Here is a 118,860-nt window from a genome sequence, read left to right as displayed (position 1 = left end):
AAGCACAGCTTGTCCGTAATTTGCCGGATACATTTGGTTCGTACTTTCCTGCTGTCCGACCCCAAATTCCTCATTAAAGCGTCTGCTTGGCGACATGGCTTGTCGAAGTGAATGGCCTGGTGTAGAAGCTAACACATACATTTAGTAAGTAAATTATTATTAGGAAATGTGAATAAAAATATAGGCTTGAATTTTACCTTTTCGGGGTCCTTTAGCATCGGCCACCATTTTCCGGGCTTCTTCAAGATATTGTGAGACCTTGGTTCCTGCCGAAGAACGCTTTTCATCAAGGATTTTGCGATTTGCTCGGTCTTCCATTTTATGATGTTTCTTTGCTTCGTAGGAGATACCTACAAAAAACTCAAGTTACAACTACACTTGTACTGATTTCGCAAATACACAAAACAAACGACTTGGTAAATAAACAAGCACAGGTGGTATAGAAATTATTGTTGATAGATTAAACGAAACTACAGATTTCAATTGAAGAGAAAGTGTAAATATTTTAGGCTATACTTAGCTCTGGGCGAGAACAGCTTTATGACAAACAGACAGCAAGACAAGACAAAACACAAACACACAGATATGACGAAAGACTTTGAAATTGCGGACATGGTTGATATTGGTTGACCACCAGCCATAAACCAGAAACCAAATCAACAGATAACGAGAATAATAGTTCCTGACAAAAACAAGTACGTTAAAAAAATGCTTCAAAATTACCAAAAATAACATATTGTGTCGAATACCTATATTTCAAGGAACTATTGTTGGCGGAATAAAACAAAAATATTATTGCAAATAATAATTTATTTGGTTTGGTTTGTGAAAAACTTGTGCTTACCTCCTGATTTAGGAATTAGTTCAAGGGTTCTCTTTGCTTTCGGCGCCTTCTCGCGTTTTCTTACTGTTTTTTCGTCAAAAGATGTTCTGACACCGCTTCGGACTTGGTTCTTCTGAAAAGCCAGAAGCAATATTTTGGTTTGTTATAAATTAACATCTGAAGAAATTTGTATTATGTGAAAAACTCTGTCATGTTTTATATCTAAAACTTAAATTCTAAAATAACACATTATTCAAAAAGTCTTTTTACGGAATCGTTCTTAAAACATAAATAGTAAATAAAGATTAGCACGGCGTACACGCTACAATGGTGATATCTTTAGAAAATTAAGGTAAACCCTGGTTTATGTATCGTACTGATAATTTTCCGTACTAAACGCTATATATCTAGTAAAAAAATATTTTAGACGAGTAATAACTAGGGCGATTATTTTTCGACCATAAAATTGAGAAATTTTGAAAATAATTTTTGACTAAATTTTGACCTATAAGATATATATTGACTTAAACAACATATTGTTTTTGAAGTAGTACATTAGTGTCTTGGCATAGTTAATCACACGTTTTTGATGCTTTGCTGACTACTACCGGTCGAACACAAATCAGTTATATTTCGGGTTTATGCAAAACTCATGAATATGCTTAGTTAATATTTTTGTCATTTCAAAAAGATAAACCGCTACAAAGGAAAACAAGACGCTCGTTATTAGAAAATGCTGTGTAAATAGTTGAAATACAACGTAAAAATAATTAATACCCAAAACCTAGTATATTATTGGAATAGGAAATGGGTTAAATTGCATCACAAGAAAAAAAACACAGCAAATATTTTTCAATACATTGCTCAAAATCTGAGACACACAACTGTCAAGAAAAAACGATGAAGCAAAAACGAAGTTCGAACTGAACTTAATGCGTAAACCAGGCCTGCGTGGTTAATTCTGCTGGTTCGCGTAGCCTATATCGTATATTACTTTTTAGTGAAGATTTAAAACGCTTAAAAAGTCATTGAATTTATTTCAAAACTAATTTTTTTCAGATAGACAATTTTAAAAAGCTGAATATATATTTTTTTTAATTTTATAAGCGATTTATATGTATTTTTAATCGATCTTTGTTTGAAATAATTTTGACAAATTTTGACCTAACGTGACGTGCAAATTTTGACGATTTTTGTCAAGCCAAAAAATAATCGCCCTAGTAATAACGAACATCTATTTTAAAACCTCTGCAATATCATACTTTTAATAGTGTTTTGAAATTAAATCGAAAATAAGACTATGTGCAACATTTAATCTTATTGGTAAGCTTAAATGATACGACAGTGTGGCAGTTTTTAACTGAAGATACCAAGCAACAATATTTAGTAATTTATGCAGACCAAACTACATTAATTGTTACGTCACATTGTCAAAATTGCATTTTTAAAAGTCAGATCAGAAAACTGGTTGAAATAAAGTCACGTGATAGGCTACCTGAACATTGCCATGGAAACAAAGGTAAACCAAGTTTTTCCAAAAAAATGGAAAATTATTTTACTAAAGGAATTATTTGAATTTTACATAAGATAAGATTCCACTTACAAAGTTTACTATTTTGACAGAATGCCAAAGGAATTCGTTTTCACAATTGGTTAAAAGGCGTTTAGGCCTAATAGACAGTTTTATAATATTTACTTCTAAACTTGTTCCAAAGCAAACAACAATTAAGCTGACCTACCTCAGTCAGAGAACCACTTGTTTGGTCAGACTTCTTCTTAGTGGCTTGTATGTTTTCTCTCTTCTTGTGGTCCGGGTTGTTGAGGGCATTCTCTCCGCCCCTGAAATAGCTTTCTTTACGTGGTTTTTCGCTGCCATACTTACCATAGATGTTCTTCTTTTGTTGATAAATAAAACTTTCACCGCGCGGAATACTCATTCTCTATCCAACCAAATGGCAGAGAATTCGATTCAGCTCGATAAATAATAAACTAAAGCACTTTTGAACAGATAAATATCGCTTTTTTCAACACTTTTCAAAAACACGTCCTTTCTCTACCAACTCAATAATCTCAATTTTAATAACAAAATTTTTCCTAACTTGCAAACATAAAATGTAAAAGGCATGGTGACGCAACAATCGTGATTGTAGGTGAAATTAAATTTTGTTAAGAATTGAAAAAAAATTAGCAAATTCATTTACACAATAGTATTGGGAAGGGATGGGAAAACTTTTTATTGCGTGAGTCACAAACGAGACCTTGAGTCGTAAAATAAACTGCATGCTAATTTTAATGCGAACTTAGTGCTGCATGTTTCCTACAAAAATATTTCTTTTGACACATTTGTTTTTCGAAACACTGAAAATCTTAAAACGTCAACCTTTGTTTTTTAATTATTCTTCCCGTGGTTCTGCACATATATTTCCTTTAAAAATCTTAAAAAGCTAAAGGAGGATTGTGTAGTGGGTTTAGGGTGGTGCCTAATGTTTAGGGGACTATCATAAGGTCCCCTGGGACTCAGAGGTTGCTAACAACGACACACGCTACTTTAGGTCCCAAGTTTATTAGCACCCAAAAGCTGAATCATGTATAAATTGTTTAGAACTCAATCCGTCTCCGATTAGACTTTGATCGTACTGGTTAAAATAATGTAAATAGAAGTGTTTATCTGCGTGTGTGGACAACATCAATTGAGTCAGTTTAAGTAATTTTAACAGGGAAATTTTTGGAAACCTCGCGATTTTTTTAAAGGGTTACAAAAACAGTCAAGAGAAACGTAGATACCTATCGCGTATGGTGCGAAACTTAGATACCTATCGCGTAGCCTACGGTGGACCTACACAGAATTGACCACTCTCGTTAAATAAATGTGAAACTTTTTAGGGGTGGATATGTTTGTATTTGAAGTTAACGGCATCAATGCGAAAGACATTCACAGTTGCCAGTTAAGATGATATGAGAAAAAAGCCACATTTGCAAATATCGCACTATAGAAGAAATCATTGGTCGTGAATTATTTGCAACAAGACAATCAAACAAAGATTTGTTTGAATTTACACAGATAAATTAAAACAAATCTGCGTCAAGCAATACGTTTTCTACTGGGCTACTGCAGGAAGCAAAAGCGAAAGATGTTAAACCACAAAACGTGCAAGAAACGATTCAATAAAGAAGACACAACTTAAAAAAACTACTTTCAAAGGACAGGATGCTTGGTCAAAGAAAAACATTACTGGAGTGTATTTAAGTGCTATGCCTGTTTGCTTGTTCTGATTGGGCACTTGGGATTATTGAAGAGATACAGGCCTAAATTGTTATTTATGGACGAAGAGGTTGGAGCGCCATTACGAGTATAGATTTGGTGTAATATATTGAAACATATGCGCTACTATATTATCTAGCATCCGATGTAACCAGGTCACTACAGATGAGCACGTAAAAGCCCTTTGTTTCACTTCACTTAAAAAAGTTTATTTTAAAAGAAAAAAATCCATCATTATTATGAGCGTTGGGCAATTTGTATTCAATTATCCCTACGAACCTATTGTGTGGGTTGTAAGGTCAGACCCAGTTGGTGTAATAAAGACGACGTTATACAAATAAAAATAAGGGTTTGTGGTACAAATCATACCACAGGTAACATTTGTTTTGTGTTAAGTAGTAAACGTATTACAAAATCATTTTTATTTTTATAAGGTTGAATGTAATCTTCGTCAGAAGAATTTCAGACAACGTGTGAATACACTTTTACTCAAATATTTTAGAATTTTTTGCTCGCTCCGAAACAAACAAAACGCTTTTCGACACTAAGACAAAAAAACAAAATTATTCTCACAGTTTCAACGTTTGTAAGCACCAACTGGCAAACATAAATGTTCAATGTTAAAACAGGCAACGGTCGTAATGTTAAGGTTAGTGACGAAACTGCTACAACAAATGCCCATTAGCAGAGCATATTTAAAAAAAAAGATAGTTTTATTTTAATCGGCCATGATTTGATTGGCGCCATGAATTTAATAAGGGTGTTTGTAAAATAAACTTTTTTTTCACTTGCCGTTTAAAAATCACGCAGAAGTTTTGCGGGCAACGGATTAATGCTGTTTCAAAACGCAACTGTGTAGAATTACCTTGTACCTTGGGGAAAGTTTTGCACCGTTTTATGTAAAAGCTTTTTGATATTTAAATACAATTATTTGATTAACAAAGAAAAACTGCAATACTAATACAATTGGGGCGTATTATGCTACAATACATGTACTGTACTACTTTCTTGAACAAAAACAAACAAAAAATATTGTTCGTGATAGAATCTCAGTATTATATCGCTTGTTCTTAACAAAATGTTCAATTAATATTATGAACATGGGCGCCACTTCCATCTAATCCTTTAAGGTCTGGTATTGTTTGCAAAACATACTTTATCGCCTTCAGTGGTAAATACTTATGGCCAGAACTATTAAGCAGCACTGAAAAAAGTGTCATCTATTAGTGTTGTTTGGAACTAAATTCTGAATGAACGCAAAATTTGTTCAATTTTGGTCACACAAATTCTACGTTAATATTTCCCTAAGGTTTTTTTTAGTTTGCGTTCGCAGAGCAGCCCAAACTGAAACAGCCTGTACCAGACGTAGGCGGACATGCAGCGAAACAGAATATTTTAAAGATCGAGAGAAAAACAAAGTAAAGGTCGCGCATAGGATATAAGATTGTAATCGAAGTCGACGGGCCGGCAAAAAGGGATACACCCGGGCCCAATTGAAAGCTATAGGTTTAACAGGGGCTGTAGCGTACACAGCTCTAGATGGACAAGTACAGCAGAAAGCGGCGTGAAATAAGTGGTTGTGAATACTTCAGGGTCAAAAACAATTCGTTGTAAATGAGCGCGCGCAGCTTACTTGCGCCGCCAAACGGTCACGTGCGACATGGTCCACTGGTGTTTTCGCGCGGTTTCGCGCATCATAAAGGGAAGGTCGCTGCTGTCAACGAGGTCAAAGTGCGGACCGAGAACTTGCTGCATCGTTGCCACAGCACGAACTTCTTTGCCGTCTTTGTCCACGAAGCCTCCGAGCCACTTACTCTGTGCGAAAATTTTCAAAAAAAGGTTTTACACCGACGCCCAAGGTGCCATAACGCGTGCGCCGTGCGTGGAGATAGGTAATCACGAAGTTTAAAAATTCAGGCGTCCTTATTCTCGAAACTAACTAAATATATAAACGTATAAAAACTTCACTTCAAACTGAGTTTCTCGTGTTTTGTCCTGACATTATTTACCTTTGATTTGTGATTTTTCATTATTTTTTCTTTAAAATCTCATGATCCTTGCTAAAAAGCCCATTAAAACAACATTAAACATTTTACAATATTTTAAAAGTTCTTCGATAAAAAGGAAACAAAACGGGCGGGAAGTCAATAAACTCGTTTACTAAATAAAGGAAATGACGGTTCCCATATCCTGTCTTTTTTATATAAAACATAACATAGACTGTTAAACTATTGTAGCACGACTGCAAAAACAGTATCACATAAGATTGGAGGCACTTTTACCCACAAAATATTTTACTAGTAAAAATTTTCATCTAAATATCTAACAAAAATTCCAATCTAAATACTTATTTTATAATGTTTTATTCCTGCATTAAACAACTTTTACAAATGATAGATAATACCTACTTTTGGGGTATAGGCTTCAAGAAATGTATACGGACTGGTTATGACACAAATACCGCCAGGTGCCACCAAGTTTGCGAGACGCAACAAAAAGTCGGAAGGTCTTGGTAATCTGCAAATTAGATTAGCTGCTAAAATGCACCCAAACTGACCGAGGTTTAACGGAAGATTGCATGCATCACCAGTCTGAAAATGACACCGACTCCGATCCTGTATTTAAAAAAACAGAAGACAAACTAATATTACCTGCCATGCGCACATAGATTTAGTTTAAGTTGAGTTTACTTATAAAAGTATTTACTTTAAAATAAAGAATGTAAAGATAATGGCTTAGCAAAGATGTGTTGAAAAAGAAAATCCACTAAACACTATATACCAGTGGTAGGCTAAGTGCAGTTCACAACAGGGGTCTCCAAAATGTTTCTGAGGCTCATTTTACTGACAATTGTTTACCAAATTTAAAGAAATAAGACACCATCATGCCACATGGCAAAAAAAGTATGGTGTTGTGTTAATCGGGTGACTGTAATGTAACATAGAACGCTATGCAGCTATTTATTAAACTATTCAATTTAAAATGAGGCCCCCAATATGAGAAGCTTGCCCACCCTTGCTGTATACTAATTCAATAATGTTATTACCATTTAACTAAATGAATTTTGTTCTCACCAACTCAGTTGGAACTAGGGCTTCATGCTTGGTTGTCAGATCACCTTCCACTGGAACCTCGTAACCAAGACGGCCAGTCTGTTTTAAAACTTCACAGGTCTTGACGAAACCCTGGCTGTAGTCGATGCCTATAACCTCAGAAAAACCCCTTGAAAGCTCAAATGAAGCTCTGCCAACCGCACAACCAATGTCAAGTGCTCGATTTGGTATTGAAGGCTAGAAAGAGTCCATTATGATCAGCTGATACCAAATAATTTACCCTACAAACTATTACAGTATTTTGAAAAATAAATCTTAACATCTCAAACTTAACTTATTTTATGTCAGGTGGAATATTTATATGATATATAAACTTACATTGGGTGTATACTGCCCTATGCATATGTCAGCAGTTGCTTTGGGAAAATCAAAGCCTTCTTTGGGCACATCATATAAACAGTTTACTTCACGACCCCCATAATTGAATGCTAAATATTGATTAAGCAGAGCAACAGACTCGTAAGGATTGTCGGTTTCCCCTTTTGTCTTCGGCTGCAGGTAGTTTTTTAGTTTGTCTTTGGAAAATTTGTAAAGAACGATGGCACCACCTAAAACACAAATGTATTTAAATATTAAAAAATCATTTTGTTGCAATAAAAACACAGCATAGTTAGTTGAACATTAGTGATAATACTCTTAGACATTATTTTAGCAATACAGGCACAGATATTAGGCAATAGTCCACAGCCTTATGCTGATACCGTATGTACATGCTACAAGTATATGTTAAATATGATTTAAATAAAAAATTAGGCAAATCACAAATTGTAATTTTGTTTTCTTATACCTGTGAGGATAACACCACCTACTGCATGCTTCCAAGACAATGAACAATGACAATCATATAGAGGCATGGTAACTTAAAAAACTATTTATAAATTTACAATTATTAATAAATATTTATAAAACTTAGGAAAACAGCCTAATATAGGTGATACAAAACATTCAAGTTAAAAAACATTTGACACACCATTTTTATGTAATCCTGTACAAAAAATCAAATGTATCAATTTAACATACTACATATTTTACAACAATCTAAAAAATAAAAATATGTAATAATCTAATAAAAAACACAGTGCAATTTCAGAAATCGAATAACAGCTCAGGTAACAAGTAGTTGGACAAGTACCAAATAATTGGCTAAAAATTTGTTGTTTTTATTTTAGAAACTTCACTTTGTCTAAAAATACAAATATCATTTCTTTTTGAAAATCACTGTCACTCATAGTTGATCTTTCCGCTTTTGTGCTTTTCTTAGACACAAAATTAGCTGCTATTCTATCTGGGCGAATATTGTAGGCAGCTTCTAACATTGATGTTGGGTTTTCAACGGTTGGATTTGTGTCAAGAGCTGTTTTTAGAGATGAAACAGCTATTTCACAGAGTGACTTGTCCGTTACTTTACTTGCCTGCTTACCGCAGAGGGTCAAAAATATACTCTTGCAAAGCTTAAGAAAGTCAACATAAACATAGCATATTGTTATGCTGTATCTAAAAATATTGAATGGTACCAGTTCACTCCCTCTGCACCTAATACGCTTAAGCAGCAAATCTTGTAAGTCCTTCGGAATGGAAGTAAGGATTGCTAAAAGGATGTCCTCAAATACAGTTCCTATCAGACCAGGTCTATTTAAAGATGCTTTTTTGGAACTTGGATTTTTTGCCACGCTTGCTGCGTCATAAGCAATCATTAAGTTAGTCTGGAAAGACTGGTGAGAATAATGACTTAGTTGCAGAGTTCTCATCACCATAGTTACTTTGTCACTTTTATCATTGGCAGATAAGGATTCAAAGTAATCTGCAAGGAATACCATAGGCTCATCTGGCTTGTTTTCAATTAGTTTTAGAATTGCATCTTGCATTTGCGATGTGACATCACTCTTATCAAGAAAGTCCTTTAGATTTTTTTCATCTTGCATTTCTTTTTTGCGATCTGACATGATGGGCAAACAGCAAGTAACGGTTACTCAAACAATATATTAAGAAAATTGTACTCAAAATATTTTGCACTTAGTTGGTGGCTTGGTGCTAAACAAAATATTTCTATGTTTTAAGTTAATTAAAATACTCGATAAAAACAGGTAAGAAAAACATACTTAGGCATATTTTGCCAAGTTTGTAATGAGAATATACATTTTCATATAAATATGTCTATACAGTTAAAAAAAAATTAAAACAAAAAATAATACATTCCCTGTTCAGTAATTAATGATTAAGTTTAATGTGGTTTAGTAAACATAAATGAACAGTATAGCTATATTTCTGGTATTTGGCAGTGTCATTCTAGTCTCTACAACAGTAATTGTTTTTCAATTGTATCACGATTTAATGATTATATTTACTTCTACGATAATTACAACTCATAAAGACCTTTAAAGTTAAACAAAACATCGCTTCAACATTATTGTGAATAATTTTACGCTATTTAAAAGATAAATCCAGTTTTACACCTTAAATTCCTGATAAAAAAAATACTGATGGTTACCGTGGAGTAGTAATAAAACTAGCAAATCTTGCAAAAAGTTTGAACTATAAATAAATTCAAACTTCGCAGCACCACCAACATGCTACGGAGAGCAGCTGAGTCATTTTCAAATCACGGAAAAATTTACATTACAACGGACTTGCATTTGTGGGGACAGACGAGGAAATCATTATATATATATTTCGAGGGATCTGATCGTAAGCGTCGATGGTGTAACGGTTAGCATTGGTGCCTTCCAAGCACTAGTTCCGGGTTCGACTCCCGGTCGACGCACTTTTTCCTTCACAAAATCACACCTATAAAAAGTTTTTTTGTTGAACTGAAATAGTTCCCACACGCCTTTGCACCACAAAATACCCATAAAATACGCCAAACAGAAATGTGGTATTTTGTTAAGGCTACCGTGTGTGTATTTACTGTGCTCAATTGAGGGTTGAAAGAAGAATAACTTTCTGCGCTGGTCTATTACCACTTTTGTTTTTTTTACCGGAATGCATAAATTATTTTAGAAATGACGTAAAGTTTTACGTCACAAAGGGGCGTCTAAAACAAAACTAATGAAACCTGAGATTATTGTTCGATGACGTGAATAATTACACTGGTCAACAACAGCAAATTTTAAACGGAGATGTGATAGATTGATTCTTGATGTGTTTTTGCTGATTCTGAAAATAACCTCAGTTTTTTTCTAGCACTTCAGGTTTTTGAACTATTCTCATTTTAATTTGTTTAATGTATTGCCGTACTATTAATATAGGCAAATTGCCCAATTTGACATAATCCAACTATAATGTGACTCACACACAATTCTAACTGTTTATTTACTGATAACTCTTATCCAAACAATATAGGAAAGATCTTTTATCAACGATTTTTGTAATTAAGGAGTTAATTTTCAGATTAAAAACAACATCCGAGCTGAGTAAACATGTTGTTTAACAAAGTTTTCGTAGCACTACAGAAGAAAAAATCAAAATGAATAAATGTGCTGTAATGCTAGATTTTAGTCAGTAATGGTGTTACATATCTTCTTCAAATTTGAGTGACCAACGACAAGCAATGAATCACTTCAGATATCATTAAGTTGGACAATTTTACTTACGCTTTTAGATTTAGCAAGGAGGCCTATACCACATAATTCCCCGATGCGTGTTTTACTTGCTCCTCATGAAAGTTTTGAATTCTCCCTGGTAAAGTTTAACATTGAATAGAGTTATTATTTAAGCAAAACGAAAGTTCAAAACCACTTCTGTTTTTCAGACAGAAACAGCCTTACTGAAAAAAGTCAAAGCTGCTTGTATTAGGATTAAAATAAACGAACTTGGTTGAGATTGATGTGGTAATAAGACATAACGGAAATAAAACTGAGACAACTTACAGTAGATGGTCCTTTTGCTACAACAGCCGTGATACCAACTGCATTACTAGGAGATTATAATAAACCTATAAGAGCAATAAGTCGCTGATATCACAAATGTTATAGCCTATTAATTTTTATTTGCTCGGGGAATGGAGTTCTATGTTTAGCATGTCTCTACAAACATTTTCACTACGAATTAAGCTAAGCAAAACGAAAGGAATCTTCTGGAACAAAATATTAGTAAAATTTCAAAGGATGCAAATTGTAAAAAGGTGGAATTACTCGCTTGGCTGGCATTTAGCGACTGTGTGCTAATTTTTTTAGAAAATGCAAATTGCGTTATTTTTCCAAGGATTTTAGAAGGGAGTAATAGTTCAAAATTTATAAAAGTTCTATGGTGATGACTTTATATATGTGTATAAAAAAGTTTTATGTCAGACGTTTTTACGGGCCATGTATAACAGTTGTACGTTGTTTTTAATGCGTTTTTTCGGAAAATTTAAATTTGACGATATTTAAAAAATGTTATGTGCTAGAGAAAAATCTATAGGTATATTTAAAATCAGCGCGAAAAATACATCCAAGATGAACAAAAGGGGTTGTTTGCTAAAAAGGTTGTTTTCGAAGTGATTTATATCTTAATGATTAGGAGAATGCTGCCCTTAAATTGCTTCGTACCCGGATATATAGAATAGGCTACCACTCGAGTGCTACAACGTCATAACACAGCGGGAACTGGTTGAACTCTTTGATCTCAATTCGTCAAAGGCTTGAGCCACGGGTCATTTTTAAGCGTTGAGTTTTACGCGTTTGACCAGTGTTGGGTTGCATGAGCCACCTAAAAGCTGCTGATTCACGCTATTGCCGAGAATAACGTCATTAGTTGTACACAAAACAATAATGAAACTATACATAACGTTTTTTTTACTTTCAGGTTTGCCTTGATTCAGATTTTGAAGCGTTCGGCGAAAGCTGATCTCACACAAATCCGTGTAAATAATTGTCATGTTGGAAGTGAATACCGATGTAGCCACTCTGTACCTCTGTCTTGCGTTAGCCTTATCTACCAAACGATATTTCTGTTATATTCAATTTATCGCCTTCTTCTCATGTCTGCTTATATGCTCTGTGTCAACTGTCTTCGTTAGAGACCATCCCGTCTCGCCAGACCAGAATAGCTTTTCTCTGGTTCCCCTCTCATCGTTACCTTCTGTTACGGAATAAACTAAGCAAGCTCACAGTACAATTTGTACTAGGCAATACATATAAGATGCCCTACGGCCCACACCGGCATTATAACCTGAACAGAATTCAAACGAATTATATAAATCATAAAAAGAAACTGCTCTGGGAGTCAGCGATTTATTAAAAAAAACGTAAGGCTAGGCAGTGAAAGGTTGCCGACAACAATACAAATTGCTAAGAATGCGTTAAGTTTGTGACGGTGTCTTCAACATGGCCGCGAACAGTCTGCTCCATGACTGCAAACATGTCTTTACATCCCGAAACAACTGCATCCAAGAGCTTTCCGATGTCATCCTCGTGGACCCTTTGTACAGTTAATAGAACAGTACATGACTTAACTTCAGACAAGCAAAAACGTTCTACATTTAACAATCAGTATAGTTAATTAAATGGAAGACTAAAGACTACTTCGAGTTTTTTTTTCACTTAATAAAAATAATTTAAGGTCCTGAATGATGCAGAAACACCAATTTTACACAAAAAGACAAAACTTATGAGAACAACACGAGTTAGAAACAGAGATAATTTTATGGTTAACTTTCTTTACCAAACCACACAACTTACCTTCCGTTTAGTTCCGAATAAACAATTTTGTCTAATTTAGGCATAACTGCAGCAGAGAATTCAGCACATCGAGATGCTTCCTCAACATGGTTGATATCAATTAGCGTTGTTCCTTTAGCGAGGCTGGCAGAGCATGCACATACATAGTCCTGCGTCATACCAGAGTAATTTAGTGTGATCTGCTGGTTTAACAACTAGGGATAAAATCATTAAAGTAACAGAGGAAGTCTAAAATGAAAATCAACAGCAAAACTTAAAAACGAAAATCATAAATATATAACCAACAACTGTTTATAATATGGTAATGTTGATTAAAACTGAACTATTTTGCTTGAAGATATGTAATAGTTGATATATATTTCCTATTCGCCCATAAATAGTTTCGTACCTATTTAAATACACAGGATTTTATAAATATAATTCACCCGCAAAGCTATTCCAGCATCAATAACAGCGAGGGTAGCAGCATTAACACAAGCACAATAGTTACTGCCATCAGACTGCAGAATTTGAAGAAATATGTCTATTTGTGACCTGCAGAAAACATTTCGTAAACGCAAAAACAGTAAAACACTCGTGTATAATTTGTCTTTAATAATGAATGTGTATAAGCGTCTTAAATGTGTAAATTTTGCCATCTACCAATCCAAAAAAATTGTGGGCAACTTAATTTACAGTAAGGAAAATACGTTTCTCATGCTTACTCACCAATTATATATATTAATCTACTGATCAAAAGTAGAACAAAATTCACCTAGGGTAAAGTGTGGTATGGATGCAAGCCTCAAAAGTTTGCTTAATGTGAGCAGCGAGATCTAAACTTCTGCGATCTCCACGTGGACGATGCTTTCTTTCTGCTGAGCTGAATGATGCTTGGCTGTACTCAACATTGATCAAACACTTATCGTGGCTGACCTAACACAGTAAGTATGTCAGTCTCTGCAAAAGCTTGTTCAACTAAAGAACAACAACTTTCCACCTCTTTTTGAAGGCTTGATAAAACATTTGAAGATTTTTTTTAGAAAATTTTGACATAGAAGTGTTACAAATAATTATGCCTGGTAAGTTGCCTTTTGGTTTAAAGGAGTATGTTAAGTTACAGAAACTTACTTTGCTTTTAAAGTTGAACGAAGGTTCATGTGGACCATAAATTGCAGCTAACACCTGTAAATGAAAACATCTGAAGATAGAAAAAAGTCCTTACTGAACTAACAAATTGAAAAATTAAGTATTTGTATTTTTGTACTGATACAGTTTTACCTTTGTATTTCCTTGCTCTACATATGAAGAGCCATCTGCTTGGGTGAAAACACCTAGTTTGCAACGGATTTGACGCAATTCATTTGGCTTTCTGCCATCGATTCGAAATCCTTGATCGGAAATCAACTCCAACCCAGCCATTTTAAAAATCTAAATGTCCTAAATCTTAAATTACCAATCGTAGTTCCAATTTTTACTGTTTTCAAAATACAATCCTAATTGTTTATTGAAACACAAACCACATTGATCCATAAAACCCTTTATTACTACAATCTGTTACACAAATAGCAAAATGGTAAAAGCAAGTATGGCCATTTACTACCCAAATGGACAAATTCAAACATTATCTGGCATAAGCCTTTAGAAAAATGTTATCATAATCTTGCATAAACTTTTTTTACTAAGATAATAACAGAAAAAGAACATTGAAATATCTGAACAACTTATACCGCAACCAACAATACGAAAATAGCAAAATGAAATAACAATACAGGACATTTACGGTGTAATGGCAACATCTCATCTTATGTAAAGGAAGTTAAATTAAAGTAATAAAAATTAGGTTTTTAGAATGCTGTTGGTAAATCATGTTTAAAAAAATCAAATATAACATGATGCATCTAAAACCAACACATTGTTTATTTATTGCACAGTAAACTGTTCAGTGTTTCCCACTCCAGCACCACCACTAATATGCGAGTCGATAATTTGCATCAGCTCATCTACTCTTGGAACTCTGCCAGATTGCAATTTGGACCAGATGGTTACATCGTTTAGCATGATTTCAAATGCTCCAGTTGAGGTCAGCTGGGTTTCGATTGCATTAGTTATGAAGAAGAGCATGAAACACGAATAAAGAAGGTTCTCCCTTGCCCAAATGTATATTGCAGGAGTTTCCACACCAACGCGCTCAAAGGGATTAACACCAGTCAAAATACAGCCAATGAGAATAAACTTAACTAAAGAAAGAAGTGATGCAATAGCTTGGTTGATCTTCGGGGGAGGGTAGTTGTCCCCGTTGATCTGTACCCCTGAGTAACGCTGATTGATTATCTGAGCGTATTCCTCAAAGGCACGTTTGTAACCTCATGATTGACAAATGAGGAACTTCACCACTGGAACGGTGAACTGGTTCTTGAGTTTGGGAACTGATGATTCATCGGCATCAGAATTTGCTTGCACTTCTGTGTTACGATTAAAATCGTTCCATGTCAGCGCTACCACAAGTAGGCCAACCACAGCTACCATGCTGTAGTTTGCCATGTTTACATAGATTTTCTTTAACTGTTTAAATAGAAAGCAAAGAATATATAAATATTGCGACTTTCTTGGTTACAGTATTTTCTTTAATCTGAACAAAGTTATATATAAAAGCAAGAGGCTAATATCTAACTTAGAATTTAGCACAACGTTACATGCTCACTAATTCTACATACGAGAGTGACAAGTTTAGATAAAGGCCTGTAGCTACGGGGCACATTTATAGTGCTTGCTTTTGATGCATCCTTGCAGTGAAGCATCAGTGTTTTTTCGGACAACCAACTACTTTGCATCTCGCGACCTTTGTCTAATAATTAAGTGTCAATCAAGCTTTATTGGGCGGGCGACTAAAGTGCAATGCCAGGTGCAAAGTTTGTAATTTCCTTAATTGTTTTACGTTGCAAAAGTAACATTCCCTCGTTTAACATGCTGGCTTCACAGTTAAAATTAAGGTCAACTTCAGGCCAATATTCAGAAAAGTTATACACAGCGTATTTGTCAAGTATTGTTTATGGCAATAGTAATGTTGTATTTTTTTTGCGGTACGTTTTATTTGACTGCTTAACAGATCACATTCAAAAATATTAGAACTGACGCCCAACAATGTTTTAAAAAAACAGGACCAGGATTTCTAAAGACCAAAAAATCGTTCATCAAACATTCTTTGGGTTAGGGTATGGGTTAGCGTTTTTCTCCAAAATATACTACTGTGCTCTAAGGTAAATATTTTGCCGTAGTGCACCTTCGAATAAGAACTGTTGCACATATAACAAGCGTTTTGGTTTTGAGTCTTGTTGCTGGTCACACAGATTTTTTCATTGGCGCTTAGTTCACTTTGGTATGTAGAAAGTTACGCTATATTTTGCCGTAGGTCACCTTCGAATAACAACTGTTAGCAGCACATTTTGTGCACGAACCATGCACATATCGCAAGCGTTTTTGGTTATTATATTTATTATTAATAACAACACTTGACCAAACCTCACCCAAACGCTAACCTGCACCCTAATCCAAACAATGTGCGATGCGATATGGGATATTTGAAGACCGTTTTTTGGGGGTTCATTTCTATGTACATAACTGAAGGAGCGCCTTTTCATCTGTATACAATATCAAGACAAGATAAATCACATCAAATTCTGCCATACTTTACAGGACACTGGTCTAAAATCCGTCCACATTTACTTAGCATATGGGGTCCAGATAGGAACTTTTGGATTATAAGGGGACAATTTTGCAGCTTGAAATTGCGCGGCTGTAATAACTTTTCTGCCTAGATTTGTGCGGGTGTAATAACATTATTTGTAAATTTCACACAGCTAAAAATGAAGTACTATACTGAAAACCATTATTTGCGCATTCGAGCGATTTTTCGTGGCTGACTGCATTTAACGTTGATTTTACACAAAATGTGCGGATATGACCGCGGCTGAGCGGTCTTACTTTCCAACCTGGTGTGGGGTTAGGTGGGTCAAGTATTATTGTTATATTTATTCTCTCATAATTATTCAAGACTTTCAATTTGAAATCTGACAGCACGTATCTGACAGTAAAAAAAATATGAACTTTAAAGTATAGTAACCTATCCATTTTCCATATGTACTAAATCGTTTTGTGATTTTGCAGATCCGGTTTCAGTAGTGCGACTTTCGAAGTTTGGTAAAAAGGTGAGCCGGGAAAATAGCCTCTTCCTATTTATAAATTCTTGCTATGTGAACACAAAGGGCTTAAATTCATTTGCTTGACATCACAAGTGTAATTTATTGCTTTGATGAAGGAGTTGTATGTTTTATCTAAAAGAGGAACAGATCTTTAGCAACTGGTTAACTAAATAAAATCGAAATGTGAATAATGAACACTAAGTTTGTCTTAACGATCTTTATAACAAAAACATTAACAGGCAACACAAAAAATTCGGCGCTCTTTTACTTATGTACGTGAAAAGTTATGCTAAAAACAAAACAATACCGCATACCACAACGCATATTGTTTGGGTTAGGACCGTTAGGGTGCAGGTTAGCGTTTGGGTGAGGTGAGGGTGGGTCAAGTAATATTATGTTTATTATTAATAATAACTTGACCCGCCCTCAACCAAACGCTAACCCGCACCCTAACCCAAACAATATGCGTTGTGGTATGCGGCATTTGAAGAAAGTTTTTTTTTTATTAATTTTCACGTACGTAAGTAAAAGAGCGCCAAAAATTCGCTGTGTTTCAATTTTTCCTGAAAAGAATAATGCGGCGCTGGTCTAGAATCCTAACACTATAACAATACTTGACCCACCCACATTCCCACATCCAAACGCTAACTTGCAACCTAACCCAAATATTGTGCGTTGATTTAAGAATTATAGCAGGATTCTAAACCAACGCCACTACGATTTGCTAATTGAACAGAATATTTATTGGTGAAAGAGCTGAATCACGAAAAAACACTTCACAACGATTCATTGCTAAAATTTATGCGAACAACGCATTGGTAAAGGAGAATTTTGATCTTTTTATAACAAACAGTTGAATACTTTTAACAATCTTGTAAAATGACTCAAGTTAGTGCTCACGTGGAATATCTATATCAGTTTGGATTTTAAACGGTGTCGTAGATGAATAAAATTACAAAGCAATCATAAAAGAATTATAAAGAGGGTTTTGTTATTTGTTAATATTATCCTCAACCTAGTTTTATAATCCAACGTAAGGAACACGGAGACGTTAAATATCGCCTGTAACATGCCTCTGCTTTTAAAGAGATGACAAAAGCCCAAGTCACAAAAGACAACGCAGACAACTCATAGAACAATAAACACAATATAACAGAAATTATGATGATGACTCTTGGTATTTGGACTGTAAGTTGATTGCCATTCTGTTGTTATTCCAGGGTGTTCCAAACCCAGGCCCGCGGGCCACATGTGGCTCGCGTCACCATTCTTCGTGGCCCGCGGAATACTGTTGAATTATTGTAATGCTTTACGTTATATGTCTAATCAAACAAATATAAGTTACGAACGAACTGCTAGCATGTTCGAATAGTTTGATTATAATTACGTTTTTACACTAATAATTTTTTTGCGAGTTACACTAATATATAACCGGGTTCCCATCGCTCAACAATATAGAGGGTGACAAGAAGGCACAATATTTGATATGTTGGACCGGCTTTGAGGAAAGGCGCATGTGCGTCCTATGGCACTTAATTACTAAAATGACTGTTTTGCAAACTTATATGTTATATTTGCGTTTAACTGCAACACGCAAATGTTTTACGTCTTTTTAATATGAACTTAACATAGAAAGTACAACTCAATTTAAATTACTTTTTTTGCCACTTTAAACTAATGAACGATCAAACATATCAAAGTTCTGCAAAGTTTATATACAGGTTTTATGAGTAACTGTCCCTGGTGCCCTGACTCTTTATAAGATGCAATTTTAGCCCAATCAATCTAGTTAAAACATTTTTTGCGCGAATGGAGTACTGGAGTTAGCGCGCACGATTTTAACGAGTCATTCCTAATGTTACTTTTCAACGAAATTTTGAGACGTCCTTTTTGAAGATATTATGCCCCGACCAAACGAAAATCGTTGATACACCCTGTCGCCGATACACGCATCTAGCCTACTATAAATATGTGGCCCGTGAAGAATATTGACAAAATATTGTGGCCCGCGATGCTGTCAACCTTGGAACACCCTTTGTTATTCAATACACACAGATACGTTTAATATAATGCCGTAACTAAGCTATTGGAACACGCATATTAAGAAAACGAAGTCGGATCAAGCTTAGCGTAAACCAGCATCAGTTTTAGCAAATCAGTTATCTCTTTACTTGTCCAATAGTGTAATCCGCAACTATTCTTGTAAATATATTTCACAACAATATTTCTTAATGATTTTAAATCATTTGTTAGGATTCGTAAAAAGTAAATTCAGTCAATAAACGTTTTCGCGACGTCTATGTTCTCCCATCCGGTATATTTACCCGTTATCTCACGAAAACAGAGAAAATAATGGTAATTTCATTAAAAGCGTTTGACACGTTATTAATCATCTCGTCAGTGGTTTAAATTTTTAGGTACCGGTAAGTTGTCAAAAATTGTACTTTAAAACCCTTTTTTTATTTAGCAGAACAAATGAACAGACTACTAAAAAAAAGGGTACACATCTAAACCAACACACACACACACACAGCTGAACACAGTGTAAGCATGAACTGCATAGCAACGTGGTACTTTGTTAACCACAGCATAATATACCCAAAATCATGGATAAAAATGGCCACAAATTAAACAGTTTGAAATACAGTTCTAACTGGTGTATGACTAGCAGCATAGTGCGTGTGTCCAACGGTAACCCATTAATACTTTACCATTTAAAGGGATGCACAGTCACGCCGCATGGGAAACGCACCTGCACAGTATGACACTGTAACTTCAAGGTTTTTAAGAGTGGTGTCGGGTCGGTAAGGTTGGCCTAAAATATGCGCATTTTTATATATAAACGTCTCAAAACAGCACAAAGTGAAGCGGTGTGTTAAAACAGGCTCAGTAAGATGACTAGTTAGCGCGTAATACACGGGAACAGACTTGCAGAATAGAACACGAAGAACATTAGAAAGCACCTGTTATGCAAACTCGACTAGTGTTTGATAGAGTTCGCGGTTGGCTTTGACGTTTTTAACCAACTGTCTGACGTGTTGCTCGTTGAACACCAACATAAGCGGAAATTAAAACGTACAAAAATGGTCGACTTGTGTTAAGCGAAGCTTTAAAACAAAACAAAAGGGGAAGGAAAAACTTTTAAAACTCAGAAGAGCCGTTTGCGACGAGCTAAATACTGCCATTGTTAAATAATAAAAAAAAAACAGGATAAGAACGAAAAACACAAAAAGATCGCTCCTTTGCGGCTCAAAAACTTAGACGACCGTAAACGTCACAGGCGCGTGCCGAATTTTATCGCGTAAACGAAATAAAACGCATGAAGTCGGCAATCACTCAAAAGCAGCAAACTGAAGTCTAACGGCAAGGTTAAATCCGCGAAAGAGCAATAAATAAATAAAATACTAACCCATACCATTGCAAGACGTGGGTTGGCACCGGGCTGCGTAAAATACAAAAAAAATGGAGTCCATGTGGTATTAACTTGCGATTCATATAGATACACGCAGATCGCTAAAACAAATAACACAGAGAACATTCGGCATATTCGTTTTTTTTTTCTAGTTCAGAATAAAACATCTAAGCATTGAGGCTTCATAAAAGGAAGCTAAGCTAAACAGTGAGATATCCTATTGGCATTTTATTCCAGGGCGCCACGCTGGGTACATGTTGCGTCTAAAAAGCATTTTGTGTTCTTGTACTTAAAATCAAACTAATGGCAGGAAAACACTGTTTGGCAGGGGGTGGTCAGATTCTTTAACAGCCATACGCATTAAGTGTTAGACAGCTGCCATTTGCTGAGGGCTTGGATTGGACGTTTTTTAAAAAAAAAACCTTTCTGTTATTTAGGGACTTTGCGACATTTTGCCTTTCTGGCAGCTCAGTTCGACAGGATAAAAAATCACACACAAGAGCACGCACAAACATGAAGAAAAAAGGTTGTGAACTAGGGGCAGAGCTGAAATTGCGCGACAACTGGTAGGTGATCAGACGAGTGCGCGCTGTTTGGCAGGCTGTTGGCTCGCGTTATATCCTCGCCCTTGCTTGGAGCCAGGCGCCCATTGAGTTTTAAGGCGACGGCCGGATAACCGGGGTCTTTCGCGCGGGCTTCGTTTTTCTGCTCGGTGTAGAAGATGTAGTCGACGGTGATGCCGCGGTCCTGGATTGTGGTGGCGTCATCTGGGGCGTAACGTTCCTGGCTGGAGGCGAGTCTGCCGAGCTTGTGTCGCAGCAGACAAGAGCCGGTGTCTGCGCTGTCGTTGTCTGCGTTTGTTATACTACTACTGCTGCTGCTGTTGTTCTTGGATTGCGCGTCTGCTGGAAATGAAAGCAAAGTTTAGTTGGAATGTCGTGACTGCTGCTTGAAAGTGAAACGTTAGGGAGGGGTATGGGTTGGATGTGAATTTCGTTTCACGCAATGCCTGATTATAGTTGATTTGCCGCTAGGTTTGATAGCGGCGTTATTTACTTGTGTTATTAATCGTACGCGTGTTACGAGTTCTGATATAAAAAATCGTGAGAAAAACTTCATAAAAAACATAAAAAGCGATAGACTTATACATAGTTCTACATAGAACGAACGACAAAGGTATATTTCAGAATTGACCTATCTTTTAAATGTAGTTTGTTTTAAAAGCCAAATTAACAACTTTATTTACGTAATTTAGGATTATCAGGCACAAAGTTTGCAAAACACAGCACGACAATTTCCATTGGCAACGGTTTTTTCTTACAGGATTAGGCTGAAATCAGATTACGGAATATACCAGATATTAATCGGATCAGTTGGCCAAATAAGTATTGTCGAAAGCACCCGGTATATTGTTATATACTCGCCAGTCCTAATTTAGCAAGGCTCGATCAAATTATATACTATAGTCAGCCATATCACCATGTGGTTTCATGGCTTAGTTGTTATTTATTACCGATTTCGTATGTACAGTGGTCACTGATGTTCAGGTTTGGTGGAACGAAGTTGGGCGGCAAGGTATGGGAGCCTTTGTTCCCGCTGGTGTGCTGACCGGAAACATGCCTTGTTGCAAGTCCTGGAGAATCATTCACAGGCGATAAACTTAAAATATACACCATTAAAAAAGGCGAAGGTATGATCACATGGCTACAAAACTATGCTTGCTTTTAGGTTTTAAATAATTAGACAATTGGAACTTCCTAACATTCTGTTAAAACTGGCGAGAGACTTAAAATTAACAACGATATGTTGACATCCCATTAAATAAAACAAGCCAATCTAAAAACAATTCTTTGTTATGTGGCTTACGAAATATCCAGATAAATATAATGTGGTAAATAAACAAAGAAACTTTCAATCTCGATTTAAATTAATTAACGATTTCATTGATAAAACTGTAATGAATGCTCTAAATACAACGAAGTGTGTCAATTTTTGTAAGGCAAATAAAAGTAAACATACCGTCGTAATTCAGCGACCCGTTTCGCACGAAATCGACTAGCGGGGATGTCGGTGTGCTGTTGAAGTCACCGCAAATAACAAGTGGTGGACAGGTCTTCACCTTGGCCTGGTGCCTTCGCAATACGCCATGCATCTCGGCGAAAAACGTGGCCAACTGGACAAGTTTGATATCACCTGGACAGCAGACATCGTTGTAAGCTTAAGTAAGTGTTGCCCGGCTAAGCTTATTCAATTAGGCATTGTTTTGTTTAATTATGGTTTAATATAATGAATGTTATGTAATAGTTTTGCTGAAGCATACAACTTAATTTTTTTATCTGATTTGGCTTGGACCAGTTTTCTGCATACAAGAGCTGCTGATGGACTAAGTGTTAACGAAAATACATATAATATTTTTAATATTATATCTGTCCATTATGCTAATTGATTTGTCGGCATACTTTTTGACGGAATCTGAATTTAATTAAATAAAATTAGTAAAACTGGAGTCGCAAGGTAAAAAACATTATTAAAAGTGAGCGACCATATAAAAAAGTTTAAGAAACACCTTTTAAACATTATGAAAATACTTAAGCGATATCAACAACTTATTTGACATTTATTTTAATTCTGGAACAGCCATAAATATGTGCCCTTGATACTGGAAAACTATTTATATTAAATTGTAAAACAATGATTTATTTAGGATTTATTTGTGGTGAAACTGTATCCTACAATTTTCGATAATGCTAGGACAAGCAGGTAACAAGCTTGCCAATGTACCTCTTTTTGGATTGTACAACAAATGAGTGTTCCCGACGCAAACATATGCTGAACCTCCTGGCACATTGGGATTGATCATTTTCAGCATCAAAATTAAACCGACGTTATGTTGTACTGTTAGATAGTGGTCCTTTCTGAAATGCAGGATTAACATTAAAGTACTACAGGCGAAATAACGGTCGTTTTGTTGGGTAAATACGTTATAACATATTTTTATGCAAGGACCAAGTATAGCGTAAAACCTGGCATAAAAAACCTTATAACCTAGCATTTTGCATTATCTACTAAAAGTACGCCTTTACCGCTTCAACTAATGCGGTATTTGAAAAAGGAACGTAAAACGTACTTATTATATTAGACAAAAAAATAAAAAGAGTTAGTCAAATTGCTTAGCGGTCAAGCTTAACGTACACGTTTATCATCTAAAGCGTCTGTAGTTGCTCGCACGTAATTATCCGCTAATTCCTTCCAAGAAAAAACGAAACACTTTCGTGTATTTTTAAGGTGTAAAAAATTACCTACAGCATGTAACCAACGTATCTCTATGGCAAAGTAAAGCGTAAGGCTTAAGGCAGTGGTACAAGGCTATTCCATCCATGGAGCGGTGTTGTGTGTAGCCCAAAGCCATACACCTAAGTGAAAGCTTTAATTCAACGACATGTGGTTTGTTTCAACGAACAGACAGCCAGCGGTAGTACAGGGCACATAGCTCAGATAAACACATTTGAAAATGCACATTTGAAAAAAAAAGATACCCAGCGTTGCCAGGTTCAATAGGGTAATATCAGCTTTACCAAGGTGGCAGATAAAACTGATTAATTCGTAGCATGCATTATACCAGTGGTTTTCAACCGGGGTGCCATTTCTAAATGAAGGGTACCAAGAGATATTTGATAATAATCTTTAGAAATCTGATTTTTCTCAACTCTTACAATTTTTGTGTAAGATTAAAGTGGAATAAATCCAATTATAACTTCCTACGTTGTGTAGAGTTGATGTGTGTTGTTCCAATTCCGTTTATTGTGACATTAATTAAATTGCCTACGGAAAATAATATTTCTGAGGGGTGCTGCTAGCCATAAAAAGCAGAGAAACACTGCATTATACGGACGTTACAGGAACTTACCGTTTTTCATATTGTATGTATTTTTAGTGAGGTAATGTAATAAATCTTTTTTAATACACTGGACATAGAAATATAATGTGCATTGTCTAAAATGAGAAAGGTTTTTAAAATTTTTGTATGCTATGGGCAAGTCAACATGTAATCTGGATAATAATGCTATAAGGCGCTACATTGTTAGTTAAGTAATAAATAAACCTGTAAAGACATTTTGCTTTTTACTTGGACATAACGTTTTTCAAGTAAATCATTTGGCTATTCGTATACAGATCGAGTAATATTTGGCATAAAGTCAGCTGCTCATACAAGCACATACAAAATCACTTGTCACCTGTAGTATTCCACAGGAATGGTGGAGATGATTCTGAACTTATCTGAACGACAGGCTGTCAACACTCCGTCAGGTTTTAGCTGATCATTGCCACTTCGTTTCTTGTAGGAAAAGTTGTAACCGTGTGACATCAGCCAAGGCTTGATATCTAATTGGAAATCCCTGTTCTCGACCTCTTGAAGGCAAAGAACCTAATAATCAATCAACAAGCACAAATATTTTTTGATAACAAACATGTTCATGGAGTTTTTCTTCATCCAAAAACAACTAGAAAGGTTTCACCACTTAACACCAAGTAAAACATTTAATTTGTAAAAGTGCTTTTCAATATTGATTATGAGTAACATATTGATTTCTTGATCTTTTTGAATAAAATTTGATGTCAGTATATTGATTATATATAAATATATATACTAACATCAGCATTTAAGTGCTCCAGTTCTAACTTGATGTTTTTCCACCTATATTCCCATTGCAAAATATCTGGGTTGCAGTTCTTGTACAAGAAAGAATTATTCCGTAGAAGTTTCTATTGAAATAGAAATATATAAAGTTTCTGTAAATGTCATCGGCACTTGAAAATTTTTAGGGACTTGAAATTTAGGTAGTGAATATATGCGTTCTATAAAATTGGCATTCACACATTCACACCTTGGCCTCATATATGTAATTTACTATATTCATAATATTAAACTTTTCATATAAATAGAAGATACCCTAATTTTTTTTTCAAAACATAGCAAAATTAATGAAATGTTGTACATTAAAAAAAAATAATAATAATAAAGAACTCTAACCTGGGCTAAAATGTTGTAGGAAACAACAGAAAATGCATTAGCAGTGCAGTTGGGAATATTTTCCAATTCTTGTGAGTCAAAATTGATCCATTTTCTCTCAAGAAGTTCGCTGGGGCTATTAAATTCAATATGGTTTTACATATATGTTTGTACATAAAAGAATCTGCTTGTTTTTGAAAGATTAAAAAAAATAACAATTTTTAATAAATTAATATTGAAACACATTGTGACGCTATGAAACATTTGTATTGCCTTTGTTTTAATTTCTCTTAGCCACATTACAACAGTACTATAAAATGTTACTCACAGTGGTGTTGGTTCAACTCTATTTTCAGCTTGTATATGTTCTTCCCGTAAACCTATATATAAAAAACTCCATAAAATTTGAAGGTAAACAACATGCAAAAAACTATCAATGTAATGTAATTTATTTATTTTCAGTGGGTTTCCAAAAAAAAATAAAATAAAAAATCTTATCCACAAACAAGAATACACATCATAATAAATCAGGTGGTAGGAGTCAGCAGCAGGCCAAAAAGTGGCCACTTAGTTAGCTGACACCTCATGGATAAAGATTGTTAATAGATTTTGTGCATACCAGTGTGTTCTGACTACAATAATAAATCACAAGCAAATAGCTAGATAACTCAAAATGGCATAGTATAAAAAAGAAGATTTCTCATTTGTCTGTTGTGTCCATACATACCTTGAAGTGCACCCTTGGTTGATGAGGTAGTTGGTGCAACAAGGCCACTTTGGGATTGATGTTCATTAGTGGAAGCATGCCCAACAAATGATTCTTTTTGCAAAGGCAGTTGCTGAGCAGGACAAACATTTTGGTATTCCCTAAAGTCATAAGGTATCCATGTTGTTTGCTTGTGTGCTTCGTGAAAATTTGCTTTGTCGTCATGTGGTGATGACGAGAGTTTTCTTTTAGGATTGGATATATGCCTATGTACTTGAGAGTCATTGTAAAATGCTCGAGATTGTTGATAAAATGCACCACTGTTGTTTCTTGATGCATTAAAGTTTAAACGAACACTGCTACTGTTATGTGAATGAATTGTCTGATTTGGATAACGATACATTTGTGTATTAGATATGTGTCTTGGAACTTGGTTATTCCCTTGATAAAAACTTGGATTGTTTGCTCTTGTGGAAGGCACCCTTGTGGAAGACGGCCTTGTGACATATATTAAATTGCTTGGATGTTGATTTTGCAATGAATGTGCTGCCGATGTGCGAAATCTGTTTTCCATTAAGTTTTGTCTGCCTTGATTCGGAAACATTTTGCGGTGAGCGGCTTTAACAAATTGAGAAGAAATCAATTTCTGGTGATTAGGTAAAGCCATTTTAATATTACAAGCCGATTAGGCTGGCCAACTTAATCTTTCTAATAAGTTAAAATTTTCTACATTTAGGCCAGTGTTTTATAGCTGCGAAACAATAGCAAAATGAAACAGTCACATTTCAATAATTAAACACTAAAAGTTAGGCTATGGTTGGGTGCTGGTCTAGAATCCTACCACAACAAATATTATTTGGGTTAGCGTTTGGGCAGGTTAAGCAATATTATTAAATAATAAATATAATAATACTTAACCCACCATCACCCAAACACCAACTGACACCCTAACCAAAATGTTGTGCGTTGATTTAACAATTGTCTCAGCGCTGTTGTAGTATTCTAGACCAGTGCCTATGGTTGTACAAATCAACCAGAAATTTAAACCTCTAAGTCTATATATTCGTGAAAATCTTCCAATAAAAGGTTATAAACCTAGCTATCCTCCATCCAACGTTATACACAGTTTCGTCTGGAATACTGAAACATTTCAGTTGATTTAAGTTTAGGGCTTTTATATTTACTTATTGATGAAGACAGGAGATCATCAGCTATAATTAAAAAAAAGGTTGTCCTCTTACCGAATCCAATTGACCGCACGACTAATTACTTCAACAGATCCACAGCAACCACTGGCACTTGGCAGCTTAGTAGGGTACGGTAATACGTTTATTATGACGCAATCAATAGCCGACCTTTCTGTTCCGGCGAAAAATCCCCGTTTTCACGTGATGCGTGACGAACAATTTACAAAAGATTACACATTGAACAGTTTTCTTGAGCTTGAAAAGTATATATTTTGAACCAACTTTATCTTGCTTTTATTTTTGTTCAGCCCGCACATACAAAGCTATTAAACTTCCTCGAAATATACCTTTTGTGGGTCAGTTTAGGGCAATCCCCTCGATAAGTAATACTTGTAAAAGCATGAACCGAGGCATAAGCACTTTTTAGATCGTAACTACTCGTTTTTACTTACGCAAAATGCTGTTTGCTAATCTATTTTTACAACTAAACACGTTTTACAAGGTTTATATTCCATATAAACTTTTATACATTAACATTCAATTCATAAGGCTTCAACTAGGTTAAATTAAAATGCTGAAGTTCGCTATAACACAAATTTATTTTAATTTATATTAATTAGTAACCCGCCTTTTCTTTCTATAGGAGGCCAACAACCCTTTAAAAACTATAATTGCTTAAATGGATTTGGATACTGCCAAAGAAAAGTTTATGGAACTGTCTAGCAAGATGCATGCAGACATTCTCACACAGTTTATTAGTTGGATACGAGATGCTGATCAGTTCCAAGTCAAAGATTCCAGTGAAGTTGTTTTAGAAAACATTGCCGAGGATATTCGACAAATCATACCCTTTGATGCTGTACTTCCCAGTGAAAAGATTTTTAAGCCTGTTTCAGGAAATGTATGAAATATTTAATATAGTAACAATGTAGGAATTCATATTGTAACACAATATTTATAGACAACATTCTTTAGCCAAATAAAAAACATGCCTTTTGAGGTACGTTAAGCAGCACTTAGTTATTCTTATGTAGATCATTTTTTTAAGTTGGTCCTAATCATAGTTATTCACCAAATGTTTAGACCTAAATACAGTTTATTTTCTCAAGAGTTGTTTTTGTTGGTTAGAATTCTGAATTGGATGAGAAAGCAACATTGCATGTTGACAGTTTCCTTTATGATGATGACTATTTGGATGAATTGGTTGACCAGGGAAAATTTAGTAGAAACTACTGTTTGGACTGTTCTTCTAGAAACACAAAGCCGCTCAGTAAGTTAATTTTTTTTAAATGTTATTTTGTTGTGTTTTTTGATGGTGAATTGTTTCTTCAACTGATAATTTGTATCTTGACAGCTTTTATTTCACATTCTGCCTCAATGGAAATGCTGAAAGCTGTGTTTTGGCATGTTTTGCCTGATTTATCAAACAAAATAGTTGTTGACATTGGATCTCGTTTTGGCACAGTTCTTTATTCGGTATGTGCACTTCTTGCTTTTGGTTTTTCGGACTCTTATTTTCCTTAACTTCTAACTTTTGTAGGCATATTTATTTTCTTCTGCCAAAACTATAATTGGAATTGAAATCAATCAGGACCTATGTAAAATTCAAGAACAAATGATTTCTAAATATAACATGAAAGATAGAGTAACAGTTATAAACGATGATGTTTTAAATTGTTCAAAGATTATTTGTGAAGGTATGTACTAAAAGTTTATACTCGCCACTTATATCTGTTAATAGATGCATGTTTTTTAATTTGTAGTGTTGTTTTTTAAAAAGCATAAAACAAATTTGATATATTGACATAAAAAATATATAAAAATGATAAATTTGAGCATAATATTAAAAACATTTTTCTATGTATTAAAGTATCCTTGTTGTTTTAGCTGATATAGTTGTGATGCACAATGTGTTTGAATTCTTTACCGACCATTCAAATTTAAAACAAATATGGTCGTTTATAATTGAATCGATAGTAAGCAAAGGAAAGCTTTTGGTTACATGTCCAAGCCTGGAAGAATCGCTTGATCCACTTGGGGTATGTAGATATTGTACATACTTTTAATTTGATGGCATTATTTGTGTGAAACTCGTAACATTATTGTTATATTATTATGAAAATTAATAAAAAATAAAAACTTTACTAAAAAGAGGGAATAGCAGGTTTATACCCGCTCAATATTCGAATTTATTACGCAGATGTCCGACGTTTTGGATACCTGGGTAGAGGAGATACCACTTAATTCTGAAGGAAACGGTTTTGTTTGCGAAGAAGACGTGCATTTGTATAAAACGAAATAAATGCAATATTGCTTCAATTTCAAATGGTACATGTAAGAAAGCTTCGTGTCACTTGCTGAACCATTCATAAAAATAGGTCAAAAACATGTCCCTACTACAGGAGGTTTTAAAGAATGTTTTAGGTGTGTTTCATGCTAAACATGTTTTGGTGTTCTGAAGTGTCGCGACTGCATTGCAAACACGCAAAACACAGGAAAATAGCTATATGCATATTTCAAGCTTGTTTATCTTTAAAGATTTCTACGAACATCTGCTGCCTTTAAATTAGCTCTGGCAGCATACAACATATGAAAGGAGCATTAAAACACCAAGTGGTACGCAATTAAAAAGAAAGGTTTGAGAACCAGTGATAAAGGCAGTCTGAATTCTCAAAGTAAATTAATGGACTTGGTTTGTAATATGTTTAGCTGAAACCTCGTCGTCAAAATGGCGCAACGCGCATATATAGTAGCCTACTTGGAATTGTCTATTCTGTATTACTAAAAATGTTAGTGTATCGTAATACCTGCTCGCAACGATAGAAATCGGACTTGACACGTGCTGTAGTAATTTCTAAAAGTACAGTATTCCTGATATGTCTCCGGATGTTCCTTATCACAAGAACCAATCCAAGCAAGAACCCTGTTGAACATTATTTTTGAGCGTGACTGCCCTCGATTAATTAGAGCAGCAAGTGTGGAAATGATGAACGTGCCAAGCTGACGTGCTGTCTCGTACTAGTATACCATGTTTGGCTAGATTCTTACAATTGATATGCAAAACAGTGTTTTAAGCAATAAACATTTTAAAGGCTACTGCATCGTGAACAACTAAACTTAATTTTCGGCCACAAGTTCTAAACTGATTTTAAAGGCTAAGCGTATGGGGCAATTAGTAATATATCGTATATGACGTTGTATCAGGTTAGATTAGAGTCATTAGACTATAAGAGTATTCCATTGATAACAATGGAACTTTTATTGCAAAGATTATTTTTTGATCAAGCGATATGTAATCTTTGTCCTGATAAAATTTTGTGCATTAGAATATGTACGCTATGCGTAAAAATATAACAACCTCACCTCGATAATAGCGCGACCAGTCACGTGAAATAGATTGTTACGTATGCAGAGTGAGTTAGAAGCCACATTTACAAAAGCTTGTGAATTTTGTTAGAGATTAGACTTTTATATTTTAAATTGAGCTAAGTGCTTGCTGTTGTCTTACACAAATGCAGAATAAATAAGGAAAAAATATCGAAAATCGTAAAATGTAAGTGATTTGTTTCGAAATCCAAAACTAGACGTACTACAAAAGGCACTTGATCATGCATTCAACAAGTCATCGTATTGCACTTTAACTTAGTACCCCAGTATATGGCTGAGGCCAATTTGATTCTTATCTTGCACAATGAGAGTGATGTTAACGACGTACCTCATTTTGTATTGCTTATCCATTGGCATCTGCTCAGTTCTTTCAAAACCTCAAGCCAAATACAGTTCTTTGAAAACCTCAAGCCAAAGCAGCCATAACGATGAAGAGCGAACTGCGAAACCGTGGCACAACAACTTTAGATATTATTTTCGCTATCCGGCAACCACAACTAAATCCGACAGATCAAATCGAAATAAAATCAATAAGGGAGTTTTCTTTACGGGATTTCACTTGAACAAGATAACGACGCCACCAACTGCAAGAAGAAACAATAATAATCCAAGGCTACTTTGGCCTTACATGGTTTTCAGACCTGGTGATTCGGCTGACAAGCCATCTGAAGAACACCACTTCGAACTTAAAGCGAAGCAAAGGAGACATCATGAAACAGTAATTAAAGAAATTCTGTACGAGTTAAAATAATGGTTGTATATCTTTAATCAAAAGTTAGCTTTCGTAGTATATATCTTTCAAATATGCTAATAATTTTCTAGACATAAACATGATAAAGTTATACTGACGTGTCGTGTTGTTACCTAAAATTCGAAACAAAACCACCTAAACTTTGATATGCAATTATTCAAAATATATTGTTAGTAAAATCTCTCACAGGCTACGTCGTCATTCAGCAAAGTACTTCGTATTGGTGGTAAAGGTGTGGTATTCCAGTTGTTAAACAGTCGCCATCGAAGTAGACGAACCACGGACGAAGCTAGTGCTGTGAAAATTTCACCCAAAGACCATGGAATCGCTGGACAAACGAGCTATGTCGCCAAGGCGGGCAAGATGTTGCTGCTTACTTTTTTGTCGGCTTTCCTTTACATGACACGGAGGAGGATCATACGTTCTGTAAAGTCATTCGGTCCAAAAAAGCTGGGCCGTGTTCAAACTATTCCCTTCTTTGTCAGAAAACATAAATTTAGAGACAACATTTGATTTTTTGAACTGCTGGCTATGTTTGTTTTAATTTTGTAATACACTTAATTTAATCGACTGAATTAAAAAGTGTCATCACCCACGGATGCTTTAAAACCATGATTGCATCGCGCATTCTGATTTTGTGTGCACAATGCGTCAACCAATGCGCCTCTTTCTAAAGCAGAGGTTTTTAACTCTTTTTACCGCGGACCCCTAATTTTTTTTTGCTTTACGGACCACTGTGAAGGCAAAAATTATATAATGACGTCATAAATTGATATCTAAATACATTAAGCAAAACCGTTTTATTTTTAATGAAACTATTTCCTATGAAAAATTAATTACCGATGAAAAATTAAAATTGAAAATTGATTAGGTAATATTTAAAATAGGCCTACGTGGACCCCTTAGTCCCCTAAACTAGTAGTACGGGGGTTCGTGAACCCCAGTTTAAAAACGGCTGTTCTGAAGCAGAAGCTCTGTCAATTTAAAGCATACGAATGCCATAGTTTTTCGCCTTTCCGCATGAATTCGCTCAAGAACAGAGTGCTTCTAGAATCACTTGTAGAATACGACGCCACTTTATTACGTAACAAATACTAACCTATTGTGTTTATCCCGCGAAATATTTACCCAATTAATATTGTTGCGCAACGTGATAACAATATCTAACCACCCTGACCGATTTGAGTGATTTGCAGACTGCGGGTTAATCTATATGGTTTTATATTTACCCCCAGAGCAATTTTAGTTTAAAACAACTGCCCTATACCAAAGTTAAATTGACTTACTAGGCTACTGTAGAGGTATGAATGAAATCAATATCACTTGCAAGTAAATTAACACATCAGCCGAAAACACTGAAAAGAGGCTAAAAAGTCATGTTTAAAAATAAGGCATGAATAACAGTGGAAAGCACATTTAATCGTGAAAGAGAAGTATAGTTACAGACTTAAAAAACAGGCGTTTAACACATTATTTGTGGTAAGTGCGGTGGCAAACGATAAAAAAGTGTTCTCATTTATCTAATCAAGAAAATACCTGCGGAATGTGGCAACACAATATTGTTGCCACGAGTTCAAACGTATCAAGGAATTTCGTTCGACGGCAAATTCTTGTTAATAAGTTCATCTCTGCATGTACCTTAATATTGCAGTTTTTGTTGTCTTTTGTGATGTGCGAAAAACGCATTTCGACATAAAAACGAAAGCCTTAATTGTTGCTTGTTCACGGAATGTCTTATCGTCTCGGATATGGTCTAGGTGGTGTTGGGCCGGTTGCTCGTGGTCTGGGTAGAGCTGGAGGTGCAGGCGGCGTGGGCAGGGGTCTCTCTGTTGGTCTTGGTCCTGGTGGGGTGGGTGGGGCCATTGGGTGATGTTGGGGCTGAGAACTGCTGCTTCTGGTGGTTGCCTTGCTGTTGGCCCAGAAGTCACCCGGGTCGTTTCCGTAGAACTGCAGCTGGTAGAGGCGTCCAAGAAAAGACATGAATTCGGCAAAGTTCATTTCCCCTATAAATGCACAAAACGAAAGTTGAAAGGAGTCGAAGAGGCGCGTTGGTAAATTCAAAACCGGGCGAATAAATCACGCAAAAGCCGAAATGTGCTTGTTGAGTATACAATGCTCGCTTAGTAGGTTTCATATGTTCCCAATCCCGAGTCCGCGAACTTACTTGATTCCGTGTAAGGTTGTACCTATTAGTCCGAGGGAACTTTAACGTTGTATTGTTTTGCTCAAATACTATCTGCACAACTTCAAAGTGCACGTGACGCACATTTCATAACTCCCAATTGCTAACTTTTATCCATCCCCAATAACCTTTTTTGTGTGTAATAATCACTTCAGGTTTTACTGTACTATATCGTTAGGTAAAAAAATCGCTTTTGACAACTTATAATTACATTACATGAGTCCGTGAACTCAAATGCTAATAGAATAAATTAAATCTCTCAGCTTAGATACTAAATTTTCCTCCATTTTTGTTGGACGTCACAATTGAGGCATGCCTCATATCATAGCTAAGTAGTCCATGATGTTTTCCAGAATTTGCAAAAGAAAAAAGGTACGCACAATGCAGTGTATGGAAGACTGGAAGTTTTGTAATCTGAAGAGAGGCACGGCTTGGCGCTGCCTCTATTTGCGTATTTCAACGATTTTGACCGCGTAAAGCAGTGATATAAATAACTCCAAAGGAATAGAAAAAAATAAAGCACGCTTTAGGTATAGAAACGTAAAAATTGCGGGAGAGGGTGTACGACTACAGCAATTTATAGAAATTAAAGCACCTAAAACGTGCAATGTTTACTATACTTCAGCAAGTACGGTAAAATATATTCTGTGATAACCATCTCTTTGATATAAGTTTTGCTTTGCCAGATGTTGCCAGGTGAGGCACTGCCTCACCTGCCTCTCCTGATGCACGTCCCTGCTGTATAGTGATATTCGTTAATTGGAGGTTTAACTTCCCTACATTATATTATACAAAATCAAAATTTTCAAGATATAGTTGTGTAGCGTTTGCGCTCCATATTGTTACCGAGTTGAAACTACGGTCATTCAATTGAAACAGCCTGGTGGACTGTGTCGTCGCCTCGCCAGCCTGCTGTGTGTATTCATTAATTTGACAGCATTTTGCTGATAGTGTTTCCGAAATTTCCTGTTTTTTGTTGCGTCGCCGAACCGCATTGTCACGATATGTAATTACCGCCAGCTGGAATGCTGTATATAAGGGATTTCATTTTATACCAAAAATAACAGTCTTGCATACTGTTCATTGTGGAGTCCAGATCGCGTACGTTATACGGAGGTAATTATTGTATGTATCGTAAGTACCTGTAAGTACTGTTTGTCGTTTGTATATGTGCAATAAATATTCTTTCATTGTGCTTTAAACCCACAGTTGTTATAACAAATAGTGTGGTAAACTCTGAAGCAGGTATTGTTTTGTGGGCCACAGAAAATAATGTTGCGGGAACATGGGCTAGCGTGCCTTGGTTTGACTTTAAACCACCCTGATATACGCGTTGCAGTGCCAGTGGATGTTTAAACGCTATGTATACGATGGTAACAAACTGCATTATCTAAACGATTGTTCATAACAAACGTAATATTCTAACTTGTTTTTTCCTAAACTTAGGAGAATGTTATGTTAAACCAGGGGTCACCAAGCTACGGCCCGCGGGTCAAACCAGCCTAGCAGTTTGATTCATTCGGCCAGCAGAATGTTTCCCAGACAAATGTATAGCCTGCTGCCTACATATGTTTATAAACTAAAATATTTGTCAAATGAAAAGCTCACCTAAATTGCAATTAAATTTTAAACTAAACGACAGTTTCTAAAAGCGAACTGCATATTTTCGATTATTATTCGACCTGTGAATCCCTACAGTTATCCGGTCCTTCGTTTACCTCAAATCCTTGCAGAGCAAGACCTACATTAAAAATATTTGTAACAAATTTTCAAAACATTTGTCCTGTCGTAAAAATTAATTTATTCACTGTTAACTGGTGTTATTTTACCTCGGGAAACTTCGTACGTTTTCTTTTTCCTTAACAAGATATATTGGCTCGATTAAGAAAAGGTCAGATCGCGAACAAAAAAGTATAGTATATATTCGAGAGGGCCTCGGTTGTCAGGTATAAGGCTTTAATGCTGTTTGTAATCAGGAAGGCGTTGTCATTCATCTACATTACAACAAAGAGAGCCGGACTTCCTGGTGAAGGCTACAATGGGCTAAGTCTGGGTCACAATGAACCCAAGCTCCCTTATGTGGTCACTGGTCATACACGTGACATTTTAGACACTTTACGGCATACGCTCTCACGGTTTGATGTGTATCACCTGTAATCAGTGCAGCTCGCAAACTAATTTGCCAACCTCCCAGGTTATAGGATCAAACATGTTTTTAATTGTCCCTCAAGTGATACCTTTTGTAATTGACATATAAGTATGCATTTACAAGATTTGCTGTTCAAACAACAAAAGGTCCTCACAGACATTTTGATAGTTTGGTTATCCCACATAATTAGGGCGAATATTTTTTGACCAAAAAAATTGGAAATTTTGACCTGAAAAATTAAAATTTTGACAAATTTTGACCTGTTAGAAATACATTGATTTAAATAACCTAGGCGTCGTTAATCACGCGTTTTTTATGCCGTATATTGCTCTAATGATGATATAATACGGTTAAAATGACTTTGAACATGAATCAAAACTAATTTTTTTCGATAAAATTGAACGATAAATTTTAAACAACTGAATGACCAATTTTAAAAAGCTGATTTTATTTTTTTTTAATTTTGTAAACGGTTTTATGTGCATTTTATTCGATTTTGACTTGAAAAAATTTTGACCTAACGTGTAAATTTTGACAAAATTTTGACTTTTTTTGACAAGTCACAAAATATTCGCCCTACACATAATTAATAGATAGACAATGTCATTCAATTTTGTTACAATTTTACTCATAACGGCTGATCATACTGGCAATGACAACCGAAGGTGCACAAATGCATTAATTTGACTAGACTTGGCAATACAAAAAACCTTCAAAAATAAGCCACAACAGACTAAACTTGAAGTTCAGCGTGGAAACGTTTCAATCTATTTGAGCCTCGTGGTTTACAATGTGGTGCATTGTTGTTTTTCTTTTACTGTTTGTCTGGTATATATAGTTTTTTTCGCCTATAGTTACAATTATATTGCCCTGAAGAAGATTGCCCGAATAGGTGGTCGAAACATTGACACTCTAATAAAAAAATTTGCCGGAAGAACAATTTTACAAGTTAAGCAATGCCTGACAGCTGCAGCATATTCATTCTTACTCTATGTCACAATTTTATGTCTACTAATGAAGTTTTACGAGCGAAGTAGATATCTATGCTGGCTTGTAAGGTCTCTATAGGTTCTCAACCCACCGTCACCGTCCGTGTCCAGCTGGTCTATAATGTTGTCACATTGCTTTGACGTCAGCTTGGCGCCGCACTGACGCAACAACTGACGTAATTCCCTCCTGTGCAACGTCCCACCCCCATCAACGTCGAAACTCTGAAACACTTGCAGAATAATCGAGGCCGCGTATTCCAAATTGAGCTCGGTAGCGGATCCCGCCTTGTTTCCTTAAAAAAAGTTTTTTTTTTCATTTTGTGCAACATTAACAGCCTTGATAATATCAAGAAATAACAATATTCAATTTTGTTGGATGCTTTAGCCATTATTTGTTATGTTATAGGCACACGAACTAATGTTTGACAAAATAGTTGAATTTTCAATTTGTCGTAAACTGTGTGTTGCTTTGTTAAAGCTTGCCCCAGTAATATTGTTTTATTGTTGTTGTTTTTTTTGAAAAAAAGGATTTACATTTATTGACATGGTTACACTTAAAGTTTAAAGCCTTTACTCGCGTGGCATAGTGCCGACCAACAAATGTCAACAGTTCTTACGACAAATGCGTACAACATCTAAAGGTAGACTACACATGGCTCCTTACAGAAGATATACTATTTTAATAAATAAAACCAAACTAATTAAACATCCAAACAGACCACACTTTTTGCTGATTAGTGATTATCTACTTTTCCTTTTCTTTAATACGATTAAGCACCAAGACCATAAGTATTCTAATTTTGTCCAATAACTCTTGTAATTTTACAAAACGTCCGCATATGCTTATAAACACTTCCTCTTACGGTTTGAAGCACTTTATTCACAGACAATTTTTGACTGATAAAAAAGGCGCACTTTTTGAGATGCTTTTCAGCATGTAAAAATCTGGCTTACCCGATTGCTGGCCGCCTTCAAAGTTCATATTCCTGAAGTGTAGGCTGCGGTGCACCTCGCTTTGAGCTATATATAACTATATTCGTCTCAGTAAGCTGCGTATTCACCAGTAGTCAAATAACAGCTGCTTCCGCGTAAACCGTTGTAAGGTTTTCAAAAGTTACTGCTCCTGCCGGTATAGTTTCTGCTGCCGCTGCTAACAACTGTGTGACTCCAGTATAGGATGTGACGCGGTACTTAGTTGCGTTGTAGTGTCTCGCGAACTGTCGCGTCTAATATTCGTCATCTGCTTTAGTCTGAGAGTCAATTGGCAACTAGGTGAGAGTGACAATATAGGAGGAATTCGTGCACACTGTCGAAAAGCCCTTCGCTTTGCGCGACGATAGGATTCCAAGGCTTGCTGCGGCCAACAATATTTAACTCCAACGAACATTGTAATACAACAAACAAAATCCAGAGAATGATATTGTGTTGTGTGTGGTCGTGCCAAGGAAGCAAGGGCGGCACTTGCCCCCCCTGGAGTTTTAAAATGCGATTATTAGTATTATTTATAAGTGTAATATGTATTAATAATGAAGTTTAAGGATATTGTACATTATATCCATTTCCCCCAGCGGCTTATCCAGGGGGCGGGAGTTCTTACGCCCTTTTTGTAAGTGCTATTATCGTTTTTTGTTCGTTGTCATCGTATCAAACTGTTCGAAGCGGCGTGCTTTTTAAGTAATTGGGTCAGGCGTCTTAATTTAATGCGAAGCCAAAATCGAGCGCAAAACGCCGTTTTTCGTCTTTTGTTTGGTCGACCGTAAAAGCGGGAAGTTTTTATCTTTTGTTATTTGTTTAGGTTGACTGATTAGCAAGTGTGTATTTTTCTCGCTAAAAAACGTCGAGTTATACGCAGTATGTTCCTGGTTATTCGGTCTCTGCGCTAATATCCGATATTGGTGTAACATCGACATTTGTTTAACTAAAGCAGATTCTTAAAAGGAGGTATAATGGTGACTGTCGTGCGCGTTTCAAAGTCTCCATTTTTAAGTAATGATGGTTAACGCAAAATTACTCTAAGACCACGTGCTAAGTGTGCAATGGACACACTTATTTCCCCTCAACCGCAGCTTGTAATTTAGCTGACTTTCACACAGCTCAGCGCAGATGTTGCGCTAATCGTGGCATAATAACACCCGGAAAAAACGATCTTCGTTTAGTATTGCAGGTGGTGAAAGACGTGCTTGTAATTTAGCACTCGTTCCGTTCATGGAACTTGAAAACTGCGCTTTGCCTGAAGTTAACGATTGCACACCGCGATTTCGCAGGTGGCGCCTGACAGAATTGACGCACGTGGTCGCTTTTGCTGGACGTATTTGGCTGTTTCTGATTAGTATTTTTTCTCCCGTCTTGCAATCACCATTCGCCATACTGTTACTGTTTTATGACGTCATTATTCAATGACGTACGAAAAAAAGGGTAATTCCCTTAGTTGAAAATTAAGGACCCCCATTTTTGATTTTCTGGTTATGTCTTAGCCCATTTTGGTAAAATCATCTTAGCCCATTTTGGTAAAAAATCAATTTAACCCAATAAACACATTATTTGCGCGTAGCGCGATTGAGCTGCTTAAGCTGCATTTGATGCAGAGAACAACCAGGGCCGGATTAACCAATAGGCTAATAAGGCTATAGCCTTAGGCCCTGGAAAAATTCGGCCCTCAATTTTTTAGGGTTAAATTTTTGTAGAGCTGATATTGATAGAGATCCAGTACCGGTTCAGTACAGTTTTTGCTTAAAAACGAATCACTGAGTCGAGTCAATATGTGCCTTATGTGTGATTAGATAAATAAATCGTTTCATTTGTGCTGCAAACGAGTAAAGAAGTATCTACGTTATGTGCTATCACTTTTAATGGAAACACACAATAAAACCCAAAAGAAACAATACCTAAAGCAGAAAACATAATAAAGCCAAATACGCAGATTACTGCCCAGTACAGAATAATATCAAAATCGTCTGAATAAAACCTCAATCTGATTGACGTGCGGTCAGGGGAGGCAAGCAAAACGTATATTAAAGAGATGTTTATCACAGAATATATTATAATATTTGCTAAAGTACAGTACACATTGCATGTTTTTGGGCGCTTTAATTTGAATGGATTCCTGTAGTCCATACTCCTTCTCCCGCAAATTTTACACTTCTATACCTAAAGCGTTATTATTTCCAATTTCTGTTGCGTTATTTATATCAAGCGTTCAAAATCGTTGAAATACGCGAAGAGAAGCAGTGCCAAGCCGTGCCTCTCTTCAGATCACAAAAGTTCTATGCACTGCATTATGCGTGCTTTTTTCTTTCCCATTTCTCGGAAAACATGATAAACGATTTAGCTAGGATATGAGGCATGCCTCAAATGTGACGTTCCAGCTATGAAACATTTCTACATTGACTTCTTGCAGTGTAAAGGATTGTTTTTTATATAAAATTTAACCAAAATGGAGGAAAATTTACACTTTCAATCAATCTAAAGTTAGAGTCATAAATAAAGGCAAATCTGTTTCCCATTTAAAAGGTTTGCATCAGACGACTGGACAAAAAAATAACGCGCAAATTTCAAAGAGATTGGTAAAAAAAGGAGTGGATGTGACTGTCATAGGCTCAGCCAGGGGGCCACGGGGGGGGGACATGACCCCCTAAAAATGTATAAATATTGTGTACTCTAAATAATATTTGTTTTGCAGTACCACAAAAGTCGATCACAGGCATGCCAGAACTTCAATTGTCATGGACTGTTACGTCATAAACGATTTAGTTATTATTATATTCGCTATAGGCTACTTATTGATGTAGTTTTACTTTTTAGTCATTTTGTTTTTGCTCTCTGAATGATTTTTTTTGCGCTAACTAAATCTCAATAAGTTGCTGCTCGAAACGGTTTGCTAGCGTATTTATTTGTGTTCGATACGCAGTTCATACAATGGCAAAAGCTAAACAACAAAAGTTTTTAAACTTTTTGCCCAGACCCCACCTTCCTAATTTTTTGGCTGGCTACGCTACCGGTGGCTGTGCTTTAAAAATATCGCCTTTTATACTTTCCCTGTTTCTTATTTTCATTTTTGTAATAAACGTGAAGTATGGGGCGCAGCCACAATGAAAGAATGTAAACATTATATAAACATGTTTTCATTGTGGCTGTGCCCCACAAAAGCAGGCCGCTAATTTTTTTATCTTTATTAGTACGATACCGTTTTGGTGATTGTTAAAGAACAGCGTGGCTTGAAAAAAATAGTGCCTCACCATCTAGGAACGTCACCGCACGTCACTGGGTATTGGTCCTATTTTGGCCTTATTCAGAAGTGTGTTTTATGGCGACTTGATGCTGTTCTTATTTTGGTCTTAAGGCTGGAGTCCCTTTTAAGCATAGATAGTGATGTTGTTATAGAGGTTTGAATGTCGATGACATCATTCATAAGGTTGTTTCACACTAGACGCGTCTGGCGTTAACGTAAAACGTTTTTAAAATTTCGGTCACGGAAGTTAAAACTATTCAACTTTGAAGCTTTCGGAGCGAGGAAATTAAGTGTGAACCAACCTATACTACTTATGCTAGCTGTGAGGCAAGGAAAATGTAATTTTAAATATAGGCTACATTGTAATAGGGGAGATGTGCGACCAGCGGAATCATAGGGACCATTGAGTTTTTTCCTCTTTCCATTTAAAATATATATAAGATTTGAGACAATAAAACGTTTTTTTTTTAAAGTAAAATTATGTTATCTAATAGAATTGTGTTTTGTTCTAGAATCTGGAACAGGGTTTCTCAACCGTGGCCCTCGGCCCCCTTGAGTGGCCACGGGCATAACTCTTTGCAAAACCCAACTACACAAGTGTCTTTATTTATAAAATTCGCCTGTTAACATAAATTTGTGATTTTAATTATGTCCTTTTATTGTATTGTAACTTATTTTTCTGACACGTTCTTCGATTTACTCGCAAGTAGGGATACTCAAAGTAGAATATTGTATCTTTTTATTGCGTTTTATCGCAAAGTTTTACGCCTAATCGATACGTTTGCAAGTGACAAGATTGGTTAAAGGCCTGTCGCTGTGGCGAAACTATTACTGTGCTGCTTTTTAAGTAGCCATGTGGTGCGGCGGCAACGGTTTTTCGGGCAAGTATACAATTACTTGACGTTAACCTTCGCCTAATCTTTAAGTTTCTGTTAAATGCTGTTGGGCAAGCAACTAACTTACAATGTCGGATGCAGAGATTTCCCAATTTCCTTAAAGAGTTTGCAAAAGAATATTCCATCGTGAAACGAGCAAGGTGTGATGCTGCGGGGGCAAATAATAGCAACGCATTATTAAAAAAATATATAGGAATCATCTCGGCAAATGTAGTGACAAAACAGTCGAATACAAAAAATACCTTGGCGGAGTCCAAAAACAAGCTTTGCAATCCCAAGCTAAGTTAGTTTATTTTTAAATGACTGATTTGTAGGTGCATTTATTCAATAAATGCTGTGGTATGTTGAAGGGTAGATTAAACTTCACGTTACGACCTCGAAATCCTATTTTACGACGCAAATAAAACCTGCAAATGCAAAAGCGTTAAAAGTGACCCACTGGTCCCACATCTTCCCTACACTATCAGTCTATGACACTTAATTACATTTATTACATGTTTGTATATTATATTTGTGTTATTTTGCTGTAAATAATTTCAATTTTTCATTTTTGTAGCTTCGTTTGCAAAATTAGGCCCTTTCCTGGTAAATAGCCTTAGGCCCACAATACCCTTAATCCGGCCCTGAGAACAACAAGTGTTTTTTATAGGATTATTTATATTGTAGGTAATTATTTCCAGCCTGTTTGTCTTTTAGACTAAGAGGCGATCGTTAAAAAAATGCTACCGAAAAGTATTATAATATAATACTATATTATATTATACATTATATATTATACCGGTACGTTATTTATAGGTTTAGACCTTAATACATTTTTTGTCATAAAAAATTACGTTAAGCTATAAAAATTGGGTAAACTTGTCCGATTATGATCTATACCTAAAAATCCACAAAACGCAGCCAAGCAAATTGTTTTATATGCAAAAATTATGATGAATAACCCAATTTTACCTAAAAATGGTACTAGATAACCCTTCATTTTAACTTAAGGCACCGCACATTTTAACCGAAAGACTTTAAGTCAATTATTTTTCCCAGCAGACTTGAGTCAAGTTAAGTCATTTAAAAACTGTGATTTAAGTGCACTTTAGTCATTGGCTTAAGCAAGTCATTACAACACTGCAGCATATTAGTCGACTTCTATCATCCAAATCCATTTTTAAAGTCTGTAGCAGGTTTGGAAAATCAGGTCAAACCCTGGTTATTCTGTTCAAACATCATGGCCGGTTGTAACGCCATCTGGCCTATGTGTGTTATTGGAAACTGTCAGCATATTTCTTGGGCGAGCTTTGTCGATTGTCCAGACTTTTTTGTTTTGTATTTTGTGTTAAAAGCGTAATATATGCCACGTAAAACTAATTTTCGACATCTGGTTCAAAGTATTAAGTGATGGCATTTTATGCCCAGACCAGCAGTCTCATATACTGTTCACTGGTGGAGTTTATCCTAAGTAAAACTGCAAGTACAAATTTGTCGTTGATTTCTTCGAAATTAATATTTGTTTATTGTGGTTCGCACAACTGATCTATATCAAATTCATAGAGATCAGTGCGTCTAACACAAGCGACACGCTTCACACCACACGCGACAACGATACACATGCCGTGTCGCGTTTGATTTTTACTCACTGACTAGTGAGAAGTTTATGATTTTACGTGATTGTAAAGTGTATTTTCCTGCTTAAAAAAATATTTTATTAATTTTGTTGAAAAGTATTCTCGCAGGCTCTTCATACATCTTTAATTTTCCAATAATTGGCATATTTAATTCGTTACAAAGCCATAATATAAATCAGAATGGATATATTAAATTCATCATTGAATTTAAAGTCCCAAATAATGTGTGTCGATTTTATGTGTGATAGAATTCTCCACCACAGCTATGCAAAATTTGGCGCTGGTCTAGAATCCTACCACAGTGCACAATATTTGGGTTAGGGTGTGGGTTAGCATTTTGGATTAGGGTGGGTCAAGTATTAAATAATAGATATAATAATACTTGATCCACCCTCACCCAAACGCTAACTCGCACCCTAACCCAAATATTGTGCGTTGATTTAATCATTGTAGTAGGATTCTAGACCAGCGCCCAAAATTTTTACTTTTTTTGCGATGTTGAGATTTTAAAATCAATAAGTCTAATCAATTTGTAACTTTTTATATATACAACAAAAAAGGGCGCTCTTTCACTATTGTACGTGAAAAGTTATGCAAAAAAAAAATTGGTTGGGGTGTTGTTTCTTTAGGTGAAAGTGTGTGAAGTAATATTATATTTATTATTTGATAATGATGCTTAAGATCCTCCAAAAACCTGATTGCTAACCCAAATATTATTCGTTGTGATCAGATTGTAGACCGGTGCCTAAAAAATAACCTTTTTTAAATTACGGTGGAAATTATTGCAATAAACTTACAAGTTTTTTATCAAATAAAATCTGAAAAAATTTGAAATATGCAGAGTTTTCCATACACTAAACAAGCAGCTCTCCTGCATTCCTAATTTATGGTGGTCAAAAAATTCCGATTAAATGTTTTTTTGACCAAGTTCTACTATTTTTTCTATCTATTATGCAAAATGACATCACTTGCATGGTTTTAAGAAATAATTATATGCCAAGGATCTATGACAGAAAGGCACTGAAAAGTAATCTGGCAAGCAGAATTCACTTTAAAATTTACAGATTCACCCAAGTTTTCTGTTGTGCACTTGTCATGGTGTTGTCAACACTCCCAGACTTTTAAAATAAGTCATTGCATTTCAATGACTCTTGGAGATCTCTGGCAAGAACTACTTGCCTAAAACTATGCCTGTGTTGTCATTTAGAGTATATTTTTGCTGTGTTACAATGAAAATTAGCTGTTGGGCAAATAATTGAAGTTTTGTGAGGTACCAAGCCCATTGGTTGCCCCAAGTATGTAATCAGGGGTTTGGTACCTCGTTAAATTCTACTTCACTAAGTTAACCTGGCGACTCCCTAGACAACCCCTTGCGGCAGGCTTGGGGATCACGACCCCCAGGTTGCCAAGCACTGCTCTAAAGTTATATTTTTTAATATATAGCTGTACATTGTAGGTTCCGTGTTCTTCTAGTTTTTACTGTCACAAAGAAGGTACTATGACCAGAAAGCGAAAGGGAAAATCTATAAAGGCAAATGCAAAGAAGATACGACTTCAAGACGCCGAAGTTAACAAGGCCCCTCACTCTCTTGTGTTTTCAAGGGGTGAGGTTGGGGTCAATCTTCAACAACTCACATATGACATGCGAAAAGTCATGGAACCATACACAGCTTCCAATCTAAAAGTGCGCAAGAAAAATGTGCTAAAGGATTTTGTCGCCATATCCGGTCCCCTGGGCGTCACACACATGATTATGATGTCGAAAACAGGTTCTGGTGCCAACATGAGGATTGCCCGTCTCCCTCAAGGGCCCACGCTCCACTTTAAAGTTGACAAATACTGTTTGAGCAGAGACGTGATATCCAGCTTAAAGCGCCCCAAGGTGGCTGAAGGACAGTTTCGTTCGCCACCGCTCCTTGTGCTTAACAACTTCGGTGCCGGAAAAAGCCAAGAGAAGTCGGAAGAGGGTGGCGCATCCGTCGGAAACGGCAGGAAACTGTGTGCCACACTGCTGCAAAACATGTTTCCGACCCTCAACGTCCACAAGCTGACGCTGAATACTGTGCGTCGCTGTGTGCTGTTCAACTTTGTGGAAAACAGCGACCGGATCGAGTTCCGCCACTATAACATCTCGGTGAAGGCCAAGGGCGTGAGCCGCAGGATTGACAAGCTGGTGGGCGGCAAGAACGCAGTTCCCAACCTGAGCAAGTACAAGGAGGTCAGCGACTTTCTCACGCACAATCAGGGCAGTGCGTCGGAAACCGATGGAGAGGTCAACGACCCCGCCAGTCAGCTGGAAATGCCCAAAACCTTCGGCTCGAAAACCAAAGTCAATCAGCTTACCGCCGTAAGGCTGACCGAGCTTGGGCCGCGAATGCAGCTTCGCCTCTACAAAATCGAGGCTGGACTCTGCGGCGGCGAAGTGCTCTTCCACTCTTTTGTCTCGAAGAGCAAGGAAGAAAAGGAGCAGACTGAGAAGAAGCGCGTGAGCAAGACAAAGCTGCGCGAGAGCCGTCGCCTCCAGCAGGAGCAAAACGTTAAGAAGAAAGAAGCCCTTAAGGAAATGAACAAGAAGCGTAGTATGCTCGGAATAAATCGGGCAAAAAAGACGGTTGCGAAGTGAAAATTTTTTCCGTAAATTTAAATAAAGGCCACTCTTCCGTCGTTATTACTTGATTATAGGTGTGTTGGTTCATCAGTAATGGAAATTTACCCTAGCCCAAATAGGAAAATTAATGTTGTAACGTTGGTATTATACTCTTTTATACCAAAGTGCAGCACATCTTTTTTTGATAACAGGCTGTTTGAATAAGGCACCTCCGAGAGAGTGAGTTCACGGTCTGTGCATACTCTTCGCAAGGACAGTAGCCTTTGCTGACCTTATAAAACGGCTCACTGGAGTTATGGACGCTAAATCAACAAAGTTTATTTTAAATGTTATTAGATAGAGAAGTTTTTGGTTAAAATATGGTAAAATATTAACACGAGCAACGTGTGGAACAAATTCTGGCAAACATCTCCCTCCTGTCCCGGCATAAGCGCTATCCTGGAACAAATGTGCAGGGAAACGAACAGAACATTGTCAATTTTAAAGAAGCTTTTATATGGAAACAAAAGAGCGGTTAAATTTTGGCCTGGCTAAGTTTCTCTAAAAACGTAACTCCTATTAAGTTCCATAGTAGTTGGTGCTGTATTATATTTTCCCTTAAGTTTTCATGTTAAAGGATATCCAAACCACATCAACGTATTTAATTAAAAGTTTTCTACAATGAGTTTAGAAGTCCTGTATTGGCGAAACCAGTATGCAGCAGTATCAAATAATTGCGTACAGTAAAAACACCAATGTTATCGATAGAAACAGATTACAGTTTCAATCGCTGTTGGGCTCCATGCCTTTTTGCTTAAGGAACTGTTAGGTAGTTAGGCTATGCTAGATTATTTTTCCAAAAAGTTAATCTTTAAGATAAAACAAAAAATAAAGTTGTCTTGCTATAGCTGAGTTTGCTCGCCGACCAGTTTTGCTCTCCATCCATCCTTGTCGATTTCATCCCCACCACCGGCGAACATGGGCGGTAAGACTGACCGGTCGACGACCTCGTACAAGCCAGAAAAATCCATTCCATGAAGCCGGTAGCGTTTGCGCGCTTTTTCGTTCATCAGTGGTGAAATAACGGCGTAAATCACGTCAAACAGTTTCGGCTCGTTCGTCGCGTTCACGCTTTTTACGCGGATGGGCATCGAGTTCTGCATAATGTTGATATACTTCTTGGCCAAAAACGGGCTCATCTGCTTGGCAATGTCGCTGGTTAAGTAGGCCAAGTCCTGGATCACCGTGATGCCGCATATCTGCACCTGCTCGTCCTGCAGCAGGGTTTCCATAGTAAGAAGAACTAAGGCGAACAGGTCAAACAGCAAATTTAGCTTGCCCAAACCAGGCCTGCCAACGACGATGCATGATCCGTCTTTAGCCTGTGCTTTGAGTGGAACGATAATCCCGGCGTCTAGCGCGTCGCTCATAAGCACCGGACTATGCACGCGGTCGAACACTTCCGGCCATCCTGTGGTGTTGACCACGTAGTTTCGCAACGTGTCTAATGCGTCGTTTTGCCTGAACTTCTTGGCGCGCAAAAAGCGCAGTAGAAACTGGTCGCTGTCATTCAGAAGCTTCAATTCGGGAAACTTGGCTGCGAAACCTGAACGGAGAGAATCTATGGCCTTGAGCCGCTCAGAATTATCTCTGGGCTCGTTCAGTTCCGCGACTGCTTTCTCCAATAGTTCGTCCGATAACGTGCACTGGTATCGCGAAACCATTGTTGTAGCATTCGACAACAGCAATTGACAAGAGCAATAAAACGCCCAGGTCACTTTGCACAGCGAACAAAAATAGTTGCCAGACACTGAGTAAACTTACTGGAAGGGGTTAAACATTAAACCGAAGGTAAAGGCGAAAAATATGCCTTAAAAGTAAAGAGCTTGCGAGAAACAAACGCTTTTAATACTCTTTTTACAGACTACTGTGGTGTGTCCAAAATTAAAAAGTTTTGTTTAGGGCAGGGTTGTCCAACAAGCGGCACGCGTGAGAAATGTTGCACGCGACCTAATAAAAAATGGCACGCAAGCCCTCCCCAAAAAATACTAAAATTGTTATTTAGCCAATTGCGAAAAAAGCTCAATTTGTTATTCAGCCAATTGTCAGAAAATACTAAGTTTGTTATACAGCCAATTGCCATTGTTTGTTCACAATATAAAACAATCGCGGCAATCACGACAACTAACAATTACTTTTGATATAGCAACATTATACTGTGTGGAGGCTAGCATTCGCATAATATTATATAGCTTGGTGTGAAGAAACAAAAGCTCACCAAGAGACACTATGATGTACTGATGCGCATTTCTACTAGACAGTTTTTTTCAAGTTTAAATACGTTCTTATTTTTGGTAAAAAAGAGCTTTTATGATTAAAAAGAATTGGTTTGGTTACGAAACTTTGGCACGGGAAGAAGTTATAAGAAAAAAATTGGCACGCGGCATGCTTGAGTTGGACACCCCTGGTTTAGGGTATTCTTTATTGTTATGTTAACGACCTATTAAACGTCTTTTACGATCTTCAAAGATAACGGGCTAGCATGTCGATTTGACCTTCAGTGTCGCCTACCGAAGGTTAAGTGACACTGCAATGGAGCTTAATATTGACCTTTGTCACACATTGAAAAGTAGCCGTAGTGTGAGTTCTACGATTTAAATCTCCTTTTTTTAATAAGGTGTGGGGAGGTTGTAAGAACAAAACCCTTTGTTGTATTTGTGTAGCCTATGTACAGAACTATAGTCGCTTTTTGTGTAGGCCTATTAAATGTAATTAAAAGAATGATTTAACTATATTTATGGCTTATTTTTATTAACGGAACAGTCTATATAGCATCAAGCAATTTTGTTAAGCAAAAATTACAACATTCTCTATAGAAAATACTTTTATTTTTAGTGGTTGGTTGGTTAAATCACTGCCCGTTATGCTCACGGGTAGGGATGTCCGAAGCTTTACATTTTATTCCGATCCCTTATATTTTAAACAAAAGTTATTGCGTTCCGATACCTAACGACGTCATTATTGCGCATAAGCAAGCAAAATTTCTAACTTTGAGAAGTTGAGCGGGTATACTTTCCATCGGGTTATTATGCCACAGTTTGCTTTAGAGTTACAAAGTTCAGTTACCACCAGTTGTTATAAACCTATAGATTTTATGAATTCATCTTTTAAGATAGAAATCACTTTGTTGGATAACAAACTATAGCTTAAATTCCCATATGAATGGTTTAGGATCGGCACTTACTACCGATACTATACAACTTGACATCGGGTATCATCTACAATGCGATATTAACGGACATCCATACACACGAGACTGTTAGTAGTTATAGCGGATTTATTTATTTCTAAACAGTTTAAACTTATACTAGCTGCCCAAGAAACGTAAAACAATTTCTTTGTAACCGTTTCAGTTAAAATAATTCAAATTGAACAAAGCTATCTTGCTATAGTTGAGTTTGCTGGCCGACCAGCTTCGCTCTCCATTCGTCCTTGTCGATTTCTTCCCCACCACCGGCGAACATGGGCGGTAAGACTGACTTGTCGATGATCTCGTACAATCCGGAGAAATCCATTCCGTGAAGCCGATAGCGCTTGCGCATCTTCTCGCTCATAAGTGGTGTGATCACAGCGTAAAGGACGTCGAACAGTTTCGGTTCGTTAGTCGCGTTAAGACTCCTCACGCGGATCGGCATCGAATTCTGGATAATGTTGAGGAACTTCTTGGCAACCAGAGGGGTCATTTGCTTTGCAAAGTCGCTGGTCATGTAGGCCATGTCCTGGATCACGGTGACGCCGCAAATCTGCACCTGCTCGTCCTGAAGCAGGGTTTCCATGGTCAGGAAAATCGAACCGAACATGTCGAGCACCAGATTTAGCTTACCCAAGCCAGGCCTGCCAACGACGATGCTTGAGCCGTCTTTAGCCTGTGCTTTGAGTGGAACGATAATCCCGGCTTCTAGCGCGTCGCTCATAAGCACCGGACTATGCACGCGGTCGTACACTTCCGGCCATCCTTTGGTGTTGACCACGTAGTTTCGCAACGTGTCCAATGCGTCGTTTTGCCTAAACTTCTTGGCGCGCAGAAAGCGCAGTAGAAACTGGTCGCTGTCATTCGGAAGCTTCAATTCGGGAAACTTGGCTGCGAAACCTGAACGGAGAGAATCTATGGCCTTGAGCCGCTCAGAATTATCTCTGGGCTCGTTTAGTTCCGCGACTGCTTTCTCCAGTAGTTCGTCCGATAACGTGCATTGGTATCGCGAAACCATTGTTATAGCATTCGCAAGCAGTTTTAGGCAAGGACAATAAAGGACTGGGTCACGTCGTCAGTGAACAAAAACACACAAGGGCCCTTGAGCAAACTTTTATGGATAGAGGTTAAACATTAAACCAAATTTGGAAACCGATGTGTCCTTTCAAAAAGAAAGTGCTTGTGAGAAACATATAGGCTTTAAATATTCTCTTGACAAACTAATGTCACTGCCTTTAATTTTGTGCAAATTAATTTGGATTCATAACATATTCTTTACTACAGGTGCGGTTTGAATTACTACCTCACATTCTCATTTCTGTCTTAAGACTTCACCGCCAGGCGCGGATTCAGGAATTTTGTTTGGGAGGGACATGATTTTTTTCAGGCTTTTTTTTTCAGGGGGGGGGGGGGGGGGGGGGGTGCAGGTGCCCCCTGGATAAGCTCTTGTTCAGGGATGGAGCATTACTTTGACCTGTCGGCGTTTGCATTTTCGTCGATTAGTGAAGTGCAAACAGTGGAGCTCAATATTGACCTTTTTCATATTTATAAAGGAGTCATGTATATGTATTGAGTCATGTATATATATTATTTTTTGTTTTGTTTAAAGAAGGACTTTTCCTGGAAAACGATTTGCTGCTTTTACCTATGGGTGCACAGAAGCGGTCGTTCTTAATTTTATTTATAGATTTTTTGGATATCGTACAAGAGCTTCCTTGCGTATCGACTAAGTAGAATAATTCCTGATCGGAATAAACTAAAGGCTAATTAATCACAAGTGGTCCATTTTGTTTCTCACCAAAACAAAGAGTAATTTTAAGGCCTGATAAAACCAAACCAATCATTGCACCTTAAAACATAACCAACAACTCTAAAATATAAAACACCGCGGTTTGCTGGTCCAGATTGGAGTTTCAGAAAAAATGTATCCAAACAATATTGCGGTAAAACAGGCAAATATCAGCAACGAATCAAACGAATTATAAATGAAAAGTATACAAAAAAAGGAAATAAAAAGGCAAATGTCAAGATTAATAAATGCAGGCTAGAATTTTTTTCAGGCGACTTAGGCCGCCAAACGCAAGAAAAATAAAGGGCGTTCTGGAAAATAAATGACAAGCAGCGAGCATTATTTGTCTAGAGTCGAGTCTGCTGACCCAAAAGCGTATTCTTCCATTCTTCTGTCTGTACTTCTTCCCCGCTGCCAGCGAACATAGGCGGCAAAAGCGAGCGGTCGATGATCTCGAACAAACCACTGAAGTCCATTCCGTGCAGGCGATTCCTCCTTTTCATCTTTTCGCTCATCATCGGCGCCGTGATGGCATAGAAAATGTCGTAGAACTTGGGCTGGTTGGTTACGTGCATGCCTCTGACGCGCACCGGCATCGAGTTCTGGATGATGTTCACAAACTTGCCGGCCACGAACGGCATTTGCTTGACGTAGTCGCCGGGCATGTAGGCCAGGTCCTGGATAATGGTCATGCCGCAAATCTGCACCTCCTCGTCGTTCAGCAGAATCTCGACTGTGAGAAAAATCGAGGCGAACATGTCGAGCAGCAGGTTTTCCTTGCCCAGACCAGGCCTGCCAAACACCACAGTCGAACCGTCTTTTGCCTTCCCGTTCATTGGAACGACGATGCCGGCGTCCAGGGCGTCGCTCATTAGCACTGGGTTGTGCACGCGGTCGTACACGTCCGGCCAGCCTTTTGTGTTGACCACGTAGTTTCGCACCATGGCTAACGCGTCGCTTTCCCTGAACTTCTTGGCGCGCAGAAAGCGCAGCAGAAATTGGTCGCTCTGATCAGGAAGCTTTAAATCGGGAAATTTTGCCTCGAAACTCGATCGCAGCGAATCGATTGCCTTAAGCCGCTCTACATTGTCTCTAGGCTCGTTCAGTTCTGTCACTGCCTTCTCGAGCAATTCGTCGGTTAAGGTAAATTGATAACGCGAAACCATTTTGTGGTAATGCGATCGACAGGTTAATGCGCTAAACACAAGGCGACAATGACAAGGAGCTGTAACAAAGCTACATCTTCGGCAACCTTTGTAACCGAGTTAATTATTAACCAATATTATGTAAGCCTATAGTGTTGCATAATTCAGCAAACTTACCAAATAAACAAGCCAAATTTAAAACAAAAGTTGTTCTACCACTAATGGGATTTATTGTAGGTAGGCTATTTCTAGCTGTTGCCTATAGTTTTTTTGACCCTTTCGAATATAACGCGTAACCTAATTCTTTATTCGCACATAAAACGTTCTATAAAGGTCTAAACTTGGAATCGAAATTAGGCCTATTATCAAAATATATAGTTTTTGATTGGATAAGAATACATGATTTAACATTTTTTTAAAACTGTCTGATTACAACACTAATAAAGCCATTGCTTTTCTTGACTGGTTTCTCAAAAGCCATTAGTCTGCAAAGCTAATAGGCAATTGCAAAGCTACCGCAATTTACATATAACCTATAGTGTTGGGACGTACGCCTAATTGTTTCATAGAACATTTTTTGCTATTAACGACCAAAAATACTTTAGTCGGTTACATTGCACAACAGTTACTTTTTTATAACATTTGTGCCTACCGAAACTATATAGGCTATGTACAAAACTATAGACCAGGGGTGTTCAAATGATTTCTGCCATGATCCACCACCGCCAAACCTGACAACATGATGATCCACCAAATACGAATAGTAAACATATTTGACACGCTTTAATTTTTCTGGTGCTTTATTTCTGTAAACGTGATAACTTTAATAGTTAATCTTGTTTAGTGCTTGTTAACCTTTCTAAGTCAGGGCGCACGTGGCGAGCGAAGCGAGCGCGATTTTTTAGGTATAGGCCTACCTGTTTTCTTTTAAATTTCTTGCAAGTTTTTATTACATTGCCGAAATACAAAATGCTAAAAAATATATGTCCAATATTTTTGAATGCGTTTTCCATTAACGGTAACGAAGCGCTGATCTAGTTCAAACGACCGCATCAAAACTTAAACAAGCCGAAAGTAGAAAGATGATTAGCGCGAAGCGGGAAAATTTTTCGTACTTACGTAGTTAAAATATAGTCAAAAAGTATTTGAAATGGACTCGTATCTAGTTTGTCAAAGAGGCGGCGCGCCGAATGAATTACATTGACGGGGCGCATCCAGCCGGCGTGCCGTAGGTTGCCGACCCCTGTTTTAGACTTAAGGTCTTACAATAGCATTGAATTAGGGCTCTTTGTCGCTGACTAATATCCTCAAACGCTCACAAAGATTAGCATTTAGGAATTTCGTTCTATGCTTGATTTTTTACAAAATTTATTAACACTGACAATTCACATGAGGACACTGTAGAATGTTTATTTTTTTAAGACTACATTAGAAGATCCGCACAAAACGCTGAAAAGATCCGGAACTGAATCGCGATCCGCCATTTGAACATGACCGCTATAGGCTATGTAAAACAGTTGAGTCCATTAAAAAGTTCGAGAGATTTCTCTGAACATGAATTACAACAGCTTTTGGGAAACGTTTATTTATTATAGGCTACACCAGGTGCCGAAAAATGTAATTGATTAAGGAAGCCGTGAAAATTATATATATTTTTTCACTTTTGATGAAACCGGCAGCCTACATTTGTTTTGATAAAAGTTTAGGCTATAATCTGATTGTTACTTAATTGGTGAGTAGCCTACGCCTAATTGGTGATCCTTAAATCCGTCAACACTGATTCGCGTTCCTTAGGTTTCTGGCCGGTGTGCTACACCAAACAATTCAAACGGCGACGTCCGAAATACCACTTCCTTAGCCTACCACGGTATTGGGTATTCTTATAGCATTCCATTTACTGTTTTTGGTGAAATTACTAATTGTCGTTTCAGTAAAATGACAGTTGACATGGACTTTAGTCAATTAAATCAAATAACTTGTTTTAATCGAACTTTTTATATGAAAAGGATCTACTAATATATCTAATTTTTTGCACGTCAAACCATTAGATTGCTAAATATTATTTTTTGTTATTTTTTTGATTTGAGTTATTGCTCACAATCGGACGATTTTAAATTTTTATCCTTTTTTATTCAGTGATGTGACTTATAGTTGACTTGCTCTAGTTATGATTGAATGGTACTCACTCGGGCAACTGGTGACTTGTAGCCTACACAGTCTTGACTTGCTTTTTTTAACACTTGCCTTGTGTTTTTGTTATTTCACACAGTATATTAGATTAGAGCACTGTTTTTAGTGGAGTATGTAATTGTACTGTTTGTTGTAAAGTAGTCTGAATATGGCGTAGGATGCATGTCAATATCCAATAAAGCTTTCCCTTTGTGTGAGGGGTTAAACTAGGCTAGATTTTCTTTTCTTGGGGAACAAAAAAAAAAATTGTAGCGGAACGCAAATTTCTTATTGGCTGAAGAATCTCCGTAACAAGCGTCTAAACAGGTAACGTTAGCTAGGAAACCTGAGGCTATCGTTAGATGCCGCTCAAATATGCAACCGAAATCTTATTCTAAATTCAATGGAATGGCGGGTGGCCTGGTAAAAAAGGGGCATAGCATTTTGACTTTTCACCGCTACGTCGTACCTGCAAAATATTTTACCGGAACGCCGTTTCTTTTTACGAATTTCAGAATGCCTTTTTTCTTTTAAGTATTCCAGACTTCGTTTTTTGATATGTATATGGATGTTTTTACTAAAGTTAATGCAAAACAAATGGCTTTTGCTTGACATCGGTTTTGCGCACTCATCCGTGACATTTTTTCAAGAGCAATCTGTCATAGAATACTAAGAGGTTATGATGAAAATATTTTTTATTCTGCCTTAAAACTTTTCTGTTTCTCGTAAGCAATTGGATTCAGTATCTTGCAATGTTTTTAAAATTTTACGAATAGCCATAGTTTACATTTATTTTATCATTGTTTTTTCCCAATTTTTTTATTGTTTTTCCCAAAGAGAAGCTCTTCGGTTTTTCCTAATGATCGCATACGAATTACGAACCATATTAACAGTTTGTTATTACTTTGTACAAATGATACTATATAACCTACTAATAAACTATCATTGCTTTACTTTAATAGGGATTTATTTACCCAAATTTTAACTGATTTACGTTTGTGTCATTTATATTAGCATTTGTTGTCCTACAGTTTTCCTGTAACTTTTATTTAATAAGGTCATCAGAAGAAATTGTAGTAAAGTTGAAGCTCTATCAGGCCGAAGCAATTTTGGCGCTGATCTAGAATCCGACCACAAATAATAATTGACGCACAATATTTGTGTTAGGCTGCAAGATAGCGTTTGCTGGGTGTAGGTGGGACAAGCATTATTATATTCATTATTTAATAATAATACTGGACTCACCCTAACCTAAACGCTAACCAGCACCCTAACCCAAATAATGTACGTTGTGGTAGAATTCACCAGCGCCCAATTTATTAAAATGAGATACGTATTTTAGATTAAGCTATTGAGACTTCTAAACCTTCAACTCTAAAGCACAACTTCCCCTTTATAGATAAGTTATATTATTCATGCTTAAGGAATATGGTTGTTTTCAAAATTGATGTTTTTCTGATTAACTGGAGTACCACCAATTAGACCAAAAAGCTTAAATGTTAGCAATCCGATTGCATTCCAGTACCTTCCCCCCAAAACTCTTTGGTGTTGAATCCTAGTTCAAAAGTATGCCAGTCCCAATTGTATTCCAGAGCCCTTCCACAACTATCTTTGGCGTGGAATCTAGAATGTTTGTTTAAAAATTCATATCAGTGATGTCATTCGGTGTGACATATCGCTGGCCTACGTAATATACAATAAAAAAGGGCTGGTTTTGAGATATATATTTTCCTATTTTGGTATAGGTTAAAGCCCCAAAAAACTTTTAGTAAAAATTTGGCGGTTACAAATTGTGAAATCCAGTTTGAATGCCAGTGGCATGATTTGGCATGAAATATTGTTCTAGTGAATTTGCAATAAAAAACAGGCCTTTCTAGTGTATATATCACAAAATTTTAGTGTAGAATTTTGACAATAAAAATTATTAGTGTAAATCTTTGGCAGCAACAAATTATGGAGTGTTTTGACTGTAAATACTGACTTATTTTTTTAAACAAGAATTTTTTTAATGGACCAGTTGTATAGGTGTGGTGAGAACACAATATATTTAAAATTACATAAAGTGTAATTTGTTCACAGGGCATGGCTTCTATTTTCTCAAATACAATTAATAATATTTTAGTAAAAGTGAACAAGTTTCTTAAAAAGCTCCATAGCCCAAGTTAACTGTTGCACTTCTAATAGATGGATTTTCTAGTTAAAACTTATATACATAACATATTTATTAATTTCAGTTCTTAACCAATTACAATCCAATGCTAATTTGTATTTTTGCAAACTGGAATGTGTTTTAATTGACATTCAATATGGGAAATGCAGAAACCAGAACATACGAGCAGGTGTCCACACACGATGATACCAAGTCTGAAGATTTGATGTTTGTGTTTCACTCAACTGATGATGACTGTTCAGAAAGAGTTGTACACGATGAACTTCCACCTGTAGACGAAGAATCTGTGATTTGCACGATCCTTCAAAATAAGCGTGTTATTTCTGATGATAATCGTAGTGCCGACCCATGCTTATTTGAAAACCTTAGAACAGTTTTTAGGCCCGGCGATGCAGTGGAAGTAAGGATGCCCAATGCCCCGAATCATTGGATAATTTACACTGGCAGCGATGCCTGTGTCCACATGTTAAACGGAGAAATAATTAAGGAAGACTTGTTGGATGCCTGTGCTGGATGTATTGTGCGAAATGTTAGCAATGTGTACACTATGAAGCCATTGTCAATTATCGAAATCCTCAGCAATGCTAAGTCGCAAGTTGGTAAGCTTTGTCAATGGCCGAACAGCGAGTGCTTTGTGCTTTGGTGCCGCACTGGATTGAAGGAGTTCATGAACTCAGAACAGTACCCAGAAGTCATGCAGCCTGTTAAAAAAACCTCTGCAACCACTTACACTCTTCAAATATACAACAATAAACGGGAGTATGAAACCTTAAACTTTGATACTCTACCAGCAGCAATCCAGTACAAACGAAGCCTTAATGGGCCATAGAATTGTGCATTTCTCATGTATAAACTCACTGTTACAAACTAGTGTTTATTTATTACCGAATTTTACTTTTGTATTGTATTGCATTATTACAGACACAGTACCTTATGTTTATAATGCAAAATATTTTGATGTATGGTTTGAAGTGTGTACCTAGTTTAGTGACTTTTTGATTTATGCTGTTTTAAAAGCTTTCCTATATTCTGTATTTGCTGTTATGATCATCTGCAGGTTGAACACACAAAACAACTGAACTACAATGTTTGTAATTTTGCATGAAATGTTTTACCTAAAGTGCATAATTTTGTAGTAGTTAGTAGGATGCATCCACTTTTATTGACTTGTAATAATTAAAAACATGAATTATGATTTTTGTTATATCAGAAGTGTCCCAGCATTAAACTGATTTTTAAGCTTCAAAAATAGTGATAAAGTTGTATACAGCTAAACATTTAATTTAATTTTGTTTTTCCTGTTAACTAACATTAATCATTGATTACTGTTGAGTCATAACAAATATGCAATATATATATATAAATATATAAATTATGTTACGAACTAAATTGTAATCATCAATCATTTTGTTTCTTGTATTTTGATTATTACATGTATTTGTTGGCCAGACTCTGCCGTTTTTTTGCTATACTTTTTCCATATGTATTGAAATTAAAAACGCTTACAAAGATAACACACTGGAAATGGGCCTTAACAAATAAGTGACACTGCTGCCCCATTTTCTAAAACCCAAAGTTGAGTTATTCAGGTGGTTTGTTTGTTATTTGTGCTCCTGGTTGATCTTTACACAAGTTTGTTAATTATATGTACTGTTGTTTTTACGTGTCAAAATAGCCAAGTGAACTGCAATCGCTTTTAACTTTATCTGTTTGCGTATGTTTTTGTTGCACTCTTTGAACTATAAACGGACAACACTATATATTTCTTTTAGCAAAGGTCTTGGTGTGCTGTCAAAAGGAGAAAACACTTTAACAGCTATGAATGACAGGTATCACAGAGCTGCTAAAGATGGCCTTCTTGAACTATTAAAAGAGGTGAGAAAACAAATGTTATTGTTGTGGTGACAGCAGTTTACTTTATTTCTACAAATAAATTATTAAATTAGAGGTAAAATTTTAAATATATCTAGAATTTAGTAGTGTTCAATTTCTTAAAAAGAATAGAAAACCAAAAATATGTTTGAATTTAATTTTCTACTGTACATTGAAAGAGATTTGTTTTGTATGTTTTTTTTTCAGGCGCAAAAGAATGACTTAAATCGATCAGATGAAAGTGGAATGACACCAACACTCTGGTCGGCTTATCATGGCAATTTGCCTGCCCTAAAACTGTGCTGCAGAAGAGGGTACATCATATAAATCACTACTTTTAAATTATTAGCTACTGTTTTCGGAGCTATTGACGAAATAGGTATTTGGTGTGTTAGTGTAAGTCCATGTTTGCACTGTTCAGTTTGGTTTAGTGAGAGGCAATGCAAAAACTAAACATGCCAAACTTCCACTTTAGATTAATCATTTACTTTGGCTCAAGTGGATATTTCAGTTAACAGGAGTTGCTGCCCCTTTCAAGTTTGACGAATAGGTTTTGAATGTAAAGGCATGCACCATTGAAACTACTATACAACATACAAGCTATGCATAAGCTGTGAAATCCATGACTACACACATAATGCATTGTTGTGTTTTGAAATGTGGTTTAAATGCCCTGACTATGGCAGGTGTTAAAATTTAGTGTTTCACCCAAGATTTTCTGTGGTTTTATGGGGCCACAGCATAAGCTCCTGGTAGCATCACCTTAATTTAAAGTTATTATTTTTTCTGGCACCCATAAACTCAGTGTGAATCCTTATTTAAATTTCCATAGTGGAAACCCGAACAAAAGTGATTACAATGGCAACACAGCCCTGCACCTCGCCGCCCAGAATGGTCATCTTACTCTTGTTTCCTTTCTTGTGATGATGAACGTGAACATTTGGAAGATGGACAACAGTTTCCATACTGCCCTAGAGGTGGCTGCCATAAGGAACCACACAGAGTGCATGAAGTACCTTGACAATGCCACCAACAGAAAACTGAGAGAAGACCCAAAGGTACGAGTGTTTTTGTTAGAAAATCCTGTGTTGCATTTCTAACCAATGTTTTTTTTTCTTGTCCACTTCTGGTATATTAGATCTGCCCAAAGTGGTAACCTTATGCATTAAAAAAATTATCTATTCAGATGCGACACAGTGTTTGCTTTTTTGCACTCTTTATGTTCCAAGACCTGAATAGTGAGTTTAAGAGAAATTTATTACTGCTTTAACAGCCCTGTAAAAACATCAGACCATTATTTTTATTGGAACTAAGCAGATGCTGTTTGCTTGTGCAATGTGGACAAATTTTGTCTTGCAGAAAGTGAAAGAACTCCAATCGCAAGCGATGGTCGATGCCAGGAAAAACAAGGACAAGTATGACAAAATGCAAGCAACAAGAGACGAGAAACAGTAAGAATCCACTAGTTGCTATTTTGAAATAAAACATTCAAAAGTTTCTGTTTTTTATTTGCCAATATACATATATATATATATATAAATGTATGTGTAAGACAAATCACTAGGGTTTTTTATTTTGATTAGGCAAAGGATTTCATCGCAAAATGCCCCTGCTCCAGCTCGCCCAAAAACCAGATCCCTAGCTGGAACAATTTCTAGAAAGTTCAACAGTATGTCTTTGGTAGGTATAGGCAGGTTTTTTTTTTAAGGTTTGGTTTGGGTGACCGCTAAGTAGTTTTAAGAGACCTCAAGTGTTTCATTTGAATACCAAAAAGTTGCAAGTCCAAAATTTGTTAAACCACTGAAGAAATTTTGGGGACTTTCGGTCCTCCAAAACACCTTAAAAAAACACTGGAAGTAGTGATGTGGACCAATTTGTAAACACAAGTCAACCATGGTTAGGTTTGCAATAAAAGGCTACTTTGATAAGTAGTTTTGGATATTTTGTTTTTAAATTTTAGTTATTTTTTTCCAGAAAATAGTATTTGTATAAATGCTTGTTATTCAAAAAGTTATTTTTTTATGGTTAAGCCCAGGTTTTTAAGTTTACCTAATCACGTACTGTTTGTTATTTTTGTATAATTGTCAACGAAATAGTAAGCATTATTTTTTTTACAGAAGAAAAATAAGAATCCCCCACAATTATCGGTCTACAATGATCCGAAAGAGACACCAAGCAGCATGAATGACGTGAGTTTTCAGCTGTGTATGGCCAAGTTAGCTTGTTTCTTTGGAACTGCAATTAACAAACGATATACACTTTAAGAATTGCATACAACAACACTATGAGTAATGTGGATTTTGGTGTTGTTGCAAAAGGTAGGTTTTGCAAAACAAAGCTGACAAACTATTGTTGCACCAATTACAGAGTGTAACCTAAAGTTTTATTGCATTTAAAATCATCGTTTTAACTTTTTTTATTTTGGCATAATAAAGATGTGCTTAGCAGCTGCCAGTTTTAATTTACCTTTATATAACAACTCTGTTTTATTAGTTTATTACAACTATATTTAAATGATATAGCGAGGTCCATCAACAGGAAGTAAGTAGCTGTAAAGCTATTTGCTTAATACCATTCAAGCTAGTGCCTCGACTGGCCAGTGACTCATGCCACGCAAAAAGGTTGTTTACTCAGTAGAGTTATTTTGCCTGATATTGAATACCGCCTTTTTATTTTTTTTAAACCAAAGAATATCGCTTAATCGCTTAAATACATCCCAGAAAGGGTGTAACGAGTCAGCAAACATAGCTTGTCTTTAGCAGCACTTTTCAATATGTTATTCAAATTACCACAAACAAGGCCCTTTTAGAGTGCAACACGACGGCCGCTAACCGAACGGTTAAACACGATCCCGTCGATCCGATCTTTCTGTTGTTTCTGCGCTTTATAATCAGACAGAATGTGTGACTTAGTTTCGTACCAATTGAAAAAAATAAGATTTTAAAGAGGGCAAGTTTACCTCTTCTACTCTCCTGTGTGTTTTTTATAATGGTATTCAACTTTCTTTAGGTTTTTTATAACTATTTACTGGCTCTTTTGAATAGATTTAAATACTGAATTCAATAAAGCATTACACCGTATAAAAGACCTTCAAGTTGCAGCGATCAAAAAGTAGGGAACGGCACCCAAGCGAGGCCCACATTCAATTCAAACAAAACACAATTAAAAAGTTCGATGCCATAAATGTTGGACTTAATCGGGATTGGGTTTTATGTCACATTACGCCTCATACCACGCGTTTCTACAGCCAGCGTAGTTTAAAGCGCAGTTTATATATATTAGACTTTTTCACTCGCGCTTTACTTTTACGTCGTGCATTTTAGTTGCTTTTATTTTTGCTTTGACCTGATGAAGCACGGTTGTGCGAAAGATTGTCAAGAGTTTATTACTATTTGTCTTTATATAGTGCCACCTGATTCCTCTATTTAGAATTAGGTAAGTACGGCGGTTTATAAAGATTGGCGCTGGTCCAGAATCCTACAACAGCGTTGAAACAATTTTTAAAGCAACGCACAATATTTTGGGTTTGGGTTTTATTTAATAATATTGCTTAACCTACCCAATTCCAAACGCTAACCCGTACCCTAACCCAAATAACTTTCGTTGTGGTATGATTTTCGACCAGCGGCCAAAGATTACAAAAAATATGGTTATTCGTCCTTCATTTCTACTTTTGTCCCAGGTCACCTACAAGCAAACTGCCGATATGAAAGGCTCAGAGGACACGTTTACCGCTCAAACTTGGCAGACGCCTGACGAGGACAGCTTTCAAGCGGCCCGACCGGCCTCTGATAACATGCCAAACTTTGGCACGATCGCAATGCACAACGGTTTTTCCAGGTTAGTCCTCAAATATTAAGGGTTATGCTGTAAAGTGCAGCACAAATGAGCAAACAAACTGAGCATTTTCTTGGTTATTTTTGTATAACCACTTTTGTATAACATTCGGAGGGGTGCAGCTAGATTTACCCTATCCTATTTCGCAGCATTCCTAAACCATTTTGTACTCCTTTTGGTGTGAGCTTGTTGCGTTGCAGTGGTTTGCATTTCCAAGTAAACAGATTTATCAGATTCATGAGTTTAAAACTATATGCATTGCTATTCAAAATAAATGACTAAATGATGTAACAGAATATGGTTGGATTGCTGTCCTTGACATAATACCAAGTTAATATGCAAAATACGAGTTGAAGTATAGAATCAAATTGCGAGATTCACCTAATGTAACTTGCATTCTGTTTTAATAATTTAAAGTTACCATTGTATCTCAGGTATATGCAAAAAATCACCATTGGGTTTCGGTTGCAGAAATGTAAAAAATCAGGTATCAATGTTGGTCAAAAAGAGTAATAACAGCCAATTCCAATTTTAATATATAGAATACATATTAGAGATAGACTGATCGGTTTACCAATAGTATCGGCCGATGTTTTGCTTCTACCGATATATATATATCGATATCGGTAAATTTGTGCCGATATTTTAGCCGACATTTTACAATGAAAATTTGACATAGTCTTTCCTTATAATCAAAAGATTTTCTATTTTTTTTTTAATTTTTTTTTTTTGGCAAACATTGTTTCGTTTAGCAGCACACCAAGTTAATACGCAAAATATTATTTTTATACATATAGATGGATAAATTGAAGTGTTATTTTAATTTCTTTTCAATTGATTTAAATTTTGACTATATTACAGGTAAAAATCGATTGGCAAAAACGTAAAAAAATCGGGTATCGTTATCGCTTCGAAAAAGTAATATCGGTTGATATATAATATATAAATATATGTATGTATTTTTCCAGGAAAAAGTTTCAAACTCCATCCGCCGCAGGAATGTACGACTTGCTTCCTTCAGACGGAAGAGTTACCGGAGATGACACAGACGGAACTATTGTTCCATCCATTTCACGCCCGGGTTCGACCTTATACCCTGTTGTTTCACTGATTAAATCTAGTTTCGATTTAAATGTAAAAGCTGTTGCCCTAATATGTGTTGTCCTTTGGCAACATTTTAACGGGTTTTCAGACCTAACAAATGGCAGAGCTACGGAGCATTATTGATAAGTTCAGCTAAGCGTACTAATAACATAGTAACATTTGAACCATGGAACCGAACTGCTCAATAAATCAAACCTTTTTTTTTTTAAATATATCTAAATGTTTTTCCTAATTCCTGTCCAAATTTACAATACTTTGCATCATTTTTGCGGGTTTTAAGACGTAATAAATGGTTAGCAGTTGTATTGTAACATTTAAACCAAGAATCAGAGCTGCGCAACAAATCAAACTTTGTTTTTAAATATATCGAAATGTTGTTTATCGCTAACTGTGTAAAGTTCAGACCTGGTGTGCATAAATCGATTTTTTTTATTTAAAGTTCCTTATTGCATTTAATAGAAACCTAAATAAGAATTTACATCATTTTCACCAAATTCCATCGCTTAAATTACTTAACTCCCGAAATCTTGATGCATACATTTTTCTCCGCTTTTTACACTAAAAATCATTGTACCAACACGTAGCACCAATGTATGTACGCTGGTTATGACATGGCAACGAATTTTACAAAAACAAGTAAAACTTAAAGTTTGAAAACTAGCTAAATTTTATTTAGGCAAGTCTGCATTCCTTTTAGATAAATATCGGTCCTGGATCGTACAATACTTTAATTTTTAGGATTTACTTGTTCTTATACGCGCCAGCGGCGGAGGAGTGATTGACAAGCAGAAGCCCACTGTCGAAGGCAACGTATTTCTTAACTTAGGTAAATCGTTTAATATTTAATCTTACAGAAATGAACGGCAAAGGGCAAGCGGACAAGGACGCCGAGTTTGAAATTTCGAGCGACGAAGAAGAAGGCGAACCTGAACCCGAGATCGAGGTCTTCCTCAAGTCGATGGATCTCGGAAGCTACATCGGCACTTTTACGGTGAGGAGGTTTATCGTTATGCGACGTGAGCTTACGTCGAGCGCTTATTTACAACAGAGTGATGTTTATGTAGGCAAAAAAAAACTTTTCTGCCGGTGGGTCGCTGCTATGAAGACTATTGAAGTGTAAAACGTTTGAAAACTAGTAAAACTACATTCAAAATAGTGGTTTAAAGGAATAAATATTTTCACCAAATGGAATAATCGCATTTTAAAAAATAGTTAAACGGCATCTTAAAACAATGCGCGATTCTGTTTTTTTCCCGTTTTAATTGAGTACGTTCAAGGGTCGAATGCAAATTCTGCTATAATCACCCCGTTCATAACGGTGCGTGGTCTTTCACGAGCCTTCCACACTTTATCTTGTGTGGTACATAAACTACATATATCTCCAGAATCCACAGATTTCAACAATACTAATCACTAATCAGCCTAACTATCGTGGCTCATTTAGATGTTCCGATATAGTAGAGAATGACTGTCGAATGCAAACAAACAGTGTATTTATTTTACATTTTCCGGTTGCATCGCAGCGATTGTGGGCGATTTAGAGACATTTCCTTAAACTGTGTTGCCTCCTATGACTGCTTTGTTGGGCCGCGTACATGTTGCAGTTATTACAACCTGATTTTTTTCCTTTTTAAAGTATGCTGCGAACATTAGTTTGTTAGGCATGTCGTCAACAATGGTTATGAATAATGCTCTGTAACTGCCTCACAGCAAAATTCCTGTCAGCAATTTCTTTTCTGTTGTCTTTTTGTGTGTGCTCCTTGTATTAATTAGAATGTTTTCATAAAGCGGCTAAAAATAGGTTATCACCAGTTTTCGTTTATTTTACCTAATTGTACTAAAGATGACTTTTTTTCGACTCTGCTCGAAGTTTGTTGAATTATTCTTACTAGCCTAAAAGCACCAATTTGTTAAATCTTAATGAATCAATATTTTGTAACTTGGGTGTAAAATGAGAATAGGTTAACAGGTAGAGTCATCTGTTAAATTATGTAACGGCTATTTCCTGTTTCCTCTTGGCATTTGCTGCTGTTCTTAAATACATAACCAGTATATCTGAAATACGGGTCACTTCTTACCACCTAAACGAGCGGTACTTTTTCTGTGGCATTCTTAAACTAAATTTTGCCAATCCCGTAGAAAATAAATATCGACGAAAGTTAATCAAAAAATGAAATCTCACCTCACGACGATTTTACTAAAATAATAAGATAGAACATCTTCGCGCTTTGTTTTAAAGCATCAGCTACTTCCAGTGCGGTTGACTTTCTAGTTCAAGAGTTGGCAACATTTTTGTAGTCGCGGAAACAAACCAAATTTAGAACGGTCTCTGCGGAACGTTTAATTTTAACTGTGCAGACTTTACGCTTCTTTTAACAATCCCCCTGATAAACGCGGATGAAACTAGGTAATTTTGCAATTTAGACTCGTGAAAGGAAAAAAGATTTGCGCAAAGCGCTGAATAAAATTGCTTGTAGGTAGTTGAAATAGCCAAAAAATATGAGGAATAGCAAGTTTGTAAAATAGGTCGCAAGCCGCATAATTTGCGTTGGCGGGCCAGATCTGGCCCTCGAGCCATAGGTTGCCCACCCCTGTTATAGTTACCTACTGCCAGTCACTCTGGCCAACAGATGCTCCAAATTTTCTAACAAACAACTTCTCATCTCTCAGGAAAACGACATGGATATGGAGGCGCTTATGCTGTGCACTGAAAGCGATCTGAGGGAGATCGGACTTACGCTCGGCCCGCGCAAGAAAATCATGAAGGCCCTGGAAAAGCGACGGGAAGAAGCTGAGTTGACGTCATTTTAATTCATGACTTCCGGTAAGGATTCCTAATTACTCTGCGTAGTACTGTTGTAGGGCTACCGAGACCTGAATAGCGAGTCCCTTTGTCACTCCCATTATTTAGAGATGTACTAATTGTATTAAACTGTTGTTTTTCAAATAGATGGTTCTAATTTCTCGTTGTGGCATAATAAGTCTTGGTTTTGACCAAATATCGCTGTTGGAGATGAGTGAAAAACATTTTCTAGATACGAAACGGGGACGTTTGATCCTACATAAAATTCGCCGCATTGATCGCTTTCCTAATGGCCTCCTTATATACGTGCGCACTGCTTTCGAATCGCTCAAAGAAACTCGTTCTATAGTCGTAATACATTTTCTTGATGCGCGAAATTGCACTACTGCTCTTTGCCCTGCTCCGTGTCGTAATGTGCTTTCGCCAGAAGAATTAAGAGTATCGCCAATTATTTTTTGTTCCAACGCCGATTTTTCCCATATTTTTCCAAAACCAACACGAACAACTTTGTTGTGTAACTTTCAGAGGTAAAAATCTTGTTTTTCGAACAACAGCAATCGCTAACGTTGAAGTACTTGTTATCGCGATCAACATCTCTATTAGTTCAATTTATTTTAATGCTTCTCTCTTTACGTTGCTAAAAATTCTAATATCGCCGATACCTTGGGAACAACTCTAAAAATTTTCTTTAAATATCAAAATAAGTAATTCAGCGCTTTACTGCTTGTATATTTTGCTTTGTTTTGTTTGATTGATGTAAATATATTTTGCGCAATATTTTATTGTTGTATAGCAAATCGTTTTCCTGCTCCTTGGTTAGTAATATTCCTTTGTTTCTTGTTGTGTAATATTATTTCTTTCAATCAAGTATCGCCTTTGTTACTTTAGCTGTAGTTCTATTGTCACTATTGAATTTCATATAAATCTGTTACTTATACACGTTCCATTAAGTGTGATTGTTTACAGACCATTGTGAGTTTTTCATGAAAGCCTTCAAATATCCCCTGTTCCGAATTCGTTTGTTTTTTTGGCGTACTTGATTGTGGTACTTTTAACTTTTTGCGTGGGTATTGGTGGAAAGTATTTTAGTGCTTAAAAACCATTTTCGCCACGTAACTTTATTTTGTTTTCGCGCTACTTTAAATGGTGCTTATTCCTCTTTTTGCCGAATAGTTTTGTGTGTGGCAATTTATTTGTTTTAATTTCTCGTTTATCGTGCCTCATTCAAGATCTTTTCTGACTGTTCTGAGTGTTCTCGTTGATTACAACACTGTAATGATCTTCATATAGAAGCTGTACAAACTCTGCTCTATTTCTTCAAGTGTGCATAATTCTCGACAATCATCTATGGTGTTAATTTTTCACTGTGCGTTGGCGGCAACAGTCATTAATTCTATAAAACTTTAAATTCTGCGGTGCTTATTTCATGGTTTTAAGACGATACGTATGTGTCATATTTCTTCAAAGGACGTCTAATAAAAAGGTATAGCTCTGATTGCATGTTTGCTGATCTTTCATGTATCAATGTTAAGCTATTATACATTAGAAAAAACGAAATAGGAAAATGCCGTACTTCTAATTTGGTGATTGCAGACCCAATTTGGTAGCATTTTGATTGATCCGACGTTGTGTTTATTACTGAGAGGCGTTTAAAACTGTATATTAGAAATAACGAATTTTGGTTTCGGCTCACAAAAACACAGCTAACGCAGACCGTGTGTGTCTCATTACATCCGCATCTTGTAACGACCAAAACACCCTTATATAGTTCTCAACCAGAACATCGGGCACATCAGCATTACCTATATTAAGCAATATGTGAAAGCCGTCAAGTCAAATATCATAACAGCCAAGCAGTGTTTCTCGCCGTTTAATTTGGTTGGCTCGCCGACTTAAATAGTGATTGGTTCTGGAAAGTTTATCAAAAACTTGAGAAAAGTCCTGAAGCAATACGAACTCATTAGTTAAATGACCATTATTAAATAAATTTCAATTTATTATTGCTATTATGTTACTTAAGTTTGGTTCACCTTGAGATTATAAGAAGTTTCAAGAGTCGGGTCATTTAAGCTTCGCTGTTATACGTAGCCTAATTACGCTTCATATTTCGGTAGCGGCGAAACAAGAAACACTCAGCTAAGGCAATTTCAAATGGGCTTACAATATTGGGTATAGATCATTCCACCCAACTAAGTTGCAAAAGGGACTTCTGTGGAACGGATTTTCGATGACCTCACAAAACTGTTTAAGAATCTGCACTTGATTATAGTGTTTACCATGTGTATTTTTGGTGAAATGTTAATATAAATTTTATGGTTGGAAAGCAGGTGCAAACTATCTCTTCATCCGGTGGATGAGTTATAAGACAATTCTGTAGTGAGTCTATACATCTATTCTCGAGTGGATGGCTGCAACCACACTATAATATTACCTAAATTGGGTAAATACAGGGGTCTATGGTTTGACGGAATCGTTGAGCTTGACACTCGAGTTAATTTTTGCGGCCATAGTGGGACTCCGGTTGCTTATAACCGATTGACAAAAAATCTTATTTGTCGGAACGGTGGAGACCTGATAGTATTAAACAAATCAAAATTTCCGGAGACAACGTTGAAAATTTTCGGAGGCAACGTTTGAAAGACATCATAACGGATAAGTAACCTTCAAAAACTGCCTATAACCGTTCGAACTCATGCTTCTATATGAGCAACCGAAATAGAGTCAAAATGTGTCCATGTCCAAGGAGATTGTGGTGAAGCCTTTGCGTTGATATGGGTGCTTACCTTGACTGAAACCACAATTAAAATTGGTTGTGGTCAACAAAGACACTAGCTTTTCTACCTGCGGTACACTTTCTGCACTACAAGTAACTACCCTTCCTTTACTCCCACGAAAATACAATTAAGTTATTAGTTCTGTCATGTGTTTTGTGTGGTAAAGTCTCGTTTGTTGTCTGTTAGTGAAATTAATGTGTCATTTTACCAAATTACAAAAAACTAAGAAAACACATGAGAGCCGCTAAAGGCTCATAGTTTGAGAAGCGTCGCTCTATGGAACATTGTGAAATTGTTGGGCTCGCTATTTGATAAGAGTTTTTGAACTGTTTACTTAGCCCTTGATTACACAAAATAAGGGATATTTTGATGTCTCTCGCAAAACCTTTTAGACTCCGCCACTCTTTTCCTGGAGCTAAAAATGTATTAATATTGCAGTGCTTTTGACGGTAAACTTTTTGTTGGTGGTCTTGTACCACTTTCGTTATTTGATATTTTCTTTGTCGAATTGGAATACCTTGTAAAGTATCTAAAAGACAAATTAGCCGTTATGGATGGTTTTAGTATTAACAATAACTTAAAAAAAGACGATAAAGGTAGCACATGCATTTTCGTATGGTGTACAATAAGCCCTAAAGAGCAAAACGATCATAACATAATGTATGCATTGAAAAATAATTGCAACAGTGTGCTTAAAATACAACAAAGTGTTGTTCGAAAAAAAGCATGAAATTTTAAAGCAACTCTGGTCTGTTTACTTGAAATTGAGATTTCAAGTAAAAAAATAAATGTTAAGTGCAAAAGACATATAAACAACGTTTTGATGTACAGTGTAAAGATCACCACGGTAACAACCTAAAATTAGTTTCTTTATCGCTTTTGTAAAATACTACTTTTTAAAGCAAGTTTTATCCAAATATAAACGATCTACAAAACAAGAAACAATTCTGGATCACAAATCAGATTTTAAACGCTTAGGCGGACAGCAGACATCAGTTGAACAATACTCCGCTGTAATGTGTATGTGAGTTTGAAACGTGTTTACCGCAAATAGCAAGCTTACTTTTCGAAAGCAAGCTTTACACTGCAGTCGCTAATAAGTTAGACTAACAGCATCGCATTACACTCAACCAGGGGTCTTGCGCTTTGAAAGAGCGTTTGCTTGCGCCAACTTTTCTGAGCGTGCTGATTTGATCAGCTGGTCCTTGAACTGCGAACTGAGTCCCTTCATCCAGAATTTGAGGAGCACTTTATCCTCCTCAGTGCAGCCGAGAGCCACCTGGAGCAATCGGTTTGTGTCCTCCGTGTTACGATTGTCAATCTTGACAAACTTGTACAGCACCATGGCAGTGCTAAACACACAACAACATTACAGAAATAAAATTAAAAAAAAAAGTTTTACAACAAACATTTCTGAACCACATGGTAAACTATTCTGGAATTAAGTTATTTGATGTAACATATCAGTTTTCATTTGTGGACATGTTGCACATCTTAGCACTATTTTGGCACACCAGTTAACAAACGCTTTTCTATTCAATGGCATTAAATACATAACCCATTTCAAACTAAAGAGCTTTACTACATGTTTTGTGCTGTTTAAAACCTAAAAATCGTAAGTAGCTGTATCAGTAAATCATTCTGGATTTATCAGTGCCTTTTACCCAACAAAAGGTTCCTATGGTAAAATATTCTTACAAAAATGTTATATATTTAACTTTAAGCGTCTTATGATCACATTATAACTTACTTCATCCATTCTTGCTTTAAACAAATTAGGCACTGCTTGACAACTTCTTCCGATAGACTGTCATTTGCCAAAGCCACCTCCAGCTTATGCAGCATTGATGGCATTTTTTCTGGTATAATGCAGCCACTGGTCATGCGAAATTCAATGCCGGTGAAAGCTGTAGGTGGAGGATTAGCAGTCAGTGACAACTGTGAAAATCGCTGCTGGACGATAGAAGACTTTTTAACAACATCTATCAGAATGTAGATTTCAGAGTTTTTGATGTGCGCAGGAATTAAGGCATTTTCTTTCAACCCTAAAAGGTTGGCTTCATAAGATTTTACATAAACATTAGAATCGGTGATCATTTTAACGCAACCAACTGGTATTATGGTTTTTAACACATGGAGAGCGGAAGTTACAATTTGCTGATCTTTTCCTCTCCAAATCACCTGGTTACCGATTAGTAAGTGCCAAGCTATTGCTTTAAAGAGAGGTGGCATCAGGATGTCCCGCATATGGCGCAGAGAAACAAATGAGTTATGGTAATCAATTTGGTAGGGCTCTTCCAAAGACTTGGCTTTAAGTTCTCTGTTGGCAATAGCAGCAGCCACATCTTCGTTGGAAATTATTGAACTCGAGCGTGAGTGTTTTGCCAACAACTCAGCACGAACTATATCATCTTCCAGTGGTGGCGCTTGCACAATTATTTCTTTAATCCTTTTGCGACAGGACTTCATTATCCAAGTGAATGCAGTGTGCAGGTAGGGATAAAGCTCCCCGATCCCTGTGAGTTTGGAAAGTGCCCTGGCATTTGAGGTGTCACCCCTGTGTTGGAAATAGTTGCCTGGAGTAACCGTATTGGTCATTCTGCGATGTTGCCTTGAGTTGCGCTGAGGGTTTTCCTTTGCCTCTGACTTGTAGATAAAGTCTGCACAGTTCTAAAAATTAAAGCACACACATTTCATTAGGTTAGATTAATAAACAAAGATAGTTACTAATTCAGAAACTAAATTATTTTATGTCTATACATAACAACATATTGGTCACTGATATATTTGAAATAGTATTTATTAAAAATATTTGTTACATTTATTGGATATGAAATTGTTCTATACAAAATTACATATTAATATTAGATTTCAATATACTTGGGTACACTATGCACGGATCTGTAATGAAGCTTGATAATAAATTGCAAAGCCAAAAAGGTCGAGTAAATTGACAGCATTTGATTAAGACGTTTCGATACGAGGTTGTATCATCTTCAGTTAATGACAATGTTTTTATAGTCAGTTTTACATTAATTGGAGTTAATGACCTTAACTGAAGATAATACAAGCTCATATCTAAACGTCTTAATCAAGATACTGTCTATTTACTCGACCTTTTTTGGCTTTGCAATTTATTATCAAGCAATATTACATTTCATATCAAAGTACTTTATATTTGGAATCACTATGTATAAATTATTATAATAACAAAGATCATACATTCCTGACTTATAAACAAATATAATTTAGAAAGGTTACAAACCAGAAAAATTATAAAAAAAAAGAACAAAAAATACATCTAAATACCGACCTGCAGATAGTCAATAACCTTTTCGATGCATCCAACCAGAAACGGATAGTTCTGAATCAGAAAAATTCTGTCTTCCATTATGTATATAATACTGTACCACCTTCTTTGGCCCCTTGCCAAATTATCGCTGACATAGAATGTACAGCTGATTACATAGCCGTGTTCATCGTCGCCAAACAAAATGGGCCCCTGTCTACCAGGGCAGACTTCACAACTCAAACTTCGCACACAGGCTTGTCGCACAAGACGAAACACTTCGGGATCATCTGGGTGCTGAGTGCTAACAAAGCGACTGCCAGTTTCTTTGTCGTGGCTAATGAAGCCTTCGTCCTTGTCAGGCATCGACCTACACGCCTGGCAAAGATCTGTTTTTCGGTCTTTATTTGGTTCTTTATCAACTTTCATCGTAGGAGGCTTGTCACCCTCTTCGCACTTGTCGGTTGGTGATGCGGGTGGTACTCTATGCACTTCGTGTGGAGCGCAGTTGGGTTCTGTGTCTGTGGCGTTGATTTTCTCACATGAAAACATTACGCTTGGCCCATGCTGCTCACAGAAATGGCAAAGTGCCATTACCGTGTCCATATTGGCAGTTGGAAAAACCTAAAATACTAGCGGGACATAGAGTGTGTGGACCTAACACTTCTATAAATTGCCAAAATGGTTGCATTAGTATTTAAAATAAAACTGACTATAACGACATTTGGCATTGTTTATAAACATAGATAACATCATACAAACAGATTTTTAAATTCTAAATAAACTGCTTAACAGTCATGGACAAGCGTCCAAAATAATATGCATCGATCGCGAATCCTCCCTGTACTACAGTTCTTAATAACCTACTTGGTATACTGACAGTAACTTGAAGTTAAAAGTACATTTTTCGTAAGCTTAGTCTTAGATTTCACTGTTAGATCGCAAATCAAGTCTTATGGTGGAGTAACTAAATAATACAGTCTCTAATTAATTGTTCAGTCAATGCTGCCTGTAAAATCAACGTTTTTAAAGCGGTTTACAATATTATTTCACAGAGTCAAGAAAATCACGAGATTGCGATGACGTCACTCGTAAACAAATGTCACAGGTCAGCTGACTGCTCGCATGACTGAACATCGTGTCACATGGCGGTGCATGACTAATAAGCACGGGGTGATTGAAATATATATGGATAGCATCTGTGACCAGGTGTAGGTTGAACATAAGTCCTGTGTTAGACGGGGCTGTGTCGGTTAGGGGGCGCTAGCTCTTCTCCAACCATTTGAGTTGTGCAGATCTGGCTTTATCCAACGACATAGAAACAAATAGGCTACATTTTATATGTCGTTGCTTTGACTTAGGTAATTTTGTGAAATACTGTGGGATAACATTAGGTGTTTCACATTAAATATCTCCAGTTTTGCACGTTAAACAATTTGATTGTCGTATATTGCGTTTCTGTTGTTTTTTAGTTGAATTGTTTTTCATATTCGGACGAGTAGCCTATACCAATTTAGTCCAACGACATGACTTAGGCTTTAGTTGTTCTCATAATGACTTGACATGTTATAGTCTTTTTTGCAAAAGATGTACTTTTTTAAATAACATTGACTGTGTGGGTGCGAACCACAATGAACGGTAATTTCACCTCTGTAAACGTGCGCGATCCGAACGACCCCACCATCGAACAGTCCTGCAATATGAGACTGATGGTTTTCGCATAAATTAGCATCACTTAAATAGGCCTACTCTAAACCAGAACTAAGCTTTTTAATGAAAGTACAAAACAGGAAGTTCTGGACAATTGACGAAACACGACCAGCAATGTGCTGACAGTTTTAAATAACACAAATGGGCAAGCGAGATGACGTCACAACCGACCATGCTGTTCGAACAGAATAGAAAAAAGGGTCCATCCACGTCTTCTTACTCTGGATGTAAACTTTGTTCAATGGATGTTAATATCCTCCTTGTTGATTGGCTCATTGCAGCAGTCAGGGGTGGCGTCTGACCTCCAAGACGTAGGCCTACAAAACTGTATTTGTCGGCGATAAAAAGCTCGCTTCGCACAATGAACGTCGGTAATCGAGGAGCTGAAGCTGAAAAGCTGCTTTGTGATCGAAGATTCCTCCGTTATCGAGCGGGCCGTCTTGCGATCCGATTAAAAATACTTACACCGGCGTTTAACAACATATTATACACACAGGAAATGTAGCCTATGTAGGCTACAATGCAGAAATATTCCCAAAATCGTAATAAAAATGTGGAAAGGCAAAGCCGCCAGTCAAATGCCTAAAGCAGGGTTTCTCAACCGTGGCCTTCGGCCCCCCTGGGGGGCCACGGAGCTGTCATTGGGGTGCCACGAGTATAAGTCTGTAGCAATGTCGTGGTATTGCAAAACCCGTGTCACTATTTTGAATTTTTTTAGTTAAACTCAAATTTGTAGTGTTAAATCTTCTTTGACCTATTGTAACGGATTTTTTCCTACACGTTACTACTTGTCATTCGTCAAAAGATTTGCCACACTCGTAGTCAAGCTTGCAATTCTTTATCTGCTCGTCTAATTGCCAATCATTGTTACGTCACATACAACCAACATTTGTGTTTTTCCTGTTTACTCAGGTTTTCTTAGGCACGTTTAACCAGCATTTTATTAGTTTGTAAACCGCAAGTTGGAATAAGAGTAAAACTAATACAAGCAGCAGTTGAATATTTTTTTTTCACAAAATGATTGTTGTTGTTCCATTGATTGAATGTTGTGGTAAAATTAATTGGGCTAAGTAGTCAAAGCAAACTTTACAAAGCGAAGGATAGTTGATTTGAACATACTTTCAGAGAAGTTTATTGTTTAAAATACGTTTTTACACGAAGCTTAAACAAGGTTTTGTGTTATCAAATGTCGAAAGCTCGCAAATGATGCGAGAGTTACGTCTCTTTTGGCTTCACAAAAGTTAGACGATACGGCCATAATTGTGCGAAGTGTCTGCACTGCTCGGTTGTGATGTCAAATGCGTCATTTCTACCCTCAAAACTAAAAAAGCATCCCCGCAGAAAGAATGACGATAGCAATGTTATTTCTGCCAAAAGAATACGATTCGACCAGGAAGCGACGTTACCTTATTTTGGATTTTAAGTGTATTTTTTTATTGGCTTTCGTTCAATCGAAGTGTTGTCATTAACGTGGTGAAATAAAATAAGTAAAAACACGTTGAACACAATTTTAGATTCTTTTATAATCGAGGGGGGCCACGAGGATTAAAAGCCTTTCGAAGGGGGCCACGAGGCATGAAAGGTTGAGAACCACTGGCCTAGAGTATATCGCTCTGTCTAGAACAGTGGTTCCCAAACTGTGGGCCATGGTTCAGGAGTGGGCCAACAAAACTAATTTCAGTGGGCTATTAAGCTATTTGAAAATATTGCTAAATATGTTTTTTTACGAGAATAATTGTTACCATATTTAAAGCTATATAGCAACGATTCCGTTTCCATATATATATTTGCAATTATTTGAATGATGGGCTAAAGGGCATGCAAAAAGGTTAAGGCACATGATGGGCCACAAACTGTTTTACAATGTTGTAAAAAAGTCATTTTGAAATGACTTAAGTCCCAGTCAAGTCATTCGTAAAATAACTTAAGTCCAAGTCAAGTCTTTTTGAATACATATAAAGTCAAGTCCAAGTCGAAGTCATCGGTTGCCCAAGTCAAGTCCCAGTCAATTATGAACAATAATTAAAAAAAAAAATTACATAAACACAACATAAAGCAAGCAAATTGTTTTATGTGCAAAGATTAGGACAAATAACGCAATTTTATAAATAATTGCTTAATAAAAACAATTTATTTTAACCCAATTCATTTTTCCAAATGACTTAAGTCAAGTCAAGTCATTTGCCCAAGACACTTAAGTCAAGTCAAGTCATTTTGCCCAAAAGACTTAAGTGTAGCCAAGTTATTTAAAAAGAGTGACTTAAGTGCATTTAAGTCAAGTCATTGACTTAAGTCATTACAACACTGCTGTTTTACAAAAAAAATTGAGGCCACAGAATAAAAAAGTTCGGTAACCACTGGTCTATAACAGGGTTTTTTTGGGCCACGGACCACTATTTTTTTTTTCGTGGACCGCAATACAAAGCAAATAATAAATAAAACCGAACTTTAATTATTTACGAAACTGACAACATCGATGGGACCAATGCCATTGATTCTTTCTGCTTCGTTTCACTAACTTTTGCGTAGGCAAACGGTTGGAATGATCTCAACAAACCGCAAATTCCGAATGGCGATAGTATTATATTATTACGCCATAGACGAGGAATACGAGAATTTTTCGTAACCAACTGTTTGACTGCAACAAAGGCGCAACAAGCAACATTTACGATACTGGATAGCAAAAGCTTTCGAAATTATTAAGTTGTGAATAACTGCGGCAATCATATATGAAAGAGTACGTACGGTACAACGTATATGAGCGACTCTTTAGTTTCTTGTCATATCGCCACGGACCACCTGTGCAGTCGTCGCGGACCACCAATGGTCCGCGGACCACAGTTTGGGAAACCCTGGTCTAGAAAATCAAAGTCAAGAAATTTTAAAGGTGATAATCTCTGAAACTCGAAAACAAACTTAAAGCCTTATCAATATTTAAGTAGCCTAAGCCCTAAAATGACAGACATTTTAACCTTGGCGTAAATGTTAAACTAAAAAGTTACACTATTCAAGCATGTAACCCAAATGGATATTCAGCTGTTTGTAAGGTAAAGAGGCATTAAGTGGCCTTAAAAAATCATCAGGATCTCTACCCAGAATACAAACAAAAGGGTCAGGTTATTCTAGGTGTGATATTACTGTTCAAACATCGTAAACCATATAGGACCAGACGGCAGGTTAGCTACAAAAGGTAAGGCACTTTGGAAGGCACAACTACTATAAGTGTGAGGGAAAAATATATCTGTAAATAGATTATAGTTTACGAGTGAAAAATATTCTCTAACGTATAATGTAGTTAGGCCTACACCAGCGTCCAGCAACTTAACAAAAATGGATGTAATTTTGCAACTGACAGAACAGCTATACGGTAAATTTAGTTTAGTTCAATGGCGGTTTTGAATCTGCACTGCACGACCTATACAGCAAAATTCATCGAGCTTTTAATTTAACGGTAAAATACTTACAGGGGCAGTGGCATACAGAGAAAAAATAGAGGGCGTCTTGCAAAAATTTGAAAGCAAGGAAAAGTTAAAACTGACAAGCATAGCGCCAACAAAAGTACAATAAACTATAGCCGTCATTAATAATCCTATAGGTTTAGATTAATGAAACTATATTTAAAATATACCGACAGTTTTGAATAACTTACATAGACAGGCGCGAGACGTCACAATCAACCATGCTGTTCGAACAGGATAGCCAGGGTTTGTTCTGATTTTCCCAAACTGCTACATCTTGGACTCAATTCTAATCAAAATACATTTTACAACACTGCTATTTCTTTCTATAGTTGGGTTTTTTTTGCTCGTTTAATCTAAATTAAAAAAAAATATATATTTTGATTCGATGCAATACAATCAAATGTTGATAGGAAAAAAGATCGAACAACATATATATTATAAAAATATCATTTTTTACATAACAAAGCATGACAATTGAGCAAAAGAGTAGGCAAATCGTTCCTACACAAGAATTATTTGGATAACGAAAATTGACAGGGGTCATACGTCCCCTTTTCCAGTTCACTACTGCCATGTCCAGCACCCGCTGTTTAGTTCGCGGAGCGGCCACACAAAGGAATTACGTCCAGTGTGGACTGGAATTTTGTGTTGAGGACTCAGGAACCTCAAGGTTGGTGAGGCTAGCATGTTGCTTAAGAAAAATAAAGGTCGATTATTTGGTTTAAATATGCTGCAAATATTTTAATTTAAAAGGATACGTGACGCATTAGGCACATAAAAGAGACTCTCATTTTTCTCGATCTGACAGCATATTCTAACTTAACACAAATGCTACTTTATGGAGTTTATATAACTTTACAACATGGCATCGTCATAGTGTATGCATGGCGTCTTAGGGTTGAATGGAACTTCGTGCGAGACGCGAAAATGTTTTATATTTACACAGTAAAAGTTGACAAGAAATAGTTTTTTATTTATTTTTAACGCTTATTTCAATGATACCTGAACGTTAGTGGTTCTGCTTTATTAAAAAACTTCATGATTACGGTAAAATAGCGATTGAACATCAGATTTAGTTTGGCATACCACAAAACGTTCAGGAAAAAACACGTTAAAACATTTACTCTGTTGTGTATTACCACTTTACAACCAATTAATAACGCTGTAAAATGTTGTAAAACGTTTTGTGTTGCTGGGTTACTGTTTAACTTAAAAAAGGCTGCGTTAAGACGCGAACCAGTAAAAATGTTTTTTTAAAAGGATGGGCACGGATACAGATTTAGTATAGAACGGGTACCTGAGCATTGAGTATAGTTTGTAAACAGATTAAATTAGGGGTTCTCAATCAGTGGGCCATGGCTCACTGGTGGGCCATAAGAACATTTGAAATGGGCCACAGACCAATTTAAAAAAGCTAGATTTAGTTTCATTTGAGTCAATATATTTAATATTACAGGAAATAAAAAGGTATATAAATTTATTGTTCAGCCGGAAGTATCTCACTAATGCACGGTTGAATAAATAATCTGTTTTGAAATATGTTCTGCTGTGTTTTGTTCTAAACCTATTTTACAGTTTTTACCTTCATAAAAATTTATTGGGCCACAGATTTTTTTGCAACATAAATGGGTCACGAAGGATGAAAGGTTGAGAACCACTGGATTAAATTATCCGACTATGTTTGTGCCAAAAGGTGTTCTGAACGCGTTCGGGACGAAATTCTAAAAAATATCGCAGGCTACTTTACTACAGTCCAAAGTTTTAAAAAATGATTCAGGTCTTAGTGGCAAAATGATCGGATTTGGCGAAAGTCATGTAAACAAATAGATAGTTTCGATTTACATGTACTACATTTTTTGTTTTGCACAATATATCGAATTAAATCAAAGTGTTTTAATTTCAATAGTTTTGTGTCGTGGACGGGGGTTTAGCCTTATATTTAGGGTTGTCATCGACATGGACCCAAAAATAAGGACAACCGAAAAATTAGATTAGCATTTAAAACGTTTTTGGAAATGCATTCTATTTATACGAGCCGTGTCATATCACATTCAATACTTTTTGCCAGAAAACAATCTGTTCCACCTATATATCAAGGTTTATTGTTTGTTTTTCGGTCTACTCCTGTTAATGTTGCTTGGAGAAGGCTATTTAAAAAATCCGACACGTGACGCGATCGACGAGGTGAAATGTGGCGATCTCGATCGAAGCTTGTCACCCTTGCTTATAGCTCTACTGATTTAATCACAGTGTCGTACCACCACTTCGCAAAAAATGCTGCCTTCGCCGCACCCTATTCTGATGTAGCCTAAACAGCAGTAACCTTGTAGGTCTACTGCTGTTTAGGCTACAGCTAAAATGTCTTTAGCTGCAGCCAACACTGCTGTACCACTTCCCTACCTATTTCAAGTCAAATCCTAAGACACGGGAGTACCATTTAATTTATGATGTCATAAAAACTCGGCGCAAAAGCATAATTTTAAAATATTATTGAACACCGGTTAACAGAGGAAAACGTTCGAAGTTCTGTAGTTGTTGAAAATTAGACAAAATAAGGAGACAAGTCGAAAATAAGGGCATTTCTTAGAAATACGGACATGTAGGTTTTCGACGTGGCCCTTCAAAATAATGACAAATCTTAGAAATAAGGACGGTATGGCAACCCTGCTTATATTTGTTGCAACGACTTGACATGTATTTTACAATTACTTGCTGCATGGTTTGCTGACACGCTTAGCACTAAGGCCATGCATCAGCTATGGCAACGACTTCCCTTCTACAAACACAAACATAACGCTGGATACTATTTTACGCAGAACTGAATTGCTGAGTTGCTTCACTTTAAAGGCCCGTTTACACTACAGCTGAGATTAGCTGAGCAAAGTGTAATTTGCATTCAATTTCTATTGTTTCGAGCATTGCGCTTTGCTAAACTCTAGCGCCACTCAGTCCGAAAAACACGCTTTGGAGCACCCTTTAATTGCCATCAAAGCGTTAAGGTGATATTGCTTAGTCTGTTGCGAAAACAAACTTGATCTCCGCGTAAGTTTTTGCAATTTTGCAGAAAAAAATATTTTGTATTTCACTTGGTAAGTTTTAAACTAAAAAAGTAGTTAGGTAGATTCATATAAGGAGTGAAAACGTAACCCTGTATCTATGTAACAAAATTTGCACTTTAAAGAACGTTTGTTTAGTTGTTAAATGTGGCTGCATACTAGCAATGTAGTCAATTTGTTATGCTGGCGCCTTTTTTAATTACAAATTACTTTTCTATGCCAGTTAATTTAATGTACCAGTCTACAATAAAACAGGAGGTAACAATAAATGGCTGATCAATGACGTGACTTATGTAAACAATAAGCTCAATGCAGCAAATAGTACAAACGCAATTTCGCGACCAGCTCAGCACAGCTGTAGTGTAAGAGCCTTTATTTAATACTATAGTCATAATTTAGCAAGCTTTACTAAAGCTATATCCGTTTGTCTTACCGTGCGATCAAATGCGAATAACTTTTTCCTTTGTTCTTAAAAAAGCATTATAAAACAATCCGTTTTAGAAATTGGAACAGTGTTTGTTTTTGTATTAAACTTTCTGCAGCAATTCGATTTTAGATAACTTATTTTATTTGTACCGTTGTAGAATGCAGTCGGTTACAATTCAACGTAAGCTAAGATAGACACATTGTTGTAAAGGTTTCTAAACAAGCGATGGAAGGTGAATTTGTGTGGCCATACGTCTTTTTTTATTTCGCCAAAGAATAATTTAGATGATTGTGCATAAAACATTCAAAAAGAATAAAGTCAAGCTGTTTTAGACAACTTTCCGGACGGTTGTTTGCAGATAAATAACGTTGCACAAAGAATGGGGAACGGTTATCAAGAAAAGCCTTTTCTGATAAAAACAAACGTTTGCTCGGCACACAAGACGTTTGGCGGGTATTGACATAATGCATTGAAAGACTGCAAGGCGTTGTTGTATAATAATTTGCTCATGTCATGTATGATTTCTTTGTCCGTGCTGGCTTTCAAACAACTTTTATTGTTGGTAGTTAAGAGGTCAGTTGCTTTAATAAGGCATTTGGATTCAAGCGTTAAATAGTTAAGTTACTCTTTTCCACCGCAAAATCAAAGTGTCTTTTCTTGAGCCGTTTCAACTGGTTGAACAGAAAACTATTATTTGAAGATTAATCTTTATGAAGATATTTTTATCGCTTGTCTGAATGTTACGCTTGTAACGTGCCGATTCATAGGACCTAGACATAGAATGAAAAGTGGCATAATAGATCAGGTTCTTTTTGGTGCAAGATTACTTATGAGTTGATCCTGATCCAGCTGTTGCTTGTTTATAATTTCGTAAAATTACAGATAAATTATATCAAACGTTGAGAGCTATTTTAGCCATTAGAAAAAATCAAATTGGTAGCCTGATCCTTAATTTTTATAAGTTTTATTCTGAGAAAATTATATTATGCAATAATCTAGGGAACAATAAGGCGTATGCAAGTCAATTAAAATTTCCTTTTTTAGCGTTATTGCGATTTAAAAAAAATTGTTTAAATAAAGAAAATCTTTTGTAGGCCTACTTTGACAGAAATTCAAGGCCTTAAACTACGTTGTACTAAATCTATTTTATTGTAAAATAATATAAAAATGATGTTATATTGACTGCTCTGATTTGAAGTTTTATATCACCGCTGCAGTGGTCATCGGTAAAATGCAGGTGTGTATATAGAAATTATAAATCATTTGATATTTTACCAGGCCTATTAAAACCACGATGTTAATCTGTCAAAAACTTAGGCAGAGGCAAAACTTTCATACATTTAGTTCTTAATGACGCAATAGAGAGAAATGTCCGGGCCACGCGATCAAGTTCATTGCACCTGAAGCGTATTTTTTCATTTCAGCAACAATGATTTCAAACCAGCGTTGCTAAAGTTCTGTGACGAGAAAGAAAAGGGTTTAAACGTACTATAATTGCAGCGTTTTAACTGAAATTACCTTGGTGCACAAGTTTTTGTCCACTATAACCAATATTTTGAATTGACACTATTTTCTCGCTCTTATTCTTAATGCTTTGTAACAATTCTGGCCACAGCTGCAGTACCTTTAGCGAATTTCAGTTTGTTTACTGACGCATGAGGAAAGCCAGCAGGGTTCTTTAGGAAAATTCATTGGCACTGATGAGCTAATGGGCTGAATATTTCCTTTGGCTAAAGTTTAAAATTTTTTGCAAATAGAGCAAAGTTATGGCTTCCAACCTAAAAACACGTTTTTGTTGTTGTTTCAATTCCTAATTTTTACCGGGGTACATACAGATAAATCGAAAGAGTACACAGTTAAAAAAGGTTGTAAAACCCCTATCCCATAATGTCGTGTTTATATCGAAAAAAACTTCAAAACTGTTAATCGCTAGCTTTATGTAGGCTTCGCTGGTGGAGTTCTACTTTTGCAATGTCAAACTAGTTCAGTTGACGATATTTAATGTCAAACTAGTTTCGGATTACGTTTTTTTCAAATAAATGTCCTTTGTTGTCATTTACCAGGTAATGTCGAAGTGATGGTAGTCCAAACTTGTCATATGCGCCTTTACTGTTTAAAGCCGCCTAACCTCACGGGCCTCAATAACACCATTTAAGATAATACTGTACTTTCAACAGATCGCCACATGTCGCTCGCAAGCCGCGTTTTGACTAGCGTTGGTAAAGCAGGTTTTATGTAGTGAGATAGCAAAAACTTTGTTTTGGTCACGTTGCGTCAAAACATCGAAACAGTTCACCCTCTAGCGCAGGTTTTCCTAAATATTGACCATTGTGGGGTCGCGATCGAGTCTTTCTAAATAAAATTTACGCAAATAGTTTCTTTATCACTGTCATGCCTGAATGGTCGCAGCAAGTTTAATGAGTTAGCCGGCGTTGTACGCACTGCTGCCTATATTGCTGTTATGGCCTATGACCTATGGTTGGCTACATGACTCAAGTGTCAAGTTGGAAATGTTTGACATGACTTTTTTACCAAGATATTTTGCAAATGACCTGACTTGGATCCAAATTATTTCGAAGTACTAACATTTTCATATTTTACAAATAATAAGAAATGTTATACCAACCCTGGAAATTACTTAATATGTAAAATAGCTTTGTTTCAGAAAAACAACTAAGGCTTTACTCTTTGCTTTTAGAGTAACAAGCCAATGGTACATTGCTGCGCCAATAAACGATATTTCTCAAACAAGAATTTAGACGTTTGTGCAATAAACATTCAAAAAAAGAAAGTCAAGCCGTATCAGACATATTTCCGTTATTAGATGGTTGTTTGCTGATAAAAAACATTGTAGAAAGAAAGAAAAGAGCCTTTTCTAAGAAAAAAAAGAGTTTGTCCGGCAGACAATGGGGCGGTAACGATTTTAATGCATTGAAATACTGCAAGGCGTTGATGTAATATTTTGCTCATGTTATGTTTTTTTGTCCGTGCTGGCTTTCAAACAACTTTTATTTGTTGGCATTTGTTGCTTTAATAAGGGAATTTCTTACAATGTAAAATAGCTTCATTACTGAAGGAAAAAAACAATTAAGACTGTACCATTTGCTTTTAGAGTGACAAGCCAAGGATGCATTGCTACACCAAGAAACGATTCGTGCTGGCCGCCATGTGCTTTTTAGTCAACTTCAACACTTTTTCGACACGAAGCAACCTGAACGTGGCCATAGTGGCCATGGTGAACAACACACATCATTGGACGGACGAAATTGCTCAAAATAACTCGTGTCCGAGCCGAGGGGTAGCTGTGGCCGAAGAGAAAATATCAGTAAGATCTTTTAGTAATACTAAACTGTGGGTAATAATGCGCAAAAGAAACATGAAACAAGTTTACAGCGTTATGGCTGGAGGTTGCAAACACATTTTTAAACTTTTTGCATAGTTCCAAATATGTTTTTAACATCAAGAAGAAATAGCTTAATAATAAATTGGAAAGCAAAAAGATCGAGTAGATCGACATCATCTTGATTAGTACGTTTTAATACGAGCTTGTATCATCTTCAGTTAATGTGGGTTAAATGTATTTTTAGCTTTGTAATTCATTATCAAGCTACATTACAGATCCGTGCATAGTGTACCCAAGAAGAAAGAAATATAATATTAGCATATAAACAATTCTTGTTCAAAAGCGACAAAAAAATTGCGCAATTAATCGATGCCGCCTCTTTGATTCACTTTGGTAGGTGCTGCAACCTCCTATACCTTTGCCCACAGAACGGGGTGTTTAACTGGAGTCGAGCCCAACAGGGCGTGCTGCTCGGCTCGTACTACTACGGATACGTGGTCAGCAACATCCCCGGTGCCTGGGTGTCACAGCGATGCGGCTTTGTCCGGGTGATTGCTGTAACTCAGTTGACGTCGGCCGTCCTGACGCTGGCCTTTCCAGCGTTTGCCCACGTCGGCCTACAACTGCTCAACGTCAATCGAATTCTGCACGGCTTGTTGCAGGTTTGTTGTTCCGCCGGCTATAGGGGGATGTCCGAAATTGGCATTTCATTACGATCGCTATGCAGGATCTTTTGGACCAAAGTATTTCTATCCGATATTAATGACGTCATTGCTATTACTAAACACGTAAAATAGATGCAGTTAATACGTTTAACTGCATTAGTTCTTCTCCCAGTATGTTAGGCCAAACTTTGCCTTAGTGTTAAAAAGTTTAATTCCCCCAGTTGTTTACCTAAAATTTCTGTTAAATTTACCATGATGGAATAACTGCGGTTAATCGCAAATCATGAGTGATATTCCTATATTAATTTGGTCCTATACCAACTGTATCGGACGAGAACCGATACTACCAGTTGACATCGGATATCAGCTCCGATCCGATATTATCGGACATCCCCATCCCTACGCGGCTATAGCTGGGACTGGGTGTTACATTTTTTCTGTCGTTTCTATTGGATCAATATGTGTAGTGTCTTCAGAGGTCTTGTCATTCAAGCAAGGCAAGGCTAAAAAACACGTTTCTGCTGGAAATTTGAAACCCATGACTCTATGTGAATATTATATTTGGCTGTGAAATGTGCCCGAATACATGAGCTCAAAAAACAAGCCATTGGACACGGTACACCTCAAAAATACTGTTCTACTATCGCTAATCCCACAACAAAACAAAGTAACTTGTTTACGATCGCCTAGTTTGCCATAAGGTATTTGTTACAATGAAACAGTCTAACTTTTCGCATAAAGAGTAATTATTATCTATTTTTGTATTGCAAGCGTTAACAGGCCACATGGCGAACTATTTTTGGTACTTTAGTTAAATGTTGATTGGCCGTTTTTTGGTCACGTAAAGACAGATATGGACATTTAAAGTATGAATAAAGATTATCTATTCATCTAACCTTACCTTGCTTACACGGAATTTTTTAGCGTTACTTCAGTGAATTGACATGGCGGTGATGGCGTTCGTCCATACGACTTAAGAAGGTCAACCTTTTAATAATATACACGGAAAACATCATGTAAAAGTAAATGGGAGCTTCAGTAAAGCAATAATGCCGAAAGACAACCGGTTCCAATCCAGGTAGCCTATTCCTATGATCGAGCATCTATTATATTGTGCCAGGGGGCAGTTTTGCCGTCTATGATCGGTGCTTGGGGCATATGGGCCCCCGCTATGGAGCGGAGCATGCTGGTGGCCGTCACCTTTGCCGGAATGAGCTGCGGTACTTGCGTAACCCTCTTTCTCGGCGGTCTAATCGCCGAAAATCTGGGCTGGGAGGCCGTGTTTTACGTCACCGGTAATCCAGAAGATGGATTGGTAGAGTTTATTTTTGCGTCTGTAGGAGATTTGCACAACAAGCGATAGAGTTGGAGTTTTTAAATCGACGAATTCAGTAACATCAATCGGCTCAAAAGTGATGTTTTCTATCTGTAAAATTCATTGTCCAGTTAATACCTTTGTTTCAAAACCTATAGTTTGCAATGAATATTTGAAAGTTCACCATGATTTTTAATTTTGAAGTTTTAATTACCTGAGCCCATAGTTGAAAATGTCAGACAAATAACATACATATAAAGCGTAATGCAAATCATACCAAACCAAAAATCAAAATACATGACGAAAAATGTTTGTTAAAGGCGGGGCGTCGGCTCTTTGCGGCATTTTGTGGATGCTGTTGATTCATCAAACGCCTGAAAGTCACCCGAGAATATCAAACAAGGAGAAAGAATATATTGCACGCACTAATGGCTTTAACGTCAACGATAAAAAGGTAAACTAAAACAGAATATTCCACTTTATATGTTGGTTCACACTAGACGCGTTGTGCGTCAACGAAAAACGCCGGCACCTAAAGCGAAAAAACGATTTTCCATCGGAAAGATAAAATATTATAAAAAAAAAAATTAAAAAATTTCGTTTAGGGTGAATGCATTTTCCATTGACACAGCCAACGCGAAAAATCACCTTGTGTGAACCAGCCTTAAAAACAGTTTAAGTGATTAATGTTTATTAAAATATGCCCGATATTTTAAACTCCAGAGTTGCCTATTGTTACTCAATCCCCTCTAATTAAATTTTCTGTTTTATGGTCAATTTGACAAACTACTTCACAGGCAAAGAGCAAAGTACCATGGAAAGCCATTTTTACCTCGCCTCCAATTTTGGCAATATTCATTAGTCACTTCTGCAACAACTGGGGGTCTTATACGCTGTTTAGCATGCTCCCCACCTACATGGCATCTGTACTGCAGTTCGACGTGGCGGCGGTATAGACTTGTGAAGTTCTGTTTTTTATTCTTATACTGCTTGTATTTATATTTGATGTATTATTCACTTAATGACTTGTTTATTTAAATACAAAGTCTATATTTGGACTATATGTTGGTTTACTCGCCCACCAAGCCTATAGTGTAGTTGGCTTCTCTGCATACTGGTTCTTATCGTCTGACAAGCTTGTCTAAAACGCATTAATTCTCTAGCATTTTTGTAGTCTGTATATTTGTGATTATTGTCTAAAATAGTTTTTTTTGTGACCGCTTAGTAAAATGTCTGATCACTACAGTCAACAAATAGAAGGCCGAACTACGTTTTTATTTAAATACTATTAGCCCTGTTTGCTTCTGTCATCGTTTATTTAACGTTTTTGCACATGGGCACATCTAATAGGCCTCAAAAAAAGGTAGTACACCAAGGGTTGAGTGAAGCGGGTGCGCATTTGGTTGCGTATACCGTATAGGTATTTCCCTTAACATGCTTTCAAAGTTATTATTTTATCACCTTTAAAATAATATAAAAACACAGTCACAGTCGAAAGAGAAAGTAAGATACTATAAAAAAGATATACTTTGAATACTTGCAACCTTCCATTGCGCACCGGTTGAGAAGCACTGACCTATATGCCAACTAACTTTTTTATTTTGTGTCAGAAGCAGTGTATTTTGAAAGCAAACCCATAGTGAGCAGGTCTTTATGCCTCATTAGACGCTTTTATGCTTTAATTCAAACTTAAAATCAACTTGTGTTATGACCCCAAAATCCAACATGAAGAGGTCCGTTTTAAATCACATGCTGCATATTGATGTATATCATAATCTAGCAATTATTTGTGGCTCTTTGCCCAGATTAAACCGTATTGGCTTGTTTTCCACAGAGTGGCTTGCTATCGTCACTCCCCTATTGGATGGAGCTGGCCTTTGCGATTACTAGTGGCTACATCTCCGACTTTGCACTTCGCAGAGGCCTAGCGTCTACCGCGGTGATACGTAAAGTGAACACGAGCCTCGGCACAGCTGTGCCAGCCTTGACCATCGTACTAGCTGGCTACATAGGCTGTAACGCCGCGGCTGCAGTGGCATTCTTTACGCTGGCGTTAGGCTTTAACGCGCTGACAAGTATGGCAACGATCTTTGCTGTTTTTGCCCCAATATTATCGTATAAGAACGTAATGTGTTAAAACGCTTAATTTGGTTTGTGTATCGACTTTGTACTAAGAATTGCAGACTAATATTTTCAAAGTGATGGAGTATATACTTATATAGTTATAGCTTAAACCCTGCCTCATAGTGTCAATACACCTAATTATTTCGCCGAGCGCTACGAATTTGTTTTGCATCAAACTATGCTGAATTAATTTGTCCATTTTTTCCAAAGCATTCACGTTTGTGCCTTTCAGTTAGCGGAATGCGATCGAACGCGATTGATGTGGCGCCAGATTACTCAGGAATAATCTTCGGCATCTCCAACACGTTTGCGTCCATGCCAGGCTTCTTGGCGCCCCTAGTGGCTGGGATTATTCTAAATGACGGTGTGAGTTAAATTCACCCAAAAATATAATTCGATTTTGGTAACAAATCATTTTAGAGTAAAATATACGTTTTATATCTCCGTTTTCAAATTTTAATGCCTAAAGTATTAGAAGGCTTCGGAAAAAGATGTACGACTGTAAGTGAGACAGGATTTATCTATAGCCTACCTGATGACTTTGTTGGTATTGGATCTTCTGTGTTTTTTTTACATACCACTGTATTTGGACAAATGACCTCCTGTCAGGCTGTTGTTTAACGTAAAGTAGTATATATTGCGCTTGGGACAATAAGAGTACTATTTGGGTTACAAAAAGCTTTTATCAGTGTTGAAAGAGTCAGACTCATTTCAATCTATTGTATATGGTAAAAAACTACTAAAAATACGAAGTCTAAATAAAGTCATCAAATGTTTTTTAAGCCTCTTTTTTTTCGCCAGGTCATGGGTTTGGACCCAGCGATCCACTTTTTAATAAATCCGCGTTTGTGACTCCTGCTCACTTAAGTAGGTAAATTGTCTGTTCACTTCCATTATAAATAATATTTCCATTAAATGTCACCCAGGACTCGATCGTTCAATGGCAAGCTGTGTTTTGGATTACGGCGGCCGTATTTCTCTTGGGGGCCGCCGTGTTTTGTGTCTTGGGCTCAGGTGAAGTGCAAGAGTGGGCGAAGAAAAAATCTACGGAAAATAAGGAACTCGAAGGTAAATTAGGCTTGTAATTACGGTTTTATCCTATTTTATAAGTTGCTTTCGCTAAAAAATAGCGCTCTTTTCTTTGAAAGCAAGGTTTGTGTTATAAGGCTTTTATGTAAAGCTTTTACAGTCTAACGGCATCTGAACTATTTTTGTTTCTTAAGTAATTTGTTTTAAAAATAGCTGTTTTATTTTTAATTACAGAATTGCATATTGCCACCCAAACGGCGTACTGAACAAGTTTGATATTTTTAGATATTAATACCTTGCGAGGCTGACTAGAGCAGCTTGGCATAAAGTCGTTAAGTTTTATTTGTTCTTATTTCTTTTTTTCCAGATAAGCTGCAGGACACAAAAGCTGAATTAGTCATTGAGCTGTAAAAACCACTGTGCAACTTTAGGATTCGTAACAATACAAATAAAACAAAAACGAAAACGGTGTTCTGTGTTCTTAGCCCGGAAATCCCCAAAGACCAAACATCCATTGCATTTACTTACCATGTATAGTTAATATTAAAACAAATGTATAATAGACATGCGACAGTAAGTAAGGTACGTACACTCAGTTGGTAGAGCGACGGTCCCGGCTTGACCGGAGGTCGTGAGTTCGAACCTCACTGCAGGCCAGTTGTTTTTCTGGCTTGCTCTGCTTGCACCATAGATCGACAGATTCGGCGAGTCTGCGATGGCTTATCGGTGTACTATTGATACGGAAGCCGTAATCGTTGGTCATAAAGCAGCTTCCGAGGGGCTAGATCACAGATGGATGTTATTAAACACATATGTTTGTGTGTGTCTTTCATTAAGTAAGGAACGGTATTAGTTTTAACCCGAGCGAATATAGGTTTAATATTCATTGAATAGTCTATTGCTTATATCGGCCGAAACAAGTTGATTATAAGATTAATAAGTTTTAAAAAATAATCTATTATATTTATAGCCTACATTTTTTTTAAGATTGAATCCTGTGATTGCTTTTTTGGCAAGATAATCTTACACAGAATGCTTAAGTGGTTTACCAATATTTTATTTACCAGCCATCAGTAAAAATCTAAGTTACAATGCTTTGCATTTAAATCACTATGTTTTGCACTTAAAATAGCCAAGGACAAATTCCAATAAAGACAGCATTGGTCTGTAGTTGCAGTATGCTGTTTGTACATAACACTATTTTACCAACACAAGTACACTTGTATTCTTGAAACAATCAAAATGAAACTGATAACAGGTGCAAGCCAATTTTAAAACTTTCAACGCAAATAACCCACCTCAATTTCTGTGTGATAAATCTTTAAAACTGTGTTGGTGTAGCATAACGTACCGTTTATGGTGAACCATCTGTATCTAATATCTAAATAGGATCTTGTATCTTGTCAATTAAAAAGCACATTTGCGTTCAAGAAGAACTTTTAAATACCCAATAAACCTTAAGAGATTGTATAACGTACTGCAAAACGGCAACGTTTCGAAGCAAGTTAATTTAATTGAATATTGCCCGAACCAGGTTTGCTATCTTAATTGTGTAAAATGGGTACGATGTTCATCAGAAATACGTTATTTGTTTTAAATTGTGTTTTGACCTAAACTCGTTTATATAAAAACTACTGATATTTGACAGCACAAGTATTTTGGACGATTAGTGATTTTTCATAATATTTAAAAAGAATTAAAATTTTAGAAGATATCTTATGTGTGTAGACTGAATACACACTATTCGTGAGCCAACTGATAACAAAAGGTGCCTGGAATATTTTTTGATTTTCCAAGTGTGCCACAAGCTCAAAAAGTTTGAGAACACTGGCTTGAACGAACGAAGACCGCCTTTTCACAGCAGCCAACCGTACGAGAAACAGCTAAAATTTCCCATTGCACAAAGTGGTTAAAGTGCAAATACTCTAGTTTCTTGGACTCGCTGTTAATCTTCCAGCAATCAGCCCAACCGGGATATAAATATATAAGTACATGCTGCTGCTTTGCAATGGACATTCAGAGAACGAGATTTTGTGCGCGCGCAAACCCGAAAGAGACAACCGAGCCAAGAAGCTTATCACGACCATCGGAGACGCATTAATCATGTCACTGGACACAGGCGGTTGCGAAATCATCCCAAATGCGACCGCGACGGGTTTTCGGGCTTTTAATTCAACTCGTGACTTACAAAAGCTTTTCGAGTTTCTCGTGTGACGTAAATTAAATAAAAAACGTTTGCTGTGACGCTAAAGGTTTTTCTGACACCGAGCTTGTTTTATCGTCCAAAATCAGAAAAGAAAAATTATCGCGTTTGACTGCAGTGCATTGTGTAACCTAAGGTACAAGAAACAAGTTGAAACAGCAGTGAAAAAAGATTTTTACAATGAATTTCATCGTTCAACTTACCGCCGTGTGCTTTGTTCTTATCCTACTGTGTCGGCCAAGTAAGTAAAGTTGAACTTTCGTCATACTTTATGTCAATAACTTTTTTAAATGGTTATTTAAATAAAGAATACATTTAAGAAATGTTTTAAGTGGAATTCATGAACGCCATCGGTTATTTAGTTTATCTATTATTTACATTAACTGTTAAATTGTATATTTTGTTCATAAATTTACAAGTAAATATTGTGGATTTAAAACCTTTTTAATTTTTTTTTTGTTTGTTAAGAGTTATTGTTAATTTTACTTTGAAAAAATTGAAGGATTTCAAAATACATCTAACAAATAATAAAGTTATCAGTAAAAAGTAGATTAGAACATCTTAATGAAACTTCCTTTGTATGCTTGTCTTATGTGTAATACGTTATACGTTCAACTGCTTTAAAAAAATGAGATTTATTATATTCGTATGCCAAAAAGTGGATTTCTAGAGAATTGAATGAAAGATTTATGTATATACATACTTGTACAACCACTGTGATCCAGCCCTTCTGAAGTCCATTTTTGACCAACGATTTCCAAAGGAGAATGGTATTTGTTATAGGTGTACAGTTAACGTTTTTATTTTTATTTTTAGGCGATGGGGTGTTTTGTTACAGCTGTACGTACAACCCGATTGTCCCCAATTCATGCAGGGGTCCCGTCACAGGCAGTTCTCATCTGGTTAACTGCCCTGGGACTCAATGTCACTCGTCGCTGGTCATTTTGGAAGGTAAACTTTTTAACAATCTTTTTGTAACGTATAGGAAATAATACGATTACATTTATTTTCCGTCGGTCAGAGTTACGACGGATTAGATAAAAATTTATTTAGTTACATTGTCGTGAATCGTGAATTGGCCAACTTCGCACCCAGCAGAATAAAAATCCTAACGTAAACACCAAATTAAATAAGGTGACATATTCTTAAATTCCAAGCCAAATATCAATTTGGTTGTACTGTTTAAAACGGTTTCGTTCGTGGGATATTTGTACTAGACTAGACAACATTAAGTCAAAGGCAGATTCTTAAGTAAGTAAGAATAATTATTACCAATATAAGAATAATTAAAAACTTTGCTTGCAACTAAAAATTATTATTATTAGTAAAACTTGTTTTAAAGATCCAAATTAAATCAAACACAAATTAAAACAATAAATAAACCTTTTTTAAAATACAGAATGTGTGTAGAGTGTCTTTAAAATAAACTTGCCGTCATTTTACTTATGCAGGTATGGGCGAAACAATACACAGAGGGTGTTACGACCAGTCAACTAAAAAAGCAGGATGCTTTATCGAAAGTGGAGCCCAAATCTGCGTCTGTACCGGCAGTAAGTAAACGGTTTGAAAAAACGTCATTATAAATTTATTTCTCCCGGTGCGCAGTTTTTTTCATTTTATGGCCTTTCCTTACAATTTATAAATGGATGAATAACACGAATTTCCACAAATTATATTAATAAGCATAAAAAGCTTCAGCACTTTTATTCGATGTAGAATATCCCGTGAGTAGTAAATGTTAGAAAAATGCTTTGTTTCTCTGCAACTTTCTGTATTTCAGAAGAGAATAATTTCTTGCTATTTACAATTTAATTTTAAATCGTGTTTATTTTGCTGCCTATAGTAAAAAAAAAATATTGATGTTTTTTACGGGTAAATATGATTTTCGTTTTTTTTTGTAGGTTTCTATACTAGTCAATGTTATCCAGGTTATATTACAAAATATTTTGGTTCTCGACGTGTTTTAAACCAGTCACGTTTGCCGTTTGTGAAATGTCCCTAAACTTTTTCGCGTCGTGCAGACGGGTGCAACTACAACTACGTCACGGCGTCAACAAAGCCGAACCAAAATCCGTTCCAGCCCACCATTGCCGTGATCACAATGCCGAAAACTACGACCGCAGCGCCCACCACAACCCGAAGGACAACCACAACACCACCAACAACAACACCGACAACAACAACAACAACAACAACAACAACAATAACAACAACAACCACAACAACAGCAAGTGAACAATCGCCTGATGCACGGCCAGTCACGCCTTCTAAACGTGGCTCCAGCAACTCCAGTCAGCCCATCGTGAGACCCACGAAAGTGACCAGCAGCAGTCTTGCACAGAGGCCTGCTACCGTCAGTGGCCAAAGCACGCCGCGAGTGACGGTAAAAATCAACGACACCCCCGGTGCGGAACGGGTGGTTTCCCCTTCGACTACCAGCACTTCTTCTCCCCGAATCATTGGCAGCCCAACGCTTTTTTATTTTGCGTCGTTGCTTAGCTTGGCGCTGGCTAGCGTGTTTTGCCTTGTGTAGAGATGCGCACAGCCTTACCTCTTCACCAAGCTAATTCCTTGGGATTTTTGTGAACCTCGAAACTCTGGAAGAAAGATACTTCGCCACGCTTTTTGTTCGTATATATTTCCCGCAAAACAGTGAAGCACCTATCTTTGTTTTAAACCTTATACCTACTGTGACTTTTTAATTTACAAAACTCGCAATTACAAATTCGTATATTCTATTCATCGCCAAAATAATTAACCAAAAATTTTATCTTATCATGTTTTTTGTACGTCTAATGTGTATATGTTAAAAATGCGCCAATTAAACAATACATCCTTTATCTATAATTGTTTCGGTATTTATGACTACATAGAAATACGAAACGGTCATAAATCATTTTTAACTTAGAAACGATTTGCTAATTGAACCATCTTTGGTCATTTTAAACCTTGACGAATCAATGTTTTACAATCAAAGAACACTGAAAATTATTTAAAAGTATTTAGTTAAATTTGATAAATAGTTCATACTTGGAAATTAAAAGCGACCAAGTTGTCAAATCTTCTATAGCCTAAAAGCCTATGTAGGCCTATTACATTTTCCGTCTTTATCGTATGGGTTTTAATGGTAAATGCTAAATGTACGTTACAATTTTCATACGCAATTCAAAATATAGCCGTTGAATGCATTCAGGTGAAACTAGATTCACCAAACTTATTTGCAAAACTTAAACAGTCACACACATAACACACGTGGGCAGAAATCAAAACCACTTAGTTTCTTCCTTGGTTACACAAATATTCTTAATCAATCAAATTTAATCAAAAGTTTTACATAAAAACACGTGGTCTATTAATTAAGATTTTTGTTCTTTACACTCGGGATTTGCTAAATAAAGTTGATACAATACATCAGGCTCTTAAATATTTTAATATCTACAGACTTATTTGAACAAAAAATGCTAGGTTCTCATTGGAAACCGGCAATTGGCAACATGAAACGTAAGAGCTGCACAAAACCTTATGAAGAGCCGTATGCAGCTCGTCAGACGGGGCTTGATCACCCCACACTTCATACAAAACACCCCATGCTGCCAAGGCCTAATAAACTTTTTATTTTATGATTTAAGATATGTTAATTTACTTTTTTATAATGTGTATTATCTGGCAAGGCAGATTTGAATACACGGTATAGATGGCAAAGAACATGTAAATGCCTTCGTTGCGAGTTTGCTAACATGCTTATCGATTAATGTTACCTGTTAAAAAGTTAATTCAACAAAAACAAAAGGAAAGTAATGTTATGTTACCCTGTATATTTTGTAATGAATATAAGTAGTTAGAGTATGAATATAAGTAGTTAGCGCCAAGCACTATTGTTTTATTTATTAAGGCTGGTACAAATTAATAGGCAAAGGTTTAATCACCAGGCGAGTTCAAAACCGCAAACATGGCGAAGTCTACTCATAGGCTTGAATATTAACAAGATGTAGGAAGCTTTTTAACTGTGTAGTAACTCACGATTACATATCAGGTTCCACCATTTTCATGTAAGTTCGCTAATTTGTTTGAGAGGTTAGTGGTGCTGAAAGTTGTTTGGAATTTAGACTTCTAAAATTATTTTCAGCTCTAAATTAATGCGGTCAATAAGATTGTGTGCCTTGTTTAAAGGTAGGCGATGCTAGTTGACGATTGTAATTATATTTACCGATATTAGTATATAGTATAGTGCTACCAAATTTTCGACACCCAAAAAGAGGACATTTTTTGGCTGGCAAGTAAAACGAAAGTAGCATTGTTACGTTTTGAGTGATGTTTATATGCCAATTTTCGGGATATTTGGTTGTTTTAGAATCCTCGGATTAGTTTTCGATAGGAAATTTGGTGTTGCTGACCGACTCGAGCGCAAATATTGATCAATTTGTTGCGAGCGCGATGATTTTGCTGTTTATGAATGGGTCTTTTGGTTGCAATTTCTGGCGCAATGTTTGCAATAACAATCAAGAAGATAGGGCTGGTAGGGAAATTTGTTGGAAATCCTTTTTTAAACCACCAATTCAGCATGTTTCATGGCTACAGTATTTTTTTTGAAAATAAATCAGCGTATCGCCTAAAAAATTCACTTTTCTTGAGAAAGAAGGACAAATTCTCCTAAAAGAGAACATATGATAATCCTAAAATATATATGCAAGGGCAGGTTATGCTTAATTGTACTGTTGTACAACGCAGGATGTGTGTTTTGTTGTATTGTGCACAGCCTTACTCATTTAGAGAAAATTAAACTCAGAAGTTATTTGTTTATTTGTTTTAACAAAAACCGGCGAGGACAAAACACACAAGTATAGAGCAAAGAATGGCAAATTGTTGAAAACATAGTTGTAACTTAGGGTACCAAACGTAAGCAGGTTAGGATGCATTTCGCGCTTAAATAAAGACTATATTTTTTATGTTAGAAAACTATAACAACGATAAGTACTAGCTAAAGTGTATAAAACAAGGTAAACCTAAACTCAACAATAACCCAAAAATATTGTGCTAAATGTGGTTCAAATGTTTAGCGTAGACTATGCCTAATGAAGCTGCGCTAATCAAGCTATAAAACTAAATACTGAAAAATATGAATTGACGACACATTGTTGTGCGAGCAAGATAAAAGATGTCTCTTAAATTTCATTTTCCAGACAATATTTTAAAGTTTCTTTTATGATTTTTAAAATTCATTTGTCTCAATTGAATTTTGTCAATTTTCAATTGCTTGGTGGCAGTAATGAGCTAGTTGTTGGTTACTAATTTTTTCCGTTAGTCGGAATTTACGTACAGTCAAACCTTCGCGCTTGTCTAGAATCCTACAACATTTTCATCCATGGGGTTATATTGGCAACATTATTTGGGATAGGGTGCGAGTTAGCGCTTGGGTTTGGGTTGGTCATTATTCCCCAATATATATTTGTTCCTACAATTTCAATTTTGCCAACTTGATTCGTTACTATAAAAACAGTGGCAGGATTGTAGACAAGCGCCAAAACTTCTCCTATAAAAATCTGTTTAGATGTAAACATAATTTAATGTTTGTTTTACAAGAAATGGTAGCGCCCTTTTTTAAAACAGTAACATTAATGATTTTTCAAATTTATGTAATACTTGATTACGACATTTTTGTATATGTCAAACGGTTTTGTTTAAATTGTTAAATGTTTACTTTTAATGTGTAAATGCAATTTAAGCAACTGTCGAACTGCCTAAGACCTTAATCCTTGAAAAACAAATTGAGCTTAATATAATTAAACTTCAGAAAAACATTAAGTTTTAAAAAGGGTATTATCCGTTGTTGTGGAGCTTTGAGGCAAAATGCTTTTGTAACGTAATTTGATATAATATGTTTGTTTAATTTCGTACGTTCAATGATGTCTTCCCGACTTATTACAAATTGAATTTAGGACATTATTTTTCTTGCTGCTAGGTAACCATTTTATGACCCGGTTTCGGTTCGACTAATGCATCGACTAATGCAAGTATGGGATTTATTGCCAGATAGATATAATTTTTTTTATAACTTTTGGCGTAACGGTCGCAACGAGTTTTACATCACTCCAACAAGCATATTTTTATTTTAATAGTACGAAAAGCTATATAAGGCTCAATATGAGACTGCCATTTCCAAGACTGGAACGCACATTTCCAAACGAATTTAGGAAATACTTTGGCGATTTTACCTTAATATCCGTGGTAGATAGTTGCATAAATAAAAGTTTTAAAATATATTGTTAGCACATTAGAACCATATAATGTAGGTAGCAATTTTTGAAGTATACATTTTTTAACAGATTCCAGAAAAAATGGAAGGCCGTTTTCTAATAGTGTTCTCACTGGCTGTGGCTTGTTGCCGAGCGATTGAATTTAACCCAACCCTCGTTGAAATTAGACCCGATGTTCATGTCGCCATTGGCTATGCAGGTGGAAACGTCATTTTTGTCCAAGGTAAGTGAAGCAAATAAATTAAAATTGAGCGTTTTAGCCACCTGCAAATACCAAAGCAAGCATATCTTTTTATAAGACAAATTTCATACTGAAGCTAAGAAATAAGAGATGCATATAAACCGTTTAACGCACTGCAATAGGAGTACGAATTTCGCCAATAGTAGTTTTGCACAAAATGCGACAATACAATTGTAAATAAAATTACAAGTGGGCTACATTATGTTTTAGAAACTAATTTAAAATTTCCAACATTACCTAATTTTCAAATCACTTAAAACTGCTACCGAATGTCTAAAGCACTATAAAAATAAAAAATAAAAATAAATAAATAAATATTTATCTAATATAAACTATTAAGGGAATGTAAAGATTGAGATTGTTAGATTTAAATTAGATTAAAAACCATGGAATCCATGTGTGAAAATATATCAAAAGATAGGAGATAATTTCAAATTTCCTAACAAGCAATTAATAAAGAAGACAGAACAAAAACTTGATACATGACGGAAAAGAAAGCCATAAACAAATTATATTACGTTACAGAAAAAGGGTAAAATTTAATACATGTCAGTCCAAAACAGAAAACAATGACGTTAAACAAAATATAGCGTAACGCATTGTAATATATATAACGTTTTTCTCTTACGCCGGTGCCACCTTTTCGAATAAATTGTACAGTATTATTTAAATTTGTTATTATTAACGCCTAACTGATTTATTTTGTTTAAAAAGAATTTTTCTTAGAATATCAAAGCGCCTAAAATTAGATATATTTTGCAAAGAGTGGCGAATTAACCTTTATTCTTCTTTAAAAACGTTTCTAAGATGATGTATCCTTTTTTATGAGCTTTGAATTTACCTTAAAAGAAGGTTTCTGTCTGTCGGACTGCAGCAAGTTATTTTCCAGGAGAAGACGGCGTTCTGGCTGTGGACGGAACTGAAAATCGCCAAGCAGCCAAAACCATTTTTACCGACTACCAGAAAATCACACCCAAGCCACTAAAAGGCATCGTGCTCACTCATTTCCACACGGGTTCGTATTATGTTTATGACGATTCCTCCAACCGGTTAATTCGTAAAGCACCATGGTAGATTAATAACTAATGGTTGGTGCGCACATTTTTCGCAGAATAATCTGTTTGAAATTACGTTTTTGTGAAAATAACTCAAAATTGACATAACGTAAGGTCGTGAAATGTATATATTAAGTTTCTTTATTTACCGTTTGGAATATGGGTCGTTTTGAACAGCATGTTCCCGAAAAAACGGCATATGCGGATTGCTGAGGCTATATAAAAAGCAACAGCCTGACAAACAACAACAAAAGTTGCTTGCTTCCATGAAAGTCCAAAATTTGTAGGATGTCACAGAACCAAGTAAACCTTTAATCCATATTTGCAGACCACTACGTGGGTATCTCCACACTACTAGAAATGGCCGCGGCAGCTGGAAGCGGACCGGTTGAAGTTTTTGTTCACTCGTCGTCCGCTTTCGTCAAGAGGAAAAGCGGTAAGATTTTTTGGCGCCATTTTTTGTCATCGATTGCATGTGATTAAGTTATTGAGGACGAATCGTGACCTTAAATAACAACATCTTCTGTTGCTTCAAAGAAAATCATCAAACGAAAATGCTAATTTGTGTTTGCGTTATGTTTGTTTATCCTTAAGTCCAATGTCAACTCTGTTATAAACAATTTACCAGTTGAAACAAACAAACAAACAAACAGTTAAACTAAAATTTTTCGTATATCTATTATCACGCCATGTTTCAATGTTTTTAGTCAAACATTCTGGCTTTACTGTCTTAACTTCGTAAAACAGAAAAGGACCCTACATATATACTTACCCCCCCTTAATCGAACGCTTAACTAATGCCATCTTGGGAATACGATTGTTTTGCAATTATACGTACCAGATCGTCTAATTTGTTGTCGAACATAACTTCTACAGTGGTTTACTGAGATAGCCTCCCAAACGGTGTTGGAATAAATTGGTGCTAAAAATAGGACCCAAGTAATATATTGCGAAAAGCGTTTTCCCTTTAGATTTGACGTCCAGGGGCAAAAACGCACGGACTGGCCGCCAGTTTGGCTTCTCGCTGCCTCCAGAGCTTTCGGAGACAACTTTGTTTAAGTATGATCCCGAGGGAACCCTGTACAACGTGCAGCCGACCCAAGTTTACGACACCAGGGCAAACTTTACGGTTGCAGGTAAAGAAATTGCATAGAAGACACTACCTCTTTTATCCTATATGGCAATTTCAACTGGTATATTTGCGAAAGGCGTATCGATCAGATGGCTTTATTTTAACAATGCTGCCAACCACGAAGTAATGGTTAAAATAAACGGTACATACACTTTTGATATTAAAAGCAATTGCTACAATATCTTAATTAATTTACAAGATCTTAATTAACTATAAAATTCTAGGAATCGAATTCCAGCTGATTCACACACCGGGAGAAACCGATGACCACACAACTGTCTGGATTCCCAGCATGAAAATAGCGATGTCGGGTGACAACGTGTACATGGCCTTCCCTAATATTTACACCATTCGGGGATCGGAGGCCCGCGACGCTGTGCAGTGGTTCCAGAGCATTGATCTAGTCCGTGGACTAGGCGCAGAAATTCTCATTCCACAGCACACTTTGCCAGTAGTTGGTGTGGCTGAAGTTGAAACTGTGCTTAGCAATTTTCGCGACGGCATTCAGTTTGTCCACGACCAGACACTGCGAAACATTAACAAGGGCTATTCGGTGGATAAGATCGTTGCCAATGTACAACTTCCACCAACTTTGGCTGCGTCCCCTTACATGAATCAAACGTATGGCAGGGTCGATTGGTCGGTCAGGGGAATCTACACAACCTACCTGGGTTGGTTTGACGGCGATGCAGCGAAGCTTCAACCTCTTCCCGAAATGGAGGCAGCAAGGCGCTGGAAAGACTTTATGGGAAAATCTTTCCTTTCTAATTCTCTCGGACAAAATTGGCCATGGCCGTTGGGCCATTATCTTTTCGAAAAGTTTCTAGCGAACCTGCAAGACAGCGTAAAGACATCGTACCAACACTTCGATGCAACTGGCGAGCATCTCTTTGAGGAACTACAATGGGCTCTCGAAGGTACAACCATGGCGCTCAAATGGACCGATGTGAGCGACGATTACATCCAGAGGGTTAAGGAAACACAATATGAAGCACTATTCGGTCTAGCCGAAGACACTCAAAACTCTAATGCTAAAAACTACTATCTCTCTAGTGCGCTGGAGTTGTCCGGCAATATCAGTTTCGCAATAGATCCGAATGCGATGCTTGGGATAAATATGTACTCCACCCTGGACACTCTCATGCAAAGGATGACGCTGCGATTGAATGCTGAGTCATGCGACGACACGCAAGTCATCCACATGCTGGTAATCCTGTCGGACGCGCCAAAGTGGTATCGCTTCATTCTGCGCAACTGTGTCTTCGAATACACCAATGGAGAGAAGAGCCTCGGAATGCCGGAAGAGTCTGGACTGAAGATGACAACGACCTCCCACTACTGGCGCCTGATCGTCACTAATCAACTCTCACCGCAAGACGCTTTGGCCCTAGGAGCTGTGAGTGTTGATGGCAGCGAGGCCGATTACTTGGCCTGGTTCAATGTGGTCGACCCCGAACTGTAAACCGCTTATGTTTTCTACTAATTTTTCACCAAACCTTATTAGCAATTTTAGTTCCACCTAGTAGCCAGCTGACTTACGCCTTTGATGAAAAAGTCATCGTGATCACACGAATCTAAACACACCTTTCGTCTAATATAACGCTCTTTATGATAAACAAAATGGCTTAATTACTAAATTTATTTTACATTTTTCGTATATTATATCATAGTTGATGTATAAAGAAAAGTTGTTATAATTTTTCACTTCGTGGCGATTTTTCACTTCTTTCGAAAAATGTTAACTAGTTTGTCTACAGAGTAGCGTGCAATGGTCTTACTTGACGCTTTAGCGACATCTAACGTGTATCTTGTTGTGTACTTGACCTGCTATACGTTGAATGTCTAATTCGAATATACCAAACAGTAGCAGCTAAACATGACTTGTTTGTGCCCAATCGACTTCAGTCTATCATTCGAAAAACGACTTCTCATAAGACTTAGGTTGCAATGTATAAAAATGTTACAGTAAGCTATCAGCCTGTAATTAATTCAGCAAAACATAAAGATATTGAAGACACTTTTTTGGTTTCGTTTTTCGTTTACCGTTGAGAATATGTTAGCGTTAAAATCTAGTACTCACTGTCACAGTTAACTGCAATTTACTGTCACAGTTAACTGCAAATATGAAATAGTTTTAGTACAAGTGAAATGATATACATTATACGTTAACTTAAAATGAAATAAAAAATTCATTCTCCAAACCAAAACATTTGTTTACGATTTAATTCAAAAACTTTATACCAAAAAACGAAAGCCAAACGCATTATTCTTGCTGATATCTGGCTAAAGAGCTAGGTGTACTTTTTGTACTTTTAGCGTGAGAACACGGTGAAACAGAACACTTTAACATCTCTTTTTCACGCCATTCATGCTGCTAAAACAATAAAATTCTGTTCTTACGTTTAGAATAGACAGAGATATTTGATAGAAAAAGATTTAAAATTTAATGATAGATTTTTAGACAGGGTTCGGCAACCTACAGCCACCCGCAGCCTCTTTGACAAACTATAGACACGAGTCCATTTAAAATACTCTTTGATTATTTTAACTACGTAGGTGCGAAACATTTTCGAGCTTTGCGCGAATGACCTTTTTACATCCGGTTTGTTTACGTTGTAATGCTGTCTTCGGAACTAGATCAGCACTTCTTTACCGTTGCGCCGTGGAAGGATGTTCTTTACCGTTGCGCCGTGGAAGGAAGTGCGTCGCGGACAAACAGAACACTTATTAAAAAATATTGGACATTTATATTTTAGGATTTTTTTATCTTATATTTTCGGCAATATATTAAAAACTTACAAAACATTTAAAAGAAATACCGGTATACCAAAAAAAATCACGCACGCTTTGATCTCTCGCCAGGTCTTGATTTAGAAAGGTTAACAAACACTGACCTAGATTAACTATTAAAAGTTATTGGGTTTCCTCAAAGTGGTTTCATTACACTTTTCATTAGTAGTATGGATGACGACGTGTGGACTCGAATTTTAAACCAAACAAACGCATTTTACTCGCACTTTGCGCCACTGTCGCCTTTGATGTAAGTAAACACGTTTTTAAGTGCAAAACAAGATCCGAGGCCCGCCTAATTCACATTTGTAAAACACTATTCTCAGTTAGCATTTTGAGCGGCACGTTGAGACCTTTCTGAGTTTTGTGTTGGCCCGCCACTAGAAAAATATGGCAGACCCCTGTATACTTTTAACGTAAAAGCCACACGTTTTTTGGTGCAAAAAGACATTATCGATTTCGTTTGAAAACAAGCGGTCGTTATAGGTTTAGTATCGGATAGCAAATGTTTTAACAAGCCTGGAATTGTTTGTTTTACGATTTTCCGATGATCGCAAGTTTGACGACCAGAAGCTATAAATTTTATAACATCCTTAGACATGTTAGTAGAAATGTTTGTTAGGGGATTTTAATAGCTAAAACAAGCTGGATTCGCTTGCTTATAAATGCTACCTAAATCAGAATTCCGTCATTAAACGCTGAAGCGACAATGTAATGGCTAGTAACGTATATTGGAGAAACTATCTAAAATAATCACCCTTTTTTAATTTGCAAATTAGCTCCATTCGTATAGATATATCTTTTCAATTTGCTATGGTGTATATACAGAATACATAAGGTTGTTTACTTGAATAGGTGTCACAAAACATTGTTGGAAAATGGTTCATTTTTTTACTGTAGTGCTTTTAACAAGTGCTGCGCTATGTTGTCTTGGAGTGGAATTTGCACCCACACTGGTGGAACTTGGTCCGTATGTCCATGTTGCAATTGGGTATGCCGGTGGAAACGTTATACTGATCCAAGGTACTTCACAATTATATATTTTTTTAACGTGTTAAAGGATTACTGCACCTGCACTCAACATAATCAGAACTATTATGCAACGAACGTTTCTTAAGTATGTGCTACATAATTAGGCGGTTAAATAGAATATAGACATGGTCGTCAAATTCGATAAATTTAATTATTCCAAAAAAATAATGAAATGCAAAATTGCTAAATAAAAAATAGGCCTACTGCACTAGGAAATGTCCTGATTTGTTGTCATACAAAAATAAACAAGAGCGATGAAGGGTAAGAATGATCGATTTTGAACAAATTAGTTGTTGGCTCGAAATTAAACAAGTATCACATTTTATGATTTCTTCTTTATTTTATTCCTGTCGAATAAAACTTGTTTCAGGAACTGACGGTGTTTTGATTGTGGATAGCACTGAAAACCGGGAAGCGGCTAAAACCTTTTTCACCGACTATCAGGGCAAGGTCAATCAAAAGCCGCTGAAGGAAATCGTGTTGACTCACTTCCACGCAGGTTCTTGTGTTGTAAGCTACTCAATCATACTCCTGCAATTAGAAAACTGTTAACTTCTGTTACACCACATAAATAATAATAGTTGCGTGCGCGCACAAGTGCATTTAACGGGGTCAGCAGCCCTTGCCTGAAAAAAATATAGTATATGCCTACTTTAACCACAAAGATTATCGTTAATTCTTGGATTGATTTTTTTGTTGCCGTGAAATCAATTTATGATCAATTATACTATAGTTGATGCGATGATTTATGCCTTTGCACAAATCTATACTATATTTGTTTTATGGCTATTTAATTATTATTAGTATCACATTCACACGTTTGAAAATTTCGCTGCCTGATTGTTTATCTTTGTCGCGCATTTTTTGGGAATTCTGAGCAGCGATAATTATAGGCAGCGTGCCAATGTCCCTTAGCAATATTGAATCAGACCACCTTGATAAATAGTATTGTGCACAACTCATATTTTTTCGGTACTCATTGTGTCAAGTATCTTTCTAAATTAAAAGTACATTGCTTGTTCTATTACGTCACGATATCTTGCAACTTTCTGACAGTACCTCTGAAAATAGTTATGCCCTTCCGAAAAAAAAAAACGTATTTACTCTTTCAAAAGTTATTTTACTAAACTTTAATCAATGAGTTGTTTCGTCTAAATCTGATAAGAACATAGTTTTGGCCACGTTCTGATAAATGTGGCAAAATAAACACCAGCACATGTTTCCAGACCATTACGTGGGTATTTCCACATTCCTACAATGTCCGCGGCAGCTGGAAGTGGACCGGTTGAAGTTTTTGCTCACTCGTCGTCCGCCTACGTCAAGATGAAAAGTGGTAAGATTTTCGACGCCATTTTTTGTGGCAAAAAAAAAAGCATGGCAAAATGTTGCGCCGTTTAACGCAAAGAAAATGCAAATTTAACCACTTAGTTTGATTTCAACTCCTATTTATTAACATATTTTAGTTTTTTTGGATTTCTGAAATGATCCATAGTGGCGGTTATTTGTTCAGATTGTATCGAAATGGATCAGTTACTACAAGACCCCTACTTCAAAAAAAATAAACGCCCTGAACACAAATTGTTTTCAAAACAGATTTAACCCTGAGAGGCAAAAGGGCGCGGACTGGTCGCCAGTTTGGCTTCTCGCTGCCTCCAGAGCTTTCGGAGACAACTTTGTTTAAGTATGATCCCGAGGGAACCCTGTACAACGTACAGCCGACCCAAGTTTACGACATCAGGGCAAACTTTAGTGTTGCAGGTAAGGGTCACTGCTGTTTGACTTCTAGTGTAACGGGCGTTACTTCAGTGTTCTAAAGATACTCAACGGACGTGGTAAAATTTAGGGGTCTGATAGCCTACATTATTTTGTTTCCTTAATATGCTCTTCGTAGCGCCAATTTAGTATACGTTTATAAACCTAAATATATATAGACAAGAACTGTTTGTGGAATTTGCCTATAGTTGATCTAATAAAATGATATGAACACATTTAGCGATGGGTGTAAAAGCTCAGTGTTGTAAACAAGTCATTTTGAAGTCCCAGCCAAGTTATCAGTTGTCCAAGTCAAGTCATTTTTAGAGCAAGTCATTACAAGTTAAATAACCACTGTTATGATAATAAAACAATAACAATTAAAATTGGTAAACTCGTCCTATTATGAGCAGTAAATCAACTAGAACAGTGGTTCTCAAAGGGAGCCACTTGGCTCACTTTGGGGGGGATTTTGTTCCAGGGAAGAATTGGGAAGGAAATGTGGATAAAAATGGCTCATTTTTTATTATTTGATATTTAAAACACACAACTATAACTGCACAAAGTTTAAATAGGAACGTCCACTTGCTATAAGACTTAAACCAGGGGCGTGCAACCTTTCATACTGCCTGGCCAAATATGTGTATTCGGATTAGACCACGGGTCACTTGCATATCTCGTCGTCTACCTGTTAGTGCAGTGGTCGACAAACGTTTTGTTGCGGCCCAAAGTAGTCTTTTCAGAGCTACTTGAAGGCCCACTACGTAAAACTACTACGAAAACAGTGGCGGATTCAGGAGGATATTTGGTTTTAAGGTATTTGCGTATACATAGAGTTAAAGTTGGCAAAAAATATAGTTTTACAGGCTCACAAGACCACATTTGGCACGTGGGTCTTTCCAAGCTGAGCCAATTTAAAACATTATATGCCACACCAATTGTTAAAACAAAGTCCAATGAATGTACGGCTATCATGCGGCCAACAACTACGGTACATGATAACACCAAGCTATTCAACAATAAATCGTGGTCCACAGTTGGCCTACCACTGTGTTAGTGACTACCACAAAAAAAATTGCTCACACACGTACGTTGAACCGAACAATGCCACCTTGAAAGCGACTAATTTTCTCAGCTGTGCAAACTTATTTAGATCGAGATGTTCGCGGTAAAAAACTACTTTTTAGCTGCGCTGTTTGTTTCTTTTTTTTACAACTCACATGAACATTGAAATTGAATATAAAACAATTACATTTCAAATGAGCGAAAAAGATCAAACGGACATTTTTAAAAGGCTTTTTTTACATGGCCATAAGTAGCTATTCGAAAGCATTTCAAGAACAAAAAAATTGCAGCGCTCAGTGCAATTCACTTTCACACAAAGTTGTTTTTCACAAAAGTAAATTTACATGCTATATAAGGCGACCTAGACTAAGGAACAGTCAGGAAGTTTCAATATTTTAACAATTACCTGAATGTTTAGTGGTGCGGGCCAAAAACCAAAGCACACCGCGGGCCACATATTTTGGTTCCGCGGGCCGCATTTGGCCCGCGGGCCGCAGGTTGCACGCCCCTGACTTAAACTATGGCCTTATGTGAAAACAATATGCTGCTTTAGCTGTTAATTTATGTCATAATAGACTCTGTTTGGTTTGCAATATCTATTGTTTCATCACAGTAAGTAAAGTTCACTAGCACCAGGTATCTGTTTTATATCGTTTGTTTGTTTTAGCATGGTTGTAAAAGTAATACGTAAAAGTAAAGTCGTAAACATAAAGTTGCCCAGATCCAGTATATGTTTTAAATTCTGCAAAATGCCAAAGCAAATGTTCAAAAGCGACTTTTACCAATTCATTCACTTTAAAAACAGCTAATGTGGTTGGCTCCAAAAGTTTGTGCTAATTATGCCAATTTAACTGTTGCAGAGCAAACATTTCTTCCATTTCCGACTACATATTTATTTGAATGAGGTTTTAGTGCCACAGATATTTTAACCAAAAAAAGGAACACTTGATATTTGCAAACGCGGAGATCTTCGAGGAAAACTGACATGCTTTTTCCTCAATTTTCATTGTTTTTATTTAAACATGAAGCTCGTGGTTCACAATAACAATGAATAACACTTTGTAAATACGTTATGAATATTTCGTTCGGTAAAATTGTTTTTTGCACTTTTGTATTGTTTTTTAATTATACCCTACGTTTGTAATGTTCACTGTTATCTGTGAGATAAATCAATAAAACTCATCTTGGACGTCCTATCCATATAGGTACTGGGGGATTGTTCCTTTTTGGGATTTTTGGGGAGGAATTAATATTGTTTGAGTCTTTCAGGGAGGATTACGAAAAAAACTTGGAGAACCACTGAACTAGAAAAAGCCATTTTATAAAAACAACTTAAGTCAAGTCAAGTTATTTAAATACAATGACTCAAGTGCACTTAAGACAAGCTACCGACTTAAGTCGTTATAACACTGGCAAAGCTATTATAATAATTTTTTTTGCCAAACTTTATAATAAGTGTTTTTGCCAAGCATTTTGCTAACTTTTCTTAGCTATATGCAAAGATATATATAACGAAATCGTACACGTTTTTAGTTTAATTAGCTGGATTACACCCAATTTAATTTTTACATTTCCAGAGATCCCACAGTATAGTTATAGACTGCACAAACTATAGCTTATAAACCATTTGACAATTAAAGAATTTCAGTAAAATTCTACCCACATATAAACTTCCAAAGTCAACTTTTTTATTATAAACTGTTTGCCTTAAGGAATCGAGTTCGAGCTGATTCACACACCTGGTGAAACTAACGACCACACAACTGTCTGGATTCCTAGCATGAAAATAGAAATGTCCGGTGACAACGTGTACATGGCCTTCCCCAACATTTACACCATTCGGGGATCGGAGGCCCGCGACGCCGTACAGTGGTTCCAGAGCATTGATCTAGTTCGAAATCTTGGTGCAGAAATGCTTATCCCATCACATACTCAGCCAGTAGTAGGAACAGCTAATGTTAACGCTGTGCTCACGAATTTTTGCGACGGCATTCAGTTTGTTCACGACCAGACACTGCGAAACATCAACAAGGGCTATTCGATGGATGAGATCGTGGCCAATGTACAACTTCCACCAACTTTGGCTGCGTCCCCTTACACGAATCAATCGTATGGCAGGGTCGATTGGTCGGTCAGGGGAATCTACACAACCTGGGTTAGTTTGACGGCGATGCAGCGAATCTTAAACCACTCTCGAAAGTAGAGGCGGCAAGGGGCTGGGAAGAGTTCATGGGTAAATGCTTGTTTTCCACTTCGCTGTGGAGAGGGTGGCCATGGCCGCTCGGCATGGTGCTTTTCGAAAAGTTTCTCGCGAACCTGCAAGACAGCGTCAAAATGTCCTACGACCACTTCGATTCAACTGGCGAGCATCTCTTTGAGGAGCTCCAATGGGCTCTCGAAGGTACAACCATGGCGCTCAAATGGACCGATGTGAGCGACGATTACATCCAGAGGGTTAAGGAAACACAGTACGAAGCGCTTTTCTGTCTAGCTGACGTCATCAAGAATTCCAACGCAAGGAACTACTACCTCTCTAGTGCGCTGGAGTCGTCCGGCAATATCAGTTTCGCAATAGATCCGAATGCGATGCTTGGGATAAATATGTACTCCACTCTGGACACTCTCATGCAAATGATGACGCTGCGATTGAATGCTGAGTCATGCGACGACACGCAAGTCATCGACATGCTGGTAATCCTGTCGGACGCGCCAAAGTGGTATCGCTTCATTCTGCGCAACTGTGTCTTCGAATACACCAATGGAGAGAAGAGCCTCGGAATGCTAGGAGATTTCGGAGTAAAGATGACAACGACCTCCCACTACTGGCGACTGATCGTCACCAATCAACTCTCGCCGCAAGACGCTCTGGCCCTAGGAGCTGTGAATGTTGATGGCAGCGCGGACAATTACTTGGCCTGGTTCAGTGTAGTCGATCCAAAACTCTAGCTACCATCTTGGTTAGACAACCATCATAGATGGTTTTCGTTTAATTTAGTATTATATTGCCAATTTTGTTTCACCACAAAATCACGTTGACTCAATATTTTTATTGCAAATCTAAATTTATTTTGCGGTATAGTCATTTGAGATTTCTGCATCCCACCCCTTATTATACGTGTCATTGAAGATTGTGATTTTAGTATTCTATGTTTACAATAACATAACAGTGCTCAAAATTTTAAACACCATATATAATATTAATAAAAATCTTTTTTTTTAATTTTCCAATATATTTAATCAATGAATAATTTTCACTTGGTTTCCCTCACATTTTTACATGAGTGTCTCGTCCGTGTATAGAACCTCATTCCATAACTAGAAATTTTAACAAGAGTATGTGATTTTCACCAACCTACAATAGCGTTTCATGAGAAAACATTTCTTGCAAACATGCCGCAAATTTGCAAATCTATCAATTTTATTACACAATCGTTTGATGGAGTAACAATGGACCATATTGTTTAAACATCTATGTAATTAACGAGATACAAATATTTTAACAAACCATAGCGTTTTATAACTGACGTTACGGGAACTCTTACACGTTCGAATTATATTTCAAATGCAAAATATTACAGCTATCTGTAATTCAAAATATTTTTCAATTAATAACAGTTCATCACTTGTTTACACACGTATAAATAAAATTATATCAACCATTGGTGATACTGATAAATACATGTAGGTGGCGCCAGTGGATTAAAGTATTTAAGGTTATTAAAATATAGAAAAATGTATTTTCATACTTAACGTTGTGTCGGATTAAACCTTTTTTCCAGTCCATATTGTTTGCTTGGTAACATCATGGTTATTTACAAACCAAGCCTTTAGAGAAGTCGGAACGATTACAAATTGCCAAGAAAATTAGTTTGCACCGATGGAAGACAGTTAGCGAGTTTGATGATCAATCAGCATATTTAAATATAGTAAAAGCAGTTTTTTTGCAAAATAAAAAGTCCGAAGTGTAAAATTTATTTTAACACATTGTTTCACAGAAGTGTAAAAGTATGGGTCGTTTTTTGACTTTAATCCTGATGACATATGCTGTGACATGCTGTTTGGCAGAAGAGTTCACACCTACATTAGTGGCGGTAAACCCTTCTGTCCATGTTGCGATTGGCTATGCAGGCGGAAACGTCATACTCATCGAAGGTAGGTGTTGTTGACACTTTTTTAATGTATTTCCGGACAGGTTTTATTTCCTATTTATTCCTAAATTCGCAACGAACAAATAACTAATGTAATTGTCTGAAGCTGTTTCACAGAGAAAGGCTTGACAACCAACTTCCGCAAAATGCCTGCTAACACATGAAAACTTACCTATAAGATAAGGGGTCAGTTTCACGGGGCACTAAATCACCCGCAAAGAAAATATGAGGCACCCAACAGGACACCGTCCTTAACACAGCACAACTTACCACTATAGTGAGTGGCGTTAAAAATAGTAATTTAAACGGATAAACATTTTCAATTACACTTGCATTTATAGATTGATGAAAATGTAAAGATCATTGTAAGGTACTGCAATAAAATATTAATAAAACTGTGTAATATATGCTAAAACTGCACACTAAGTGCCTTTCGTGCGGTGCGCCCTTGATATGATTCCATAGTATTTTGCGCCCGGGGACAAACTATTCAATTGGCGCCCCTCTCCTTCTGGTTTAATTACATTTTCTATTACATTAATATAATATACCTTATCTTATACGGAAAAACAATTCAAATTTGAATATAACATTGTATTTAAAGAAGAAGCAGCCTCATTTTGGCATTTGTAATCCTAATTTTGGCGCCGCTTTAACTTGGCGCCCGGGGACTTATGTACCCCACTGAACCCCTTAGCTACGCATCTGTATGATTCGTTACTGACGAAGTAGTTTGTAAAATTTACACAAAAACGGATTTAAATTAGGTTTCAAATTTTGTCAATTAAATCCTACTAGAATCGTTGTTATAATCTTGTTTACCTTTTTGTTTCACATTGTTTGTTCAGGGACTGACGGTGTTTTGATTGTGGATAGCACCGAAAGCCGGGAAGCGGCTAAAACCATTTTCACCGAATATCAGAATAAAATCACAAAGAAGCCGCTAAAGGGAATCGTGTTGACCCACTTTCACAAGGGTTTGTAACTTTGCTTTTCGGTTTTAGTTCAGAATTCACATTTACAGTAGGACAGTACGGCTACATGTAGAGCGAATAACCAAACTTCTAAACACTAATGTATTGTGTGAAATCGTTCTCTAAATATTTTTTACTAAGACTCCCGATTTTAAAGTGGTGCAATAGAATAGTGGTTCCCTATCTTTTTGTCTTGGTAGATGTTTTCGTGCCACATAACAGCCATGTAACCTTCAAAAGTTTATTCTCCCAAACAAACCTAATGTTGCACAAAAAATACATAAAACAAGAAATATAGATAATTACGGAAATGTTCGAACCTATTGCACAAATAAACCACAAATTATTGCTAATATCATAATTTATCATGACTATATAGATGGCTACTTGCTAAGTCAATGATTGCTGTTTTCTGGAAAACGGCAGCCAGATTAAATAAAAGGTGGAAGTATTTTTCCGATTAAATTCAATGTGCAGTTGAGACGCGACCCCTTCTATTTTGCAATTACTAAAAAACAAATGAAGACACTGGAAAAAAATTAACCTGGTCAATATTTGCAGACCATTACGTGGGCATCAGCGCACTTCTTAAAATGGCCGCGGCAGAGGGAGGTGGGCCGGTTGAAGTGTTTGCTCACTCGACGTCCGTTTTTACCAAAATGAAAAGCGGTAAGATTGTGGCGTCATTTCGTCCAGCGTTAAAGCAAAGAATATTTGCGGAATTACATAGAAATAAAATCAGAGCAACTAAAGCTTTGTTGACAAACAAGGAGCGCTATTTGTATTTCGTTTTAGACTAGAGTATGTAGCAATGTTTTAAGTTTTAAAGCTTATACTTTGTGAAACTTTGATAGCCTATATAAAAATTGCAATCACAAAATAACATTAATTTTAATCATTTCAAAAATTAAGACCACCTGACCTCACAATGTAATTGAGCAACGGCGAAATGTTGCTTTAATTCCATTCGACTTGATTTATTTTTCCTGGTTTAAAACGCCCGTTTTTACATTATTTACTAATTTCTGACAGATTTGACCTACAGGGGAAGAACCAAGCGTACTGTTCGACAGTTCGGTTATATCTTGCCTCCCGAACTTTCACAGACAACCTGGTTTAAATTTGATGCCGGCGGAGCCTTACTATTTGTGCAACCGACACAAGTATACGACGACCGGGCCAAGTTTAACGTTGCAGGTCACCAAAACAAAATAACGTTTACTTTGTATTTTGTATATGCAAGCTCACGATTACAGGCTTTAAATAGCTAGAAAAACACCTCTGCGGTCAGTAACTAACGCTAAGTTTTGGCGTTAAGGTGACCACTCAATTTTGTTGCACATATCGTGCAGTGGTGTTGTCAGAGATGCTGGCAGAACACAGTCATGCTGAGTATTTTAAAAATAACAAACTGAAATAAACATAATGAACAAGGATGTTTAATCTAAACCCGGGTTTTTTAGTTTTGAAGTTCAACTCATTGAATTTAATGAGGATACCAATATAACATGTAGAAATAACTGAAATGTCACACCCGTCTATAGTTCGACATTTCAATTATATAGGGGTGTCATATTTTGAAAAGCAAAATCCCTGACAAATTTGCCGGGGTTACATTAACCAACTCCAGATCAGACACCTTAAAAAAACAGGGATGACGTCACAAACTTATGTCAAAATGTGACGAATTTTTTATGTTAAGAGATGTAAAATAATGGCGTGCTGAAGTAAAAATGCCTTTGTGTATAGTTTAGTTGCCCAAATTTTAATTTTCGATGGTGCGATGAGAAACACGGCGCATTCTGGATTATCCGGATTCAACAAAACGAGTTATAGACATAGATTTCGCGCTTTTCTATTTACATTTGTTACTACAAAGTTTATCAGAAATGATGAGCGATTTTAACTATACCGTTGTGTTAAACTTAAATATATGTGCCTGGATGGCAAACTAACATTCCGCTTCCCATTCAAGTTATACAATTTGTGAAGCATGGATATTTACTTGTATTTCACTCGTGAGTTTACATTTTCTCTTGGAAATAGATTTACGATCTTAACAAACTCAGCTAAAATCTCAAGAAATAATGATAATTATAGCAATTCGGTTAATAAACAGCAGCTTGGCCAGATAAAAAAAATGTGTGAAACCAAATAATTAGACTTTAAACAACATAAAACAAGTGTGTTTCCACAGTAGGAATAGTGATAGGCAAATGATGTTTCACTGCAACTCCATATTTAATAAAGAAAAAAAAAATATAAACTAGCTTGTTTAGGATTTGCCATCATGCGTTTTCTCCCTGACGCAGATTTCAACACTAAAATCCGTGACAAGTCGGAGAAAATCCTGACGTATGGCAACCATAAATAATAAGCCATAACAGATAACACAACTATATTAATCACTTTTAAAATTGTAAATGCTTCTTGTAAGGAATCGACTTCGAGGTGATTCACACACCTGGAGAAACAAACGACCACACAACTGTCTGGATTCCCAGCATGAAAATAGCGATGTCGGGTGACAACGTGTACATGGCCTTCCCTAATATTTACACCATTCGGGGATCGGAGGCCCGCGACGCTGTGCAGTGGTTCCAGAGCATTGATCTAGTCCGTGGACTAGGCGCGGAAATTCTCATTCCACAGCACAATTTTCCAGTAGTTGGTGCGGCTAAAGTTGAAACAGTGCTCACCAATTATCGCGACGGCATTCAGTTTGTTCACGACCAGACGCTGCGAAACATCAACAAGGGCTATTCGTTGGATGAGATCGTAGCCAATGTACAACTTCCACCGACTTTAAGTGCATTGATTTACATGAACCAACAGTACGGAAGGGTCGATTGGTCGGTCAGGGGAATCTACACAACCTACCTGGGTTGGTTTGACGGCGATGCAGCGAATCTTAACCCGCTCTCGAAAATAGAAGTGGCAAGGCGCTGGGAAGACTTTTTGACGAATTACTACTTTTCTGATTTTTTGATAAGTTGGTTGCGCTCGCCAGTGGACAATTCTCTTTTAGAGAAGTTTCTCTCCTATCTACAACACAGCGTCAAAATGTCCTACGACCACTTCGATTCAACTGGCGAGCATCTCTTTGAGGAACTCCAGTGGGCTCTCGAAGGTACAACCATGGCGCTTAAATGGACCGATGTGAGCGACGATTACATCCAGAGGGTTAAGGAAACACAGTACGAAGCGCTGTTCGGTCTAGCTGACGTCATTAAGAATTCCAACGCAAGGAACTACTATCTTTCCTGTGCGCTGGAGTTGTCTGGGCAAGTCAGCCTTGCAGTTAAACCGAGCACTATGCTGGAAGTGAATATGTACTCCACTCTCGACTCTCTCATGCAAATGATGACGCTACGATTGAATGCTGAGTCATGCGACGACACGCAAGTCATCGACATGCTAGTTATCCTGTCGGACGCGCCAAAGTGGTATCGCTTCATTCTGCGCAACTGTGTCTTTGAATACAACAATGGAGAGAAGAGCCTCGGAATCCCGGAAGAGTCTGGAGTGAAGATGACAACGACCTCCCACTACTGGCGCCTGATCGTCACTAATCAACTCTCACCGCAAGACGCGCTGTCCAGCGGAAAAGTGGCGTTAGTTGGTGAAAATGACGATTACTTAGCATGGTTCAGTGTGGTCGATCCAGTGTTCTAAAATAGGTTGCTTTGATTATCAATACCTATTGTATAGAATTTTTGTAGGAAGCGCTTCGTTGTTATTGTCAGCCTTAGTCGGATATTGAAACAGACTGTTTTAACAAAAAGTGTAAAAGTAAAGTAATTGATATTCCCGTTGTGCAAAACGCAGCCTACGGGTTTTTCCTGTCACTCCATTACAAAACGTATTATGAATAAATTGTAAATTGAAGCATATATAGGCTTGCCGTTTTTTAGAAACGTAAATTCGGGACGCATATTGAAAACTGCAAAAAGCTTAATGTACACCTATTGCAAAAGAATATAATGCAACTAATTAACTTAACGGGGTTGCGGTTGTTTTATATTTTGTCAGGGGGTATTTTTCAGTGCCCTTTTGTTAAGGGTGGTTTGCCTAAGTTATCAAAATTGTAACCGAAAGTAATATTCTGTATTGTGAATAAAATGAGTCGGGTAAATACTTTCTACAATTAAAGTAGGATGCGGCCCTTGTGAAAGAAGCAACAATATAGGGCCGTACGTGTTGGCAAAAATAAATTCGTATTCCGCGGACCAAATCATTCTCAAGCATAGGTTAAACAAAATGAAAGATTCCATCAAACTGGCCTCTTAAAACTATTAAATATCATGTTGTACTCTGCACCATTTGCTTGGACCGCGTGTTATTCCCGATGATTTAAAAAGTTTATTTATTATGTTACTAAAAAGTAATGTTACGGATAGCGTAATATCCTGGCTTGAGGCGGTAATAGTGTGTAAAGTGGTTACATTTAATTTTTTTTTAAATAAATCATTTTAATTTTTCTAACCGTTAATTGCTATACAGCATACCTATGTTGGTCGTCCCTTGACTATTTTTTTTGCTTATTGTGCCTGAAATGGGTTAACTAAATGCTTCCCCACAAATGGAGTCACATTCTTTAGCCTGTTTGGAAGCAGCATATAATCGAAGTGTTATAAATTTTTGCATTTATCTACGTGACTGTAAAACATTATTGTTCGTCTTCGCAAACTAAAATTTTACATTTTGTTGAAACAAAATTGCCAACAGCGTGTTCTTATTTGAAATGAAACGACTTAATACCAAACCGCTAAGCACGTCAAACAACTTTTACCTGACGAAAACCATTGACATATATCAATAGGGAACCACTCACTAACGTAAAACCTTAAGTTGAATAGCAGCCATTGTTCGCATTGCGTGATATTCAGCAAATATACGTAATCCTAATACTATACTGCGTCCAACGTAAGTAAAATCTCGTTTGAAACTGAAATTTGGTTACGATTTAAACCGCCGCATTAATTGCGATGTTTTGCGAACTCTTTTTTTGCGAATCTAAATTTTGCACGGTAACATACTTCAAGAAGTTCTTAAATTTTTTCAAGAAGTACCTAAAATTAATTAATTTTAATTGAGGCAATATACCTAAATTTATTTCCACGCAGGTAATTGCTATTAAAGTTTTTTAAACAATTCAACAAAGTATGTAAGCAAAAAGCAATTTTTATAGAAACGAATTCAATTCTTCGTCTTGTGAGATTAAATTAATATCTTTACACAGTTTTTTTATACAATGCAACAAAGTAGGCTATGTAACCAAAACGCAATTTAGAACAACTCACAAACGTAAAACCTTTATACGTAATCCCTGTACCATATTGCGTCCAACGTAAGTAAAATCTCGTTTGGAACTGAAAATTGGTTACTATTAAAACCGCAAAAAACTTTTTACTATTAAAAATTTTGCGAACTCTACCTGAATTTTGCGCGGTAACAGACATCAAGAATTTTTAAACATATAAGTCTTAAGTTGGAAACATTAAAACTTATTTCTATTAAAGCAATCAGTATGTTATGACTTTAAATTGATTTGTAGTGCTGAAAACCCGCGACATTTATCGATTCAGAATTACTAACGAACGTTAAACTTTAAGTTGTAACAGCAATTGTTTAGACTTGCGTAATGTTCAAGCAAATAATACCGGCACCGTACTGCGTCATACGTGAAAAAATCCTTGAAAATAAAAATTGCTTAACGGTGATTGGTTGGGGACGGCGCTTGCTTACCTTCCTAAAAAACAGTGGTCGGCAACCGCCGGTCCGCGAGGAGTTCGTTACCGGTGCGTAGCAGGGTTGCCAGATTAAATTTTGATTTAAACCCAAACTGTACGTAGGAAAAAAGCACAAAAACAATTAAATGCATTTTTATATTTGAAACACATTAACTATCGTTGAAATATACTCTGTGTTCTTGTAATGTTCAAACAACGTGTGCTGTGGCGATATTATTTTTAGTTACATCATATAAATACAACATCCCATAATAAAATGATTTATTTTTTTAATATTTAAGCAGGAAAGGTTTAAAAACAACGTAGGCTATGGCCATGAATTTTAATTAGTTTTAGCAAGCCTCCATAAAAATCCAAAACGCTGAATGCATTTTCTGACATTAACCACGTTAAAAAAAAAAGATTTTTGAAATTTGGTATCAAAAAATCTGGCAAGCCTTGTACGCATGTCTATTCTATGCTTTTCAGGTGTACTTTTCCAAATTGCCATTATTTCATTTTTTAAAGTTTTTAATTTTTCACAACTATAGAAAGTGTCATGGAGGGCCGGTGGTCATAAAAGGTATCGAAAAAACATTATTATATAATACAAAGTGTGACTTCTTACAAAATAATGGCCTAAAAAAAGGCGGCTTGAAATAAGCCACGGACTGGATTTAATTGCTTGGCGGGCCGGATGGGTTTTATTAAGTTCATTAATTCCTAGAGGGAGCATTTCGTTGCGGCAAAACAAGCTTAAATATCGCATTGAAAAAGTTGTAATAAATTTCATTTATGAACATTTATTTATATTTAAGGCCGGTCCGCGACAAAATTTCAGTTTTAAACCGGTCCGCAGTGCAAAAAAGGCTGCCGACCCCTGCTAAAAAGATATCTCCCAGCACCCCCCGACGGATAATATCCATTTACATTTTTTTACTTACCACATACAAAAAACAAACTAACCCCAGCAACCCGACCCCCAGAAAAATATTTCTTAACACCCGCTGAAA

The 118,860-nt window shown here is 36.6% G+C and overlaps 16 protein-coding genes and 1 non-coding gene across 19 annotated transcripts; 7 read left to right on the top strand and 10 right to left on the bottom strand.

Moving 5' to 3' along the window:
• Positions 1 to 3,711: 3,711 nt before the first annotated feature.
• On the bottom strand, positions 3,712 to 8,163 carry LOC146139645 (uncharacterized). Its single transcript, XM_083391109.1, has 5 exons — positions 7,986 to 8,163; positions 7,517 to 7,746; positions 7,160 to 7,375; positions 6,494 to 6,700; positions 3,712 to 5,900 (listed from the first exon to the last, which is right to left on the bottom strand). The coding sequence occupies exons 1-5, from the start codon at positions 8,050 to 8,052 to the stop codon at positions 5,715 to 5,717; spliced, it is 906 nt and encodes a 301-aa protein (XP_083247235.1). The 5' UTR covers positions 8,053 to 8,163; the 3' UTR covers positions 3,712 to 5,714.
• On the bottom strand, positions 8,121 to 9,730 carry LOC146139644 (tubulin polyglutamylase complex subunit 1-like). The gene has a single exon (XM_083391110.1). It carries the CDS (start codon positions 9,139 to 9,141, stop codon positions 8,359 to 8,361), a length of 783 nt encoding a protein of 260 aa, XP_083247236.1. The 5' UTR covers positions 9,142 to 9,730; the 3' UTR covers positions 8,121 to 8,358.
• Positions 9,731 to 9,887: 157 nt separating this feature from the next.
• On the top strand, positions 9,888 to 9,959 carry Trnag-ucc (transfer RNA glycine (anticodon UCC)). The gene has a single exon. It is a non-coding gene; the product is annotated as a tRNA-Gly (tRNA).
• A 2,430-nt stretch (positions 9,960 to 12,389) lies between these two features.
• On the bottom strand, positions 12,390 to 14,296 carry LOC146139642 (exosome complex component RRP41-like). Its single transcript, XM_083391430.1, has 6 exons — positions 14,116 to 14,296; positions 13,966 to 14,019; positions 13,610 to 13,770; positions 13,281 to 13,389; positions 12,856 to 13,004; positions 12,390 to 12,595 (listed from the first exon to the last, which is right to left on the bottom strand). The coding sequence occupies exons 1-6, from the start codon at positions 14,254 to 14,256 to the stop codon at positions 12,466 to 12,468; spliced, it is 744 nt and encodes a 247-aa protein (XP_083247556.1). The 5' UTR covers positions 14,257 to 14,296; the 3' UTR covers positions 12,390 to 12,465.
• Positions 14,297 to 14,358: 62 nt separating this feature from the next.
• LOC146139641 (thioredoxin reductase-like selenoprotein T1b) lies at positions 14,359 to 15,394 on the bottom strand. The gene has a single exon (XM_083391431.1). The coding sequence runs from the start codon at positions 15,376 to 15,378 to the stop codon at positions 14,758 to 14,760; it is 621 nt and encodes a 206-aa protein (XP_083247557.1). The 5' UTR covers positions 15,379 to 15,394; the 3' UTR covers positions 14,359 to 14,757.
• A 4,154-nt stretch (positions 15,395 to 19,548) lies between these two features.
• On the bottom strand, positions 19,549 to 27,484 carry LOC146139640 (RNA 2',3'-cyclic phosphatase ANGEL2-like). 3 transcript variants are annotated; one of them, XM_083391651.1, is made up of 10 exons: positions 27,407 to 27,484; positions 26,187 to 26,783; positions 25,788 to 25,839; positions 25,481 to 25,595; positions 25,102 to 25,212; positions 24,684 to 24,874; positions 23,230 to 23,363; positions 22,468 to 22,641; positions 21,962 to 22,081; positions 19,549 to 21,353 (listed from the first exon to the last, which is right to left on the bottom strand). In XM_083391651.1, the coding sequence occupies exons 2-10, from the start codon at positions 26,767 to 26,769 to the stop codon at positions 20,983 to 20,985; spliced, it is 1,851 nt and encodes a 616-aa protein (XP_083247777.1). In that variant the 5' UTR covers positions 26,770 to 26,783; positions 27,407 to 27,484; the 3' UTR covers positions 19,549 to 20,982. The 3 variants fall into 3 exon arrangements, with proteins under 3 accessions (XP_083247777.1, XP_083247775.1, XP_083247776.1); XM_083391649.1 differs by lacking the exon at positions 27,407 to 27,484 and having other exon boundaries at positions 26,187 to 26,891; XM_083391650.1 differs by lacking the exon at positions 27,407 to 27,484 and having other exon boundaries at positions 19,549 to 21,350; positions 26,187 to 26,891.
• A 517-nt stretch (positions 27,485 to 28,001) lies between these two features.
• Positions 28,002 to 29,837, top strand: LOC146139639 (uncharacterized). Its single transcript, XM_083392295.1, has 6 exons — positions 28,002 to 28,253; positions 28,481 to 28,622; positions 28,707 to 28,828; positions 28,893 to 29,049; positions 29,240 to 29,391; positions 29,553 to 29,837. The coding sequence occupies exons 1-6, from the start codon at positions 28,032 to 28,034 to the stop codon at positions 29,652 to 29,654; spliced, it is 897 nt and encodes a 298-aa protein (XP_083248421.1). The 5' UTR covers positions 28,002 to 28,031; the 3' UTR covers positions 29,655 to 29,837.
• A 3,025-nt stretch (positions 29,838 to 32,862) lies between these two features.
• LOC146139638 (uncharacterized) lies at positions 32,863 to 37,900 on the bottom strand. Its single transcript, XM_083392266.1, has 3 exons — positions 37,765 to 37,900; positions 36,903 to 37,103; positions 32,863 to 33,493 (listed from the first exon to the last, which is right to left on the bottom strand). Exons 1-3 carry the CDS (start codon positions 37,790 to 37,792, stop codon positions 33,225 to 33,227), a joined length of 498 nt encoding a protein of 165 aa, XP_083248392.1. The 5' UTR covers positions 37,793 to 37,900; the 3' UTR covers positions 32,863 to 33,224.
• Positions 37,901 to 45,012: 7,112 nt separating this feature from the next.
• LOC146139637 (suppressor of SWI4 1 homolog) lies at positions 45,013 to 46,194 on the top strand. The gene has a single exon (XM_083392025.1). The coding sequence runs from the start codon at positions 45,049 to 45,051 to the stop codon at positions 46,171 to 46,173; it is 1,125 nt and encodes a 374-aa protein (XP_083248151.1). The 5' UTR covers positions 45,013 to 45,048; the 3' UTR covers positions 46,174 to 46,194.
• Positions 46,195 to 47,039: 845 nt separating this feature from the next.
• Positions 47,040 to 47,861, bottom strand: LOC146139636 (alpha-tocopherol transfer protein-like). Its single transcript, XM_083392933.1, has one exon. It carries the CDS (start codon positions 47,859 to 47,861, stop codon positions 47,040 to 47,042), a length of 822 nt encoding a protein of 273 aa, XP_083249059.1.
• A 1,722-nt stretch (positions 47,862 to 49,583) lies between these two features.
• On the bottom strand, positions 49,584 to 50,405 carry LOC146139635 (alpha-tocopherol transfer protein-like). Its single transcript, XM_083392934.1, has one exon. The coding sequence runs from the start codon at positions 50,403 to 50,405 to the stop codon at positions 49,584 to 49,586; it is 822 nt and encodes a 273-aa protein (XP_083249060.1).
• A 1,118-nt stretch (positions 50,406 to 51,523) lies between these two features.
• Positions 51,524 to 52,342, bottom strand: LOC146139634 (alpha-tocopherol transfer protein-like). The gene has a single exon (XM_083391163.1). It carries the CDS (start codon positions 52,340 to 52,342, stop codon positions 51,524 to 51,526), a length of 819 nt encoding a protein of 272 aa, XP_083247289.1.
• Positions 52,343 to 56,728: 4,386 nt separating this feature from the next.
• Positions 56,729 to 57,623, top strand: LOC146139633 (protein LRATD2-like). The gene has a single exon (XM_083391164.1). It carries the CDS (start codon positions 56,797 to 56,799, stop codon positions 57,487 to 57,489), a length of 693 nt encoding a protein of 230 aa, XP_083247290.1. The 5' UTR covers positions 56,729 to 56,796; the 3' UTR covers positions 57,490 to 57,623.
• Positions 57,624 to 58,021: 398 nt separating this feature from the next.
• Positions 58,022 to 67,771, top strand: LOC146139632 (pre-mRNA splicing regulator USH1G-like). The gene is made up of 10 exons (XM_083391162.1): positions 58,022 to 58,535; positions 58,740 to 58,846; positions 59,365 to 59,590; positions 59,892 to 59,983; positions 60,116 to 60,212; positions 60,650 to 60,721; positions 62,215 to 62,372; positions 63,338 to 63,450; positions 64,328 to 64,464; positions 66,144 to 67,771. The coding sequence occupies exons 1-10, from the start codon at positions 58,377 to 58,379 to the stop codon at positions 66,282 to 66,284; spliced, it is 1,302 nt and encodes a 433-aa protein (XP_083247288.1). The 5' UTR covers positions 58,022 to 58,376; the 3' UTR covers positions 66,285 to 67,771.
• A 1,820-nt stretch (positions 67,772 to 69,591) lies between these two features.
• LOC146139631 (folliculin-like) lies at positions 69,592 to 73,323 on the bottom strand. Its single transcript, XM_083391225.1, has 3 exons — positions 72,364 to 73,323; positions 70,801 to 71,720; positions 69,592 to 70,402 (listed from the first exon to the last, which is right to left on the bottom strand). Exons 1-3 carry the CDS (start codon positions 72,943 to 72,945, stop codon positions 70,177 to 70,179), a joined length of 1,728 nt encoding a protein of 575 aa, XP_083247351.1. The 5' UTR covers positions 72,946 to 73,323; the 3' UTR covers positions 69,592 to 70,176.
• Positions 73,324 to 84,120: 10,797 nt separating this feature from the next.
• LOC146139630 (sialin-like) lies at positions 84,121 to 89,880 on the top strand. Its single transcript, XM_083392501.1, has 9 exons — positions 84,121 to 84,318; positions 84,765 to 84,998; positions 86,122 to 86,296; positions 86,637 to 86,770; positions 87,120 to 87,266; positions 88,151 to 88,391; positions 88,673 to 88,806; positions 89,367 to 89,508; positions 89,837 to 89,880. The coding sequence occupies exons 1-9, from the start codon at positions 84,121 to 84,123 to the stop codon at positions 89,878 to 89,880; spliced, it is 1,449 nt and encodes a 482-aa protein (XP_083248627.1).
• A 1,877-nt stretch (positions 89,881 to 91,757) lies between these two features.
• On the top strand, positions 91,758 to 94,403 carry LOC146139629 (uncharacterized). The gene is made up of 4 exons (XM_083392906.1): positions 91,758 to 91,913; positions 92,489 to 92,623; positions 93,124 to 93,222; positions 93,694 to 94,403. The coding sequence occupies exons 1-4, from the start codon at positions 91,853 to 91,855 to the stop codon at positions 94,203 to 94,205; spliced, it is 807 nt and encodes a 268-aa protein (XP_083249032.1). The 5' UTR covers positions 91,758 to 91,852; the 3' UTR covers positions 94,206 to 94,403.
• The last annotated feature ends 24,457 nt before the right edge of the window (positions 94,404 to 118,860 follow it).

The sequence above is a fragment of the Ascidiella aspersa genome, chromosome 6 (assembly GCF_963924565.1).
Source record: "Ascidiella aspersa chromosome 6, kaAscAspe10.2, whole genome shotgun sequence".
Taxonomy (NCBI): Eukaryota; Metazoa; Chordata; class Ascidiacea; order Phlebobranchia; family Ascidiidae; genus Ascidiella; species Ascidiella aspersa.
The sequence above is the reverse complement of the archived record's forward strand: the minus strand, read 5'-3'. Positions and strand labels throughout refer to the sequence as shown.

Coding starts and splice junctions, on each gene's coding strand:
- LOC146139632 (XM_083391162.1), top strand. CDS start 58,377: ATGTTTTTGTTGCACTCTTTGAACTATAAACGGACAACACTATATATT. Junction 59,591..59,891: donor AACTGAGAGAAGACCCAAAG/GTACGAGTGTTT, acceptor TTTGTCTTGCAG/AAAGTGAAAGAACTCCAATC. Junction 64,465..66,143: donor GCTACATCGGCACTTTTACG/GTGAGGAGGTTT, acceptor CTCATCTCTCAG/GAAAACGACATGGATATGGA.
- LOC146139630 (XM_083392501.1), top strand. CDS start 84,121: ATGCATTGCTACACCAAGAAACGATTCGTGCTGGCCGCCATGTGCTTT. Junction 84,319..84,764: donor TGGCCGAAGAGAAAATATCA/GTAAGATCTTTT, acceptor CTTTGCCCACAG/AACGGGGTGTTTAACTGGAG. Junction 86,297..86,636: donor GGCCGTGTTTTACGTCACCG/GTAATCCAGAAG, acceptor TGTTTGTTAAAG/GCGGGGCGTCGGCTCTTTGC.
- LOC146139644 (XM_083391110.1), bottom strand. CDS start 9,141: ATGTCAGATCGCAAAAAAGAAATGCAAGATGAAAAAAATCTAAAGGAC.
- LOC146139636 (XM_083392933.1), bottom strand. CDS start 47,861: ATGGTTTCGCGATACCAGTGCACGTTATCGGACGAACTATTGGAGAAA.
- LOC146139637 (XM_083392025.1), top strand. CDS start 45,049: ATGACCAGAAAGCGAAAGGGAAAATCTATAAAGGCAAATGCAAAGAAG.
- LOC146139631 (XM_083391225.1), bottom strand. CDS start 72,945: ATGGACACGGTAATGGCACTTTGCCATTTCTGTGAGCAGCATGGGCCA. Junction 71,721..72,363: donor AGGTTATTGACTATCTGCAG/GTCGGTATTTAG, acceptor TTTAATTTTTAG/AACTGTGCAGACTTTATCTA. Junction 70,403..70,800: donor TTAAAGCAAGAATGGATGAA/GTAAGTTATAAT, acceptor TTGTGTGTTTAG/CACTGCCATGGTGCTGTACA.
- LOC146139645 (XM_083391109.1), bottom strand. CDS start 8,052: ATGCCTCTATATGATTGTCATTGTTCATTGTCTTGGAAGCATGCAGTA. Junction 7,747..7,985: donor AGGTGGTGTTATCCTCACAG/GTATAAGAAAAC, acceptor TTTGTGTTTTAG/GTGGTGCCATCGTTCTTTAC. Junction 5,901..6,493: donor TTGAAGCCTATACCCCAAAA/GTAGGTATTATC, acceptor ATTTTCGCACAG/AGTAAGTGGCTCGGAGGCTT.
- LOC146139633 (XM_083391164.1), top strand. CDS start 56,797: ATGGGAAATGCAGAAACCAGAACATACGAGCAGGTGTCCACACACGAT.
- LOC146139639 (XM_083392295.1), top strand. CDS start 28,032: ATGGATTTGGATACTGCCAAAGAAAAGTTTATGGAACTGTCTAGCAAG. Junction 28,623..28,706: donor TAGAAACACAAAGCCGCTCA/GTAAGTTAATTT, acceptor GTATCTTGACAG/CTTTTATTTCACATTCTGCC. Junction 29,392..29,552: donor AATCGCTTGATCCACTTGGG/GTATGTAGATAT, acceptor TTTATTACGCAG/ATGTCCGACGTTTTGGATAC.
- LOC146139635 (XM_083392934.1), bottom strand. CDS start 50,405: ATGGTTTCGCGATACCAATGCACGTTATCGGACGAACTACTGGAGAAA.
- LOC146139634 (XM_083391163.1), bottom strand. CDS start 52,342: ATGGTTTCGCGTTATCAATTTACCTTAACCGACGAATTGCTCGAGAAG.
- LOC146139638 (XM_083392266.1), bottom strand. CDS start 37,792: ATGAACTTTGAAGGCGGCCAGCAATCGG. Junction 37,104..37,764: donor TGAAGGCGGCCAGCAATCGG/GTAAGCCAGATT, acceptor ACTTTTTTTAAG/GAAACAAGGCGGGATCCGCT. Junction 33,494..36,902: donor GCTGGACACGGACGGTGACG/GTGGGTTGAGAA, acceptor GTGCATTTATAG/GGGAAATGAACTTTGCCGAA.
- LOC146139629 (XM_083392906.1), top strand. CDS start 91,853: ATGAATTTCATCGTTCAACTTACCGCCGTGTGCTTTGTTCTTATCCTA. Junction 91,914..92,488: donor TATCCTACTGTGTCGGCCAA/GTAAGTAAAGTT, acceptor TTTTATTTTTAG/GCGATGGGGTGTTTTGTTAC. Junction 93,223..93,693: donor AATCTGCGTCTGTACCGGCA/GTAAGTAAACGG, acceptor CGCGTCGTGCAG/ACGGGTGCAACTACAACTAC.
- LOC146139640 (XM_083391649.1), bottom strand. CDS start 26,832: ATGGCTTTACCTAATCACCAGAAATTGATTTCTTCTCAATTTGTTAAA. Junction 25,596..25,787: donor AGAGTTGAACCAACACCACT/GTGAGTAACATT, acceptor TGAATTTAATAG/CCCCAGCGAACTTCTTGAGA. Junction 24,875..25,101: donor TGGAGCACTTAAATGCTGAT/GTTAGTATATAT, acceptor ATTGATTATTAG/GTTCTTTGCCTTCAAGAGGT.
- LOC146139642 (XM_083391430.1), bottom strand. CDS start 14,256: ATGGCTGGGTTGGAGTTGATTTCCGATCAAGGATTTCGAATCGATGGC. Junction 13,771..13,965: donor CGTTCAACTTTAAAAGCAAA/GTAAGTTTCTGT, acceptor TTACTGTGTTAG/GTCAGCCACGATAAGTGTTT. Junction 13,390..13,609: donor CATACCACACTTTACCCTAG/GTGAATTTTGTT, acceptor TGTTTTCTGCAG/GTCACAAATAGACATATTTC.